The sequence below is a fragment of the Aquarana catesbeiana genome, linkage group LG01 (genome assembly GCF_042186555.1).
Source record: "Aquarana catesbeiana isolate 2022-GZ linkage group LG01, ASM4218655v1, whole genome shotgun sequence".
Classification (NCBI taxonomy): Eukaryota; Metazoa; Chordata; class Amphibia; order Anura; family Ranidae; genus Aquarana; species Aquarana catesbeiana.
The window spans coordinates 136,675,083-136,819,261 of NC_133324.1; the positions used below are offsets into that span (position 1 = coordinate 136,675,083).

At 42.4% G+C, this 144,179-nt stretch overlaps 3 protein-coding genes across 4 annotated transcripts in view; 1 reads left to right on the forward strand and 2 right to left on the reverse strand.

The window, feature by feature from the left end:
- Positions 1-2,848: 2,848 nt before the first annotated feature.
- On the reverse strand, positions 2,849-19,238 carry NSA2 (NSA2 ribosome biogenesis factor). Its single transcript, XM_073624142.1, has 6 exons — positions 19,085-19,238; positions 14,789-14,976; positions 10,793-10,943; positions 10,038-10,217; positions 3,163-3,355; positions 2,849-3,056 (listed from the first exon to the last, which is right to left on the reverse strand). Exons 1-6 carry the CDS (start codon positions 19,085-19,087, stop codon positions 2,989-2,991), a joined length of 783 nt encoding a protein of 260 aa, XP_073480243.1. The 5' UTR covers positions 19,088-19,238; the 3' UTR covers positions 2,849-2,988.
- A 255-nt stretch (positions 19,239-19,493) lies between these two features.
- On the forward strand, positions 19,494-87,294 carry GFM2 (GTP dependent ribosome recycling factor mitochondrial 2). Of its 2 annotated transcripts, none has more exons than XM_073624155.1 (21): positions 19,494-19,781; positions 29,203-29,312; positions 32,124-32,205; positions 34,585-34,630; positions 38,009-38,106; positions 39,742-39,867; positions 40,919-41,007; positions 46,846-46,934; positions 50,917-50,977; positions 53,127-53,312; positions 62,142-62,222; positions 63,715-63,863; positions 65,005-65,145; positions 66,002-66,101; positions 67,599-67,782; positions 67,895-67,971; positions 72,654-72,792; positions 73,185-73,358; positions 74,553-74,668; positions 84,143-84,325; positions 87,043-87,294. In XM_073624155.1, exons 2-21 carry the CDS (start codon positions 29,250-29,252, stop codon positions 87,166-87,168), a joined length of 2,310 nt encoding a protein of 769 aa, XP_073480256.1. In that variant the 5' UTR covers positions 19,494-19,781; positions 29,203-29,249; the 3' UTR covers positions 87,169-87,294. The 2 variants fall into 2 exon arrangements, with proteins under 2 accessions (XP_073480256.1, XP_073480248.1); XM_073624147.1 differs by having other exon boundaries at positions 19,494-19,772.
- Positions 87,295-109,972: 22,678 nt separating this feature from the next.
- Positions 109,973-144,179, reverse strand: part of LOC141134725 (beta-hexosaminidase subunit beta-like) — a 95,368-nt gene continuing 61,161 nt past the window's right edge. The window contains exons 11-14 of the mRNA XM_073624166.1: positions 123,451-123,625; positions 115,865-115,955; positions 114,352-114,456; positions 109,973-110,216 (exon numbers count right to left, since the gene is read on the reverse strand). Of these exons, the coding sequence (XP_073480267.1) occupies positions 110,156-110,216; positions 114,352-114,456; positions 115,865-115,955; positions 123,451-123,625 (432 nt within the window). The 3' untranslated portion in view covers positions 109,973-110,155. The remainder of the gene's footprint in view (positions 110,217-114,351; positions 114,457-115,864; positions 115,956-123,450; positions 123,626-144,179) is intronic.

Below are 144,179 nucleotides of genomic sequence, written 5' to 3' on the forward strand. Positions count from 1 at the left end.
TGCTGTTCACAGACACTCTCCATCCAATCTGACAAGAGCTTGAGCTATTTTGCAAAGAAGAATGGGCAAAAATGTCACTCTCTAGATGTGCAAAGCTGGTAGAGACATCCCCCAAAAGACTTGCAGCTGTAATTATAGCAAAAAGCGGTTCTACAAAAGTATTGACTCGGGGCGACTGATTACAAATGCACACCACACTTTTCACATATATCTTTGTAAAAAAAAAAAAAAAAAAAAAATTGGAAAACCTTTTCCTTCCACTTCACAATTATGTGCCACTTTGTGTTGGTCTATGACATAAATTTATGTTTTTAGTTGTAACATGACCAAATATGGAACATTTTAAGGAGTATGAATTCTCAAGGCACTGTATATATTTTTTTCACTAATCTTTATCATTTGCATATAAGTGGATGTTACACTACATTTTGGACTTGCACAGATATTCAGATAATATTTTTTTTTTTTTTGTCACACGGATCTTATTTAGGCATAACAGTTCATAGTTTGGGTTTACATACACTTTAATACAAACTTGAGTACAGGACATTGTATCTGGAGTTGTTGTATATTATCCAGTATTCATGAACATGTTCAGTGTTTTTGTCTGACATATTTTTTCAATAAATTATTTTTTTATTTATGTAACCGATTTCTTTGGCAGTGCTCTCAAAGTCCCACTCCTAGGGTTTTTTTTCTTTTGAATACAAACTTGGTGCATTTATTTTCAATTAGCTTATGAATATAAAAATTTCTGCGAAATTACTAGTAAGTGCTCCCCATGGCAACAAATTTGTACATGCAGGTAATGATACCATCTAGGTCTTCTCTGAAAGCTTTTCAGAGTGACAGATTTATTTTTCCCCCCCATCAGTTGCTTATCTGTTCTCTAGGGCACTATAAATTATTATAATATACCATTACCAGTATTGTAAAACAGAGCTCCAGTCAGTACTGCTACGCTAAAACGTTGATCCCAATCATAATGGTGTCCATTATAAGTTGAATATGCAGTACAATGTAAGGATTGTACTGGTAGCCATTAAACCTAGTTTTAAACCCATGTGCAGTATAGTGTTTCATACAAATGGGATTACACTAATCGCCTCGAGTCTGAGCAGGGAGCAAAATGTAAGGCTACCATTGTAAAAAATGGTTCTGGCACACGCCTGATTACTTTTTCACATTAGTTCAACTATGAATTTTGTAAAGTTTTGTTCAATCATAGCTGAAAAGTGTGTGTGTGTGTGTGTGTGTGTGTGTGTGTCCGGCGCAAACCTGTATAAGATCAATAAACCAAACTTAAATTTAATTTAAAAACTGGTTGCTGCAGTCAAAAGACAAAATTCCTCCAACCAGTGAAAAAAAAAATTGTTTATGTATATATCAAGTGTTGACTGCGCTACCTCAAGTGATATAGTAACAAAAACACCCGCTTTATCTAAACCAGTCATAAAAGGGGACATGATTAAATTTACATATACACCAATTAAATAATAACTAATTATTAACACCACTTGTGTTTTTTTATATAATTATTGGAAGATACATATTAAATAAACCAATTATAGTCCAATTGTGCTTGTGTGCTGATAGAGCGTGGATCCCTGGGTGGGCTATCCACTACAGTTGTGCTGCTTCTGTGCTCTTAGTTTCTCATTTGTGATTTTTGTGACTTAATTCCAGTGACAACACCACCACCACATGAATTGGCCACTCACCAGATGTTAGTATATATATATATAGGCATTAGGATCATTATGGGATAACCATTCCACTTTGCTGTTTGTCTCAAGCTGGCCCCAATGCAATAAAGCAAATATATCTGTCCTCATGGAAAAACAATCAAAACAGCAATCATAGCGCAATAAGCTTATTACTGTTTATTTTATAACCATACAAAAATAGACTAGAACTCGCATGTTTCTGGTGCCCATGGGCCTGCACCAAGCTTTTCCAGCAGTTAAAAATGGATTGGGAAGGTATCGCCGTCTAATTCCTCTGCCGGCGTGCGGTGCAAGCCTCGTTCCCGCTTGGCCTGTAGCTCAGGCGAGGCTTGAGCCGCAAGCCGAGCGGGAACGAGGCTTGCACCGCACACCGGCGGAAGAATTAGACGGTGATACCTTCTCAATCCATTTTTAACTGCTGGAAAAGCTTGGTGCAGGCCCATGGGCACCAGAAACATGCGAGTTCTATAGCCTATTTTTGTATGGTTTTAAAATAAACAGTAATAAGCTTATTGCGCTATGATTGCTGTTTGATTGTTTTTCCATGAGGACAGATATATTTGCTTTATTGCATTGGGGCCAGCTTGAGACAAACAGCAAAGTGAAATGGTTATCCCATAATGAACCAAATGCCTATATATACACTAATATCTGGTGAGTGGCCAATTCATGTGGTGGTGGGGTTGTCACTAGAATTAAGTCACAAAAATCACCAATGAGAAACTAAGAGCACAGAAACAGCACAACTGTAGTGGATAGCCCACCCAGGGATCCACGCTCTATCAGCACACAAGCAAAATTGGACTATAATTGGTTTATTTAATAATGTGTTTTTTATATAATTATTGGAAGATACATAAGTGGCGTTATTAATTATTAGTGATTATTTAATTGGTGTATATGTAGATTTAATCATGTCACCTTTATGACTGGTTTAGATAAAGCGGGTGTTTTTGTTACTATATCACTTGAGGTAGCGCAGTCAACACTTGATATATACATAGCTGAAAATTATTTAAGTTAACAATTTTTAGGAATGTGACAAAACGCAGACTAATCATAACATGTGGTACACCTTTTACCTGGATTTGCATAATTAAGTCCTAGAAAACAGTCAAACAGAAGTAGAAGTTCATTTTATTGTTCATACCAGATGTTTCTGTAGTCAACATAAAAATATAACAAAAGCCATTCTCCCAATATGGGTAATTTTTATTTGTTGCAAATTCAAGTCTCTTATACTGGTCATCAAAATCTTACATTATACAAGCAAAACAGCGTTGATACATCCATCATTTTCTGGATTGTTTGTGACCTGTGCATATTTTCCTGTGAGAAGAAAAGAGTGGAAGAACTTAGTATACAGTGTCTCTCTTATTGGTGGTGCACTATAAATTTCACACAAACTTTTTTTTTTTTTACCATAAAAACTTACCCCAGATAACTTTGCCGCCTTGCGTGACAAGACCCAGCTCACTGACATTCACCTCAATCACTGTGCCTTTTGTGATGACACCTAAGCTTGTATAAAGTGGAGAGGAAGGATTCTTCTTTACTCCAAGGATAGGGAGACAAAATGTGGCTTTTAATTCTGGATGGGTCACGTGTGCCTTTTTAAAACGCAAGCCCTGTAAAACAACACAAACTTGAAGGTATACTCATAAAAATTATGAATGGCCTAACTGGACAATCAGCTAATGGTTGGGTAGAATTCAGACTACCCAACCACCTTCGATCCCCCTATATGGTACAGTTGAAATGTGAAAACGTACATCACTGTGATTTCATGTCTAATTATTAATACTTGCAGGTTGGATTCACACCTATGCATTTTATCCCACATACACTTCCCCTGAAAAAAAAAGATAATGTAACGCAAAGTGCATTGCAGCACTCGTCTTCATCCATTTTTTTTCGTCTTTATATTAATGAAAATTGCATATGCCTTAAAAGAGAAGTACAACCAAAGCTCGTTTAGCTCTACTTCTCCTGTGGAACACAGATGTGCAGTTCGTTCTGCTCTCCTGTGGCCCATTTTCAGCTGACAGCGGGCTTCACCTATGTCAGCTGACGTCACAGAGCCGATCAAGGCTGGGAAAAGATCACGACCATATGGTCGGGATCCAGCCACATGCCTGGATCATTACCCAGCTCAGCCTCTTAGCGAGCTGCTAAAAGCCTGAGCCAGCCACTCTCACCCCTCTCACAGCAGTGTTTGATTGTTTGGTTCTCAGTCTTAGAGCCGGCAGGGACCGATGTTGCCTCCACCTAGGCAAGTACAATTCTTAAAAAAAAAAAAAATCACAAACTTCTCTTTTAAAATGAAGAGGTGTAAAACCAGACTTATCGCCACCCTATCACTAGGATAAAGAAATAAAATTAAAAAGGCACCTTGTAAAAGAACATGTTGAACATGCCTATATATCAAGAATAATGTACAAGTGAATGTGAGAGGTGACATCACTAAGGGAGCTAGGGAGGAGGTGGAATCCTTATAGGTAGAGCTCCAAAAGGGATGAAACTAAGGGGAAAATAATACTGGGAGTATGCTATAGGCCCCCTAACCTGAGGGAGGAAGGGGAGACAGATCTCCTATCACAATTTGGATTAGCAGCAAGGATGGGAAGTGATTTCATAATGGGGGATTTTAACTATCCAGACAGACTGGGCAGAGGGAACCACGCATTCATCTAAGGCTCGCCAGTTCCTAAATGTCTTGCAGGACAATTTTTTGGGTCAGATGGTAGATGCACCAACTAGAAATAAAGAGTTACTGGATCCACTGATTACCAATAATACAGACCTGATCACGGATGTGGAAATACGGGGCAATTTAGGCAACAGCGATTACAGGTCAATTGGCTTCAGTATAAATCACACAAATAGGAAACATAAGGGGAATACAAAGACACTGAATTTCACAAGAGCCAACTTCCCTAAACTATGAACCTTGCTAGAAGGCATAAATTGGGATAAAATCTTAGGAACAAAGAACACGGGGGAGAGATGGGTTTGCTTTTAGAGCATATTAAAGAAGGGCATTAGCCAATGCATCCCATTGGTAATAAATTTAAGAGAGCAAACAAAAGTCCTGGATGGCTTAACGCCAATGTAAAAATGCATATAAAAGCAGAAGACCTTCAAAAAATACAAGGTTGAAGGATCATCATCAGCATTCAAACTTTATAAAGAATGCAACAAGAAATGTAAGGGTGCAATAAGGGCGGCTAAGATAGAACATGAAAGACACATAGCGAAGGAGAGCAAAAAAAATCCCAAGAAATTCTTTAAGTATGTACAGTAAACAGTAAAAAAGGGAGGACAGACCATATTGGCCCCATAAACAATGATGAAAGACATCTGGTTACAAAGGATGGGGACATGGCGAAGGTATTGAATTTATTCTTCTCCTCAGTCTTCACGAGGGAATCGGGGGGCTTCAGTAACCAAAACTGCAGTGTTAATCCTCATGACACATCGCAAGAAGCACCTCCATGGTTAACAGAGGACAGAATTAAAATTAGACTTGGGAAACTTAACATTAATAAGTCACCGGGATCAGATGGCTTGCACCCCGAGTGTACTTAGGGAACTCAGTCAAGTAATTGCCAGACCATTGTTCCTAATTTTTACTGACAGTCTACTGACTGGAATGGTACCAGCTGATTGGAGAAATACCAATGTAGCACCAATATTTAAAAAGGGCCCAAAATATATCCCTGTGAATAACAGACCAGTTAGCCTAACATCAATAGTATGTAAACTCTTGGAGGGGATGATAAGGGACTATATACAAGATTTTAGTAACGAGAACGGTATCATTAGCAGTAATCAGCATGGATTCATGATGAATTGTTCTTGCCAAACCAATTAACCTTCTATGAGGAGGAAAGTTGCCATCTAGATAAAGGAAGGCCCGTAGACGTGGTGTATCTGGATTTTGCAAAAGCATTTGACACAGTTCCCATTAATGTTCACTGTACAAAGTAAGGTACGTTGGCATGGACCATAAGGTGAGTACATGGATTGAAAACTGGCTACAAGGGCGAGTTCAGAGGGTGGTGGGGTCCCCCCAGGGTTCTGTGCTGGGACCAATCCTATTTAATTTGTTCATAAACGACCTGGAGGATGTGGTAAACAGTTCAATCTCCGTATTTGCAGACGATACTAAGCTAAGCAGGGCAATAACTTCTCCGCAGGATGTGGAAACCTTGCAAAAAGATCTGAACAAATTAATGGGGTGGGCAACTACATGGCATATGAGGTTCAATGTAGAAAAATGTAAAATAATGCATTCGGGTGGCAAAAATATGAATGCAATCTATACACTGGGGGGAGAACCTCTGGGGGAATCTAGGATGGAAAAAGACCTGGGGGTCCTAGTAGATGATAGTCTCTGCAATGCCAAGCTGCTGCTAACAAAGCAAACAGAATATTGGCATGCATTATAAAGAGGATCAACTCCAGAGATAAAACGATAATTCTCCCACTCTAAAAGACTGGTCCGGCCGCACCTAGAGTATGATCTACAGTTCTGGGCACCAGTCCTCAGGAAGGATGTATTGGAAATGGAGCGAGTACATAGAAGGGCAACAAAGCTAATAAAGGGTCTGGAGGATCTTAGTTATGAGGAAAGGTTGCGAGCACTGAACTTATTCACTCTAGAGAAGAGACGCTTGAGAGGGGATATGATTTCAATATACAAATACCGTACTGGTGACCCCACAATAGGGATAAAACTTTTTTGCAGAAGGGAGTTTAACAAGACTCGTGGCCACTCATTAAAATTAGAAGAAAGGAGGTTTAACCTTAAACTATGTAGAGGGTTTTTTACGGTAAGAGTGTCAAGGATGTGGAATTCCCTTCCACAGGCGGTGGTCTCAGCAGGTCAGCAGTCTCAGCGGGGGGCATTGATAGTTTCAAGAAACTATTAGATAAGCACCTGAACGACCGCAACATAAAGGAATATACAATGTAATACTGACATATAATCACACACATAGGTTGAACTTGATGGACTTGTGTCTTTTTTCAACCTCACCTACTATGTAAATAGGTTATGGGTGCTGCTGGTAGACACTTCTCCAGGTGTACTTGCTAACCTGTCCTCCACGGTGCTCTGCGATTCCCCCACCACCTGCTATGTCACTAGAAGACATAGTAGGGATGTTTCAGCCAGGAACCAGAGAGCACAGCAGGACACAGGGTATCCAACATAATTGGAAATGCCCGATACCAGTGGCATCTGTAACTTGCCAAGAGAGCAAACATTTATTAAAAATGTGTTCTTTACCAGGGTGCCTGCAAGTTAAATTCTTTACTCTATTGATAAAAGTTACTCCAAAAAAAAAAAAAAAAAGGAACAAAAAGGCAAGCTTTTTCATTTTGGATAGAATAAGGAAGGGTCAAAACTGCTGCAATCTTTGTCTCATTGGGAAGATTTTTCTTCACTTCCTGCCAAAACAAGAAGCGAGAGGAAATCCTGCCAAATTGAGGGAATTTCTGGTTGTCACCAAACTAGTGTTCCCATTGCAAGATTTCCCATCTATTACTGTTACGGGAACAAACAATAATTTGGGATTTTCTTTTTACTTTTGCTAACACACATGTTGGTGGGTTAATTGGCTCCTGTCTAAATTGGTCCTAGTATGTTTATGTATGAACGTAAACATGACAACTAGAGAGGGTGAATCTCCCCAATAGGGGGACTGACAGCAATAGGGGTTTGTCTTTAATTATACTTTGACATGTATTTTTTGTTACATTTTATATTTACTCTCATACCCTCTTGTAAAGTACAACCCCTGGCAAAAATGATGGAATCACCAGTCCCTGAGGATGTTCCTTCAGTTGTTTATTGTTGTAGAAAAAAAAAAAAAAAAAAAAAAAAAAAAAAAAAAAAAAAGCAGATCATAGACATGGCCAAAAACTAAAGGCATTTCAAATGGCAACTTTCTGGCTTTAAGAAACACTAAAAGAAATCAAGAAAAATAATTGTGGTGGTCAGTAACACTTAGATTTATAGAACAAGCACAGGGAATAAATTATGGAATCACTCAATTCTTAGGAAAAAATTATGAAATCATGAAAAATAAACAAACAAAATATCACTCCAACACATCACTAGTACTTTGTTGCACCACCTCTGGCTTTTATAACTGCTTGCAGTCTCTGAGGCATTGACTTAATGAGTGATAAACAAGTACTCTTCATCAATCTGGCTCCAGCCTTTTCTGATTGCTGTTGCCAAATCATCTTTGCAGGTTGGAGCCTTGTCATGGACCATTTTCTTTAACTTCCACCACAGATTTTCAATTGGATTGAGATCCGGACTGTTTGCAGGCCATGACATTGACCTTATGTGTCTTTCTTCAAGGAATTTTTTTCACAGTTTTTGCTCTATGGCAAGATGCATTATCATCTTGATAAATGATTTCATCATCCCCAAACATCCTTTCAATAGATGGGATAAGAAAAGTGTCCAAAATTTCAATGTAAACCTATGCATTTATTGAAGATTTAATGACAGCCATCTCCCCAGTGCCTTTACCTGACATGCAGCCCCATATCATAATTGACTGTGGAAATTTGCATGTTTTCTTCAGACAGTCGTCTGCATGAATCTCATTGGAACGGCACCAAACAAAAGTTCCAGCATCATCACCTTGCCCAATGCAGATTCGAGATTCATCACTGAATATGACTTTCATCCAATCATCCACAGTCCATGATTGCCTTTCCTTAGCCCATTGTAACCTTGTTTTTTTGTGTTTAGGTGTTAGAGATGGCTTTCTTTTAGCTTTTCTGTATGTAAATCCCATTTCCTTTAGGCGGTTTCCTACAGTTCGGTCACAGATGTTGACTCCAGTTTCCTCCCATTTGTTCCTCATTTGTTTTGTTGTACATTTTCTGTTTTCAAGGCATATTGCTTTAAGTTTTCTGTCTTGACGCTTTGATGTCTTCCTTGGTCTACCAGTATGCGTGCCTTTAACCACCTTCCCATGTTGTTTGTATTTGGTCCATGTTTTAGACACAGCCGACTGTGAACAACCAACATCTTGTGCAACACTGCGTGATGATTTACCCTCTTTACCTACATACTAACAAGCAGATTTAATCTGATGCAGGTGTTAGTGTTTGTAATGAAAATTTACAGGGTGATTCCATAATTTTTTCCTCAGAATTGAGTGATTCCATAATTTATTCCCTGTGCTTGTTCTATAAATCTAACTGTTACTGGCCACCACAATTATTTTTCTTGATTTCTTTTAGTGTTTCTTAAAGCCAGAAAGTTGCCATTTGAAATGCCTTTAGTTTTTGGCCATGTCTGTGATCTGCTTTTTTTTCCTACAATAAACAACTGAAGGAACAGCCTCAGGGACTGGTGATTCCATATTTTTTGCCAGGGGTTGTACTTACTGTGGGGAAATACCAGAAACCCCAAAAGTCTTTGCTTTTATTTTTTCTAGTAGCTTAAATCATAATCTACAGCACCCAAAACCCCTGGCGAAAACAATATTAAAGTGGATCTAAAGCCTATTTCTTGCATTAAGGTAAAAAAAAAAAAAAAAAAAAAAAAAATGTTTAGGCATAGGTGTCCCCCCCAATTTTACTTACCTGAACCCTCATTTCATCCAGCACAGTGCATGTTTGCAATGCTCCTCTACCATCATTTCCTGGTCTCACTGGCTTTACTGGGGCAGTGGGAGCCATTGGCCCCCGCTGTGGTCAAAGCTAGTGATGAGGGAGCAGGAGGTGGGGACTGAGTCCCGCTGTCTGTGTCAATAGACGCAGACAGACTCGGGAGTGAGCCCACATGAGTGTCACCGTCGGCCTCCAGGTGAGCCGGTGGGTGACCCAAAAAGAGGCGGTGTGGGGCTGCTCTGTGCAATTCCATTGCACAGAGCAGCTAAGTACAACCCAGTTATTAAAAAGGTTTTCGTTTACAATCCCCTTAATACTTGAGTGAGAAAATATGCCTTGATGGATTTCTTAAAATTCATACAGCTCACAAAAGATATTTGAGAAAAGAACATGGAAATATTGTTCCTTCAAGGAACTTCTTTCTCTGAACACCTTTCTGGGAAGGAAACTAGGACGATTTGAGGTAACCAGCAGTCATCCAGACCTAGAATAGTTATAATTAGAGATAGCTTTCATAGCTTGTGATCTTTATGAAATAAAAAAAGAAATCCAGGAGTTCAGCTTTACCATGACTGGTTTTGTTTTAAACCCACCATTAGAAAGAAAGGGCATCCACACATGTCAACCTAGTAACTACTTTCTGCACTAGACCTGTAACACACTCACCATCGGTCTAATAAATCTTTCATACTTCGGTGGTTTTCGGGTGAACCCATCTCCAACAAAACAGACTTTGGTGACCAGTCTCTTCCAGGCCTTCTTCTTCCTCTTTCCAGTGCGGATAACTTTAAGCACTTCAGTTTCTCCCTGAGCACGCACTTTGGGCAAAGGAACTTCCCACTTGCCCTAAGGAGGAAAGCACACATTCTGAATACACTGGACTGTTTACATAAATGTATAAAGCATCTTAAAGCTGAATTCAGCCACTTTGAAAAAAGTGAAGGCAGACCATGAGTTAAGTCCAAGGAAGCCACCTATCGCTATTAGTTATATATGACAGGTTTATGGCTTTGCCAGAGCCTATACTGAGGATACTCATGGCTGTGAGAGGAGAGAAGCACACAGAGCAGCAATGTCCACCCTTGCCCTCAGCTGCCTATTCACAGAAGCCTTTGCATTTTGTGAACAAGTTCACATAACACAAAGGCTTCTGTAATTGGGCAGGAGGAAGGGCGGGGTGGGCATAGCAGCTGCAGCGACTATATTGAAGATGTCAGAGACCAGAAAGTCCAGCATCAGGCTCCCACAACTACAACGTTAGCCGTTTTCCGGAAGTACAATAAAACTTTCATATGTAAATAACAGAGAGAAGTCCAAGAGATGTCATGTATCTCATTGAACTTAACTCATAGTGTGTCTTAATTTTTTACAGGAGGTGGTGAATTTCTTGAGTTCAGCTTTAACAGAAAAAGTTTACTTACTGCTTTTTCTTTTCGCTTTTGTTTGATCATATTGGAGAGAACTTTGGCTCGGCTTTGCCCCTCTCGGTCCAGTAGGTAAGCTGGAACAGCTCCTTCTGGTGTCTTCTCATCATTCTTCTGTTTGCTGTTCCTCTTCTCATGCATCCGAATACTGAACACAAATAAGAGGAAGCAAAGTCACAAATGAATCTCTGTATTCAATAATATATTTCTAAATGTATATTTTTTAAATGAAAGCAGTGCAACTACTAAATTTGATCTGGTATCAACATTTTGCAGTCTCTGTACCAGACTGGATGAGCAAGAAGCAACACAAGGAGCCAATCCATATAACAAGCCAATAAGAGGAAGAATGACAAAAAGGATAAACGTTTTCATCTTTTGCTTCTCTATTCACAGGCTGGGGAAGAGACAAGACCTGGAAGTGCAACTGAATCGCAGTACGGAAAAATCAGATCTTCTGCCCTTCCAGGCAGGGCTGTATGGTGTGGCAGAGCTGTGTAAATTTCAGGCCTGAATTGACAGAAGTATGAATCCTTTGGCAAGTAAAACAGCTCCTATATACAGTATTTCACAAAAGTGAGTACACCCCTTACATTTTTGTAAATATTCTATTATATCTTTTCATGTGATAACACTGAAGAAATTACACTTTTCTACAATGTAAAGTAATGAGTGTACAGCTTGTATAACAGTGTAAATTTGCTGTCCCCTCAAAATAACTCAACACACAGCCATTAATGTCTAAACTGCTGGCAACAAAAGTGAGTACACCTCTAAGTGAAAATGTCCAAATTGGGCCCAAAGTGTCAATATTTTGTGTGGCCACCATTATTTTCCAGCACTGCCTTAACCCTCTTGGGCATGGAGTTCACCAGAGCTTCACAGGTTGCCATTGGAGTCCTCTTCCACTCCTCCATGACGACATCACCGAGCTGGTGGATGTTAGAGACCTTGTGCTCCTCCACCTTCCGTTTGAGGATGCCCCACAGATGCTCAATAGGGTTTAGGTCTTGAGGCATGCTTGGTCAGTCCATTACCTTTACCCTCAGCTTCTTTGACAAGGCAGTGGTAGTCTTGGAGGTGTGTTTGGGGTCGTTATGTTGGAATACTGCCCTACGGCCTAGTCTCCGAAGGGAGGGGGATCATGCTCTGCTTCAGTATGTCACAGTACATGTTGGCATTCATGGTTCCCTCAATGAACAGTAGCTCCCCAGTGCCGGCAGTACTCATGCGGCCCTAGACCATGACGCTCCCACCACCATGCTTGACTGTAGGCAAGACACACTAGTACTGGTCACTGTACTCCTCACCTGCTTGCCGCCACACACACACTGGACACCATCTGAACCAAATAAGTTTATCTTGGTCTCATCAGACCACAGGACATGGTTCCAGTAATCCATGTCCTAGTCTGCTTGTCTTTAGCAAACTGTTTGTGGGATTTCTTGTGCATCATCTTTAGAAGAGGATTCCTTCTGGGACGACAGCCATGCAGACCAATTTGATGCAGTGTGCGGCGTATGGTCTGAGCACTGACAGGCTGACCCCCCCACCCCTACAACCTCTGCAGCAATGCTGGCAGCACTCATACTTCTATTTCCCAAAGACAACCTCTGGACATGACACTGAGCACGTGCACTCAACTTCTTTGGTCGACCGTGGCGAGGCCCGTTCTGAGTGGAACCTGTTCTGGTAAACCGCTGTATGGTCTTGGCCACCATGCTGCAGCTCAGTTTCAGGGTCTTGGCAATCTTCTTATAGCATAGGCCATCTTTATGTAGAGCAAAAATTCTTTTTTTCAGATCCTCAGAGAGTTATTTGCCATGAGGTGCCATGTTGAACTTCCAGTGACCAGTATGAGAGAGTGAGAGTTATAACACCAAATTTAACACACCTGCTCCCCATTTACACCTTAGACCTTGTAACACTAACGAGTCACATGACACAGGGAAGGGAAAATGGCTAATTGGGCCCAATTTAGACATTTTCACATAGGGGTGTACTCACTTTTATTGCCAACGATTTAGACAGTAATGGCTGTGTGTTGAGTTATTTTGAGGGGACAGCAAATTTACACCGTTATACAAGCTGTACACTCACTACTTTACATTGTAGCAAAGTGTCATTTGTTGTCACATGCAAAGATATAATAAAATATTTATAAAAATGTGAGGGGTGTACTCACATTTGTGAGATACTGTATATACCGGTATTTCATTTGTGCATTTAGCCGTTTGCCTGGAGTTCAGATTTAAACACTGCTTGTATCCTTCTATACAGAAAAGAGTTACTACAATGCCTGTTACAAAGACAGCACTACTTTAAAGTTTTAACCACTGTCAAGAGGAGAAATCAACAGATATTCCTAGCATGGAAGCCTTTCCGAAGGAAAACATTGGCAACTAGCTATGAAAAATCCACCCAGCCAATGAGCTCTGCCCCCCTTAGAAGGCTCAGACATGGACTGTATGTTAAGGACAAGTAGTACAAAAGGGATAAAGAGCAGCGCAATCTTGTAATGTCTCAGCCAAATCTAGTGACCCACTAATATACCTAATCGCAAAAATGTATGTGTAAACTGTGCAGTGCACACACCATTACTAATTCAACATAATGAAAGTGTCAAGGTGAAACACCTCAGTATAAACCATACTTAATTACCAATAAAACAATCAATAAATGTGCAAATAATCTGTGCTATAAAAAGTGCTTAGTGTAGGTAATCAAACTATATGTCCATAAAGTGCTGAAAAGTGAATCCATATATGATCAAAAAAACACAAAAAAATAAATATATAGTCAAACGGTGATCAACGATGAATATTCTATTGAATATATACAGACTATTCTTCGTTGATCACCGTTTGGATACATACGATATATTTTTTTTTATATGGACTTTTTTTGATCATATATGGATTCACTTTTCAGCACTTTATGGACATATTGTTGATGTTGCACTAAGCACTTTTTATAGCACAGGTTATTTGCACATTTATTGATCATTTGATTGCCAATTAATTATGGTTTATACGGAGGCGTTTCATCTTGAGACACTTTCATTATGTTGATTTAGTAATGATGTATGCACTGCACAGTTTACACATACATTTTTGCGATTGGGTATACTAGTGGGTCACTAGATTTGGTTGAGACATTAAAAGATTCTCTCTTCCTTTGTAGTATAATTTTCATTTTTTCACGGATTAGCTAGCAGCTGCATTCTTATTCAATCCCACAAAATCTCTGGCGCTGCACTTCCTTGTATTTTTTTTCCTCAGGACAAGTAGTGCCTACAAATGTGAACCTTACCCAATAGTGTCAGCAGTCAGAAAGGGTGAATATTTCCTGATTCCCATAGGTAGCACATGCCTTGCAGCATTAGATACAAGCAATTAGACAGGCACAGGCTAAGTTGTAAACCCCTCTGAGTACGATCCCACTTGTACCAAAAACTTCCTGTCCTCCAAATAACAGTAAGCAATATCTTAAAGTGGCTGTAAAGGCTTTTTTTTTTTCTTAAAACAAACATGTTGTTATACTTACCTACTGCAATGGTATTGTATAGAGTGGCCCCCAAACCTCCTCTTCAGGGGTCCCCCACTGGTGCTGTCCACTTCTCTTCTGTGTCTGCCCCCTTAGCAAACCATTTGCTAAGGGGGAAGATGTGCGGGCTCACTCTAGAGCTGGGCTGTGTGCGTCCATAGGCTCATACATTGCAGCATGGCTCTGCCCCCCTCTCTCAGGATTTGATTGACAGCAGCAGGAGCCATTGACTCCTGCTGCTGCCTCTCAACTGTGAGGAGAGGAACAGAGACCAGCGCCACTGCAGATGGGCAGAGTTGGATTGAGAGAAGACTCATGTAAGTCTATAGGTGGGCAAGGAGGCGATACAAATGCTGGGACATTTTATACCTTAATGCAGGGAATGCATTAAGGTAAAAATTGTTCTGCCTTTTTAACCACTTACAGCTGTCAAACTCAGGCACTTACGTTTTCTTCATCTGTATTTTCTCGGCATGGCGCTGCTTGTGGTACAATTTGGCCTTCAGTCCGATGAGTTTCTTTGCTTTCTGTGACCTCTCATGAGCTTCACGGCTTTCCTTCTTCCTCTTCTTTTCATGGTAGTCCAAGCGATAACCATACCGTTTGCGGTGCAATTCAATGTATTCGTTCTGAGGCTATTAAAAAAAAAAAAAAAAAAGAAAAAAGAAAAAAAAATTCAAAATTTTTTGTCACATAAGCAACTATAGTCCAGAGCAGTGGTTCTTAAACTTTGAGTCACAGACCCCTTTAAGAATCTGATGAAAGCATGCATAAACCTATTGCAGGCATTTCACGTGGGGAATGCACCCCAATTACTCATATTTTTATGGCAGCGAGGAAAACAACAGCGTGGTCATGGAAAACGCCACTTCTAAGTTTTGAAGAGGTTAAAAAGCGAGTCCACAGAACGTTCATAAATGAAAGATTGACAGTGATCCTGGGAGTTATGTACAACAAATTTCAGCAGATCTGGCAACCCTGGTTAGACCACTTCCCTCCTTCTCAAATTTCCTCCCGCTTCCTTGAACTATGATGGCCCTATGCAACACAGCCTAGAACCCCTATAGTACCCATTTCCCTCCCCATTTTCTTTCTCCCTTTCTTCTATTTTTTTTTCTTGCACAAATCCCCCCTCCCCCTTTTAAGGGCCTCTATAGGTTCCAGATGAGCAATAGAGGCCTTGGCCGTTTATTGCCCCAACCTTCCCTAAAAGGGAATTTTATTTGGGTTACAGAATCACTAGGATGCTAGCAAATTGGTAAGCATGATACTGACCCAATTGCCCTGAAGTAGTCTCCTTAGCATTTTCTGCGAATGTTCGCCTTTAACATTTCAAATTGTTATGTTTTTTCTCTGTCATAGCACTAAATTTAGGGAAGATTATCTGTTCAATGTGTATTGATAGTGATACCTCATCACCATTTTGACAAAGTAATGTTTCTACCTTTTCTACTATTGAAAAATTCAATAAACTTTAGTAAAAGAAGAATCTGATGAAAGCTATGGACCCCCTCCCCAGAAATATTCACATAAACACAACTTTGCATGCAATAAATACATGTACTTTGTGTTTTTAAAATTTGACGGCCTCATACATATCTGACTTACATAAAGTTTTAAAAAAGTAAATAATCTTTACACTCCCTCCTTTTCATGCAAATTCATGGCCACTCATTACAAAAATTGAATACAATCATGTTGTGCAAATTAAACCAATCAATTTTGCTGAAATCTTCTACGAATACTATTAAAAAAAAAAAAAAAATGAGAATCAGCACTCGCCTTTCGGTCTCTTCTTTCACAAGTGCTTCTCCCTACCTGGCAGTGTTAACCGCTTAAGGACCGGGCCTATTTTTCAGACTTGGTATTCACAAGTTAAAATATTTTTTTTTTGCTAGAAAATGACTTAGAATACCCTAACATTAATTTTTTTTTCAGACACCGTAAAGAATAAAATGACAGTCGTTGCAATACTTTGTCACACCATATTTGCGCAGCGATCTTACAAGCGCAATTTGTTAGGAAAGAAATACACCTTTTTAAATTAAAAATTAAGACAACAGTAAAGTTAACCCATTTTTTTTATATTGTGAAAGATAATGTTATGCTGAGTAAATGGACACCCAACATGTCACGCTTCAAAAATGCGCCCGCTGATGGAATGGTGACCAAATTTGACCCTTAAAAATCTCCAAAGGCGACGTTTAAAAATTTCTACAGGTTACCGATTTTGAGTTAAAGGAGGTGGTATTTTGCTAGAACTATTGCTCCTGCTCCAGCGATCGCGGCAATACCTCACATGTGTGGTCTGAACAACATTTTCATATGCGGGCACGACTTACGTATGCGCTCACTTCCACGCAAGCGCGGCGCCTTAAATTTTTTTGATTTTTCTTATTTTACTTTTTTTTATTTTGACACTGTCCTTCACTTTTTTCCTATTACAAGGAATGAAAACATCCCTTGTAATAGAAAAAAACATGACAGGACCTCTTAAATGTGAGATTTGGGGTCAAAAATACCTCAGATATAACATTTACACTAAAAAGCAAAAAAAAAAAAAAAAATTCCTCTTTAAGACCTCTGGATGGAAGTGATGTTTGATGTCTGCGGTGGGCAATGATCCTTAAGTAGTTAAAGTACAAATTTAGCTATGCATGTGCAGCTCAGTGTACATTTCTGGCACTAATCTGTGCTAGGATGTAATGTTATCATGGTCTGGCCAAACAGTCTGAGCCTGAAAGGAAGACACTGAGAAGAAGGTCTATGACCAGGGTGAGTGCTGACAACGCAGTGCCGGAGGGGATAGTTTGACAGGTCTGATATAATGTGAAGGAAAGATCTGAGACTCCATACCCATGCAGGAACCCCACACATGCACAGGTGTGCCACAGGGCCTTGCGTCATGTCTGCACACAGACATTCCTGGTGGCAGGAACATCATTCTTTTAGGCAATGGTGTACAGGTGGATTAATGCATACAGCCTGTGTTCTTTGTACATGTCAGGGCTTGACAAATCCCAGGCGCCAGGTTGGCACGGCGACTAGAAATTGCATCCTGGCACCTGGGCTTTTGTGAGCCCATTGACTGTTGCAGGGATGCACAATTTGTATTGCCCGATGCATGTAGTTCCAGGCACCAGGCAAGTAGTTTGTTTTCTACATTCATCCCTGCTGCGGGCAAGCAGCAATGCTCACTTGTCAGGTAGAAGCAAACAGCGCTGCCGCCCGATTGCTTCCACACACGCAGGTAAAGTGCCCCCATGCTATGTATCCTGGGCTCCGCTTGCCCATATGTGGACCCGGGACCAGAATAGTGATCACCGCAGGGTAGAGGGAGGAGAGGGGCCACATGTCCGCTCTCCTCCCCATCTTGTTCCTGACCCAGAAACGACGTGTATGATGTCACTTCCGGGTCCCTGGTGATCTGCACTGCATTACCTTCAGTGCAACAAAGGGGAGACCCTGCAGGTCTCTTTTTTTTTTTTTTTAATAAAAAATTTAACACCCCCAAACACATAAAATCTCTCCTATACGCATGCACAAAAGTAAACACACATGATCTGGCGTCCTTGGAACCATTTCGTGTACACTCTATGCCTATCCTCAAGAGATGGCACAACCGCAATGACCTCATGGATTCCACTTCACTCAATGGGCGAGGGGCCCTCTCTGCATTCCCCCTTTATCTACCCCCCCCCTTTCCTACCTGCTTTGGGGATACACAATCCCATAATCTCTTCCCCTTCTGGCTGCCTTCCATCCTCCCGTCTCAGTAATGGGTTCTGTTCTATCATAATGTATATCCCTGTCCACATTTCACCTTTTACGTTATCCCATTACTGGGCAAGACAGGCCCTGGGGAAGCATTATTTCCTATTATGTTAAAAAGATTCTAACCCAAGTTACCCCCACTCTATTGTATCTGTAGCATTCAAATATACAGGTTTTGGGTCTGTAATACAATTGTTTGTTGAGCTCCCCAGTGCGATGCACTAACCACTATCCGTACATCTGTAACAGCTTTACATGACCATCCATAACGTTCTACACCGGGCATGATGTTCCATTTTTCAGCTGATGTGACCCTGTGTGTGTTTTGGTTTTATTTGACTGTGATATTTGTTGGGATTGCATACTTTGACTATAAATTTCATTGGTAATAAAGAAATTATAAAAAAAAAAAAAAAAAAAATGTATACAGACGTGTTGGGGCGCCTACGCATGAAAACGTTGATTGCGATACCCATTACATATCGCTGCATACACTCACAAAATGTCTTCTTTTATCTGACTCCTCGATTCAAATCGAATTTGTCAGCCCTGGTGTATGGAGCGAGCTCACTTGGTGCCCCACACAGCGCAGTGTCCGCACTGTCCTCGTCCCCATTACATTCCAGAGCCAGTGAGGCTCCCAGTCACCGTCACCCCATGACTGGGAAGGCCAGGTAACGCCTCCAGTGTTATGGAATGGGGGGGTAATATAGATCAGCACTGCCTCTTGTAGTATCCACCGGAAGTATATGTAATAGGGTGACTACACTAAAGAACAATTTAGGAATGTTGTCACCCTATAACAGGAAGGTCCCTGGTGGCAGGGATTATAAACATGGATGAGGCAGGTAAGATGTGAAATGAGGCCTTGTCCAGCACACATCAGATGAAGCGTGTGTTCAGTCCTGGTTGTATCCATCACACACAGCCCTATGGAGGAGCTGCCATGTGTCCAGGCCCCGCACTCACCATGATGTCTGTATGTTGGGCTCCTCGCTCTCACTTCCTGTCTGTAGTCTCTGACTTGGCCTCCTCTCTCAGTAGATGGTAAATATAAGCCCAGAGACCCACCGGGCCGCCGCCACCGACAGACGATGGGATCAGAAAAAGGAAAGCTCCGCCCACCCCGCAGCCATGACATCACTTCCCGTTCACCTCCAGGCCCCTCATTCCTTCTTAATACACCAAAACCACCCTCTTTTCTTATGGAAGGAAGAAATACCCCCTCCCTTTCTTCCTCAAACCCTCCCGGTGAAAGTATTGGCCTTCTCCGCGATAACACGGGCGACTTAGGAACATTTCTATTTTTGTACATGTTTCCGGTAGGAGTGTTTTTCCAGTTGCACCCCAGGCGATCTGCATTCTGGGAAGAAGGGCGGAAGTGTGTTACAGGGAATTGTCACGGGTGGTAATGGGTGGAGCCTCCTGTCATGGTGGTGGAGGAGGATGGTGCTGGAGGTCACATGTGGAGCCTGACATCCAGAGACATGGAGAGTCCAGTTATGGCATTGTATTATTCTCTCTTCTCATAGTCTGCACTGGAAGACTGGCTACACTTCTCTGCTGCAGGTTGCTGATCTGTGAATAGTGTCTGCTGTGTGAGGAGGATGCTGGGTACATGAGGAGTAGTGAATACATGAGGAGTAGTGAATACAGTGTAAGTGAGGTAATGGAAGCTGTGCTCATTAGACTCTTCGATTGTAAGCTCTCAGGAGCAGGGCTCCTCTACCCCTCTTGTTTTGAATTGTATTGTTGGTGTATTGTCTCCCTTTACATTGTAAAGCGCTACACAAACTGTTGGCACTATATAAATCCTGTATAGTAATAATAATTAGACTTGGGTTGTTTTGGTTGGATGCATGCCTTGGTATCACAAACTAAAGTATATGTCAACCCTGAAACTGGGAACTTCTGTCATTTAAAGCGGAACTAAAGTGCCAACATGACCGATTGTGAGCAGGCAGGCTTTTTATTGCAGAAAAAAAGGGTCTGTTCTGCAATAAAATTCACCTACCTGTCTGCTCATAATGTTCTCTGGCATGGCAATGGAGCTGCACATGCACTGGCATATTTCCTGCGTGCTGGGATGGCACAGGAGTTACATAATCTTGTGCCAACCAAGGAAAAGACACCGAAGACCGGCACTCAAAAGAAGATGCTGGCAAGGGATGGGGGCCAGTGACAGGGAGGTAAGTTTAGCTCTGCTTTAAAGTGCCATTTAACACACATTTGTAAACAACGCTGGCAGGCGGGGTTACTATAAGAGATTAGACTCTAGTGGTCTCTTCTGTCATAAATGCCCCCCCCCCCCCCCCCCTGCCTGTCAGCGGTAATGTGGCCTGAGCTGCACATATGCAGCTCAGGCCACATTTACGGCACCTGCTCTGTGCCATGGTGATGTAATTCTTATGCGCATGCATGGGAGCGATGTGATTGTGGCTGAAGAGACACAACTTGGAAGGAAGAGTGGGCAAAGATGTAAGCACCAGGGATCAGTGACAGCACAGCGCTGGAGGGCTCTGACAGGTAAGTTCGCACAGCCCACGTGCAGAGCCCACCAGGAAGTCGGCACTGCGCTGCGCTGCGCTAATCACAGGCAGTGAGACATTTCCAATCTCTGTAGCCGCACATCAGGACAATGTCTCACTGCTTGTGATTAGCGCTCCGCAATGCCGACTTCCTGGCAGGCTCTGTATGTGGGCTGTGCGAAAACTCCAGAGCCCATCCTTATTATGGCATTACCTTTGGAAAAATGTATTCCTCCCACATCACTTGAGCACAGTGATTACAGAGGGTCACTGGCTGTGCAGCTCCTCCATTCAGTAAACATCTTGTATCCTTTTTATATATATATCAAAGAAAGTTTTATTGTATAGAATAAAAAAATCCAGCGCGCATACAGTGGAAAATTTAATTTTTAGACTTACCTCAAAAAGTAGTTATACTATAACATAAGATAATGCCCTAGCAGTCAAGCAAGAAAAATGAGGAAAAAAAAAATTGAATCTTAATGCCATTGGACATATTTATACACCCGGAAATTGTAATAGTCTCATCTGGATAAGTTCCCTAGGACTTAGTTCTGGCAGATTTAGCCATGCATCCCCTGTGTTGGTGTATATATACCTCTCAAGGAGAAGAGTGTCTCCCATATGGGTCACCCATGTTTTAAGGGAGGGTGGATTCATAGATTTTTCAGCGATTTTTTTTTTTTTTTTTTTTTTTTTTTTTTTACCAAAAATATGTAGAAGAATACGTATCGGCCGAAACTGAGGAAAAAATTTGTTTTTTTAAAAAAAAATTGGGATATTTATTATAGCAAAAAGTAAAAAATATACCACCAAAACAAAGCTCTATTTTGTGGGGAAAAAAAGGACGTCAATTTTGTTTGGGTACAACATTGCACGACCGCACAATTGTCGTTTAAAGTGCGACAGCGCTGAAAACTAAAAATTGGTCTGGGAAGGAAGGGGGTGAAAATGCCCGGTATTGAACCGGTTAAATATTTCTATGCCGTGGTAAATATAAATAACCAACTATATGGTTAGGGAGCAAAATCTCTAATCCACTCTGAGAATAACAGACAGAAGAGATATACTGTATATACTATTAAAGAGTGGATCTGGTAAAGATCAGACTCAGAGATCAAATTTTTGTATTAAAAAAAACAAACAAACAATGTCTTCCTTAAAAAAAAAAAAATAATTTTAACCACTTCAGCCCCGGAAGGATTTACCCCCTTCCTGACCAGAGCACTTTTTACAATTTGGCACCGAGTCGCTTTAACTGCTAATTGCGCGGTCATGCAATGCTGTAACCAAACGAAATTTGCGTCCTTTTCTTCCCACAAATAGAGCTTTCTTTTGATGGTATTTGATCACCTCTGCCGTTTTTATTTTTTGCGCTATACACGGAAAAAGACCGAAAATTTTGAAAAAAAATGATATTTTCTACTTTTTGTTCTAAAAAAATCCAATAAACTCAATTTTAGTCATACATTTAGGCCAAAATGTATTTGGCCACATGTCTTTGGTAAAAAAAATGTCAATAAGTGTATATTTATTGGTTTGCGCAAAAGTTATAGCGCCTACAAACTAGGGTACATTTTCTGGAATTTACACAGCCTTTAATTTATGACTGCCTATGTCGTTTCTTGAGGTGCTAAAATGGCAGGGCAGTACAAAACCCCCACAATTGACCCCATTTTGGAAAGTAGACACCCCAAGGAAATTGCTGAGAGGCATGTTGAGCCCATTGAATATTCATTTTTTTTTGTCCCAAGTGATTGAATAATGACAAAAAAATAAATAAAAAATTACAAAAAATTGTCACTAAATGATATATTGCTCACACAGGCCATGGGCATATGTGGAATTGCACCCCAAAATACATTTAGCTGCTTCTCCTGAGTATGGGGATACCACATGTGTGGGACTTTTTGGGAGCCTAGCCGTGTACGGGACCCCGAAAACCAATCACCGCCTTCAGGATTTCTAAGGGCGTACATTTTTGATTTTACTCCTCACTACCTATCACAGTTTTGAAGGCCATAAAATGCCCAGATGGCACAAACCCCCCCAAATGACCCCATTTTGGAAAGTAGACACCCCAAGCTATTTGCTGAGAGGCATGTTGAGTCCATGGAATATTTTATATTTTGACACAAGTTGCGGGAAAGTGACAATTTATTTATTTTTTTTTTTTTTGCACAAAGTTGTCACTAAATGATATATTGCTCACACAGGTCATGGGCATATGTGGAATTGCACCCCAAAATACATTCTGCTGCTTCTCTTGAGTATGGGGATACCACATGTGTGGGACTTTTTAGGAGCCTAGCCGCGTACGGGACCCCGAAAACCAATCACCGCCTTCAGGATTTCTAAGGGTGTACATTTTTGATTTCACTCTTCACTGCCTATCACAGTTTCGGAGGTCATGGAATGCCCAGGTGGCACAAACCCCCCCCCAAATGACCCCATTTTGGAAAGTAGACACCCCAAGCTATTTGCTGAGAGGCATGGTGAGTATTTTGCAGCTCTCATTTGTTTTTGAAAATGAAGAAAGACAAAAAAAAAAAATTTTTTTTTTTTCTTTTTTTAATTTTCAAAACTTTGTGACAAAAAGTGAGGTCTGCAAAATACTCACTATACCGCTCAGCAAATAGCTTTGGGTATCTACTTTCCAAAATGGGGTCATTTGGGGGGGTTTTGTGCCACCTGGGCATTCCATGGCCTCCGAGACTGTGATAGGCAGTGAAGAGTGAAATCAAAAATTTACGCCCTTAGAAAGCCTGAAGGCGGTGCTTGGTTTTCCGGGTCCCATACGTGGCTAGGCTCCCAAAAAGTCTCACACATGTGGTATCCCCGTACTCAGGAGAAGCAACAGAATGTATTTTGGGGTGTAATTCACATATTCCCATGGCATGTTTGAGCAATATATCATTTAGTGACAACTTTGTGCAAAAAAAAAAAAAAAAAATTTGTCTCTTTCCCGCAACTTGTGTCACAATATAAAATATTCCATGGACTCGACATGCCTCTCAGCAAATAGCTTGGGGTGTCTACTTTCCAAAATGGGGTCATTTGGGGGGGGTTTGAACTGTCCTGGCATATTATGCACAACATTTAGAAGCTTATGTCACACATCACCCACTCTTCTAACCACTTGAAGACAAAGCCCTTTCTGACACTTTTTGATTACATGAAAAAATTATTTTTTTTTGCAAGAAAATTACTTTGAACCCCCAAACATTATATATTTTTTGAAAGCAAATGCCGTACAGATTAAAATGGTGGGTGTTTAATTTTTTTTTTTCACACAGTATTTGCGCAGCGATTTTTCAAACGCATTTTTTGGGGAAAAAACACACTTTTTTACATTTTAATGCACTAAAACACACTATATTGCCCAAATGTTTGATGAAATAAAAAAGATGATCTTAGGCCGAGTACATGGATACCAAACATGACATGCTTTACAATTGCGCACAAACGTGCAGTGGCAACAAAATAAATACATTTTTAAAAGCCTTTACAGGTTACCACTTTAGATTTACAGAGGAGGTCTACTGCTAAAATTACTGCCCTCGATCTGACCGTCGCGGTGATACCTCACATGCATGGTGCAATTGCTGTTTACATTTGACGCCAGACCGACGCTTGCGTTCGCCTTAGCGCGAGAGCAGGGGGGACAGGGGTGCTTTTTTTTTTTTTTTTTTTTTTTTTTTTTTTTTTTCTTTATTATTTTTTTGCTTTTTTATCTTATTTTAAAACTGTTCCTTTCATTTTTTTTTTTTTTTTTAATCATTTTTATTGTTATCTCAGGGAATGTAAATATCCCCTATGATAGCAATAGGTAGTGACAGGTACTCTTTTTTGAAAAAATTGGGGTCTATTAGACCCTAGATTTCTTCTCTGCCCTCAAAGCATCTGACCACACCAAGATCGGTGTGATAAAATGCTTCCCCAATTTCCCAATGGCGCTATTTACATCCGGCGAAATCTAAGTCATAAAATGCTCGTAGCTTCCGGTTTCTTAGGCCATAGAGATGTTTGGAGCCACTCTGGTCTCTGATCAGCTCTATGGTCAGCTGGCTGAATCACCGGCTGCATTCTCAGGTTCCCTGTTGAGACAGGAGAGCCAGAGAAAAACACGGAAGACGGTGGGGGGGGGGGGCATTCTCTCCCACTGCTTGTAAAAGCAGTCTAGAGGCTAATTAGCCGCTAGGATTGCTTTTACATGAAAGCCGACCGCTGGCTGAAAAGAATGATACCAAGATGATACCTAAACCTGCAAGCATCATTCTGGTATAAAACCACTCAAAGTCGTGAATGCTGTACCTGAAGACAAAAAAATGGTTAACAATAAAGCACAGTAAACGGTAAAGTATAAAAAATTGCATACCTGAAAAGCAAACATGATAAAACATAATAACAATAAAACATTGCAGAATAGAATACAGTAAAAAAGAGCAGAACAATAGAGAGAATAGAGAGAGAACAATAAAACGACAACTATTATTTTTTATTTTATATTTTTGTTTGTGTTTTTTTTTTTTTTTTTTACACTTTTTTTGTAACTGTAACCGGTTCGGGTCTCTCAAAATGCGATGGCATCTTGGGAGACCCTGTGAAAGTGTGTCCTAGTCTGTGCAATGCTGTACCCTACGCTAATACTCAACTAGTGAATGGTAGCGTTCAAAACATTCACCAACGCAAAGACCAGGATTGTCAGGACAGGAGGGACATTAATAGCGGGTGTCACGCCTATATCCGCGTTTGCTGCAGACACAACATCTTTTTTGGGGGGGGTTCGTTGGGTAGGGGTACTCGGGAGGACATAAAAATGCCTCTCATGCAGCCGACTGCGTTTGGTTTGGGATGTGAATGGGGGAAGTACGGGCGCTGCAGAAGTGGTGGGTTCCCAATTAGGATTGGCGAATGCAGCAGGAAGGGCATTATGGGCACGACGGGCCTGTGTTTGTCTTTTTGGTGGCAGCGGGACACTATTTGTGCTTGCCACCTCACCAGCTTGAACTGCACTTATGGGACTCGCCACGTCACCAAGTGTTACTTCAGTGCTGGTTTGACTACGACCGGGGTGTACTAGGCCGCTGGCGCTTGCCAGTTCACCAAAACGCTACCAAAAAAACTGTTAACGATCGCAGGGATCAGGCCTGACTCTGCGAACGCTGCAGTTATGCGTTTAGTGTTTTGTAAGTGTCAGTGATCGATCAATACTGCACTTGGGTGGGCTGGGCTGGGCCGGGCGGAGGGGCAAAACGCAGGTGCTAGCAGGTATCTGGGCTGATCCCACTAACACTGCGTTTTTGGGAACCCTAAACTGCTGGGGACGCCAGTATAGATCTGATCGGATCAGATCAGATATTGATCAGTTCAGATACTATACCACTAAGGGAGGTGTACGGTGCGTGCGTGGGTGTTAGCGCTACTGGCACTAACCTGACGCTGCCTGGGGCTGGTGCTTGCCAGTTCACCAAAACGCTACCAAAAAAACTGTTAGCGATCGCAGGGATCAGGCCTGACTCTGCGAACGCTGCAGTTATGCGTTTAGTGTTTTGTAAGTGACAGTGATCGATCAATACTGCACTTGGCTGGGCTGGGCTGGGCCGGGCGGAGGGGCAAAACGCAGGTGCTAGCAGGTATCTGGGCTGATCCCACTAACACTGCGTTTTTGGGAACCCTAAACTGCTGGGGACGCCAGTATAGATCTGATCGGATCAGATCAGATATTGATCAGTTCAGATACTATACCACTAAGGGAGGTGTACGGTGCGTGCGTGGGTGTTAGCGCTACTGGCACTAACCTGACGCTGCCTGGGGCTGGTGCTTGCCAGTTCACCAAAACGCTACCAAAAAAACTGTTAGCGATCGCAGGGATCAGGCCTGACTCTGCGAACGCTGCAGTTATGCGTTTAGTGTTTTGTAAGTGACAGTGATCGATCAATACTGCACTTGGCTGGGCTGGGCTGGGCCGGGCGGAGGGGCAAAACGCAGGTGCTAGCAGGTATCTGGGCTGATCCCGCAAACACTGTGTTTTTGGGAACCCTAAACTGCTGGGGACGCTAGTATAGATCTGATCGGATCAGATATTGATCTGTACAGATACTATACCACTAAGGGAGGCGTATGCTGCGTGCGTGGGTGTTAGCGGTACTGGCGCTAATCTGACGCTGCCTGGGGCGACGCATATCACCGTCGGGCGATCAGGGGGCTAAATCTTTATTCGGTAATAAACGGCGGGTGCCCTGACACTATAAAAAATAAACAAACTAACCAGCGTCACCCGTAACGGTTATACAGTGATCAGTGGTGAAAGGGTTAACTAGGGGGCAATCAAGGGGTTAAAACAATTATTCGGTAGTATATGGGGGTCCCTGTCGCTATAAAACGCTGACGGCGAACCTAAATATTTACGTCCCTAACTAGCGTCACCAGCGACACTAATACAACGATCAGAAAAATGATCGCTTAGCAACACTGGTGACAGGGGGTGATCAAGGGGTTAAAACTTTATTAGGGGGGGTTAGGGGGGTATCCTAGACCTAAAGGGGGCCTAACACTCACTGCCCTAACACTGTAACTGTCACAAACTGACACCAATACAGTAATCAGAAAAAAAAAAAAACTTGCTTGGTGTCAGTTTGTGACAGGGGGGGGGTGATTGGGGGGGGATCGGGGGGCGATCGGGGGGGGGGGGGTCGGGGTGTTTAGTGTGCCTGGCATGTTCTACTGTGTGTAGTGTGTTGGTGCACTCACATTGCAGTCTTCTCTCCACGGCCCGGAACGGAAAATACCGAGCCGAGGAGAGATGACATCATTTTCTCTGCCTCTGTGTACAATACAGAGGCAGGGAAATGATCCCATTGGCTGGGAGCGATCGCGAGGGGGGGGCCACGAATGGATGGCCTCCGCCGATCGCCGGGGGAGATTTGCCGACCGCCGCAGGCACCGGGGGGGGGGTCCGATCGGACCCCCCACCCGCGGGCAGGCAAGGACGTACCTGTAAGTCCTTTTGCCTGCCCGTGCCATTCTGCCGACGTATATAGTCGTGCGGCGGTCGGCAAGTGGTTAAGAACATTCGTTTTCGATTTTCTAATTGTTAGTGAGGTCAAATTGACGTTCATTTTCAACCACAGTGACGGGAAAATTTGGAAATAATAGAAAACTTCTTGGTCAAAGGAATTTTCAGATAGTGTATGTGGTTTTCGTTCAGAGATTACATTCATTTTAAACAGAAATGTTAAAAGCAAGTGAAAATTTCAAACAACATTCTTTCATTCAGCGAATCTATAAAGATTTTTGGTATGAATGATTTTTTTGCTTAGAATAAAAAGATCAGGATTCTCGCGACATAAAATCTTTCACATTTTACAAAAAAAATGGGCTAACTTTTGCCTAAAAGTCATTTTTTCCCAAAAAATTGCATTTGAAAGCCCGCTGCGCAAATACAGTGTGACATAAAATATTGCAACAACCACCATTTTATTCTCTAGGGTGTCTACTAAAATATATATATAATGTGTGGGGGTTCTCAGTAATTTTCTAGCAAAAAAAAAAAATATTTTAACTTGAAACCAACAAATGTCAGAAAAAGGTTTAGTGTTTAAGTGGTTAAACTTTTTCACTTACACACAAAGTCTATTCCATTGACAAATTGTTACAATGCTTATACTTAAGTTCAACTGATAAAGAATGTTTTGATTCTTGGCAGACTGCCCAGTTTTTCTCTTCCTTTCTTTTGATGGCTGTGGCTTCAGAAAAGCAGAGAGAATTCTTTGCATAGAAAGAATTGCGAAACACTTTAGTCAAGATCGCGATAAAGGCCACTCCAGTCTGATGACGTGATCTTCCCGTGTCAGCCAGCAGCAGCTGTATGTGTGAGGAGAAAGTGATCCGACAACGGCTAGGAAAGCTTAGTAGTGACGTCACCCATAGGCTTCAATGGTGTTGTTAACACTCCCTCCCCTCCCCTGCAGTGACGCTGGCTGACACAGGGGAGCCAGATCACATGACCGAACCGAAAGTACCTGAAAATAGTTAAGTATATATACATCTTTCTTTGGGTAAGAATCTCTGTACCCTGCAAGGTTTTTGTTATTTAATTTTTATTTATTTTTTTTATCCGGAAAAAAGGCCTTGTACCCATCAGAGTATACAAATTTGTGCCAGTAGAACCACTTTTTTTAGGAATTTATACCAGAGGCCCCTCTCAGTGGCCAACAGGTTCTCCATCTCAATAATTTCAGTAACACTTTTAACCGCTTGAGTGCCCGGAGCCGCAATGAGTGACGTCATCGCGGCTCTGGCCAATCACAGCGTTGGAGCACGCGAACCCGGAAGAAACTCTGGGGAAGATGTCAGCCGCCTCAGTGGTGTGCGGGTGCCGCTGAAACAGCTTAGTTCTAAGGTAAGTATTTTGTAATGAGTTAGTATGCGATGCATTCTAGCTCATTATGTCTTTGTCGGTTTTTTTTTTTTTTTTTTCAGAGTTTACAACCTCTTTAATTGTATTTACGTTAAAGAAACATTTTTGTAATACATATCATTTTTTTTACAATGTAGGATATTTTGAACCGTTTATAAAATCCAGAGAACATAGCAGAATAAAGATGTGGGCAGTGCTGAAGCTTTTGCATGGGAAGTTCTCTGGTTCCCATTCTGTGTACAGAGAGGTGAGTGTTGATCTGCACAGTCTGCATGGCATAAAGACCTACTATTCAGTATGTGAAAATACGTCTTACTCATTGGTACATTTAAACAAATGTTAAGCCGGCCATACACAGTATAATTTTGTTTGTAGTTTATTGTATTAAAGCGGGGGTTCTCGGCAGCTGCCGCCGCCATCCTGGGTGAGGGAATCAGGAAGTGAAGCATTGCGGCTTCGCTTCCCGGTTCCCTACTGCGCATGCGCGAGTCGCGCTGCGCATCCCAAGTGGTCCCCGCTCTCTCCTGGGAGCTGTGTGTTCCCAGCAGACAGCGCGGTGGGGACGGGAAGAGAAGCGTAGACTCCCATGGGAGTCTATGCCGGAAGTGGGTGCAAATACCTGTCTTAGACAGGTATCTGCACCCCCCTCCCCCCTGAAAGGTGCCAAATGTGACACCGGAGGGGGGGAGGGTTCCGAAAAGCGGAAGTTCCATTTTTGTGTGGAACTCCGCTTTAAGAATGTTCCTTTTTGAGGGTACCAATGAGAAAATTTAAAAGAGCAGGATGGAATGAATTTCTAATGTTGTATGTGGCTTAATTTTATTTATATTAAGATGTTAAAGGCAAATTAAATTTTTAAGCACTTTCAAACAGTGGCCCCAGCAGTGGGGTCGGCTGTTTGAACCCCAACCATGAGACTGTCTGCATGGAGTCTGCATGTTCTCCTTTTGCTTGCATTGGTTTTCCTCCGGGTACTCTGGTTTCTTCCCACTCTGCAAAGACTTACTGGTAGGTTAATTGGCTTATTTCTAAATTGGACCTAGTATGTGTATGTATGATTGTGAGTTAGGGACCTTGGATTGTAAGCTCCTTGAGGACCGGGACTGATGTGAACATGCAGTATGTAAAGCATTGCGAAAATTGATGGTACTATATAAATACCTGTAGTAATATTTATTTATCGTTCCTCAAGTTATTGAATTTGGTCAAAATTTCCATATGAAAATATAATAGTGTGTGATAAAACCCAACTCCCTCTGATTTTTCTTCTTTAATCAATATACTTCTCTACATTTCTGCTAGAGCTTGTCTCCTAGATGTCAGCCATCCAGCATGCCAGTGATAAGCCTGGCTTTTGGAGTGCTGCGTCTGGACCCTGCTGGATTGGATGTTGCAAGGATAGCCTGGAGGAGACTTTTGGGTATTGGATTCCATGTACCAGTTAGTTAGCCGCAGAGTGTTTTCCAGGTCTATAACATTTGCCTCTGTGTTTGCCCTGTTTCTGAAATCAGTATTTGTGAGTAGTCCAATTGGGTGGGTGCAGGAGGTGGTATCCATGGGCTACCATCTAGAATTTCAACTCCTGCCACTTCCTCGGTTTCTCACCTCCAACTTTCCTGTTGACACAAAGTATACCAGAATTCCACTCCTTTTGGGTAGTCTGGACCAAGGTGTCACTGTCCCAGTTTCTGTGGCAGATTGATTTAAAGTATTTTACGCCAACCTGTTCAACATTCCCACACCCAAAGAACCATCCACGCTCAAAACTGTGCATATCTCCATTCAAGCCTTGAAATTTTGCATGGAATCGACAAGGCCTGTCATTGCCTCCTTTTACCAGGGAGACTTTCTTGCTTCTGTCTCCCCATCTTTGCAGTGGATCAGCATTTCCTACGTTTTGCTGTGGAGCCTCTATACTACCAGTTCATGGCCTTTCAGGAAGACTGATTCCTTTTTGGTAATCTTGTAAGGGTGCACCAGTTCGAAACAGACCATCATCCAAGCTTATCGTCCCAAGGATTACGTTTCACCCTTTCCTGCCCAGGCACATTTACTATATTTTGAGCACTTCACAGTTTTTTTTTTTCAGCATCAAGCAACTTTGTTCAAGATTTGCTCATCTGCTGCCTGCCTTGGCAAAAAGGTCCTTTTAGGTGGCTCTTTGAGCTGCAGGCATTCATACTTCTCTTTTGATTTTATGAGCCTGTTGGCATTTGTTGCCGACCCCTCAGTTGGATGGCCCAAAGATTAAAGTCTTCCTGTGTTCCAAAAATGGATGAGAAAGAAAACAGGATTTTTGTACTCGCCATAAGGTCCTTTCCTTGGAGTCCATTGAGGACTGCTGCCCACAGAAGCATTGGACACTGACCAACAAAGAAAAAAAAAAAACTGTAAGCCAGCTCAGAATAACCCTTCGCATTACCAGCATACCTATGTTTTGTAGCAAAGCAGTACTGATAACATGATCAAAAGCAAAGAGGGGTGGGGCCTGTGTCCCTTAATGTAAACAATGTTTATAGTGAATGCAAAAATCTTGATTTTTCTGATATATTCACCTTTAATCCATAGATTTCCCTTGAAGTACATTTTTCTGCTGCCAGATGTCCTAGATGCCCACATCATTCATACTCCTTTCCTCTGAGTCCGGGTTGTCGTGCACACCCCCCCCCCCATCCAGCCTGAGACTAGATAGTGGAAGGAGAAGTAGTACAATGCTGATCTCATCACTCTGTCACTCTGCTTTCTCCTCCTGTCAGCAGACAGTTTTGTCAGCACATAAACCTGGCTTCTTGTACACTCCAGCCCTGCTGTACAGGGACTGTATGAGGTAGGTGCCAGGTCAAATTCAGGTACTTGCAATGCGTGCATTTAAAAATCTATATAATGATGCATTATGTATATCTGCCTAGAGTTCAGCTGTAAAATATCTAATCTAGTTCCTTGTGTCTGCATCTGAATTGAAAATTGTCCCTCAATGGCTTAATAATCTAAGGTGCTTTTGTGCAATATGTATGAAATTATATAAAATGGTTTGTGACTCCTCTTGTCTCCTGCACAGTGTATATGGTGCTGCAAAAGACAACTCATCCTTCATGGACGAGGAAGAACTCTCAGTGTCGGAAACTACAGCATGCCAACAGGTATCATTTTACTATTATGACTTGTGTTTATATTTACCCGATTGATTACACTGGCAGCAATTTATTCATATGACACTTACTTCTTTATTTATTTATTTATTTTACCATATGATCCATTTTGAATTGCTCAGGTTCTAAAAGGTTCACTGGCTGACTTCAAAATAAAAGTTGTCTGACCACTGTGCTGACCCCCTTATTTCAATACTTGGAGTCACTCATCTAGTACAAGTATACAGATCTGGAATGTTGTAGAAAAGGCAGAAGTCCTGATGTGAATATTTGTTCTAGGTCAGTGACTGTTAAAGCAAAGCAGTCAGCATGGCAGCTGCTACAGGTTTCCTTTTAATAAAGAAGTCCCATAAATCACTGCTCCCCCAACCTTTTAGGGACCGTGGACCAGCTGCGTATTAGAAAATTGTGCTACGGACTGGGGGTCACGAGGGGGGTAAAAGATTTTTTGTGGGCAATGGCTGGTGTTAGCGCTTCAATCATCACAGGCACCATGCTTGATATGGTGTCAGGGTGATTGAAGCGCATTATTTATATTATTACATTGTAGTAAAAAAATGAAATAGTTCAACTCACCATAATTTAGAATCAGTGCGAGCCCAGAGCGTGTCATTTGCCTCTGTCGCCTGCCACCAGGTGTGGATTGTCACTTGCCACGCTGCCTGCCATCAGATGTGGATTGTCACTTGCCAAGACACCTGCCACCAGATGTGGAATGTCACTTGGCACGCCACTTGCCACGTTGACTGTCGCCAGATGTGGAATGTCACTTGCCACGCTGCCTGTCACCAGATGTGGAATGTCACTTGCCACGCTGCCTGTCACCAGATGTGGAATGTCACTTGCCACGCTGCCTGCCACAAGATGTGGAATGTCACTTGCCACTACAAATATAAAAATAAGTGCTGTAGTGAAAATAGATGAATCACTAAATAACAAGTGCAAAAAATCTTTGGAAGAAGACCAAATAATAAAAGCAGCAAACTAAATAAGTGTTCAGACACCTAAAATACCAAATTAAAAATAATTGTTATAGTTGTGCTAATATTAACCTTCCAAAAAGAAGAGTAAGATTTTAGTGTGTGCTTAGATAAACCATAACCACAAAAATGTGAGTAAAATGTTACAGAATCAAAAAAAGTCACAGTGTAATTGCTAAAAAATTAAAAAAATTATTATAACTCACGAACTGTCCCAATACAGTGAAAATTACAAAAGAGTCCCAATAAAGCATATAACTAAGTGAACCTTCTTAATTAAATTATAACATCATCATTCAGAAAAATCCCTTTGATGGTGAAACCTTCAGAATATAAAAAATATCGCTGTGTGATGAGATGTTTCCACCAGAATTTAAGATCTAATCATCAAATAAATCCAAATACCGCTGTGTGATATGATATTTCCACCAGAGAATTCTTAGATGTCCCCAGTATATGTAATACAAGAAAGAGAAAAAAAAACATCATTGCGCAATGAACTTCTATTGGAGCAATCGGCAGCACTACACAGAGTGCACTCACGAGAGCCCCAATGGATATCAGCCTGGAAGACAATCAGCCGCTTGGGGCACGGTGGATGAAGATGAAGCACTGTGACTTTTTTGATTCGGTAACATTTTACTCACATTTTTGTGGTTATGGTTTATATAAGTACACACATCTTATTTTTCTTTTTGGAAGGTTAATATTAGCGCAACTATAACAATTATTTTTATGTCACTTGCCACGTTGCCTGTCACCAGATGCGAAATGTCACTTGCCTCGCCACCTGCCACGTTGCCTGTCACCAGATGCGGAATGTCACTTGCCTCGCCACCTGCCACGTTGCCTGTCACCAGATGCGGAATGTCACTTGCCACGTTGCCTGCCACCACTGCATTGGTGGCAGTAACGGTCCATTTAGCACAGAGGCAGGCCTCTGTGCAATGATGGGTTCTGAATGAAGGCAGGAGAGCAGTGATGCGGGGCGGGCAGTGAGAGATGATGTCATCTCTCTGCTCCCTGCCGCTCCTCCGACACTGAGGCTGACAGAACACCGACTGTGAGGGCGGAAGAGCGGTGATGTGGTGGGCGGAGAGAGATGTCTTCTGTGCTTGCCCACCCATTTGCCCGGCTCTCGTATGCCGGCCGCTCGGCTGTCTCATGCCACCCGCCCGGCTCTCTTATGCCGGCCGTCCGGCTCTTTCATGTCACCGCTTAGGTGTCTCATGCCAGCTGCCCGCAACCGTTGCCTGGCTCCAGAAAGGCCATGGCCCGGGGGTTGACAACCCCTGCTATAAATGATTAATAAAGGTGATTTTCCTTGTTTATCCTTATTGGGAATGTAATAGTTTGGAATATTTATTTATAAGATAATATTTTTTTTCAGGTGACATCAAGTCTTTACGGAGCATCATCAGTCCTCCAACATCCAAGTGAGTCTTATTTGGGTATTATATGAGAATAGTATGCATTTTTTTGTCTTTACAAAACTATCCTAAAATGTTTACATATTATCAGTTATAGCAATAGTGCATACAGGTATAAAATAGATGCTAAAATATGTAGTTGTGTTCCCATTGCTGTAAAAAAAAAAATAAAGATATATTAAAGTAAAAGAATATAACTATTTAAAGCGTGTCTAAACTAAAAAACAGTCTTATACAGTCATGGCCTATTATTTTGTCACCCCTGCATTTCTGTCAGATAATGCATCCGGTCGCCCAGAAAATTATTGCAATTATAAATGTTTAGGCATTCTCGGATTTATTTCTTTTGTTTGTATGACAACAAAAAAGTGGAGAAACAAAAAGCCAAATCTGACTCATTCCATGCAAAACTCTAAAAATGGACTGGACAAAATTATTGGCACCTTCTCAAAGTTGTAAGAAATAATAGCATGGAGAAGAGAGAGCAGCAAAGAATTGTAGGAGGATTTGAGCACAAACATTGTGGAAAACCATAGACAAGCTCAAGCTTTCAAATCCATCTCCAGAGATCTTAATGTTCCTGTGTCCACTGTGCGCAACATTGTCAAGAAGTTTACAACTCATGGTACTGTAGCTAATCTCTCTGGATGTGGACACAAGAGAAAAAATTATCAAAGATTGCAACAAAGGATTGTTGTAATGGTGAATAAAGAACCTCAATCAACTTCCAAATTCAAGCTGACGTCCAGGCACAGTGTACAACTGCGTCAGTTCGCACTATACGTCGCCATCAGAATGAAAAGGGGCGCTATGGTGGGAGACCCAGGAGGATTCCACTGCTGAAACAGAAACATAAAATAAGCCAGATTGGAGTTTTCCTAAACTTACCCGAGGAAGCCAAAATCTTTTTGGAAGAATGTGCCGTGAACAATATGACAGCTTTTTGGTAAATCCAAATCATTCTACTGTTTTCAGAAAAAGAAATGAGGCCTTTAAAGAAAAGAATACAGTCCATACAGTTAAACATGGTGGAGATTCACTGATGTTTTGGGGTTGCTTTGCTGCTGCAGGCACTCGATGTCTTGACGTGTGCATGACAATATGAAATCTGAAGACTGCCAAATAATTCTGGGGTGCAATGTAGTGCCCAGTGTGTTTTTTCCAAAGGGGCGTGCTACCAAAGATTAAATTGAGGGTGCCAATAATTTTGTCCAGTCCATTTTCGGAGTTTTGCGTGGAATGTGTCAGATTTGGCTTTTTGTTTCTCCACTTTTTTGTGTCATACCACTACAAACAAAAGAAATAAACATGAGAATGCCTTAACTATAGGTGTGCGCAGCCTATTGCATTAGGGTGTGTACCCCATACAGGAGCTCAAACATGTATGTATAATTTTAACACAAACACACAGAACTCTGTGTACATAGTAGTGTAGTGATCTACATTTCCTTTTTCTGAGGTCAACCCAAAATGTAGGATTTTCTTTTACTTTCACTTTCAATGATAATGGTAAACAGGACAAATAGAGAGGGTGAATCTCCATAACGGGGGCATAGACAGCTATAAAAACTGGCAAGCGCTCAAATCTCTCTGTACTCTATCCAAAACAAAAAAGAAGTTTTGCCTTTAGTTTATACATTAAGCTCTTAGAAAAAGTGACAAGGACACTACATTTATGGCAAAATCAATAGGTATATTCTGTACTTGTTGAAAATGTGCCTGTTACCAGGACTGGGGGGAGGGGGGGGGGGGGCACTCTTGATTTCTGCATTTTTCAGCCTATTCTATTTACTCTGAACGAGCCATGTGCCTCATTACCATCAATCTGTTGGTCGCCAATGCTAAAATCTGCTCAAAAGTGCCTGAGCCAGTGCAAGGTAAATTCTGGTGCATTTTCCTCATCCAGAAAGCCCAGGTATTGAGCACATCCATAATGGCTGTGTGTGGCTGTACTCTTGTATTCTTCGTGATTTGCTTCCCCCCCCCCCTTGAGCTATACAAATGTTTACATGAGCCCCCATTCATGTCTATGGGCAGCTGTACACAACGCCTGGGCTTTCTGGGGGGGGGGGGGGGGGTGGGGGGGGGCTTGGGGGGATTCCCGATATATACTTTGCACAGGGTTTGGCACCCACGTGCAAGAAACCATAGATATCTGCTACACATGTTGTGGTGGTATACAAAACTTGTCCGATATTGGAACAAACAAATATCTGAAAAACCTGTTACTAGATAAATGAAGCACTATTTAATGAGAGCCTTATTTTAGACATGCATTTTTATTCTCTGACACTGGAATTCCCTTGACTCGATTTCAAAACAGGAATGTGTATATATGTTCATCGTTTAAAAATGTGAGAACAATGATTGGATAGACTAGAAACACTGGACCTTGTTAGTTAGAATATGTTGGTGTTAAATAAATAAATAATAAAAGTATTGGCTATGATTTCCGATCAAAGCCAACACATGTGTAGGAAGTCAAGAGTGACACTTGTCTGATAATGTAATGCATCAGGTTCTTCTATATTGCATTTTCAGTGTATGGGGAAATTGTTTGCTTGCTCTATTGTATCCATATGGTCATCGTTCTTCAAAACTGTCCCAGACTAGCCTAATACAATTTGAATGTATGTCTAATGAAAATCTCGTCAAAGGTTGATTTTAACTACTAAGACCCCTTTCATGCTGGGGCACTTTGCAGGCGCTACAGCACTAAAAATAGGGCCTGCAAAGCGCCCTGAAAGAGCTGCTGCTGTGTCTCCATTGTGAAAGCCCAGAGGGCTTTCACACTGGAGCGGTGCACTGGCAGGACGGTAAAAAAAAGTCCTGCTAGCAGCATCTTTGGATCGGTGAAGGATCGGTGTATACACTGCTCCTGCCCATTGAAATCAATGGGGCAGCGCGGCTATACCGCTGGCATAGCGCTGCTGCAGCTTTGCGGTGGTTTTAACCCTTTCTCGGCCGATAGTAGGGGGGATAAAACTGCACCGCTAGCGGGCGAATACCACAGCTAAAACGACAGTAAAGCGGCGCTAAAAGGTCTAGGGCTAGAATTGCTCTCGCTCTACCGATGGCGGCGATACCTCACATGTGTGGTTTGAACACCGTTTTCATATGCGGGGAATCTGCTGCAGAGACCACTTTTATCTTGAAGCGGACTGCCGGCTGAGCAAGAGGATACCGGCGTTATGGCAGCTAGCTGCTGCCATAACAACGATATCCCCCTTCAAAGTCAGAGCGTATATCGGCATGCGGCGGTCCGGAAGTGGTTAAATTATACCTTTTTTTTAAAAAAAATTTTAAAAATGGTTTATTTTCATAAGATATTTATTGTTCAGGGATGACAGGTGCACTTTATATTTTTAATCATTCCATTTATAGAATCAGAAACATTGGAATTATGGCTCATATTGATGCCGGAAAAACCACAACCACTGAGAGAATGTTGTATTATTCTGGATACATCCGGGCACTGGGAGGTGAGAGAAATTTATTGTCAGATGCTATAAATTGTTGATACTTCAAATATAATAAATATAGATTTAATTTATAAAAATGGACGAAAACTGCATAGGACTAATTACATAGGGAAAATTAGGTTCAGGTCCACATCCCTTATACAACATGTAAAAGAAAAGTTCCTAAATGGGCAGGACTTTAAAGCACTATGAACACTTAGAGCAAAATATTTAGTAAAAAGTACCATTTTTATTCATTAACATCATATCATTAAACACTTGTGATATTGAAATACACATGAAGTTTCAACATAAAAAAAGGGAAGAAGCCCAAACCAACTGCCAAGTAGACAGAAGCCAACGCATTTCGACATGTGAAGTGAGGGTCTTCTTCAGGGAAAAAGGAGAGAGCTGAAAGGCTTCCATAAAAATACAAGCAATCTACAAAGTTGATTCAAAATATAATAATTATATATACATGTAATGTCATACAAGTACATACAACAGTTCAATCGTTTAAAGATCCATATAAATTATGTTATCAAAAACTGACCTAATTTGTTTAATGCTACAGTATATGCACTGGAGATCAATTATTCCAGGTAAGAAGAAGAAGATGGAGATGTCCACATAAAGAAACGGCAAGATGTTGGGTCATTGGGTGTGAATCTCCTCCCGTGCACTGCCAAAGTACCGCCCAGAAAGGAGGATGCAGAGCCGTCAAGAGGGGGACGGGTGGGTCAACCATGCAATGGAGATCACATTGACTCGAGAACAGAGAGGATGGCCAGAAACTACTCCTTAGTGACTTGGCTTCTGTGGCCACACTATACACCTGTTCACAAAAATTAAATATAAAAAAGGATTTAATGACTGATCAGAGTGATAAGCCAAAAAGAAATTGCTAATATTATTGATATATATTTTCCCAAAAGGGAGATAGAGACCATAAAGTACAGTAAGTGACCTACCTATTAGTGTTGTTTTTAGGATTACTTCTGATCACAAAAGAGCCCCAAAAAAATATACGGTGCAGTCAACCCCAGAGGGAAACTTTGTCCACAGGTTTCACAGGTGGAAAAAGGTCATAGGCCGTAGATAGTAAGACAAAAAAACAAGACAAAAAGGCAACAATATGCCTGTATTTGATAATATAGGGGAATGAGGATAAACCTAGGTTGAAAAAAATAGAAGAAATAAAAGGCTTAGATTGGAGTGCGTGAATAAAATATGAAACACACATCAAGAAGTTAAGCAAAAAACTTACCCCATAACAAACAGCACTGTTTGCCACCTATGCGAACATGTTGACTCCAGAGTGCATCAAAGCAAACTGAGGATAGCTGCTGTTAAATAGAGCCGGTCACATGACAGCGACAGTGCCTCCGAAAGGAGCCGGAGGACAACAAAGGCGCTGCCACGGAAACCCAGCCGAGGGCGGACACATGACACAGAGGCTGAGAGTTCATGTTCCTTTAAAGTCCCGCCCTTTGAGAAACTTTTCTTTTACATAATTTATATAAATATAATTTTGGCTTCAAATTCTTTCTTTCTTTTTTTTTTTTTACATCAATATAAATTTTTTTACAAACTCTTATTTAGTAGTTTTGTTGAACGTTGACTAGTAGGTTTATTCATTGGGCTGTGTTGTTGTAGATGTTGATGATGGCGATACCGTGACAGACTATATGGCACAGGAGAGAGAGCGAGGGATCACAATTCAATCAGCAGCTGTCACGTTTGACTGGAATGAACACAGGATCAATTTGATTGACACTCCAGGTAATCTCCAGGGAGTCTTACTGCTGGATTCTTGCCATGTGCATTGTGTTTAGCATGTTGATGCTTGAGTTGGCGAGTGCTGACAGGGGTTTTTTTTCACTACGTTGTGTTGCATTGTATTTGTTTTTTTTTTTTTTTTTTTGCACAGCCAGAGCCAAAATACTCTGGACAAATGATACAAAAGGATTATATAAAAATGTTTATTTTTATTTGTACAAAAAGAGTCTCCCAATACAGGACAATACATACTAAACAGACTTCATACTAGTGTTTTAGAATACAATTTAACAATACATGTGTGTCACTAATACTTGGTGTACTCCAATAGGGAGAACAGAGGTATAGTGGGTCCTCACAACCAATGTATTCCTCAACATGTTTCGCACTCCACCGCTTCATCAGGAGGTTAATATATGAAAGGGATTAATAGAATGTACATAGTAATCAAGGAAAACAAGCACAGAATGATATATACAATGTCACAATCTTTACACAAGGGATCAAAGCACCGCCAGTGTTTCCCTATGGTGGATGTGGGAGAAATATACACAAGTGGATGAGTAGTATTGCTATAGTGAAAGATATAATAATGCATGTAAGTGTGGGCCTATATGAAGAGGGGAGCAGGGTAAAAGTAGGGGGAAACGCATCCTTAATTCCCTGTTTCCTATGAATGCATGAACTACAACTACCGTCAGTCATTGTGGCTGATGGCTTGCAGTTCTGAATGCACTGTGGGGTCGCTGATTAGCAGCCTCGTAGTTCATTCACAAGCCCTGCAGCTTGTACACAGTCTGGACGTATGGGCTGAAAGCTGAAGGCTTGTCTGCCGGAGTCTGGCATTTCACTCCTGATCACAAATCACGGGTGCAATGCTCTGCAGTGCAGGCTCCTTAGGGAAAAAATAATACATGCTAATTTTGTTCCTGCAAATATATGTGCGTTTTATTTATTTATTTATTTATTTATTTATTGTTTTACCAAAATGTGAACTTTTATTTTAAGCACTTTTTATCTCCCTTGTCTAAATATTTGCTTTGACTTCTTGCAGGCCATGTGGATTTCACTGTAGAGGTGGAACGTTCACTGAGAGTGCTGGACGGAGCTGTTGCTGTGTTTGATGCTTCAGCTGGTGTAGAGGTAACAGAAGTGATGGAATTTACTGACTTTGCTTTTTTTTTTTTTTTTTTTTTTTTTTTAACTTAACATACATGTTGGAGAAATGGCGCTGTTCGTGTCTGTTTTGAGCAGAAAGGGCCTGCAACTCGCAATCTTGAAACTGCAATTTTTCGTATCCACTACCTTCATGACTACCTAGATTATTAAATGAATCCCCATAGCTATTAGGCAAGTAGGGCATAAAAGAGAAAGGCCTTCTCCTTACCCTATCTCTTTAATGTTGCTAGTCAGAGCAGAGGAAAGCTTGCCAGTGTAGACTTTTTTTGTTTCTTGTTCACTTAGGCCTGGTTTACACATATGCATTTCTTTTTCTTTTGTGAGGTTTCAGGTTTTGCAGAAACACACTACAGTCCATTTAACATGGTTTCCTATGGGTCACGTTCACATCTATCTGCATTTTATGCAAAGGGCCAGGGACTTTTTTTTTTTGGTTCCATAGATTTCACTGGATCAAAACATGTATTGAAAAACGAAAAACGCAAAATGCACCTGGAATATGCAACTGCCACCTGCATAGGTGTGAACCAGGCCTTAGGTTTGATTTCCTTAAGTTTGTAAGCCTTATTGTTTGGTTTCATTAATTCACCTTTAGACTAAGGTCTCCAATTTGAAGACAGAGACAATGTCTAAGATCAGATCTTGGAGTGCTGGAGATTAAAGTTTTTAAGGAGAAGAGAATTGTCTGGGACTGTAATTGTTTTAGGCCCCTTTCAGACGGCAAGCGGGGATCTCTCTGCTGATCAGGCGGATGACAGGTCCGTGTCCGCTATGCAGAGACGGGCACAGCCCGCTCTTCTCTGAGGCGTTTGGATTGAAATGGACTGCCTGTCCGTTTCCATCTGATTGTCATCAGTTTTTATCAGACTGGAATGGATGCTCAGCAGGTGTCTGCGGACACAGGTCTGCTGACATCCACTGCCCCATAGTGAACAATAGGTGGTCCGATCAGGTCCGCCTGAAAAACGGACAAGCGTGATAATCAAACCGCTGGCGTGAAAGGTGACTTAGGTGAAGGGCTTTCCTGAGGCTGCAGAGGCCTCCATATTCTCTAGGTGTGGTGGTAAATCGGCATATGCAAATAGTGGCCATCCCTGTCCTAGTATCCATGCTTCTATTTCTTTTACAAGTATGGGGTGAGCAAAATTGTGTTCCTTAATTGCATTAGTGCAAACTGAGGCCATCGACCTGGCTGTGTCGCCTAAATTTGTAAGGCTAACTGGACAGAATTATAAATCCTTTGGCAAGAAATATAGAGTACACACACACACATTATATAAATTTTACAGCTCATTTAGCTGGTAAAATAGTTACAGGTAGGTACTCGGGTCAGGTCAGTGACTGAGTTTGAGTGAAATTTTGAGTGTTAACATGTGCTCACACCCCTTTAGCTATTGATGGGTTATATACAGTAATATGTGTTTTAGCCATTTGGATTTGACCAAGGCTTTATCTTATTTTTTTTGCTTAGTGCAGGTCAGTGACCAGACCTGAATCTGCAGCTCTTTCAGCTGTGTTTATTTGCACCATATAAGCACTATATCCATTGAAGTAAGCTACAGGCAAGTAAATATTTTGTAAAGTAGGGACTGGCCAGAGATGGATTACTTTGATGCAGTTGGCCAGCTTGAACATGTATTGCAATGTATGTGAAAAATTCCCTGTTTTGATGCAAACTTTGCAAAAAAGGCTGTATAGCACTTGTACGGAGGGCTCGTTCAGAATTTATAGTGTTAACATGTGGTCACACCCCTTTAGCACCTGATGGGTTATGTATGTGTTCGCTCTTTGGATTGGAGCACAAGCTTATCTTCTTTCTATCCCATTGATATCTATAACTCACCACAGTGGCGGATAGAACTTGTAGTCTTCCATTTATAGATTGTGTTAAGATCTGTGCATGAATGATGCAGGTGTGTGGGCGGAGCTATGCAGAGCCACACTGAATTAAAAAAAAAAAAATTACATGTACACTTAAAGTGTTTGTTAACCTAAAAAAAATAAATAAAAAAAAAAAAAAACATCCTGTTCCATTAAAGCATGTTATACAACACAGTGCTTGTGCTGTGTAATTTGGCCCCTTCTATTACCTACAAAACCTGGCTGAATCCTGCCTGGCTATATCCTCCACCCTGTAAACTGACCACAGCTTATCATGGTTGCTGAGCCCTGACACAGTGGTCAGTTTATGTGCCTCCGTCATCCGCAGCTCTGCTCTTTTCTATCCCCCCCCCCCTCCTGTCTGCTCTGTGTCAGTGCCCCTCCTTCCCTCCTCACCGCCTCCCCCTATTATGACTAAACTAAAAGATCCCATGCCCTCTGTAACATAACAATAAGTGTCCCTGTGCCTGTGTTATATAAAAAATATGCCGATCTCCGCCTATATCAGAGAGGCTCCTGGCGCTCACATAACTCATCGTCTCTCTCTCTTCCCCTCCTCCCCGGCTGATGTCAGTGGGCGTGCTTGGCCCCGCCCACTGGAGCTGTCAGCCGGGCAGAGGAGAGAGTCGAGGAGTCACGTGAACGCCGGGAGCCTCTCTGATATAGATACATGTTGGCATATTTTTTTTATATAACACAGGCACAGGGACATCTATTGTTATGTTACAGAGGGGATGGGAGGTTTTTATAGTAGTGGCTTAACAATCACTTTATTATTTTCTTGAAGAGGTCTCTTTGTACTACAAGCCATTTGTAACCGAAGGGTATTCTGGTCTATTTGTGCAGGTTTTTTTTTTTCTTATAGGTAGCTAACTACTGTTTATGATTTATACAGTGTATCCTCTTCATTTTACTGATAGTTTTAAAAATAAAAGATATATATTTCTGATATTGCTGTGTCTTCTACCCTGCTACCAAAAGAGCTAATGTCTGCTGATTACGGGTGTCCTTATGCTTATGGAAGCTGCTAACGGCTTTGTTTGGATTACTTGAACTGTCAATGTATGTCTGATTATAAATTTTTTAGTTTGTTATGTGTAACATGCCACTGTTGGGGCTGTGTGTGTTTAAAACTAAAACTTTAATTAAAAAAAAATGACAGGATGCTGCGGGGAGAAGAACCCTGCGATTTAGGCAAGGGAGGAAGAGTTGTGGAATATAACCAGGTTTAATGTTGTGCCCTAAATTTGTATGCCACATGAAATGGTTAAAAAGGTGTAAATTGCCTTTAAAACACTATAGCATCGTATGCATTTAAAACATACAGGTTTGCTAGGATATCCTTTGCCCTTTTACTCCACTGCGCTTTGAGGCTCAAGAATAGCTATCCTATTTTCCTGATAAAACATGTCTGCTGTCTATAAAATTTATATGAAGGAAGGCACCTTTAGCTAGTTCATGATTGGATAGTAGGAATTGGCATCAAAGCTGCATAAACTGCAGTTTCTTTAGACACTTTGGGGTTGATATACTAAAACCGGAGTGTGCAAAATCTGGTGTAGCTCTGCAAAGAAACCAATCAGCTTCCAGGTTTTTTTAAATTTATTTTTTATTTTTTTTGTCAAACCTTAAAGTGGATGTAAACCCGAAATATTTTTTTTTTTTTTTTTTTTTTTTTTTCATGTCATAATGTAGAGTATAAGATTTCCTATCATTTGAGCCCAGTCTTGCCACAAAGAGTTAATCCAGCTCTGAGCAATCCTCTTTTATTGTTCAGTGAGATAAAACTTGGCAAACAGAGAAGATCTTTGTCAAATCCTCCCCCTTGCTGTGAGTGACAGGCGATTTACATAGCCTAAGACATGCATTATTTTTTAATTTGAAAATGTAGGAAGCCTTCGCGCTACTAAGATGTGTTCCAAGTGAACTTTTATACAACTATACAGCTTAATATAAAGTTAATAAATGAAAAATTAAATAACAAAGTGTGTGTCGTGCATTAAAGTGCAACCAGATAAATTGAAGAAAACTGTCTGCAGCAGAATCTTCCAGTGTATCACAATCCACTCTCAATAAATAACAATCATATAGTGATCCCGCGCTACAGCAGAAATGTGCAAAAAAACTCAATAAATACATATAATTCGATAATTAAAAAATAATAATCAAAGTGCGAAGGTGATAAGTCCATAAATTAGTAAATCAATCCCGGGGCATAAGATTCAGTATGTTAATCTCTTAATTACATATTCTTATAATAAATGTCCAAAAGAAGGGAATCGTGTAAAAAACAGTTCCAATAAATCGCTCAATGGACAGGGGAGAAGTTTAGATCCAAAAACTGAGCTCACAGAACCCTCACCTTCATATCTTGATATTCCAGCATATAGTAATGAATGGGAGTCGATTCTGTTATTCCAACTTTTACCACCAGGGGGTCCTCCGTTTCACTATATGTAAGACCTCGATAGCCTGAAGTATCAGCATAAAAACAAATACAGGAATTTGTTCCGCTGTATTGATATCCACCACCAGGGGGTCCTATGTTCCACCGAGTAGGTAACCTAAATATGTACTCCACATCCAAGTCCTCATAAAATCTCGTATCCTCCGCAAGAGGGGGGGGGGGGAGAGATGGGTAAGGATGGGAGAGAGAAAAAGCTCCAATGGTGTAGTATATTAAAAGTATATAGGTTTTATTCAGAAGATAAAGCTGGACTCTTACAATGAAAATTCAAAAAACAAGCATAAAACAGCTGATAAGGCGTCTGGACGCCGCTCTCACATCACTTCCGGTATACTTCAACCTCCGGCCATTTCCTACGTGTTACGTCATCATGTGACTTCATCAGGGGATCCCCTGAAGGTTGAAGTATACCGGAAGTGATGTGAGAGCGGCATCCAGATGCCTTATCAGCTGTTTTATGCTTGTTTTTTGAATTTTCATTTTTTTCAATTTTCATCCCCCCCCCCCCCTGCGGAGGATACGAGATTTTATGAGGACGTGGATGTGGAGTACATATTTAGGTTACCTACTCGGTGGAACATAGGACCCCCTGGTGGTGGATATCAATACAGCGGAACAAATTCCTGTATTTGCTTTTATGCTGATACTTCAGGCTATCGAGGTCTTACATATAGTGAAACGGAGGACCCCCTGGTGGTAAAAGTTGGAATAACAAAATCGACTCCCATTCATTACTATATGCTGATATATCAAGATATGAAGGTGAGGGTTCTGTGAGCTCTAAACTTCTCCCCTGTCCATTGAGCGATTTATTGGAACTGTTTTTTACACGATTCCCTTCTTTTGGACATTTATTATAAGAATATGTAATTAAGAGATTATTAACATACTGAATTTTATGCCCCAGGATTGATTTACTAATTCATGCACTTATCACCTTCGCACTTTGATTATTATTTTTTAATTATCGAATTATATGTATTTATTGAGTTTTTTTGCACATATCTGCTGTAGCGCGGGATCACCATGTGGTTACTTTCCTGTCTTTTCACTGGATGTTCGAGATCATAGCAAAAGTTCAGTGTAAGAAATACACAGGAGAAAATGCATATTGACAAGGGGAGTGTAGAGGTGGACGGGGAGTCTACTGACATCACGACTCCACCCACCGAGCTCCAGACAACAGACCACCCACAGAATCTGCAGTTTTTTTGGGTCGCATAACAGACAGAGGGGAGACATTTGACAGGTAAAGATACATGCAGGAGGCATGTATATCCTTATAGATAACCCCTATGGCGGTAGTTTAGAAAGGATGACATTGGGTTTACATCCACTTTAATTGAACAAGCTGAAGTTAGAAGCTGATTGGCTACCATGCACAACTGCACCAGATTTTGCACTCTCCAGTTTTAGTAAATCAACCATTTTATATCAAACTTTTTTACTTACAGGCTCAAACCCTGACCGTGTGGCGACAAGCAGACAAACATTCTGTACCAAGAATATGTTTCTTGAACAAGATGGACAAATCTGATGCCAGGTATTGTGTAGATCTATCTATAGGAGTTTGTGCATGCTGGCAACTGGATTGTATTTGTATCTTTTTAGGTGTTCGTTGCATAGGTCACGTAAGACACCATCTTCATTTTGAAAGCAGGTCAAAACAGTATTCAACCCAAAACCAAACGTAAAATCTATTGCAGCTTACCAATCATTATATGGGATGGCTGCATTAGTCTTCTCTTTTAGGCTTTTTTTTTCATCTGGTGATCTGGCCAGTAACACACTTCCTGTTTTAGTGAGACACAATTCTGGATGAATGATCTCCGGAGGCACAGCAGACAACAGCATGGTCAGTCTGGGGGCGGGAGGGGGATTGTAGTGTTAAATATACTAACAAATTGAAAGCAAATTCCAGTTCACACTTTATAAACCATTACAGCAACTGTTCTTTTCCTTTTGGGATAAAGGTTTTACATGAATAAATAAATGCTGATCTTTGTAAGCACCCATGCCAGTGTTAAATTGTTCATCTCATCCTTGTAAACTGATATATCTGGAAGAGAGCAGCTGCTTATACATAGTTTACTTTTTTCTTGTGCCCAAATTACTCTGTTCAGCTGCAAAAGGAAGGTAAGTATTAGTGGCCATTAAGCTGGCATTACAGTGAACCTGTTGCTTTGCTCTGTGTGGACAAAACTCAGTTTCACTTTCGGGTCCCTGCCACAATTAATTCCAAGTAATTGGCACTGATCTCAACCTATGGCTCCTTTCACATGAGGCGGAATCCATCCAAGTGAATCTGCCTGCTCAGCAGGGGATCTCTCCGCTTATCCCCGCTAAGCAGAGCGGACACAGCCTGCTGTTCTCTGTGGGGCGGTCGGATGGAAACAAACTGCATGTCCATTTCCCTCCAACTGTCATCCGATCTGTCGGACTGATGCCAAAGGTATCCCCATCTGTCTGTTTTAGTGGACTGGATCTGATCGGATGCTGGAGGGTGACATCCGCCGCCCCATAGAGAACAATGAGTGGTCTCATCGGGTCCGTCTGCAAAACAAGCAGGTGGACCTGATCAGTCAGCTGGTGTGAAAGGGGCATATCTCTGCCTAGTCTCTCATGTTTCAAGGTTAGTTTTTTTTTTTTTTTTTTTTTTTTTTTATAAAGTCTTATAACTTTACCTGTAAATGTATCCAGCCTTCTCATGTACCTGTCTGGAAAAAAAAAGTCACACCTTAGAATGCAGCTTTTCACATTTCCGCTCACTGAAATCTTTCTGGCCCTGCAATGTTTACGCTTTTTTTTTTTTTTTTACAATATTGTGGGTTACCATAGACATGTCAAAGCCTCTTCTTCCTTAAAGTGAAATATAGGTAAAAGTTTTTTTTTTTTTTTTTTTTTTCCATTTTGGATAGAGTAAGGGAGGTTTATAATCCCTGTCAGATTTTTTTTTTTTTTCATCATCTGTTTCCTATTGCGGAGATTTCACTTCACTTCCTGTCCCATAGGCAGACAGGAAGTGAGAGGAAATCTCTGGAAATTAAGCAAATTCTTTGGGGACCCCCAGGTCACCATAACTATCACCATTGGAAGATTTCAGTAAAACTGACAAATAGAGGGGGTGAATCTCCCTAATAGAGGTACAGACAGCAATAAAAACCTGACATGGGCTCTTATTAGAGTTGCCACCTCATCCCTTTAAACCTGAACACATATGAATTACACAGGATCTGAGGCTAATTTAATGCAGATAAGGCACCAAGTGAGTTTAATTACCACCTTAATCAGCCACAGAACCTGTGTAATTCATATTTCTTTGGTTTTAAAGGGATGAGGTGGCAACCCTAGTTCTTATCCGTCTCCACTCTATCCAAAACTAAAAATACATTTTGCCTTTTAGTTATATTTTAATTCTTAAAATTTTAACTTGGTTGACAATTATGATGTGTTGTAACTGACTACCGGTAAATCAATATTTATTGCCCATGACTGATGTGCTTTTTCAGTGTTTTTTACCTTGCAAAACGTAATAAAAATATTTCCCTTTACATCCTGTTGGACTCTTCACACTACTGCTCTGCAGGTGCAGTGTTTTGAAAAGCCCCCCCATGCTGCATCTTTCAATGCTGCGCCAAAAAGGCAGCTTGCCATTGAAATAAATGGAAAACATGCCAAAAATGTATCAAAAACACACCACGGTTGAAGTTTTGGTGCATTTTTTGAGTCTTGCGTCCATGTTTGACAGTCGCATGCTGGGAGTCAGGTGCTTGAGATATTTTCACACTGCTTCATTGAAAGAAAACAAAAAAACAAAAAAAAGTCTGCATTTTTGATATGTTTCTGGGTGCCTGACTTCATTGCAAATAAAATATGCTAGAAACAAGAAAAGCCACTCCAGGTGAGCGAGTCCCTGGTTAATCCCCACAAACACTAGTCAGGTACTAGCCCAGCTCACATGCTGTGTAACATAAGGAAATAATTCCGGACGGCTGCACCTACAAAAGTCCTTTTATTGAAGCTTCATATGACAAGTGGTTGACAGATGGAGCAGGGGACAAAGAGGTAAGGTGCGTTTTGTGCAAATGTTAGCGCTTAGTCATTGCCTATTGGAACTAGTCACCACAATCACCTATATACTGCTCTAATGTGTCATCATTAGGTTACAGGTGAACTAACCAATTAAAATTAGTACTCAGCTGGTGTTACAAAGAAAACCAGGCTAGAATACACGGTACTTACACTCAAATCTGATGTAAAGAGTTCAGTCTAAATCCACTGCCAGAAAAAATCTGATATACCAATTGAACTCTGAGCAAACTCGACTCAGTCAAAATCATTATATAGTTACAACAACATACACAAAATAATATAAAACTTGTATATATGTATACACACAATGACGTTGATGTTGAGAACAAATGATTTTAAAAGCAAAGTGTAATGCCATGTACACACGACCGAACTTTGACAGCAAAGGTCCGACTGAATGAATCCGTCGGACAATTCGATCGTGTGTGGGCTTCATCTGACCTTTCTGTCCAAAAATCTGACGGACTGTAGAAATAGAACATGTTTCAAATCTTTCCGACGGACGCGAGTCCTGTCGAATAATCCGTTTGTCTGTATGCTAGTCCGACGGACCAAAAATGACGCAAGGGCAGCTATTGGCTATGAACTTCCTTATTCTAGTCCGGTCGTACGTCTTCACGTTCAAATCAGTCGGACTTTGGTGTGATCATGTGTAGGCAAGTCCGTTTTGTTGGAACTCCGTCTGAACTCCGTCTGAACTCCGTCGAAAAGTCCTTCGGTTTTCAGTCCGTCAAAGTCCGCTCGTGTGTATGCGGCATTAGAACATCATGAGGACCGATACTGGCATATTGCCAAAGTATGTGCATAGTCTCGAATAAACGTCAATGGCAATAAAAAAAAAAAGTAGGAGAGAAATAAGTGCTAATAGACTGCAGGAAACTAGCAAAGAGAGAGAAAAAATAAATAATAAAAATTATAAATATATAGGAGAGAAATAGATGCTAATAGACTGCAGGAAACTAGCTAAGAGAGGAAAAAAATAAAACAAAAATGTAGAAGAGAAGTAGGTACCAACAGACTGCAGGAAACTAGCTAAGGAAAAAAGCAAGGGGAGGTCAATCAGCAAAAGATAAAAAAAGACCATACTCAAAATTGAACCCACTGGGTATACGTGTTCTCAAAAAACCTCCCGCTTGCACAGCAAGGTAAAAAACACATCAGTGTGACAGCAGCCTAAATCTAACTCATTCCCTGTGAGCTATGTATGTTTCCTTACAGTTTAATTTGCTTATTAAAATACCACCAACGTGTTGGCACAGGCTTTATTGAAAACAGCTTAGTATAAGCTGGCATGACTCTTCATTAGCTTATATGAGAGAACTTTTGTTTTTAATTAGAAGTATATGGATTTCTCCTTTTTGGTTCTTTCTTGTGGCCACAATAAAAGTTGACATAAGTGATTGTTCTGTAGAAAATATATATTTCTTTTCTAGTTTTTCATATTCTGTTGAAAGCATCAAAGAAAAGTTGAAAGCCAACCCTTTACTCTTACAGGTAAGTTGGTGACACATCATTTCTCCGATATGTTATGATATTGCTTTGCTAGATTATTCTTACATCATTTCTTTATAAATGCTATTCGTTCAAATTTGCTTTTAAATCCTTCCAGTTTAATCCCTCACAGTTTTCACCTTCTGACTTTAAAAGGAAACTTTATTTTAGCCATAAAAAAAAAAAACAAAAAACATTTTACCCCATAAAAGCAGCTAGCTCAGTTCCACGCATCATCATCATCAAATCATCCAGTGTTTAATAAAACTGGTTATTGATTTTGACAGTATTACACTGGTGGTAGAATAGTAAGAAAGCCCTTGCCATATGCTTTGTTACCTTCTTGCTACTACTTTTTTGTTCAAGTAGGCGAGGGTGACTGTGCACTGAGTTTGCCTCATCCCCTCCTGCAGCCTCCTAAGATACATATCATCACACCTCCCAGGAGGGGTTGGGACAGTCTCCTCTAGTCCGTACATCTTGCTCATGCACAGTAGGGGGCAGGCTGTAGCTGATCAGGATCCAAAATCCCAGATGGCAGCATGAGACCGAGGACCTATATTTTTAGGAAAAAATACACTAAAATGAATTTTAGTGCACATACAGACAATAAAATACCTAATTGTTATTAAGGTATAAAAGAAGGGGTTGTGTCAAGTAAATAAATACTACCAAACATGTCAACCCTTTCATTTTTTTTTCTAACTTTACTGTGAAAGTGAGGCTTGCTGTTAGTTTATTCAGATGCCTGTTTAACCATTTTCAGATCCTATGTTTTCTCACAGTACTGTGCCCAAAATGATATTCCATATTTGTGGAACCTGTGCCCAGGACTTTGACACTAAAGTGAAAGTACTTAAAAACAAAAAAAAAAACCTTGTTCATCTCTCTAGAGTCTAGCTATAGGAATTGCAAGTTCAACAACATAGACATTACAATCACAGCTATTTTTCTATTACTATCTATTGCACCAGAATCTTGGTAGCATTGCCAGCCTTCTAATGTAGACGCATCAATCAACTGAAACCCAACTTTACAGTCTTTGTTGTGATTTTTGAGAATGAACAATTTCACAGTACAATCAGACGTCAGGAATGGCTTGTTTTGAAAGCTCATTACCATGTAAAAAATGGAAATGCCCAAATACCCTCAATGTCAATATGGGCAAAAGTATACTTTAAGATCTGTTTGTCCATAGTTTGCAGTGTTTTAACACTTCTGCACATTTTTTGTTCTCAAAAAGAAAAAAAACTATAAACATTTAAACATTACTTTCTATCCCTCATTAATAAAAATATATAAAAAATAGGATACATGCCAATTACACTGACGCACCTTATCCCTTGCAGTGAGTGATCGGCTGCAGGATGGGAATGGCTGCTAGACAATAATACTTGCACCTATATGGATATGTGGGGAATTTTCAGTATTCCTTGCATGAATCCCTGATCCCTCAAACTTGGTTAATAAATATATATATAATATATGCCCCTGCAAACAGAGGTTTTGTAAAGACAAACTACATTGGATTTGAATTTATTATATAATCAAGTGGGATATATACATACATATATACTGTTGAGCTGTGATTTGAATGTTATTTACTATCTAAGGCCATTTATGGGTATGCCTGTGCTCCTTTTCCCTCACATTTAGTCTGTGTGACTTTCCATGGGATAGTGTGGGCCTGTTCCATACTCCTTGGACAGATTACCACCTGGAAACTACCCCACCTATATGCTTTTAATCGACTCTGGTCATGCATGATATTTCAATTTGAAGATGCCTGAGGAAGATCAGAACAATATACGATCGAAACGCATTTGGAATCTTCTCTGAGCAATAGCATTTAGTGTTAAACTCTCTTTTACTATTTGAATTTATAACATTGACATCTCATGTTTTGGATACCATGCATACTAGAGCTCATGTAGTTTTTAATTTGTTTGTTTTTTTTAATATATCTTTACGCAATAAAGAACTTTTTTTGATATATTCTATTCAGTCCAATTTTTTTTCTAGCTGCCTATAGGCCCTTGGGAGCAATTTTTTAAAATTAAACATGCCAATTTTTTAGGTATGCCACTATTTACTTAGTCAAGTGTCAGCTTATCTTTTCAGTATGTAATGATCATCTTTTTCTTGTGCTAAGCTTCCTATAGGAGAGGGCAAATCATTTCAAGGTCTGGTGGATTTATTGAGTATGCAGTCGATCTGCTGGAGCACGCGATCCAGTGAGGATGGTGGAAGAATATTTGAGAGGAAACCTCTGAAAGACATAAAGGACCAGGATCTGAAAAACTCTGCCATCGAAGCAAGAAATGCCTTACTTGAACAAGTAAAGTTTTAAAGTAAATATTCGACTGGAGATAGCAATTCTAGGTGTGAGCGTTTAGTACACCTTAGAATATTTGAGATACAAGATATTGCTACAAGAGCCTGTGTGGCTTTTGATATGGAAAAAACACATACATTTAAATTCACTATAGTCACTGAAAAATGTTTTTCTTTTTCCAGATAGTAATACATTGGCTTCTTGCTTATCATTATTTGTAGTTTTATATGCTAAAAAGACACATCGTTTCAGCATTAGCAGTGCTCTCCCAGTGCTATACACACTGTGTGCTTAAAACAGTTCAATGTGTGTTGCTCCTTATAAAAGTTTGTGTCCCACAGATGGATCATACAACATGCATCCACTAATAGAGTGTTTTAGGAAAGATGGGATCTTTAAATTCCGTCACCACCACATCTTGTGAGCTCCACTCCCCTAAGGTAATGAACTCACCACAACTGCAAATGCAATACACCTTGTATCGCCAATCTCTTTTGTTTGCATGTAGTCACCCCTTGTCCTGGATCCTCCTCCAATCGCAGTTATCCATAAACCATGAAAAGAGTGGAGACATAATAAAAAAAAAAAAGTTTCTTTGCACTCTTTTGAAATTAGATTTTTAGATTTTGAGTGAAAAGAATCCTCTTTTTTTTTTTTCTTTATATCTTTTCATGGTTTATGGTTAACTGCGATTGGAGGAGGATCCAGCACAAGGGGTGACTAAATGCAAACCAAAGAGATTGGCGATACAAGGCATATTGCATTTGCAGTTGTGGTGAGTTCATTACCTTAGGGGAGTGGAGCTCACCAGGTGTGGTGGTGACGGAATTTAAAGATCCCATCTTTCCTAAAACACTCTATAGTGGATAAATAAAACAAGTGGAGGTGCAACAACTAAAACCATAAAAAACCGAATAAAAAACTGCAATAAAACTGTAGAATGATCAATCACAGATCTGTGAACAATCCGTTTTGTTTTGTATACACAGTCTATATAAGTCTATGTACAGATGGTGAGAATGGGTTAAAAAACCAGAGCAAGCAGGGCTGCCATCGTAAAAAAAAAACAAGGAGAGAGGCGCCTCTGGGTGCAGACGTTTTTAACAAACTTTAATATACATAAATTAGTCAAACTCATATTTCAGCAGAAAGTGATAGGCATAGAAGTATAGACATGGTTAGTGGTTTCACTGAGTAAGGGAATATTATTAGATTATTATTAAAATAAGTAGTGATAAAATATTAAGACTGAATGAAGGAATGGAATATAAAATGATGAAAAAATATATGCCTGTGATGTGGAACAATATAAGCATAAAAAAAAAAAAAAACCTGAAATGGAGTGGTAGATTAGGACATGGGCTAGTGACTCTAGGCAGGATAAGACCAATAAAAACAATACTAATATGAAATATGTTAAAAGAGATATATATGTATTATAAAGTAGTAGAAATTTTGATTCCATAATTAAAACCACCGGGCGAGAGGACATCGAGATTGTAAATCCAGAACGTTTCTCTGGCACAGAGTTTTTTGAAACGTTCTGCCGCTGGAAGAGAACTGGATATTTGTTCAATCACCCAGACTTGTAAACCCTTAGTGGTCATTGGTTGGCTTCATTAAAATGTTTAGGGTTTACTGTGTGGGTCAGCCCCCCCTTCTATCAATCTCCTGCCAAATCTAGTCCTTAGGGCTCGTATGGTGCGGCCCACATACAGTAGGCCTCAAAGACAAACGAGTGCATATACAACGAAGTCAGACGAAAAATTATAAAATTCTTTCAATAGATAAGTTTTTACCTTTTGGTGTTGAAAGATTACATCTTTCCATAACCATGTCTATACTTCTATGCCTATCACTTTCTGCTGAAATGTGAGTTTGACTAATTTATGTATATTAAAGTTTGTTAAAAACGTCTGCACCCGTAGGCTCCTCTCTCCTTGTTTTTTTTGGAACTCTATAGTGGATGCATGCTGTATGATCCATCTCTGGGACACAAACTTTTTTACAAGGAGTGCGACACAAATTGAACGGTTTTAAGCACACAGTGTGTATAGCACTGGGAGAGCACTGCTAATGCTGAAACGATCATTATGCCCCTACACACGATCGGACTTTCCAACAACAAAACCGTGGATTTTTGTTCGAAGGTTGTTGGCTTGCATACACACGGTCACACAAATGTTGGCCAACAATTACGAACGTGGTGATGTACAAGACGTATGACGAGCCAATAAAAAGGAAGTTCAATAGTCATGTGATATCTCCATTACGAACGCTAGTTTTACAAGACTAAGCGCTTCCAGCTCGTACTTGATTCTGAGCATGCGTGAACTTTTGTGCGACGGACTTGTGTACACACGATCGGAAAGTCCGACAACAAAGTCTTGTTGGCGGAAAATTTGAGAACCTGCTAGCCAACATTTGTTGGCGGAAAGTCCGACAACAAATGTTCGATGGAGCATACACACGGTCGGCCTTTCAGCCAACAGGCTCACATCCAATATTTCCCGTCGGAAAGTCCGATTGTGTGTACGCGGTATTAGTGTCTTTTTTAGCATAAGATGTATATGGACTTATTTGATTTATAGCAGCAGCTCATGGCGCAGAGTGATTTATATTTGTTTATCTTATCTACATGAGCGCTGGGATCAGTGATATCCTGTTACTAATATTTTTGTTTTATATTATTTGTAGTTTGAAAATGTATTTGCTGTCTTTGCATTTTATAAACTTTACCCCCACTGGAAAATGTTTGTTTTCAAAGTATGATCAAATGAACAAACCGGGCAAAGGGGTCACCAATAATACAAAAGAATTACATAAAGCATAGTCTAAAAAGGTCCACAAACTTTTGTGAATTGCAAATCGGTGTCTTTAAAGCATATATACCAGTCCTTAACTTTTGCCTCCCACCTAAAGCATATGTGCATCAGCAAAGAGGGGGGGGGGGGTCTTTAACGCCCACATGCCTCACATACTGTATGAGTCCTTGGACAACAGAGGTTTTTGTGAAGCACAGACGCCAAGCTGTCAAAGATCACGCCTGGTCTCTAAGGGCCCATACACACTATTAGATTTTCTGCAGATTTTTGTCTTCAGATTTACCAAAACCAAAAAGTGAAAGGGCCTGCCTGATCGCATAAAAATTGAAACTCTTAAGATTGACCTCATATTATATGGTTTTGGTAAATCTGAAGACAAAAATCTGCAGAAAATCTAATAGTGTGTATGGGGTCTAAGGGTGATCAGGAGCCAGTGCTCCTGATCATGTGACCATTGTTAGTCAATCACAGCAGTCACATGATCAGACAGACCTTCCTGCTCACCGAGCACAAAAACCCAGTTAAAGGTATGCCTGGCAGGAAGGGGTTCAATACATTGGGTGCATTTTCTCCCTTCGTCTTTCAGGACAGCACCTGGAGAGAGAGCGCAGCTCCACCCACTTTCCCAGGAAACACTGCAGTCAGTTTCTTTAAAGACCGGACACTTCCACCATGGCCTCAGTTGTAGTGTTTCCTCCGCCATGGTGGAAGCGCTGCAGGGAGCCAGGGGTGTGCTGCGCTTTCTCCAGGTGGTGAAAGTATTGGGCATACCGGTAGAGGTTGTTTCTCTTTTCAGAGACAGCCCAGCATCCTCCCTTACGTGTGGGGGTTTCTCCGGCGCCCCCTCCTCTTCATGCTCGGCGAGAGCCAGGCTGCTGTGGGTTCCGCTCCTACAGACCGGCGGCATGGCTGTGGAGAAGCGAACGGCGTCTACTTTGCAGTACCTCACGCCTTCCGGGTTCGGATGACGAGCACGTCATTCCGACCGGGGGCGGGGCCTCAAAAAGCGCGACGTGGCTTCTGGTTCCGGCCGCTGGAATGCAGGACGAGGGGGCGGTCTCTTTGGCTGACGTAATTTTTGGCCCTCACAGCGGTGAGCGGCCTGGGAAAATCAAATAAAGGACAACAGACGCTGCTGTAGTCCTGTCAGCAATGGAGGACGATCAGATGGCAGTGGCAGGAGCAGGAGCCACACCAGTCAGCCAGGCCCAGGTAAGCAGGGACATTGGTCACTGTTTTTTTCTTACTCTATGGGCAATTGTTGTGTATATATATTCCCTTCCTAAAAAGAAAAAAGGGGGCCTGCAGATCACTCTTCCTGAGTACTAGAAGAAGGATAAGTGATTGATTACTTGGTTGGAATTGGATCTGTGGGGTGATTCACTGGCTGTGGAACAAGACATAGGGGTTAAAGGGTTAACTTCCCTTGTGGTTTTTTGTTTCCTTTGTACAGCATGTAATCTGTCTTGTGAAATGTTGGTTCAGATATCTTTTTTCCCTTGGGATATTTCAGAAGGCTAAAGAAAAGACCAAGCATGTCTCCCCTATTATTAAGAGGAAATGTCCGTCATGTAAAGGTTTACTGAGTGATTCCTGGACCAAAATATTATGCAAGTCCTGTATTGCAGACATAGTTAAGGAGGAGACTGCTCCTGCTAGTCCTGCGACTCAGCAAGGAGAATTGTTGAGCTCTTTCAGGAAGGAACTGGCGGACACCTTTGAATCCTTCAGGTCCTATCTGGATAGGCGCCCAACGGTGCATAGCAGTACGGTTCCCCGTTCTCAATCCTCTGTTTCTGCATCCAGAGGGGGCAGCAACTCAGAGGAGGAAGAATGTAGCGCTTTACCAAACTCTGACGAAGAAGCGGAAGAAGAGAATGAGACTTCTTCTTCTTCTAGGTACAAACTATCCCTTGAGGAGGTGGATGATCTGCTAAAGACAATACACACTACCCTTAACATCACAGAGGATAAAACTCAGCTATCCTTACATGATAGGATGTTTCAGGGCCTCGGGGAGGAAAAGCACAGAGTTTTTCCAGTACACAAGTTCCTATTGGAAACTATTAAAAGGGAATGGAAAGATCCAGAAAGAGCCCCTTTCTTTTCAAAATCCCTCAAGCGGAGATTTCCGTTTTGACGAGGATAGCTCACATATCTGGAGCAAAAAAACAAGACTTGACGCAGCGTTTTCCCAGGTATCAAGGAATACTGACCTGGCATTTGAGGACATGGGTATCCTTAAGGATACCATGGATAAAAAGGCAGACTCCCTATTAAGGAAAGCGTGGGATTCATCCTTAGCAAATTTGAAACCAGCCATGGCTTCAACGGTGGTATCCAGGAATCTGGAACACTGGCTGGAACAGCTGAAAGCTCATATTGAGGCAGGGACGCCTCGTAAAGATCTGCTAGATACACTCCCGGTGTTATTAAAAGCGGTAGGGTATATAGCAGATGCTTCAGCTGAATCAATCAGAATGTCAGCCAGATCCTCAGCTTTAATAAACTCAGCTCGCAGGGCTTTATGGGTCAAGACATGGACAGGGGATACTGCCTCAAAAACAAAGTTGTGCGGTCTGCCCTTTGAGGGAGATCTGGTGTTTGGCCCTGGGCTTGAAGCCATACTTGACAGAACAGCTGACAAGAAGAAGGCTTTTCCTATAAAGAAAAAGGTGATTCCGCAAGGCAATAAGAATTTTCGTGCTTTTCGGAAAACCCCAGATACCAAAGAGACAGGCTATAAAAGGCCATGGAAATCTCAAAGAGGGAGGGGCAAGTCAGGAGTACTATTTCGCCCCCCTGCCACAAATACAAAAACCCAGTGACTGTCATCCAACTGTGGGAGCAAGGTTACAAACCTTCTTTTTACAGTGGAAGACTATAACGAACAGCCAGTTTATCCGCAAGACAATTTTAGAGAGTTACAGGCTGGAATTTTCTCAACCCCCACCTGTGCGTTTTTACGTAACCCAGGCTCCCCGAGACCCAGAAAAATCTGTAGCAATGACAGCTATCTTGCAAGAATTGATGCTACAAAAGGTGATCATGAATGTGCCTCCCAAGGAAGTAGAACAGGGGTGCTATTCGCACATATTTCTGGTGAAGATGCCTTCAGGCAAATTCAGACTCATTCTGAACCTGAAGATTCTCAACAAAACTATCAGGTACAAAAAATTTTAAATGGACACAATTTTTTCAGTGAAGAGTCTCCTGACCCCAAACTGTTTTCTGGCGTCCATAGACCTGAGAGATGCATATCTACATGTGCCAATAGCACCAGCATCCCAGAAGCACTTAAGATTTGCAATAAAAATGGGGGAATCAACCCTACACCTCCAGTTCAGAGCTCTCCCTTTCGGGCTGTCATCCTCTCCGAGGATTTTCACAAAAATCCTGGCAGAGGCCTTAGCTCCACTCAGAGTGGAGGGAGTATCAATTCTACCTTATTTAGACGATCTACTAATTTTTGCCAAAACAAGGGACCTATTAGTGAAGGATCTGGAAAAGACAATGAGACACTTAGTAAGTCTAGGATGGATAATAATCAAGAAAAAGTCAAACTTGATTCCATCACAGATAATACTATTCCTGGGCTATACTATAAATTCCATCCAGGAGAGAATCTTTCTCCCCGAGGAGAAAATAGAGAAGCTTCAGGGTGCGGTAAAGAAGACACAGACAAACATGCCAATCTCCATCAGGGCAGCTATGTCGGTCTTAGGGCTACTCACTGCGACTATACCAGCAGTGCAATGGGCACGTCTACATACAAGGGAGCTCCAGCAGGCAATTTTAACGAATTGGTCTTATGAAGAGTCCCTGGAAAAATTGATAAAAATGCCTCCGCAGGTTCAGAGGAAGCTTTGGTGGTGGAGAAGCCACTCAAACCTGGACAAGGGCCTACTCTGGGTCTTTCCCTTGGAGAAAAGGCTGACAACAGACGCAAGTTCCTGGGGTTGGGGCGCCCACCTGGACGAACAGATGGCTCAGGGGAGTTGGACAGACGGGGAAGCCAAAAGATCCTCCAATTGGAGAGAACTAAGGGCTGGGACTATGGGCCTTCGAGAAATTAGTCCGGGGCCATCATGTCCAAGTCTTATCGGACAACGCCACAGCAGTGGCATACATATCAAGGCAAGGAGGAACGAGGAGCAGGACCCTGCTATCCTCGGCACTTCAAATTCTAGCCTGGGCAGAAAACAACCTAAGGTCCATAACAGCAATACATCTGAAGGGAGATTTGAACCTTCTAGCAGACTTTCTGAGCAGAGAAAGAATACTAGAAGCAGAATGGAGTCTGAACACAGAAACATTCCAAAAATTAATAGAAATAGTTCTCCCTACTTTTTGTCCTAACCCGTCCAGTTCTAAGGAGAGGTCTTTCCATTCCCTGGACGTGAGAAGGTGTTTATTACACTATATAGAAATAACAAAAGATTTTAGAAGATCAAATTCTCTCTTTGTTCTATTCTCTGGACCACGTAGGGGGTATAGTGCGTCCAAAAACACCATAGGTAGATGGCTAAGAATGGCCATCAGTGAAGCTTATAGAGCTTCAGGGGCAGAGCCCCCTAACGGGGTAGTGGCCCATTCAACAAGGGCAGTAGCAACGTCCTGGGCAGAGAGGGCAGGGGCTTCTCCGGGTCGGATCTGTAAAGCGGCCACGTGGACAAGTTTCTCCACCTTCACCCGCCACTAAAGGTTGGACTTGCTATCAGCAGAGGAACAATCATTCGGCAGGAAAGTCCTGCAGGCGGTGGTCCCACCCTAGAGTAAGTACTCTTTTATCATCTCCAGGTGCTGTCCTGAAAGACGAAGGGAGAAAACCCTAGTTAGACTTACCGGTAACGGTATTTCTACGAGTCTTTCAGGACAGCGCCGATGACCCGCCCTAAGTTTAAAGTTATAAAATGTGTTATTGCTATGTTCTGCTTATCTAATTTCAGCATGGCTGGAGGTACTCTATGAACAACTGAGGCCATGGTGGAAGTGTCCGGTCTTTAAAGAAACTGACTGCAGTGTTTCCTGGGAAAGTGGGTGGAGCTGCGCTCTCTCTCCAGGTGCTGTCCTGAAAGACTCGTAGAAATACCGTTAGTAAGTCTAACTAGGATTTTTTTTCACAAAGTTTTTTACTGCAAATACCACACTAATTTCTTCACTGCATCTATAGGAGCAGTCATAGTTGTCATACAGGCTGGACTTCAAAAATGTCTACCTATGTTTATTTCAATTACAAGGTGGATTGATGGGATTAGAAGCCTACACAAGAAAGAGAAGGTTGTTTTTACTTTCCTTTCAGCTGACAGGAAGTCACAAGGACACCACATTTCTAGCAAGATCAATGGGCAAAAAAAAATAAAAAACGAAAGCAGCCACCACATCTAAGGATGCAACATATTACATGTTTAGTGCGTTACTTGTTACATTTTTTTTTTCTATTTGTTGACAGCTCACTGGTCGATGAACAGCATTTCTTTACACTGAATACCATTAGCGTTGATTAAGGATACTCTGTAAAGAAGTCGCTCTACTGATCGACTTTTGTACAAAGTCCCTGCCCATACATGGATCAAAATTTGGCTGGTCCCTGCTGAACCGGCTGAATGTTGATCCATGTATGGCTGCCTTGAGATGGGAAAGCAAGGGTCAGTTTATCAGAAACACATAGATGTGTCCATGTATTATTTCAGATGTTATCAACTTTTAGATTCATGTAATCTTGCTGTGTCTATATATCAAGGTACAGGGCTCAACAGGTGTAAAGAGAGAATATTTGTGTTTCTTCTGTAAAGATGCTATTTATTGAGTTTTCTAGTTATACAAGGTACAAATACAGTAGCAAAAACAAGAACCGTAAACTTCTTTTAATCCTTCAGAGTTCATGTCCTCTGTAGCTCAAAGTGCACATCCATAACATAATGAAGCCAGAATGTTTGTATTGTACATTGTTCTGGGTATTTACAATCCATTACTCAGATTGGACATATTTTTTTTTAATATGCAGATTGCTGATCTGGATGATGAGTTTGCGTCACTAATGCTGGAAGAGTACAGTGGGGATTTTAATCTTATTCCTCTGGAAAAGGTACTTAGTATTCATTTTATTACGCTGCCACCTGTGGGCATCTATGCTTCTCTAACTATTGATGGAATCCCTTCAAAGACTGGCCAGATCCTTTAAAAGACAAGTATGGCTTTTAAAAAATATAAATGAACAATCATACTTGGCTAGATGGTTGCAACACCGATTCCAGCTGTATCTGTCCCCCGCTGCCTTCAAGACTGAGAACTGAACAATGAATTCCCACTCTCGCCATTGGCTGAGAACACTGATCGGGAGCCAGTCGGCTGTTGATTTTCCAGCATACTTGTCCGACAGAAGCTGCCCAAACAGCTGGCTTCTGTCTGACCAGCTGCCATACACTTGGGCCGAATGTCGGCCAGTTTTTATTGAACCGGGCGATGACGCCTGACATTCGGTCTGTGTGTACTAGGCATTAGACTCTCAGGGACTCACTGAGAGGCAGAGCCAGCTGCTAGTCCAGGCAACCGGGTGGATCCCAACTGTAAAGTCAGGATCTTTCCTGAGTCTGGACTGGCTGAGTGACGTCAGCCAACTTTAACCCACTGTCAGCTGCAAATGAGTCTCAGGAGTGCAGAACGAACTGCGTTCCTATGATCCATAGAAAAAGTATAACCAGAAGAGCTTTTCCATACTTCTCTTTTAAGACAGTTCACAATAGATGGGAAATGATTTTTAAATGTGTACACAGACACTCTTTAAATATAATATACCCTACCTACCCAAAGAGAACTATGGTATAAGCTGGCTTAACTGGAACCTACAAGCTATGGGGCACAATAAGTAATCTATTGATTAACTGATATTACATGGTTTAAAGTAGAATTCCCTGTTTACGTTACTTTATCTTTTAAATGTTTTGCGCTAAGCTTTATCAATAAATAGACAAGGTGGGAATTGTGACATCATCCAACCCCCTCTCCACCTTGACCAATTAGAGGAAGCCTTGTGTTCATTCATAATAATAACAACATATGGCTTCTCCTAAATAGCAAAGAAGCATTCAGGCTGACTCCGTTTAGTCTACCCATACTGATGGGTAACACAGCACTGTTAACTGTATGTAGCTATTGCCACTACAGTTTAGAACAGTCCACACAGAGGCCACATCAGTTTGTAATGGAAATAGGTTGTTTGGGTCAGCAGCTTTATAGTAAACATGGAATTCTACTTACCCTTTCTCTGGCAAACTGCGTAAATGTCTTATGAAAACAAATGGCAATACAAAATGAAGTCCCCTCTAGCAACCAATTATTTTTTTTTTTTACTAATTTGATTCCTGTAGAATGATATGAATACCATTGCTTGTAAAATCAAGTTAGGATTATTCTATTGTTGCGTTATTTTTAATAATTTTTTTTATTAGAAAGATTGCCCAGCCAACTGATTAAATGTTTGTGGGTCTTTTTGTGTTTTACCCAGTCTTCACGGTGATATTTAGAAGTAGTATGACTTGTAGAGTACTACCTTCGCTAACCCCCAGTGTATTGTACAGTTACAGTCTGCAGTGCGGAGGATCACACTAGCTCGCTCTGCGGTTCCTGTGCTTTGTGGCAGCTCCTTAAAGAATAAAGGAGTTCAACCTCTTCTGGATGCAATCACTTTATATTTACCATCACCAGATGACTGCCCTCACGACTTCATGTATGTATGTATGAATTAACCTAGATTCTTGTTTTGCAGTAAATTGCATATGCAACAGCAGACTTGGCAGCTTGAAATGGCCTTGTGATGGTTTAAACTTTAACAGACTGACCACATCTTAAAAAGAAACCATTGGTTAGCGTTGCAGAATCAAGTGAAAATTAAGACATGTCTTTTAGGTTTGGTCTGAATATGGTTGAGTGTGAAGTCAGTAGATGCAGTGGTAGTTATTCATATTCATCTACCAAGAGATGTCATTGAACAACTAGATTTCTATGCTCTGGGGATGTATGTGGTCAGGCCCAGAGTGCAGTCCATCCAAGTAACACAGCGATTTCAAGATAAAGGTGACATACTTCTTCTTCATAATGTTGAATAAACACAAATTTGGGCTCTCCGACTGAGAGGTGTTACTATCTTTGTTACAAAGTTAAGGTAGAGAGTGAAAACATGAGCTACAATTTAAATCTTCCCACTTAGATCTGAGAGGCAGAGAAAGCCAGCAAATGATATAACTCATTGGTACAGAGGGCTGTCTTCAAAAGTTAACACAATAAAAGCCTTACTCAACCTTTTTCACGCAGTGGAGCTATTGAAATAATTTATAGGCCTTGGGGACTCCTTGCCAATAATTATTAGAACTCATGGTATATTAACCCCTTCACACCTAAGGGTAAAACAAATCTAAATACCTAAGCACAGTTTTGCAAATTTGACATGTGATAGTAAAACTGTACATATCATCACAATTATTTAGTGTATCCAGGTGAATTATACCTTGTTTTTCTCAGGACAATTTTTTTTAAAATGTAGCTGTATATTTCTTGCTATTATCATTTACCACCAAAGAGTAACCCAGAATAAAATTTCCTGCTCCTGATAACTGCAGTGATACAACATATGTGTATGTATGTTAGTTGTTCTCATAGTACAGCCCAGAAAGAAAAGTGCGCTTTTTTTTTTTTTTATTCTCCCTAAAACACACCGATATGTGAAAACTTTTTTTTTTTTTTTATTATTCTAGTATGTCTGGGTACATTTATTTCTAGGTTATAAGAAGATGAGCCGTATAAACAGACAGTGTAAAGGCTTACTTTGAGATAGTACTATGATTATATATAATGTGTACAATTTCTTCAAGATCGTGGTACAAGGATGACCTGTGTGCTCTGGCATTCAAGGTTGTACATGACAAGCAGCGTGGACCCTTGGTCTTTGTCCGGATATACTCAGGAATGATGAAGTCTCAATCTGCAATATATAATGTCAACAAAAACTGCACGTATGTTTTACTAACTATATAAGTCCATTTTGAATGGCTAAAAGTGTATTAGCTGCCACATTGGGTAGAAGAGTGTAGTGTAAACTCCCAGCAGTCAGAGTAGAGATGTCTTTCTTATTGCTCATGTCAAAGCTGGCCAAACAGTTGTAGACCGAAAGAAAAAAAATTGAACAAGTTCCTCCATCTCTAATATACAGCGTGGATGGACAAATCCTCCACTGCTGCTATTGTATTATGACAGCCAATGCTCCCAGCTGTCAAAATATCCAAACAGTGGCTGCATTTAATTTGATGCAGCAGCTGTTTGGCTGATAGTTTTCTGCCCTGCTACTTCGATCGAGGGATGATTGGGTAGGAGATGGTAGACAGGGCTACCCACGGAGCGAATTTGAGCTGAAAATGTTTGCTACGTTGATTGACAAACTTTGCATCAAACACACCCCTGAACTTATCCAAAATCTAATTCTGAGAATTGAAAATAACCAAAGCAAGTCAGTGCTAACAGTGCAAAAAATGACAGCTGCAAGCAATAGGCATAGATACACATTACACCCATAAAACAATATAACAGTAATAATAATAATTTATAATATTGTTCATGCTGAAAATTCTAGTTTTTTAAAACTCCAGAAAAAGGGAGCAGCAATGTAAAATGAAGTATGCTAAATTCTCATACTGTTTCTAGTGGTTAGCAGTGTCAAAATGTACGTGTGCTACAAATTGCACTATATGAATGTTTATTTGGGCGGAGGGTTTTTTCTTTTAAACCGAGCTAGGGGTTTGCCTTATATACAGTAAGCAGACTGATGGCTGTTTCTTTATACATTTTGATTTACATGTTGTATGTATTATTTAGGGAAAGGATGAGCCGTTTGCTGCTGCCATTTGCTGATCAGCAAGTTGAAATCTCTTCCTTGTCTGCTGGCAATATTGCTTTAACTGTTGGACTAAAACAGGTATACAAGAATACATATTTACTTTCACAGCACTGTCCTACAAAAAGCCACAATCCTTTTTGGCAATAGACTAATAGTACAGTCACCACTAATACAATGCTTTAAAAAACATAGACAAAGGCATACAAAGCAATATAAAAAGTACCTTTCTCTGTAAGATGGAATTACCTTATGCATTCCTCCACCCTGTTGGTGTAGCTATTTCTAACCTAAGAATTGCACATTGTCAGTTGGCAGGCTGAAGGTGTACATTTGTTCATATCAGGAAAATATGAATACTTGCCACCATGTACAGCTAGCAGTTAGCTGAACCTTTTGCTTTACCGTGCACTTTAAGCTGCTAATTTCCCCCTCCTCAAGAGCACATGCTTATCTTCCCATCACAACGCAGCCATTGGGTTCAGCTGCGGGGAGTGAAGAAAGGAAGCCCTCTGTAAGTGCCCATGTTTTTCCCCATTGCCACTACTATACCAATTACCAAGCACTGGTATTGGGTATTTTTCCATGCTCTATGCCAGGGGCATTTAACTCAATCTCATCACAGGCTGCATCAACAGTATGGTTGCCCTCAAAGGGCTGGTTGTATCTGGGGTGCACTATGTACAGAGTGCAGGGTTCAGAAGCGTGCTATGTACACAGTGCAGTTCCAGGAGTGCACTACAGAGTGCAGGCTTTTGGAGTGTGCTACATAGAGTGCAAGATTCATGAGTGCATTACGTACACTGCAGGGTGCACTGTGTACAAAGTGAAGGGTTTAGGGGTGCACATTGTGCTTTCTTGCATCTCTACTCTCTCCTACCTGGCCTGGCTCCAGTACCTCCCTTTTGTAGATGGCTCTGCCTCACCTTGCAGGGAGATTTTTCACTCTCTGAAGATCTGACCCCTCCATGCTCCTCTGTGAGTGCGCCCGGGGATATGTGACAGTGGAAAGCTGAGGGTGAGAGCTGGAGGAGGCAGAATGGAGTTCTGCCCTGTCTCAGCTGTAAAACTGGTTGCAAGGGCCACATAACAAGGCCTGGCAGACCGGATTTGGCCTGTGTGCCTTGTGTTTGTCATATGTGCTTTAAGCAGACTACCATATGGGCAGATATGCACAGGATGCACTTTAGGCTTCTTACAATGGGTAATGTAAAGCTGACCATAGATGGATTGCCAGTTCAGCAGGAACCAGGCAAATTGTGATCCATGTGTAACCATCCCTGTTTTGCCAGAAGTGGATCGTTAGATACATTTCTGTGGAATGGGAATGCAGACAATTTATGTTGATCAGCGGCTGCAGCCAGATGGCAATCCACTGCACCCGATGAAGAGCTGTGAGGCTTGAAATTGTTGTCTGTTTTATGAAGATGCTTGTATTGGCAATAAATAAGTTTGTGAAATAGCATATATATTTGTGTGTATATATAGATATATATTATAAATATGTTCAATATATTTTAAGAAATACTAGACTGATTGACTTGTTTCTGTGCTGTTACATATTTGATGCTGTATTAGACTGCAACTGGAGACACCATTGTGTCATCTAAATCAGCAGCAGCAGCAGCCTCCCGCAGGGCCATTAGAGCAGAAGAGAAGAAGGAAAAGAAGTCAGAGGAGGACCTGGTATTGGCTGGTGTGGAGATTCCTGAACCAGTCTTCTTTTGTACTATTGAACCCCCATCTGTGGCCAAACAGACAGGTACTTCTAAACTGGCTCCACAATGTATCTGATTTTAAAATTCAGCTTATGAACAGGACGAAATGTACTGTCTTGGGTTTGTGTATTTCATTATCCTTTTGTTTGCATCCAGATTTGGAAAATGCTCTGAAGTGTCTCCAGCTGGAGGATCCGAGCTTGAAGGTCAGGATAGATCCCGACTCTGGACAAGTAAGAATGTGTTTTAGGTTCAAGCTTTTTTCCCAATGTGAAAAAAGCTTTTAAAAATGTTGTTTAAAAAAAAACAAAAAAAAAAATCACACCATCACGTCAAGAAATAAGCGTGTGTAATGTCTGTATTTGAATAAAATAAAAGAAATCTGCTGCGCCAACCAAACAAAACCAAGCAGCCAACACCAACAATTAGACTAATTGTAATGAATAATAAAAGGAAAAAGAAGTGTAGCGCTATATTGTGCAAAGAAGTGTATCATATATACACCTGTGTACTTATCACAAACCTAGGTCCTGCTAGACCTCACAAGTGGGCAGGTTAATCGTGACCTGTCTAAAAATCAGGTGATCTAGAAAAATCATTAATATCAACATCCAAAATAGTAAAAAAAACAATATAAATTGTGTATACACGATGAAAAATACCAGACCTTCAGGTCAAAACATAAACATATATAATGAGAGTTGGAGTGGGGGTGTATGGCAAGTCCCTGGGATATAGGACCGTTCATTAAGTTTAACAAAGAGATCCTGGAGCATAGATGTAGATGTCACAGTAGCATCTATTCCTGTCTCCAATAGACTTTTTCAAATACTTGACCCCGCAGGAAATATTATAAAATGCCCTTACCGGACGTGGTGGACTCACAGGCCATTGGCGGTGAGTCGTATGCGCTTGCACCGTCAAATACGGTAAGGTTATAGTTGTCCTTGGTCCATGGCGCAAGGGTCCTGGAAGGGCTCCCAATCTTAAACGGTACCACGGATTCGTCCTCCAGCGAACATTTGGGTCTCATGCAATTGAGATAAAGGGATAGGGAGAAAAAAGGCTCCGCATAGTGTGAATTCCGGATTACCAAAAAAAATTTTTTTTATTGTGTTTTAAAAAATTCCAACACAAATTCAAGTAAAAACAAAGTTCATAAAAGTACTTATAGCGCAGTAAATAGATGATTGAGGTGGCGTCCAACACCCGACGCGTTTCGTCTTCAAAAGACTTCAACAGGGGTAAAGCTTACCTCTCATCTACTGCGCTATTTATTTAAGAATGCTAGAATTTACATCGGGGAGACCTGTGCGGCGTGACTTCCGGGATTGGCATCATGTGAGAGTTTTCCTGGTCAGCTGACTAACTTTTCGGCCTATCACGGCGTTAGACATAGTCACAGGACCAAGCCTCAGTCAGATCTTCCTACTCAGCCAATTGAAATGAAGCAAAGAGGCCATGTGATCACTACGTCGAGGCGTCTCAGCGCAATGACGAGGATCACACAACACTCATCCATGTTAGTTGGTTACTTCCTGATTGACGCGTCATCACGTATTAGCGCGATGATGTCATGGATCAGACATACCTTCTCATTTTCAGGAGAGTACGTCCCATAGAAGACACGTCCTATCACGCAGGCGCATCAGCGCAGACCTGGGGGTTCCTCTCTTCAGTGTGTCAATACTGACAATGCAAATAGGCGTGTATTAAGATCGCATCTTCTACCACTACGGCCACTCACCTTCCTCATTGCGTTCAACAAGGCTACTTAATCGCAACCTGGTTGGCCAATAACACAAAGAGAGAACACAATCATTGTGACACAAAGGTGGTATAGGTATACAAACTGTCAAATCATCGAAGGTGACATCTCCCCTGATTCAAGAGCTATCCTAGTCATATCGCACAAGTTCCCCTGTGTTTACAAATATTACTTCCAAACACTTTTAAAATGATTAAAAGAAAAATCGGCACACAGAAAAAATAAAATACAATTAAATTTAAAAAGTAGACATTCATTCTATGTTCTAATTGAATGACCATCTCCCCCAGACATATGTCCAGGGGGGGAAACATATGTAGCTTATGTTGTGCAACTCAAAAATTAATCTCAGATTTACTCAAAATAAATATAAAAAAAAATATAAAAATACTTATAAGAAATAATTTGTGAGAATAGTAGGGATAGTATTGTCTATTATAAATATAACTGATGAGAAATGCCCCTGGATGCAATCTTCACGGGGGCTTAGCATACAGAGGTAAACCGAGGAACATGACTGGGACATTATGACTGATTGATAAACGCATTAATGTCCCACTCAATGTTCAAACCATGGGGTACATAACATTTGATTTGATGTATCCACCATGTTTCGAGTCTAGAAACTCCCCTTATACTAGATTCACCTCTCCAATGCGGTGTAAATTTGTCTATGACTTGAAAAGTGGTCCCTGTTGGATTACGGTCATGGTATAATGCATAGTGTTTGGAAACACTGTGATTGGTTTTACCTTTTTTTATTGCTGTAATGTGTTCTTTTACTCTTGTAGTGAAATTGCGTATTGTCCGACCAATATATTGACTTTTGCACGGGCAAGTGATAAGGTATACGATATATTTGGTTTTGCATGTAGCAAATTGCTTCATTTTATATTCTTTCCCAGTAACAGTAGAATTAAAAGTAGGAGAAATGATGACCATTCCTCCTATTATGAACAAGGCCCACGTGACCCTTCAGTACATAGAAGGCATAAGGGTTATGATGACTATTTCCATTACGAACCATATCCCCAAAGGACACCTCTCCGTACTTATAATAGGTTCTCACAACAAAATAGGAGCTACAACTCTCAATACTCCTATAGAAACAGAGATAATGACTATCCAGAGAGGTCTCCATTTAACTACAACCAACGGTTACCTAGGCCTACAAGAGTAGAGGGTTTTCACAAGGAAACCGAAAACCCCCTATACAATGGAGAACAAAACGGGGCACCAGAGGGGGGAGGCGTGCCCGTAAAAAGAAAGCGGTCATAGAAAATAAAGGGATTTTCAATTTAAGCAAAGTGACCTTCACAGAAGCTGAAAAGAAGCTGAAAAGATAGTTCTAGACAAAGGTTTGTACGCAATTTCACTACAAGAGTAAAAGAACACGTTACAGCAATAAAAAAAGGTAAAACCAATCACAGTGTTTCCAAACACTATGCATTATACCATGACCGTAATCCAACAGGGACCACTTTTCAAGTCATAGACAAATTTACACTGCATTGGAGAGGTGAATCTAGTATAAGGGGAGTTTCTAGACTCGAAACATGGTGGATACATCAAATCAAATGTTATGTACCCCATGGTTTGAACATTGAGTGGGACATTAATGCGTTTATCAATCAGTCATAATGTCCCAGTCATGTTCCTCGGTTTACCTCTGTATGCTAAGCCCCCGTGAAGATTGCATCCAGGGGCATTTCTCATCAGTTATATTTATAATAGACAATACTATCCCTACTATTCTCACAAATTATTTCTTATAAGTATTTTTATATTTTTTTTGATATTTATTTTGAGTAAATCTGAGATTAATTTTTGAGTTGCACAACATAAGCTACATATGTTTCCCCCCCTGGACATATGTCTGGGGGAGATGGTCATTCAATTAGAACATAGAATGAATGTCTACTTTTTAAATTTAATTGTATTTTATTTTTTCTGTGTGCCGATTTTTCTTTTAATCATTTTAAAAGTGTTTGGAAGTAATATTTGTAAACACAGGGGAACTTGTGCGATATGACTAGGATAGCTCTTGAATCAGGGGAGATGTCACCTTCGATGATTTGACAGTTTGTATACCTATACCACCTTTGTGTCACAATGATTGTGTTCTCTCTTTGTGTTATTGGCCAACCAGGTTGCGATTAAGTAGCCTTGTTGAACGCAATGAGGAAGGTGAGTGGCCGTAGTGGTAGAAGATGCGATCTTAATACACGCCTATTTGCATTGTCAGTATTGACACACTGAAGAGAGGAACCCCCAGGTCTGCGCTGATGCGCCTGCGTGATAGGACGTGTCTTCTATGGGACGTACTCTCCTGAAAATGAGAAGGTATGTCTGATCCATGACATCATTGCGCTAATACGTGATGACGCGTCAATCAGGAAGTAACCAACTAACATGGATGAGTGTTGTGTGATCCTCGTCATTGCGCTGAGACGCCTCGACGTAGTGATCACATGGCCTCTTTGCTTCATTTCAATTGGCTGAGTAGGAAGATCTGACTGAGGCTTGGTCCTGTGACTATGTCTAACGCCGTGATAGGCCGAAAAGTTAGTCAGCTGACCAGGAAAACTCTCACATGATGCCAATCCCGGAAGTCATGCCGCACAGGTGTCCCCGATGTAAATTCTAGCATTCTTAAATAAATAGCGCAGTAGATGAGAGGTAAGCTTTACCCCTGTTGAAGTCTTTTGAAGACGAAACGCGTCGGGTGTTGGACGCCACCTCAATCATCTATTTACTGTGCTATAAGTACTTTTATGAACTTTGTTTTTACTTGAATTTGTGTTGGAATTTTTTAAAACACAATAAAAAAAATTTTTTTTGGTAATCCGGAATTCACACTATGCGGAGCCTTTTTTCTCCCTATCCCTTTATCTCAATTGCATGAGACCCAAATGTTCACTGGAGGACGAATCCGTGGTACCGTTTAAGATTGGGAGCCCTTCCAGGACCCTTGCGCCATGGACCAAGGACAACTATAACCTTACAATGTCTGTATTTGCTTTATATTTTTTTTCCAAAGAGGTCTGTCTGCAAAAGCCAGGTTATTGATAGAATACTACATTTTCATGTCTTCTATACAGTACTTATATAATACAGTGCCTGACCTTTTTCTTACACTGTTTTCAGATGATTCTCTGTGGGATGGGAGAACTGCACATTGAGATCATTCATGATCGTATCCGGAGGGAGTATGGCCTTGAGACCTATTTAGGACCTCTTCAGATTGCATACAGAGAAACTATATTGAGTGCTTCCCAAGCATCAGGTACTTTTCCGTAGGCTCCGATATTCTCTCATGATGGCTTTACAACCATATTTCACTTTCATCATTGAGCATCAAATCTAACCCTTCGCACCATACTGGGGGCTAAAAGTAGTGGCAAAATAAAGACCTCATTTACCACTCTGGTCATTTCGTGTAGTAGTATCTATTTGCTATTAAAGAACGTTTTCAGCATATCTGCAAGATGATTATTGGCAGAATAGGCCAAATGATCCGCTGATGTGCATTGATTTTTACATGAAGCTAAAGAATAGACAGAAATTTATATTTATATATATATATTTTTTAAGGACATGCAAAGACCTGAAATGTGCAGGCTTATCTTACCGTGTATGGTAACTCTGTTTGTAATAGACAATTATTTTCATTTTTAGAAACCCTGGATAGAACCATAAATGATAATCGGCACCAGGTGACAGCTGAGGTTGAAGTCACTCCCTTGACCGATGGTGGCCTAGTTATTAAATACGCTGATAGCCTTCGTCAGAGTTTATTAAACGACTATAAGGAGGCAATAGCAAATGGTATTCATAGTGCTTATTTAACAGGTGAGAGAAGGTGCTGTTTTGTATATATATTTTTTTTTTTATGTAAGAAGCAGAGCCTTCCTGCCTCCTGATGTCACACAGCTAGCTGGGATATGCTGATGGAATGTATGCATGTGATTACTGTCCTCTGGTTTTCTGGAAACTTGCTTTGAGTACAGCTACTTTTACTCACCTTCCCTTTGCTCTCCTGTTTGCTGGGTCAAAGAGAAGCAGTACTGTTGCGGCTTGGAGCTTACAAGGGGGAGATTTTTCTCCTTGTCCCTGTGTTGGAATGAGTGGTGGAATTTGAGTCACATGCTACCCCACACCCAACATTATGTCACTTTGTGCCACAAGCAAAGGGGAGGTAATAATACGCAGCTGTGGTGATTTTCCCGTTTCCGTGGAAAAGATACTTTCCCTCTAGTAGTTGTACAGATGAACTGGTGAGCCAGCAGGTTCCAAGGAGGAGTATATTGATTGCTCCTAGCAGTTTCCATTTTTTCACTGAATTTAGAAAATGCCTGTAACTTTGCTGTGTAAAGGGTAAAATGAACATTTTGGGAAGTTTGAAGTGAAAGTGGTTCAATAGGCTAAAGGTTTTTTTTATTTAATGCATTTTCTGTATTAAGGTAAAAAAAACCTTCAGTATGCAGCTTCTCCCCCAGCCCCCCTTATACATACTTGAGCCTGATCTTGATCCAGAGATGTGCACAAGAGCAGTGGCTCTCTCCCTCCTCATTGGGGCAGACACTGCAGCAGGAGCCATTGGCTCATAGTCAGTGAGGAGGGAGTGGTGGGCTGGGCTAAGCCATGCTCTCTGTGCCTTATGGACACACAGAGCCGTCTTGGGAGCGAGCAAGCACAAGTGCCCTCATAGCAAATGGCTTGCTATGGGGGAAGGAGGCAGGAGCGTCAGTGGGGACCCGACGAGAGGAGGATAAGGGCTGCTCTGTGCAAAACCATTGCACAGATCAGGTAAGTATGACATGTTTATTTATTTTAAGTCTGAACACTTACAAACGCTTGAAGTGTTAAAATGGCCCTAACATATAATTCTTATCAATGAAGACTTGTCTGCAAAGCAGATCAATATATTAGTGTTTATATTAATTGAAATAAGGTATACTTTTTATATGGGATAGAAGATGGCTCATACCATGCACCACATCCCAGAAATTCAAATATAACATTTTTTTTTTTTTTTTTGTCTAGGTCCTCTACTTGGTTCACCCTTGCTGGATGTTGGGGTCACAGTGCACTCAATAAATATACTAGCTGGCACCTCTGCAACAATGGTGTCTGCCTGTGTTTCACGCTGCATACAGAAGGTAGATGTCTTTAAATAAATGAGAATTATTGTCGAAAAATTACTTTTACTAGACTAAAGCTTCGAGACTGTCTGTCATCATCCAAGTTAATATGATAATTTAAAGTGTGCGTGTATATTCATCCTTTTTTAGGATATAATAGGTATAATAACCTGTGTTGTCACCAGAACAGGAGGTGAGAAAACATTATCCATTGGAGATGTCTGTTTTGGAAACAACTGAGGGAAAGTCCCCATACTTTGTAGAGACTTCCTGTTGCATCTCCAAGAAGTGGAATCTCCTCAATGGGACTCAGGCAGCAGGGGGGTGGAGAGCGGACAAGCAGAGCTTACTCTTTTGGGTGGAAATCTGCTTTAAGTTTTTAAGGGTATTGTTTGTAAACCAAGTAAATGCTCTGTAACTATTCTAATCGCATCCTACTGTAGTCATTTCTTAGTTTAAAAAAAACTTGGTCAAGGAAGATACTACTCTTGCTGATCAATGATAGGTCAAGGTCAGGGGTGTCTAACCTGTGGGCCAACACAAAATTGTAAACTTAAAAATGTAATTTTTTTTTTTTTTTTTTGTAAAAATGCATTTGCGCTTAACAAACGTTTTCTCTTCTCCCACTCTTCACAATCACACCTTATTCATGTCATCAGTTTTCCACAGCACCTGTATTTGTGAGCAACTATTTTCAAGGATGAGGATTTCAGGACAAAATTAGAACAAAAATATCTGATGAGAACCTTTTGAGAATTCATTGAGAATTTCTACTATATCCATCAAACCAGATATTAATGTTTTATCAAAAAACTGTATCAAAAGTTTTATTACTCAGATAGCTACATTATTTATTTCAGCGATTGTTAAGGTATAACTAAAGGCAAAACTTTTTTTAGTTTTGGATAGAGTGGAGAGGGATTAGAACCCCTGTCAGCAATAAAAACCTGTCCGTGCCCCCATTACAGAGATCCCTCCTCTCTATTTGTCCTGTTTACCATTATCATTGAAAGTTAAAGTAAAAAAAAATCAAAATTTTGGGTTGTCCACAGAAAAGTAATAGAGGGGAAATCTTCTAATGGGGGCACTAGTTTTGGTGAACTGGGGGTCCCTAAAGATTTCTCTTAATTTTGCAAGGATTACCTCTCACTTCCTGTTTGGTTGTGGGACAGGAAGTGAAGGGAAATCTCAGCAATGGGATGGCGAAAAATAATCTGACGGGTTATAGCCTTCCCTTACTCGATCCAAAATGGGGGGAAAAAAAGTTTTGCCTATGGTTCTACTTTAACTTGTGATCTGCCTGACTTTTTTTGCTTATCAGCTATCCATATTGTTAGTGTATTTTATGAGTGGCCCAAGACAATTCCTCTTCTTCCAATGTAGCCCAGAAAGGTCAAAAGGTTTGACACCCCTGGTCTAGGTAGAAAGAGTGGTCCGTAAACGACAAGCTGGAGAACTGTCATCCTATTTTTCATATAAGGATGAGCAGTGGATAGCCAGACAGAATATTGTCTTTATCCTTGATATTTCCATCTTGTGGTCCATTCAGGTAATGTACTGTATCCACTATCAGTCTAGTGCGTGGAGATCAGTGATGTAGGTCAAAATATGTCCAATTGTATAGCCATGTCCATATGAGCTGCACATCTCTGTAAACCCCAGGTAAGAAAGTGTAGCAGCCTCAGTCTGGGCTCCAGCCAGGTCACACCCCAATGCATTTAACTTCGCCCCCAGAGCTTAATCATAGGGATAGCGATTCCATGCTGATGGGCAGAATAAATGCATAATCGGCTGTCCTATAATCAATTATGATTTCATTATGATGCAACTTCACAAGTGTCTATGTACCTATGTGCAACACGTCTGCAGCAGTCTATTATTGCAGACTTCAGCTTTAACTGATTAATTATATATCACATGAGCTACTGTCGGTTCACAGGAAAAAACAAAACTAAATGAGCCTGCTGCATAGAAATGCAAGGGTGCAACTTCACGAGAGTGTATGTGCCTATGTGCAGCTGAAGACTGCAATAATAGACTGCTGCAGACTGTTGCACATAGGTACATACACTCTTGTGAAGTTGCATCATAATTCAATCATTGATTAATTATATGACAACCACTGATGCATTTATTCTCCCCATGATTAAGCTCTGGGGGCAGAGTGAAAAGCTTGGGGGCGTGGCCTGGTGGGAGCCAAGGTTGAGGCTGTTACACTTTCTTACCTGGGGTTTGCAGAGGTGTGCAACTCATATGGACATTTTCTTCCCTGTACATTGCTGTCTGGAGCCGGGACCCACAGTGGTCAGCTTTATTGATTTGGATTCCCACAGCTTGAGTGGCATCCACAATTTTGGTTTGTGGTTACAGTGATTGTATAGCCACTTTCTTTCTCGAACATCACGGGACACAGAGCCACAGTAATTACTGATGGGTTATATAGGTATCACTGGTGATTGGACACTGGCACACCCTATTAGGAAGTTCAACCCCCTATATAATCCCTCCCCCTTGCAGGGATACCTCAGTTTTTACGCCAGTGTCTTAGGTGATGGACGTGTAAAGATGTCCTGTGCTGAGCTCCAAAGGGAATATCCTAAGATCCTATACTGGGGCAAGCCAGGCGAACCGGATCCATTCAAAGTGTCTTTTCATGGCCGAATTGAATGGTACCCGGGCCTCGTGTCCGAAGAAACGAGGTTTTACCCGTAATGCTTCTCTTTTTAGAGAGCTGGACCCCGCAGATCAGAAAATGGCTTTAAACTTCCTAATTTCTGGCGAGGTGCTTTACGGAACCCAGAACTGTTGGATCCCCCTACTGATGGGGGCCCCAGTCTCTGACGGTTTTTTCAAACGGAGCCCACCGTGAGAGGTGAAGATTGGGTCTGTGTAAACAGCACCCTGCGGCTGGGTAAGGTAAGAGGAGATTCCACAGAATTTTTGAGTTCTAGTGGCTTTTCTCCTTTAAGGTAAATGCATGCTATGCCTATTGTGACCACCGGGGGCTGCCAAGAACACAAACCTACACATGCTGACTGACTGTCTCAGGTGTTCAGTACTGATTATGTCCCAGCATCTCAAAGCAGGCTGCAAGCAGGTAAGGTGGAAAGGGGGATTTCTCATGTTTGAATGTTCCCCCCAGGCTAGAGAGGGGCCACAGGGGTCTAATACCACCCGGGCTCTGCGGCCTAATGGCCCCCATCTCTGAAGATAGCCGTTCAGGCAGATCTTGTTACCAGTCTCCCTCCTTCCCCCCCCCCCCATCCCCAGCCTTTTCTCCAGAAGCATGACAGGAGAGTCGGCAGTGCGGGAAGCGCTCGTTTTTTTCAAAACTCGAGGGGGGGGGCGGTAGAGGAGGGGGCGGGATGTCAGCACAGAGTGTTTAGACTCCCACTCAGGCCAGCTGCAGGCTATTAAAGGCACTCTGTACAGGTGCACTCAGCCTTCTGAGAGACACAGAGCTGACGGTTGCATGTAAGGTGGGACACAGGCATTCTCCTAGGCAGCATTTACTGAAGTAACACCAGACTGAGCATTGGGTAGCAAGGCTTTTAGCCAGACTACATCGCTCAGCGGGCAGTGTTCATTTGTATACCTCACACCTTGTTGCTTTGCACTATGGGTAGAAGAGGTTCAAGCACCCCAGGAACCAGAGACACTAGGGGATCTCGTTCAGGTTCTGAGGGCCCCCTGTCGGCAGCATCCTCCCCCCCTAAAGATGGGCCAGGGACGGCTAGCCAGGGAGAGCCATCGGGGTCAGGGGCTACACCTGCTTCTGGCACTTCAGCCCCTATATATATTACACAAGAGGTTTTTTCCTCAACCATTAATGGTCTAGAGGAAAGATTAATGGCCGTGATTACGTCTTCACTCAGTGGAAGAAAACGCACTAGGCTTTCCTCTGTTCCCCAAGACCCTCAGACAGAGGAGCTCTGGGATAAAGGAGATGAATCCCTTTCAGAGGATCGGGATGGGATGGATGATTCCTCTTCGGAGGATTCAGGTGGAGAGGGACCCTCTGCGACTTCCCAAGAGGAGAAAGTCTTAGTGCAGATCCTCACTGGATTGGTCCGCTCCACATTTAAGTTGCCCATACCTGAAACTGCTAAAGAATCCTCTTCTGCTTTGGGGTCACTGAAACCTTTCCAAGCAGCACATGCTTTTCCTGTTCATACTTTACTTGAAAAGCTTATTTATTCTGAGTGGGATCACCCAGACAAACGTTTTTTTCCGCCGAGAAAGTTTTCAACACTTTATCCGATGGAAGAAAAGTTTATTAAAATGTGGGGAATACCGGCTATTGATGCCGCCATTTCCTCCGTAAATAATAGCCTGACTTGTCCTGTAGACAATGCTCAGATGCTCAGGGATCCTGTAGATAAAAGGATGGAATCCCTATTGAAGGATGTTTTCTCCTTAGCAGGATCAGTGGCCCAACCTGCAGTAGCAGCGATTGGAGTCTGTCAATACTTAAGAGACCATGTTAAGCAGGTCATCAAAGTATTACCTGAACAGCAGGCCCAGGGGTTTGCTAACCTTCCAGCGGCCTTATGCTTTGTGGTTGACGCCATTAGAGATTCTATCGTGCAAACCTCCCGTCTTTCACTGGGGTTGGTGCATATACGTAGAATCCTATGGTTGAAAAATTGGTCAGCCGAAGCACCATGTAAGAAGCTACTGGCTGGGTTTCCATTTCGTGGTGCAAGGTTGTTTGGAGAGGATTTGGATAACTATATCAAGAGAATCTCTTGTGGGAAAAGCACTCTCTTACCTGTCAAGAAGAAGAGTAAGCGTCCCTCTTTCAAACGGACTCTTTCCCCAGCGCCTGGGGCTTCAGCCTCCAGGCAGTCTCGACGGCCGCCTCCATCGGGGTCCAGAGACAAGAGTCAACCCCAGGGACAAAAGAAGTCCTGGGGAAAGAAGCCTACTAGGCAAAACACTAAGACCTCTGCATGAGGGGGCGCCCCCGCTCACTCGAGTGGGGGGAAGACTGCGACAGTTCTCAGAGCTCTGGCACGAGGACTTCCAGGACAGATGGGTAGTCTCCACGGTAACCTTAGGGTACAAGCTGGAGTTTCAGGAATTCCCTTCTCCTCGGTTCCTCAGATCAAATGTTCCCAGAGACCCAGAGAAGAAGCAGTCACTCCTTCTAGCGTTAGAGCGACTTTTGTCGCAGGAGGTCATTATGATAGTTCCCGCAAAGGACCAGGGATTGGGCTTCTATTCCAACCTTTTTACGGTCCAAAAGCCAAATGGGGATGTCAGGCCCATTTTGGACTTAAGGGATCTGAACCGATTCCTAAGGATTCAATCCTTCCGCATGGAATCAATTCGAACAGTAGTTCCCACCCTGCAGGGAGGAGAATTTCTGGCATCAATAGACATCAGAGATGCATATCTGCATGTGCCCATTTTTCCTGCTCATCAGAAGTTTCTGCGCTTCGAGGTAGGAGGGCGCCATTTCCAGTTTGTGGCTCTGCCTTTTGGGATAGCCACTGCACCTCGAGTGTTCACAAAGATCTTGGCTCCTCCTCTGGCCAGATTAAGGGCTCAGGGTATAGCTGTCATAGCATACCTAGACGACCTGCTCTTGATAGACCGGTCGGTAGCCTCTTTGAATGGAAACTTGAGGACCACGGTCAGGTATCTAGAACACCTGGGTTGGATCCTCAACTTAGAAAAGTCTTTCCTAAAACCAGTAAGAAGACTGGAGTATTTAGGTCTGATTATAGATACAAGCCAGGAGAAAATATTTCTACCCCAGGCAAAGATCACTGCTTTGAGAGAGCTGATTCTGACAGTAAGGACCAAGAAGGGTCCCTCAGTCCGCCTTTGTATGAGGCTACTAGGGAAGATGGTGTCTTCATTCGAAGCAGTTCCCTATGCTCAGTTTCACTCAAGAATGCTGCAACACAGTATTCTGTCGACCTGGAACAAGAAGGTTCAGGCATTAGACTTTCCGATGCACCTGTCGCATGCGGTGCGTCAGAGCCTCAATTGGTGGCTCATACCCGAAAACCTGCAGAAGGGGAAATCCTTTCTACCGGTTACCTGGACGGTGGTAACAACAGATGCCAGTCTGTCAGGTTGGGGAGCAGTTCTGGAACAGGCTGCGGTCCAAGGGGTATGGTCCAAGACAGAGAGGACCTTACCCATCAACATTCTGGAGATCCGGGCGATACATCTAGCTCTAAAAGCCTGGACTATCAGGCTACAGGGTTGTCCGGTCAGGATCCAGTCCGACAATGCCACAGCAGTGGCTTATGTCAATCATCAGGGAGGCACCCGGAGCCGTGCTGCTCAAAAAGAGGTGAACCAGATCTTAGTCTGGGCAGAGATGCATGTGCCATGCATATCGGCAGTTTTCATCCCTGGAATAGAGAATTGGCAGGCGGACTATCTAAGTCGCCAGCAGTTACGTCCAGGGGAATGGTCTCTGCATCCCGACGTCTTTTGGGCCATATGCCAAAGATGGGGGGTTCCAGATGTAGATCTCTTTGCATCCCGATTCAACAAAAAGATAGACAGATTTGTGGCAAGGACAAAAGATCCTCTTGCATGCGGGACGGATGCGTTGGTGATTCCGTGGCATCGGTTCTCACTGATTTACGCATTCCCGCCTATTCTGCTACTACCACGACTCCTTCGCAGGATCAGGCAGGAAAGGAAGTCGGTACTTCTGGTGGCCCCCGCTTGGCCCAGAAGGACTTGGTATGCAGAAATAGTAAGGATGACGGTGGGTTCCCCGTGGACCCTACCGGTACGCCCAGACCTGTTTTCTCAGGGTCCAGTGTTCCATCCTGCCTTACAAACGCTAAATTTGACGGTTTGGCTATTGAGACCCATGTTCTGAAGAGTCGTGGGCTCTCAGGTCCTGTCATATCTACCTTGATTAATGCAAGGAAGCCAGCTTCCAGGATGATTTATCATAGAGTCTGGAAGGCTTATATAACCTGGTGTGAATCCAGAGGTTGGCATCCCAGGAAATATGTCATAGGTAGAATCCTTGATTTTCTACAGATGGGATTAGAGATGAAGCTGGCCTTGAGTACCATCAAGGGCCAGGTTTCTGCTTTATCAGTATTATTTCAGCGGCCACTTGCTTCGCATTCTTTGGTCCGAAACTTTATGCAGGGGGTGATGCCTCTTAATCCTCCGGTTAAAGCGCCCCTAAACCCCTGGGACTTGAATTTGGTCCTGGCTGTGTTACAGAAACAGCCTTTTGAACCAATAAGTCAGATTCCTTTGGTCTTGTTGACAAGGAAATTAATTTTTCTGGTGGCCATCTCTTCTGCTAGAAGAGTATCAGAATTAACAGCTCTTTCCTGTAAGGAGCCTTATTTGATTATACACAAGGATAGAGTGGTACTACACCCTCATCCTAGTTTTTTACCGAAGGTGGTTTCTGATTTTCATTTAAACCAAGACATTGTTCTACCTTCCTTTTTTCCAGATCCCTGTTCTCCGGAAGAGAGATCTCTACATTCGTTGGATGTAGTAAGAGCAGTTAAGGCCTATCTAGGGGCAACTACTCAGATCCGCAAGAAGGATGTTTTGTTTGTGCTGCCAGAGGGTCCCAATAGAGGACAGGCAGCGTCAAAAGCTACCATTTCTAAATGGATTCGACAGTTGACCATTCAAGCTTACAGTTTGAAACAGAAGATTCCTCCGTTTCAGATCAGGGCACATTCCACAAGGGCTATTGGTGCTTCTTGGGCAGTGCATCACCGGGCCTCTATGGCTCAAATCTGCAAGGCCGCAACCTGGTCTTCAGTTCATACATTCACCAGATTCTATCAGGTGGATGTGAGAAGGCATGAGGATATCGCCTTTGGGCGTAGTGTGCTGCAGGCAGCGGTACAGGGTCCTCAGGTCTGATTGCACCCTACTTGGTCGTGGTTCCCCCCCCTCAGGTAGCATTGCTCTGGGTAAAAAGACGAAACAAAAAATACTCTTGCGCACTGGTGTGTTGGCTAAAAAGTCCCAAAAGCTCGAGAAGGACTATGGATTTCGGCTTTGCTGCTCTCAAAGGATGGGATTGTCCTAATGTTAAAAGAAAAGAAGAAAAAAGAGAGCGCACCAGCCTAGTGCATTATCCTTGACAGGTTTATTTAATTAAAAACAAGATAAAAACTACTCACAAAGGTCGAAGAGAACAATCGCATAGTAATCACACAGAGGCAATTATTCCAGTGGTAGCAGTTTTCCAGGTCCCAGGAAGGAGGCATACGGACTACTGCTGGCTAACGCGTTTCGAAGGTTACCCTTCTTCATCAGAGCATTGCTCTGGGACATCCCATCAGTAATTACTGTGGCTCTGTGTCCCGTGATGTTCGAGAAAGAAAATAGGATTTTTTAAAACAGCTTACCTGTAAAATCCTTTTCTTTCGAAGGACATCACGGGACACAGAGGTCCCGCCCCTCTTCTAATACACTATATTGCTTGGCTACAAAACTGAGGTATCCCTGCAAGGGGGAGGGATTATATAGGGGGTTGAACTTCCTGATAGGGTGTGCCAGTGTCCAATCACCAGTGAAACCTATATAACCCATCAGTAATTACTGTGGCTCTGTGTCCCGTGATATCCTTAGAAAGAAAAGGATTTTACAGGTAAGCTGTTTTAAAAAATCCTATTTTTATACATGTTTACTAAACCAAATATATTTAAAACAAAAATGTAATATATTGCAGCTTTACTAGTGGTGGCTGCATTAGTTTTCATTTTTCAAGCTTCTCTTGCTTTATTCACCCAGAAAACCTGCAAATGCCAGAGTTTCTGTCGCTGGGTCGCTATGTATTTATGGAGGGAGTTATGAATTTCACCCTAGGCTGCTCTCCTGATATGGAGACATGTATCTCCATTACATGGAGGGCAGGGAAATTGGTAGTTTACAGAAAATAACTAGTAAGGAAGATATTATTTGGTGCAGCTCACATGAAGCAACAAAGACACTTCCTTTCTGGAGATTAGAAGCCATTTTTTATATTTGCAAAACATGCTCTTAGCTTGAAGGGGAAAAAAAAAACTAATGCAACCACCACATCTATGTACTGTAATCTGCAATATATTACATTTTTGTTCTTGGGCTTGGTTATCCTTTAACATAATGTATGGTTGGCATATTTAGGCACTTTTGTTTGGAGTTACGTTATTAAGCCCTCGTTCACACTGAGGGGAGGAACTCGTATGATTTCAAACTCGCATTTTAGTGCAAGTTCGGGGACGATTTGAAAGACATCTGTGCGGGTTCATGCACAGATTTCTATTGAAATCACCCCCCAAGTCGCCAAAAGTAGTGCAGGAATTACTTTTGGGAATCGGTGCGGCGTTGCACAGATTCAGACGGTGCCATTGTCAGCAATAGGCTTCCAATTTGGCATGTGATTTGACATGTCAGATCGGCCAGATGTGAACGGGGGCTAAATCTTGTCCTCAAATACATAAATAGTTTACATATGCTGTATTTTTCTTATATTAACAATTTGTGTAGGCCTTGAAGAAAGCAGATAAACAGATTCTGGAACCACTGATGAGAGTGGAGATCACCATGGGTGAGGAGTACCTGGGCAGTGTACTGGGGGATCTGGCAAAGAGGAGAGGCAATGTTCAGGAGATCCAGAGCCGCTTTGATAATAAGGTCATCCTAGCGTTTGTTCCACTTGCAGAACTCATGGTAAGGGCTTCACTATGGGTTGGATTATAGATTTACCCTTCCTATGACCTCAGATAAATACTATGATGAGAAGAACATGAGAATGGATGAGCGTGTGCGTTTACGAAGTCCACTGAAGTCTTGGATTGTTGGACACTGTGTTTTCTCACAAACATTCAACATATGTCTAGAAATATGACGCAGATAAAGCAGTTGCTGGTAGCAGTTGAAAGCAACACTCAGGTTTAAGAGAGAACTTCTATTTAAGTATGTATTGTTAATTCAGAAAAGTACCTTCTATTGCTCTAAGCCACCCCCAAATATCCAAAGTCCTTTCCTTTGTTTTTTTTGCTGCTGTGATCTGACTACCTGTTAGAGGGTGGCTAGATTCATCCTCCACAGTCTCACTTGGGTTGATTTACTAAAACCGGAGAGTGCAAAATCCGATGCAGCTGTGCCTGGTAGCCAACTAGCTTCTAATTTCAGCTTGTTCAATTAGCTGATTGGTTTCTATGCAGATTTTGCTCTCTTCAGCTTTAGTAAGTCAACCACACTGTGTGTAGGAATGTAGCTACCCACCTTGCTCACTCCTGAGATGAACTCCCAAGTGTGCATAGAGCAGTGCACTGCTCATTTCAAACAAACTGAACTGAGGGTAAAAAGAAAGAGGTTCAGGAGCTCATCAAGGATGTTACAAGGAGGCAGATAATAGTATCAGATTTTCACTTGAATTAAGACATTGATCTGCCTTTTTTGTGCTCCAGGCCTTCTTATCCCAAGGAGTTTGCGCTGCACGCCCTGGATGTAGTTCGGGCCATTCGGGTGTATATAGTGGGTACAGAGTCTTTTCGACAGTTGGACTCTTTTTGTGATCACGGACGGGCCGAGGAAGGAGATGGAGGCATCCTCTGCTACCATTCCATGGTGGATCAGTTAGATGGTGGTTCAGGCCTACACCCTTAAGGGCCAGGTTTCTCCCTTTCCCTTAGCGGCGCACTCTACTTAGGCGCTTAGTACCTCCTGGGCCTTCCAGCATAAGGCGTCTGGTGTCTCAAGTTTGCAAGGTGGCTACCTGGTTGTTGGTGCACACCTTCACTAAGTTTTACAAAGTGGATGTCTTAACATATTCACATTCTTGTTTTGCAATGTTTTGCAGGCAGCTGTTTGAGGGGTCTGTTTCCTCTGGGGGGGGGGGGGGGGGGGGTCTATTTCCCGTTGGGCTCCTATTAGCCGGGTTTGATGTTTGTTTGTTTGGCCTTGGGTTTTCCCACCCCTCACTTTTTTTGCACTGCTTTTGGGCGTCCCTATGGTCAAAAATATGAAGAGCTGTGTACGTCAATGAACGTAAGAGAAAGTGGGATTGTTTTTGTTACAGTAAAATCACTTTCTCTGAGTTCATTGACAGACACAGCAGCCATCCCTCTGAGTTTGATAGTTCTGACACTGCTTGTTACAGAACTGGATGCCCATAGCAGAGAGGGGGTTTTATACCAACTAGGACTGCCCATAGGTGTTGCCGAGAGTAGTGTCCTACTCCTGTAGGTGGTGCTATAACCCTATGGTTGAGAATATGAAGAGCTGTATCCGTCAGTGAGCGCAAAGGGATTTTATGGTGAGTAACAAAAAAATCTTTTTTTTTTTTTTTTTTTACATTAATGCAGAGAATGCATTGGAGTAAAAAACCTTCTGCCTTTACGACCACTTACATTAATTGCCAGGCTATGCACTGTAAAAAAAAAGCACATACATATGGTGAAGAGGTTCAGGAGTTATTTAAATAAGTTAGTTTAAAGTATCTAAGCAATATACAGAAATGTTGGCGCTAGATATGGTAAATGCAGCATCGCTGACAAGTACATTTTACGCACTACAATCCTTAACAATTACATAAGAATAGTTTAATGAACAAAAACTCTTGTGTGGGTGAAAATTGTTGGGGGAAAATAGACAGACTTGGCCAAGCTCACTGGAAGTCCATAGCTGCCCATAGCCGCCTTTTTTTAAACAGCATGCAGACTGGAACGGAGAGGGTGGTGTACAGCACCAGGCAACTATTGCGGTCAGCTAGTACAGCTACAATGGGTACAGGATCACAATAACTAGGCAAATGAGAAAACCTGTGCTGGTGTGACTTTTTTTTTTCCCCTGCTGTAACAAGTATATTGCAGGGCCACACTTTCCAGATCCATTTTGTCCTTTATGCTATAATGGTGTAGGGAATGTTTTCATTACACACATTCATTTTCTTAATACTATTTCAGCATTATTTGAATGCCACAGTGTACCTAATGTTTCTTGGTAACCTTGGAGCCCTTTTAGACCTCTTGCACACACGATGCCTAAAAAAAACAATGTTTTAGGCATTTTCTTTACTGATCCAAATGCAGCCAATTGTTTTTAATGGGCCTGTACACACAGGCGCATAAACTTGCTCTGCGTATTGATTAGTAAAAAATAAAATCTGCATTGACAGTCAGTATTTACATGCAAATATGCACCTTACTTTAGTTTTAAAAAGAGCTATAAGAGTTTTAACGTGTAAATGCTATAGAGCCCATTCTTGTGTTTTTTTTTTTTCTGCCAGGAATATCTAAATGTTCATATATCAGTGTGCAGTTACCCATATAGATACTAGATAAGTGACCACTGAGTGTAAATAGTAAGGCGTGTATAATATTTGATGGTGAATTCGCTATGCATACATTCTAGATTTTATTACTTCATTTGCATCTTTCAAGGGTTATTCTACTGACCTGCGTACATTAACATCAGGGAGTGCCACATTTACTCTTGAGCTGGCGAACTATGAAGGGATGGATCCTCAGGACCAGAATACCTTGCTAAAGAAGAAAGGACTTCTGTAAGCTTTGCTGGGAATCAAGAAAACCAACTTTCTTGTTCAACATGTCTGCAGAATGAATTCTCTTAATTAATGCTGTAAGAAAAAATAAATCAAGCCTAACTTAAAATAAAATATTTTTTTTACCATGCATTTCGTTTTTTTTTTTTTTTTTATAACAATCCAAATAGGTTTTTTTGGGACCGTTTTTTTATTTTGTGGTGTATTTTATTATTTGAATGAGACCATAGATTTTTGTTTATGATGGTGGTAAATATCAATTTCATCTCATTTAAAGTAGCTTATTTGAACTCCATTTTCCCTTATCGTCTTTCAGGACAGCACTTGAGTGAGTGACTCCTCCCCTTGCAAACAGGAAACACCTCTTCCACCAAACTTTAAAAGGAGGCTCCTTTCCACACATTGTCAGTTTTTGTGTTTCCTCCGGAGGGAACACTTCGTGGGGAAGTCAGGGCTCTCAGGTGCTGTCCTGGGAGCTCAGGTTTCCTGTATTTTTTCACCAAATGCTTTTTACCTCATGAGAGCTGTTCCTCCCATTCCACAGCTGAGGTTAGGTGCTGCTGGCTGGGCTCCCTCTCCCTCTTCATCTGGGCTCAGGGTGAGTCTGACTGTCGTGGGCATCGCTCCTGGGCAGCGGCAGGACAGGCGGTGGCCGTTTACTATGCTTTTTTTCTCAGGTCCACCGCCTGTTGCTTACAACACCACCACCATCTTGGGGATGGCAGCGGGGCTCCATCCGCCGGAAGTGAGGCATCCGGAAAGGGGGCGGCGCCCACGGAACAGGCGTGCGGCGTCATTTCCGCCGGAAATCGCAGAGGGAAAGGGGAGGAATGGGGCTGGTGCTTATTTAGCGGTTCCGGTCCGGCGCACTGGCGCTATTGGAGTCCGGAACCGGCTTTTTAGCCACAAACACAGCAAGCGCTCCTCGATGGAATCGATGGTGGCAGCAAGTGGGACAGGCACAGGCACCAGCAAGGCCCAGGTAAGGGGCAGTTGTATACTGTCCTCCTTGTACTGTGGGATCTCTCTCTCTCTCTCTCTCTCTCTATCCTCCCCCCCCCCCCCGGTAGCAGGGGCCTGTCTGGGCACATAAGGCAGTTTAGTTCTTACTGTGCACCTGTGGTGAGCATCCTTGGGAATAGGACAGGTTGTCTCACTGGGATGGTTTCTTCTTTTGTCTCATGGCAGGCCAAAAGCTCTGATCCAGTGGCAAAAAGAAAATGCCCTTCATGTAAATCCAAGCTACCTGAAGGATGGAAGAAGACGTTATGTCAAGCTTGTATTGATTTGCTAGTTAAAGAAGAAGCTTCTTCCGCTTGCAGCGACTTGATTGCATCTGTTAAAAAAAGAACTTGATGCGACTATCCAATCATTTCGCTTTTCGCTAGAAAACCCATCCCTGAGTCAGCCTACTACCTCACACTCCTCTCAAGGCTCACTTATAGTCCCGGCGGTGGAGACTGAGGCATCTCCTACCCCAGAGGGACTTTCCCCCTCTCAATCTGAGGATTCTGATGAGGGGGAGGAAGGAGAAAATTTACCTTCAAAATTTAAATTGTCTTTAGAACAGGTAAAGGCGTTTTCCTTTTGATGAAGATCCAGCGGCGGTTTGGAACAAAAATCCCAAACTAGATGCCGCGTTTTCTCAAGTCTCGAGGTCTACAGATTTGGCATTCGAGGACATGGGGGTGTTGAGAGATCCCATGGATAAAAGGATGGACCAGCTACTAAAAAGGGCTTGGCAATCCATCATGGGAAATCTTAAACCTACTATGGCAACTACATTGGTATCCAGAAATATGGAGTCCTGGTTAGAGCAACTTAAGGCCCATATCTCAGCAGACTCGCCAAAACAAGAAATTTTGGATTCATTTTCAACACTGTCTGCCGCTGTCGCATTTATATCTGATGCATCAGCGGAATCAATTAAAATGACAGCTAGATCTGCTGCCCTAGCCAGCTCAGCCAGAAGGGCTCTGTGGTTGAAAACTTGGCCGGGGGACGCGGCATCCAAAAACAAGCTGTGTGGGATACCGTTCCTGGGTGACTTGCTTTTTGGACCTGACTTAGATGCGGTTCTAGATAGAACAGCTGATAAAAAGAAGTCTTTTCCCATCAAAAAGAAAAAGCAGCCAGTTAACCGTTTTTTTCGTTCCCAAAGGGCTCAAGAACAAACCAAACCCCAGGAGAAAAGAAAAAATTGGGCATCGCAGAAGGGTAAAGGCAAAGGAAATGTCCTTTTCCATCCTCCTGCAGCCTCCGGTAAAGCACAATGACTTGTGCGTACCAGTGGGGGGAAGGCTTCAAAGTTTCCTTCCCCTTTGGGCCAGCATGACAAAAAGTCTATACATTTTGGACATGCTGTCCCAAGGTTACAGGATAGAGTTTTCGGATCGCCCGCCAGAAAGGTTCTTTGTAACATACCTACCAAGGGATCTAACAAAGGCTCTGGCCATGAAGAACCTTTTTAAAGGATCTGAAGCACCAGAGGGTAGTGATACCAGTATCCCTAGAAGATCAGGGTCAGGGTTTCTATTCACACATCTTTCTGATAAGAAAACCATCCGGAAACTTCCGTCTTATCCTCAACCTAAAACCCCTGAACAAGTCAGTCCTATACAAAAAGTTTTGTATGGACTCAATTTTCACTGTCAGAAACATTCTGACAAAAGATTGTTTTATGGCATCAATCGATCTGAGGGATGCTTATCTTCATATTCCTGTAGCACCTCAGTCCCAGAAGTTCCTGAGGTTTGCGGTGAATATGGGCAAGGAGATTATACATCTTCAGTTCAGGGCCCTTCCCTTCGGCCTGTCGTCAGCTCCTCGTATTTTTACGAAGATAATGGCGGAAGCTCTCGCCCCTCTTCGACTCCAGGGGATTGTGGTAATTCCATATCTGGACGACCTCCTCTTTTTTGCCCCATCCAGGGAAAAGTTGCAGGAGGATTTGAACAAATCCCGCAGTCATTTGGAGTCACTAGGGTGGATAGTGAATGTTCAAAAATCAAATTTCATCCCAGCTCAGCAAGTACTGTTTCTGGGTTACTTGATAGATTCAGTGGAGCAAAAGATTTTTCTCCCAGAAGAGAAAAAAAAAAAAAAATCAAGGTCCAAAGGGTAATAACGGCACTACAAACAAATCAACTGATTTCAGTCCGGAAGGTTATGTCGGCTCTGGGGACATTAACCTCTTCGATGCCAGCCATCCAATGGGCAAGGCTGCATTTCAGGACTCTCCAGAGGTTCCTTCTAAGGACATGGAACCACAGGACAGAGAGTTTGGATACAAAAGTAAAGATTCCCACCAGAGTCAAACGTTCACTTTGGTGGTGGAAAAGTCAGGTGGTACTGCAAAGAGGTCTTCTTTGGTCTTTTCCGACCGGGAAAGTGGTCACAACAGACGCCAGTTTGCAGGGATGGGGGGCCCACATGGGTCAGGCCTTAGCGCAGGGAACATGGTCCCAGTTCGAGGCCCAAAAATCCTCAAATTGGAGAGAGCTGAAGGCAGTTGCCCTAGCATTAGCTTTCTTCTCTCAAAACCTCATAGGTTGCCATGTCCAGATTTTGTCGGACAGTGCCACGGCCATAGCCTACCTGAACAAACAGGGAGGCACAAGAAGCAGGGCTCTTCACTTAACTGTCAGTAGAGATTCTGGAGTGGGCGGAGAACCACTTACTATCTCTATCCGCAGTCCATCTAAAAGGCACATTGAACGAAGTAGCGGATTATCTGAGCCGACAGAAAGTTCAGGAATCAGAGTGGAGTCTGAACAGGAAGGTGTTTGCATTAATCACCAGTGTTTGGGGTCTTCCGCAGGTAGACCTGTTTGCTTCAAAGCAAAACACGCAGCTCCCGAATTTTTTCTCCCTTCAGAGAGACATTTGCTCTCAGGGGATAGATGCTCTGGCACATCCGTGGGATTTTCACCTAGGGTATGTGCTTTTCCTCCATTCCGGTTAATCCCTCTAGTGTTGAGGAAAATACTGAAAGAGAGAGTATCAATAATTTTGATTACTCCATATTGGCCAAAGAGAGCTTGGTTTTCCACGATTCTTCAGTTGGCAATCAAACCATGTTGGCATCTCTCGCTCAGTCAGGATCTGTTGATTCAGGGGCCAGTGCTTCATCCAGAGGTAGGCAGGTTAAAGCTCACTGCCTGGTATCTGAGGAGCAGTTAATGAGAAGCAAAGGCTTTTCAGAACGTTTAACTACTACGTTGCTTTCCAGTAGGAAAAAGGTAACCAGGGATATTTACGCCAAAGTGTGGAAAGTCTATGTTTCTTTCGGTCATTCAGAACATAGGGAGGTTAAAGACCTAGTTTCAGTGCTGGAATTTTTGAAAAAAGGTGCAGACAAGAATCTGGCAGGCAGCACTCTTAAGGTGCAGGTGGCCGCCTTGGGAGTTTATCTGGAGAGATCCTTATCTTCAGAAACTCTGATCATGAGATTTTTCAAAGCACTTTCCAGGTCTAGACCGGTCCCGGTGAGGCATTTCCCAAATTGGGATCTCTCGGTGGTTCTGAAAGCTCTGGCAAAAGAACCATTTGAGCCTTTACAGGCCATATCCCTGAAGAAGTTAACTTTGAAGACTATTTTTCTGGTTGCAATTACTTCAGCAAGAAGGATTAGTGAACTGCACGCCCTATCAGTAAAAGAGCCTTTTTTGTCAGTTTTTCCTGATAGAGTTGTCCTTAAAGTAGATCCGGGGTTCTTGCCAAAAGTGGCAAGCTTTAGCAATAGGTCTCAGGAGATTACTCTACCAACCTTTTGTGCTAACCCTTCGGGTGCAAAGGAAGAGCAGTTTCACAATTTAGACGTAAGACGTATCCTGTTACATTATTTGGAAGTAACAGGAGGGTTTAGAGTTTCAGATTCATTATTTGTTCTTTTTTCTGGAAACAAAAAAGGCCAACAAGCATCAAAAGCATCATTGGCTAGATGGCTTAAGACAGCTATTTCTGTAGCCTATTCTCAAATGGGTTTATCTTCCCCGCTGGGAATTAGGGCTCATTCAACGAGAGCCCAGGCCACTACATGGGCAGAAAGAGCTGGTGCCACCCCAGATCAGATTTGTAAGGTGGCTACGTGGTCAAGCTACTTAACGTTTGTCCGTCATTACAGACTGGATCTCCTGTCAGCAGGGGACCAGGCTTTTGGCAGAAAGGTTCTGCAGGCTGTGGTCCCTCCCTAGGGGGGTAAGTCTCTATTATCCTCTCAAGTGCTGTCCTGAAAGACGATAAGGGAAAATTCAAGTTAGACTTACCGGTAACTTGTTTTCCTTGAGTCTTTCAGGACAGCAGCATCCCGCCCTATTGTTATATATATATATATATATATATATATATATGTATATATATATATATGTATATATATATATATGTATATATATATATATATATATATATATGTATATATGTATATATATATGTATATATATATATGTATATATGTATATATATATATATGTATATGTATATATGTATATATATATATATATGTATATATGTATATATATATATGTATATATGTATATATATATGTATATATATATATATGTATATATATATATAATATATATATACTGTGACTTATCATATCTCGATTATGTGTTCCAGTTTGGGGCCGGAGGTTCTCTACTACTACTGACAATGTGTGGAAAGGAGCCTTCTTTTAAAGTTTGGTGGAAGAAGTGTTTCCTGTTTGCAAGGGGAGGAGTCACTCTCTCAAGTGCTGTCCTGTAAGACTCAAGGAAAACAAGTTACCGGTAAGTCTAACTTGAATTTTTCTTGCCTGAAAAAGCCTTAAACAAAATCCACCAAAAACGAAGCAATAAATAAATAACTGTTTTCTTTTTTGTACAGAATAGGAGGGAGTCCCCCTATCAACTAGAGAATTTTTTTTTTTTTTTTTTTTTTTTTTTTTTTTTTTACAGTAAGTGGAAAAATCCTTCTTTCCTTCATCATTGAGTGAGGGACACAGGAATTCAGAAGCAGGTAGCATGTCCAAAAATAGTCAATGTATTGGGAACCCTCTAGAACACAGAGGTTCCAGAAGGACCATAATCCATACCTGTTCTGGATGGGATGGGGCATACCAGACTGGTACACATAAACCTCCGCCAAACTGCATGGATGACACCTGCAAGGTGTCATAGGATCTGACCTACCCAACATTGATCTAGAGGAAAAAAAAGCTCCTAAGAAGCATCAGGCCTGCTCCGACCCAATGAAGCACCCTCAACCAAACAGGGAAGGGCAGGAATCTAAAGCCTCATACACACGATAGGACTTTGTACAAACTTTCCTGTGGCTTTTTGTACAAAGGGCGTTGGCCGTAAACTAATTAAGCATACACACGGCAGGACTTTTTCAGCCAACTTTCACCAAATCAAGTGGTTTTTCAGCTCTTAACCGCCACCCTTTGGTCAACTTCTGTATTGTTATCTGATCTTTTGCATTGGTTCTGAGCATGCGTGTTTGTACTTTGGACTAAAGTCCTATGGACTTGTGTACACACAATAGGATTTTGCACTATAGGACTTTTGTTGCCAGAAAGTTTGTCTGTTTGCACAGCCAACATTTGTCCGATGAAAACAGAAAAAGTTTGTCCGATGGAGCGTACACACGGTAGGATGTTGCCTTAAAACAACTAATTTGCATGTTTGTTGTCAAAAAGTCCTATCGTGTGTATGGGCCTTTAGCCACACTTTTTGTTTTCCTGGTTAACCCTGGTGGCACCTTCCTGCAGAACATGGTACAGGAGGTGATCATAGGCTGTGCAGACATGGTACAGGAGGTGATCATAGGCTGTGCGGACATGGTACAGGAGGCGGTCAGATATGTAAATAATGAATGTGAATAATTTGTAAGTACAGAAAAAAGTGCGTAGTGCAAAAACATCAAATATCAAATCCATAAATAGTCCAAAATGTCATTAAAATATACAAAAGTACATATGCAAAAGTGAATAAGGATCCACAATCTTCAATATCATCTAGAAAGTAAAAGGTGCAGGAAAGTTCATCCCATCCTAAATATGTAATCACACCCTCTTCCACCATCTGATCCATTCAATTTTTCACTTTTATTCTCCAGATCCATGTTCGCTGGGTTCTGGTCGACCCGTCCGGTGGTGAGGACTCTTTTGGCTGGCCGCTCTATCCGCAGCTATCAGCTCTAACACACTTCTGCTTCTCTCAATTTAAACACCCAAAGGTCCGAGGTGGTCATAGGCTGTGCAGACATGGTAAAGGAGTAATAACAGAAGGTGGTCAGAGGCTGCGGAGGGGTCCGGTCTTACCTAGCCAAGATGAGAGGCGCGCGCCACCGCTGAGACCAGTACCACTGTTGCCTTACACTTAAAAATGGCACCACCCGGTGCCATTGCGTTACTGCACATACCTGCCCGAAAATGGGCGAGTGTGTACGGGCTTTCCCGAACCCAGCTAGCTTCGGAACGGCGCATGTGAAGTTGACATGTCGGCCCGGGCCCGCAGCCATATTTTTTACAGCACCGCTGTCCTCAAAGCGAACCCATTTCCTGCTATACTGGTAGGCCAGTCCGACAATGTCCCAAATTGAGGCCTGGACCAGCTGCCATCCTCTCACTGGGTCGCAAGCATTGTTCTAATAGTGTTTCCTGTAGAGGTAGGAACCAATCATCTCTCGGGTTGCTGTCCTGAAAGACATTTGTCAAGCCATCTAATGTACAGAGAACTTTCATACAAAAAAACATTAGCATGTTGAGGGGGGCGGATGGGTAGAGGAACAAGGGAAGTATAAGTGGATCAAACTTCAGCTTTAAAGGATAAGTTCATCTTTGGGAACATGTTACATGTTCCCACTGCTGCAGCCTACTGACCTACCACCTCTAGTGACAGCGAGCCAGGAATCTTCTCTCAGAACTCGCTGTCACAATTAAAAGAAAAAAAACTCCACCCACCCGGCTACACCATTCATCCACAAAAATGGCACACAACCTTTGTTGGCTTGTAGTTCTCAATGAACTACTAGGGGGCTGTTGCGTGTTCTAGGTAGTTAATGGTTTCTTCCTGTCAGTGTGTCTGCTCCAATGAGGTACGAGCAGACAGCCTACACAGTCTGCAGGAGTCATGCATTGCACCCGCGATCTGCTGATCCAGGCGCCTATTAAAAAAAAAATGCATATATAAAATAATAAATGCACTTGTTTTACTTGCAAAAAGATTTGATGCTAGGACATTTGTGGGGTGCAAGTTGCCTGAGGTCACCAATGCAAAGCACTAAAATAACTGACTGGACCGCTTTTATTTGTTCAAAGGAGTTAACTGAAGCCAAGGGACTTTTTAGATCTGTGTTGCAGTAACATGCACTTTTACCATGGGTTACCACAATGCACATACAGTGGTGACTAATGCATCTGCATTGCAGCACACGCCATGCATTTGCACAATGTTGAAAAAAAAACTGACGCACGTCCTTGTTTGGCTGCATTGTGGTATACTGGCAGCCCAAAATTATTTGGCTGCCTTAAAGTAAAATTATAGGCAAAACTTTTTTTTCCATTTTAGTGTACGGGAGGGTTATAACCCCTGTCAGATTATTGTTTGATATCTGTGTCCCATTGAGGATATTTCCCTTCACCTCCTGTCCCATAGCCAAAAAAGGAAGTGAGAGGAAATCCCTGCAAATTAAGGGAATTCTGTGGGACCCCCACAGGTACTTGGGTATTCTGATGGGCTGCAGATAGGTACTTGGGTACTCTGATGGGCTGCAGATAGGTACTCTGGAACTCTGATGGGCTGCAGATAGGTACTCAGGTATTCTGATGGGCTGCAGATAGGTACTCGGGTATTCTGAGGGGCTGCAGATAGGTACTTGGGTACTCTGATGGGCTGCAGATAGGTACTCGGGTATTCTGATGGGCTGCAAATAGGTTCTCGGGTATTCTGGTGGGCTGCAGAGAGGTATTTGGGTGCTCTGATGGGCTGGTGACAGGTACTTGGGTACTCTGATGGCCTTGTGACAGGTACTCTGATGGGCAGCAGATAGGTACTCGGGTATTCTAATGGGCTGCAGATAGGTACTCGGGTATTCTGATGGGCTGGTGACAGGTACTTGGGTACTCTGATGGGCAGCAGATAGGTACTCGGGTATTCAGATGGGCTGCAGATAGCTACTAGGATACTCTGATGGGCTGGAGACAGGTACTTTGGGCTGTATTGGACACAGCCGGTCACGTGGTAAAGAGCTATTTTCACTGGCTCTTTACCCTGATCGGGGATGGGCTGTGTCCCGAGGGACACGCCTTATCCCCGATTGCCGCGCTGAGAATGGGAGGACATCATATGAGCGTCATTTCACTATACGCCAGTAGGGGAGTGGTTGAGGAAGGTGAATCTCCTTAATGGGGGCACAGACAGCATTAAAAACCGACAAGCGTTCTAATCCCTCTTCACTTTATCCAAAAATAAGTTTTGCCTTTAGTTATATTTTAACACAATGCACAATAACCTGTCCAAAATAGGTATTACACCGCTCCAGGTCTGTCTGCTCTAAACTCGCCCTCAAATCGTCACAAATGGAAGATTTTGGCAGCCGAGACAAGTAGAACAAAGAAGTGGATGACCGCACACTAGCAGACAGAAGAACCCAGAATTTTATTGCAACAATCCACAGATAAAAACATCAACACAGCTCCACAAGCAAAGAGGCAAACACTGATTTCATGCTACAGAGTGCTTAGTCGTAACAGAGCACACCTAATGGTTCCACTCTATATGTAGTCCACTCACACCATTATGTGCAGTTGAACCCAATTAGCAGCAAATGTTCTGTTCAGCTTAAACTGCACACAAATAGTGTAACTCTTAATAGCCATACAATAAAAATCACACAATAAAATATGAATTAAACAAACCAAAAAAACATACAATAACAGAAATAGAAAAATAAATTAAAGAATGCTAGATCATCAGGACTTCAAAATCAATTATAATATAATACATGGATACGTGGATTGATAACAATATAATTGTTACCAATCCACGTTCCTTCTTCCATGGCTACCTCCTTACAACATTCCTTTCAATTTGAATGGTGATTATTTTCGTATTTAGGAACCCATTTACCACCCGATCCAAAACTTTTATATGACCTCAACTTTGGTAAGCTGTTGGACACAGTGACAGAGGACTTGGAAGTTTGGCAGGCCTACCCTCTGACTTGGTTCTGATGAGTGAATGTGCTTAAAAAGACAATCTTACCGAGAATAGTGTACCTACTACATACAGTGCCCATTGCTCTACCACAGACCTTTTTTTAAACATCTGCTACACACTTTTTTTTTTTTACTTTCGTTTGGCATGGTAAATGGCCAAGATTTGCATACGATATCTGGTACGCATCCTAAATTGGTGTCAAGTCGCTCCGAATAAAATCTGGGTACCACTGGAAAAATCAATGGCAGGTAGAAACTTAGAAGGGGCTCCCTGGGTTCTGTCTGGCTGTAGAGGATTTTCAGACTGGACGTCGCCTTTGACTCTGAACACAGTCTGGGACAGATTGAATGTATCGGGCCAGTATGCCACCAAGACTTCCTCATTAACACCCCTAGGGGGGTTCCCATGGTTCTCACTGGGTAAGGATATTGGGTTTTTCCACTCTTGGGGGACCAACGGCAACACAGCCTGTGCAAAATTTGCCGCTGGGGTAAACTTTTACCCCTTGTTACGCTGCAATCCTCCTATGGGAACTTCCCCCTAGCAACATGGAGATACCGGCAACTTCAGGACTTAGGCAAACGGACTCCCAAGTTTATACCACTAGATATCCTCTCCACATTTGAGTCTGTGTGTGTTAAATTTCCAGACTCTAGGCACCTACTCTCCCATATGTATAAACTTGTTCTGAGTACTTACTGTAGGGTTTCTTTACTAAAGCTAGTGAGGGGAAATTAAGTCACATTTCCTGACAGACTCTATGGCAGCAACGTGTGGGTTTAGTCCCGCCTCTACTACCCTATAGGACACTACACCCATAAATCTTTGCTCCCTGCCAGCGGCAGTGTTCTTTTTTTGTCCTCCTCCGTAGGACCCAGTTGTTGGTCTTCCTACCCGAAGATACCTCTCTCACGATCGGGATTGGCCGAGCTGTGACCCTGGAATGAAGAGTGGCAATACTCCTTTAAGCTCTACCTAATAGCAGGGTATGGAATGGGCACTGGAAGAGGCGCTGGAAGAAGCTACAGACCTAGCCACTGGCAGGCAGGCAGGCTGCGCAGTGGTCAATCATCCTAGCTGCTAGCAGGTGACCCTTTTGCCCCATGAGTCCAGCTTAGTCATCTTACCTTCGGCCTTGGATTCGTTCATGGTGGGAGTGGTGAGATCTTTCCTTTTTATTGCAGCAGTTTTTGTTCATTGTTGTTTTCCTGTGCTGTATGTTTTTTTCCCCTCAGGTTCTTTGTTAGTAGTTTTTTTTTGTTACAGGCATGGCGGCTGGTACCTCCTGCGTTCCAGCCGCCGTTTACTTCCTGCCTCGTCTTCTTGGCCATTCTGTGCATGCGCGACTACGGTTGGAGAGAGAGGCTTGGTTTGAATATGCGCAATAGTATCAAAATGACGCTAATCGCGCATGGGCAAAGGCACTGTGTCCGGCGCAGCAGTGACGTCATGGGGGCGGCCTTTTAAAACAGGGGAATAGCCTGCAAGCTTTGGTAATGCTTGCGTGCTTATTGGAGCGACTTCCCCTGGCCCCTGTCTCTCTGTTTATTGTGAGTGGCTCTCATGGTCAGGTAAGCAGGTCATGCTCTGTTCCTGGCACTGACAGAAAGTTGCTCTGATGGAAGCTCCCAGGGACATAGATTCTCCACCGCCTGCCTGTGGCCAGCCCTCTCGCAGCAAGTACTTAGAGATGATTTACCCTCTCTGGGTCCAGCTGGGGGTGTGTGGGTGGGTTTGCTATTGATCTTCATGGCCACTGTTTTTCCCTAACTTTTGTTCCCTGTATTTCTTTCTCTTTTGTCAGCCCTTCTAGGTCCAAACAACGGCGCAGCTTTCACAGAGGAAGTGACTCTTCAAAATCTCATCACCAGCACTCCTCTCCTGTGTATAAACACTATGGTTCACCCTCGAGATCAGGACACCGTAGCAAGGACGTGTCTCGCCCTTCCACGGCTCACTCCAGTTACTCAGCTGATTGTGTCTGCTGGGGGTGCAGGTCCCAAGTACCTGTGGGAAAATCCCTGTGCGACCTCTGTTATGCCAAAGCAGCTGGCGAAAGAGGTGGTACAGACCAGCAGCTGAAATCCCTAGTCGAAAGGGTTGTCAAAGAGCCCCTGAGAAGTATTGAGACCAGCCAGACCCACAACCTCTCTGCAGAGCCGCTACGCTCACCAGTAAGGGAGACACAGGCTCAGGACACTTGGGAGTCCTCTCTGCCTAGCCACCCTTCAGCTGTTCCCTCGGATAGTGACTCTGAAGGGGAAGATCCCTGTGTGGGGTTTGATTTTGCTTTAATCTCTCCCTTGGTTAAAGCAATTAGAGAGGCTTTAAATTGGGAAGATCCTGTGGCCGCCCTTTCCAAGCAAAGGAAATACTTCAAACAATTGAAGAAGGAACGTGTCAACTTTCCATTCCTTGCTGAACTTGGTGAAGTCATCACAGACGATAGGGGAAAGGTGGAAAAAAGAATTCCATGCTTTCTAAAGCTCTTAAGCTTTATCCCTTCAAAGAGGAAGAGGTCAAGCATTTGGAGCCAGCTCCACTGGTGGATGCAGCTACGATGAGGCTGGTAAAACATGTGACTCTTCCCTTGGAAGATACAGTCTCATTTAAGGACGCCTTGGATAGACGGATCGACTCCGATCTGAAGAGAGTTTACCTTACAGCAGGTATGGCCTGCAAGCCAGCTTTAGCTCTGGCTGCATTGTCCAAGGCCATGGAAGTCTGGACTGATAATGTGGTTGAGACACTCAGGAACATCTCAGAAGATGTAGTGAGGAGTTCACCCATCCAGGAGCTGAGGCTAGCATCTGCCTTTCTGGGTGAGGCCTCGATCGATATCATCCGTCTGGTGGCTCAGGTCATGCTTTTAGCTGTCACCGCCAAGCGTGGCTTGTGGCTGTCCTTGGCTGGCTGACCCAGCATCTAAACAGGTGCCGAATTCCTTTTGAAGGGTCTTCCCTTTTTGGCAACAAATTGGATAACGCCATAACCCGGGCCACTGGTGGTAAGTCGGGGTTCCTTCCTCAGGATTGGCTTTTGCAAGGCCAGAAAAGATCTTTCCCAAGTACCAGGAATGAGCCAGGGAAGCTCATAGCTACATGCCGGGCCGTGAATTATCCAGGTCATGGAAGGCAAGGCAGTCATCCCTCAAGAAACCCGCCAAGAGCGGTTCATCGGGGGAGAGGGACCAAGTTCTTTTGAGATTGGGCCTGCTCAGACAGGCCATGTGGGGGCTCTCCTTCTCCACTTTTGGCATGTCTGGGCGGCCTCAATTCAGGACTTCTGGACCATCAAGATGCTCTCTTCAGGCCATGCCTGGGCCCTCAGCAGCGCTCCCAGTCTCAGGTGTGTTCCCACCTCTCTTTCGGCCTCAGAAGAAAAAAGGCAGATTCTGTTAGCCTACGTAGAATCTTTATTGGATCTTTATAAGGCGCTGCTATCCCTGTCCCAGACAACCAGCTAGGCAAGGGAATTTACTCCCCCCTCTTTATGGTTCAAAAGAACAACGGTGCATGGAGGCCCATCATAGATCTGGCCCATCTGAACCGGTTTATCAAAAAAGAAAAGTTCATGATGGAGATGCTGTCCACAATACTGCAACCTGTCCAATCAGGAGACTGGATGGTCTCTATAGACCTCAAAGTTGCTTATTTTCATGTTCCTGTGGCAGATGATTTTCAACAATTTCTCCGCTTCTCCGTGGGCAAGCTTCATTTACAGTTCATGTGCCTTCCCTTCGGGCTATCGACATCTCCACGTGTCTTTTCAAAAGTCTTGTTGGCCGTTGTGGCTCTCTTGAGAACCAAAGGGATCCGTCTCCATCATTACTTGGACAATCTTCTACTGCTGGCTCAAGACAGAGACTGACTCCTAGAACACAGGGGTCAGGTCATCTCCACCCTCCAGGAATTTGGATGGATCCTGAATCTGGAGAAGAGTCAGTTGGATCGTCTCAGTCTCCTGTGTTCCTAGGAGCCAACTTCAATACAGTGTGAGGCACCATCTCTTTTTTTTTTGAGGCACCATCTCTTTACCCGAAGAAAAGATTCCGATAGTCCGAGACATAATTCGGCCAGCTCTCTCTGCTTCACATCTCCATGCCCTCTAGTGTCTGAGGATTGTCGGCACCATGGTGGCCACGATACCGATGGTGAAGTGGGCGCAGTGGAAGATGCAGCCCTTCCAAAAAGGCTTTCTTTATCAGTGGTCAGGCAACAAAGCCCAGGTTATTCGCATTACTTCAGCCATGAGAAGTTCCCTTCTCTGATGGCTCCAGCGGGAAAACCTATGCAACTGCCACTCCATTCTTCCCATCACATGGGTCACGGTAACGACAGATGCCAGCAACAAGGGCTGGGGCACCCGCTGCTTGACAGAGGTGGATGGTGTTAAATAAATCATTGTTCAGCATTTTTGCCCACCTGGGTGTGTATGGTGAGTTATTTCCCCACACGCTGCCATGGAGTCTGTCAGGAAAATGGAAAATTCCTATCAAAATACTTACCGTAATTTTCCTTTCTCGATGGACTCCATGGCAGCAGGAGTCCCCTCCCAAATGGCTGGAGTAGGCTAGTTATCGAACACGGCCGCTGGCAGGGAGCAAAAATTTTTGGGAGTAGTGTCCTATAGGGTAGTAGAGGCGGGACTAAACCCACACGTTGCTGCCATGGAGTCCATCAGGAAAGGAAAATTACGGTAATTATTTTGATTGGTTTCTATGCAGAAAATGGAAAATTCCTATCAGCTTCTAACCTCAGCTTGTTTAATTAAGCTTTGGAAAAAAAAAAAATGGAAGCTGATTTCTATGCAGAATTGTGACAAATTTTGCCATTTCTAGCTTTAGTAAATAAACCCCTCTGTGTCAGTTCATTATTATATCAAAGAATGGGAGAGGGAACTTGGATTGGATTTTACATCCCCTCAGATTCAGAGAATCATTAAACTGACCCACGCTTCTTCCATTTGTACCCATATACAAGAGTCGTCTTACAAATTTCTTACCAGGTGGTAGAAAAAAAAAACCTCTTCCCACTTGGCCTGGATGTTTTCTACTGCTGATTCTCAATGTTGGAGGGGATTTGATTCCCAGATTGTGGAAACAGAGTACTTGCCCTTCATTTGCTGATTGGAAAAAAAAAAAAAAAAGAGGTGGATGCCATCATGGAGGCAGAATGCTGGGTGGTACACACAGTTAAAGACCCACAGGACAAATTTAGAAATGTGAGGATGGATTGGATGTACTATTCATACAAGATCTTGCATACCTGAGTACATACCCACAAGACGAGTGGCAGCACTGGTTAGTGTATTTGTCTGGACTAGTACATGTCTCCCCAGAACTAGATTTGCAGACTTGTTTTACTGCTTTTTTTTTTTTGTGTGTGTGTTTTTTTCCTCTCCTTCTCTCTACCCCATTCTCTTTAATTTGCATAATGGTTGTCCATTGGCTCTCTGCATTGTTTGGTTTATTTCACTAAACTGTTGTAACGCTCTACTTGATATAAGAAGTCCTGTGACTAAGACAGGCTTATCACAATATACACATTTGCACTCTTTTCAGTATACTCAAGCGTTTTAGTGGTATGTTATATAATACCTGTTTTGTTTTTTGTGAATAATGTCTTGTACTACCCTTTTCACTTTTGTACATACAAGACAGTAATAATTATAAAACATATCCTATCAGGGCACTGATCCAGCTGGGTGCCAATGAGGTAGAATATACCGCATTCAAACCCCTGATCACCAGAATGGTTCCAATCGGATAATAATTGAGATAAAGCCAGTTAAAGAAAATAAGATATTTATCATCCAAAAAACATAACCTATAAAAAAAAGGACCAATAATGATGGAAGTGAGACATATAGCATTAAAAGACCCAACTACAGAAAACTATCCTGCCAGCAAAAACTAGGAATAAAGCAGAGGAAAGAAAATATACACCACCCATAAACATACCCTATTGGGAGACTAATCTTTCTGGGTCATGTAAGAGTAAAATATACAGCTTTCAAGTACCCAACCACAAAAATGATCCTCACCAACAAGAAGTAAGGGTAAAGCAGAAGAGAGGAGAAATCCCACCAAACACAGAAAAATAGAATGAAAAAAAATGTATACATATTACTATAAGGGGGAATCATCCTCATCATAAAAATGAGTGACATCCCACTCAAAATTAAGTCCCAAATGTATACAAGTCTGGAGTGTAAATATCCAGTACACTTCTCTTTTGCATAGGCCAAACATATCCCCTCTTTGGTGCTTGCACCTTCTACACAATTTGTAACCGAACAGCTGAAATATCATTGGTTAAAGGGTCAAGCTACATTGGTGGCAAGATCTTTTTCGATGTTCCAAAGATGATCATGTAAATGATCCCTTAGCCTCCTTGTTGTCCTCCCCATGTGCTGGATGGAGCAACTTCTACAAGTAATGGCATACATTATATAATATATACAGTATTACAGATTACAAATGGTACAATTTTAAATGTTCTACCATTTGTGCTACCCAAGCACATGGGGACAAGGACACCCAGCAACACCACACTGGTAATTCCCCTTGTAGTATACAGGTAATAGATTGAGACGTACTTGGATTAAAAAAAAGCTTGGGGAAAGAGTGTTACCTATAGAAGGTGTTCTCCTAGAAACTTCGATTCTTTTAAAGATATAAGCATGTTTGATCATCAAATAGAATGGGTAGATATCTATTCACAATTCTACTCACCTGTTGAAATACAAGGATTGGTTCCCCAGTATATGTGTATATTTTCTTTCTTCTGCTTATTCCTATTTTTTGCTGGCGGGATTGTTTTCTGTGGTTCGGTGTTTTAATGCAATATGCTTCACTGCCAACAAGATCTGTCCCTTTTTATAGGTTGTTTTTTGTTTTTTTTTTTTGGACGATAAATATCTTATTTTCTTTACCTGGCTTTATTTCTATTTTAATCAGATCAGAACTGTTCCAGTGATCTGGGGGTCTGAATGCAGTATATTCTACCACACTGGCACCCTGCTGGTGCGGTCCTTTGATAGGATAGGTTTTATAATTATTACGGGCTTGTAGGACTCTTTATGGGCTGGCTTAAACATTTAATCTGAGTTATGCCTGGGTAAACAAATTCTGCTTTCAGTTTATGGATTTTTGTATAAATCCTTATGATCTAGCATTATTTATTTTCCTATTTCTGTTTTTGTTTGTTATTTTGTATAGTTGATATTTTTATTGTATGGATATTGCACTATTTGTGTTAAACTATGTGAGCATTTTCTGCTAATTGGATTCAACTGCACATAGCAGTGTGAGTGGACTACATATAGCGCTGAACCATTAGGTGAGCGCTGTTACAACTAAGCTTCGTCAGTGTGAAATGCATCAATGTTTGCCTCTGTCCTTGTGGGGCTGATGATGTTTTTATCTGTGGATTACTACAATAAAGTTCTGGTATCTTCTGTATGGTAGTGAGCGGTCATCCACTTCTTTCTGCACACCGTGTTTGTTATTTCGCCCTTAATACTAAAAAAGTGTTAATGGGTCCTTAAAGTGGTTCTAAAGCTATTAGTGTATATATCCATATACATACATTAAGATACACTATATTACCAAAAGTATTGGGACACCTGCCTTTTCACACACATGAAATTTAATGGCATCCCAGTCTTAGTCCGTAGGGTTCAATATTGAGTTGGTCCACCCTTTGCAGCTATAACAGCTTCAACTCTTCTGGGAAGAGGTTTAGGAGTGTGTCTATGGGGGGAAATGTTTAACCATTCTTCCAGAAGGGCATTTGTGAGGTCAGGCACTGATGTTGGACAAGAAAGCCTGGCTCACAGTCTCTGCTCTAATTCATCCCAAAGGTGTTCTATCGGGTTGAGGTCAGGACTCTGTGCAGGCCAGTCAAGTTCCCCCACCCCAAACTCGCTCATCCATGTCTTTATGGACCTTTATGGCCCACTCCAACAAATGATTTGGACCAGTGCAAAAAATAAGGATCATAAAGACATGGATGAGCGAGTTTGGGGTGGAGGAAGTCAAGGCGACCGCTTCCGTCCCCTCCCCTCCACAGCTAAGCACTTCAGTGAGCGAGTGGTGACTGGCAGTCACCAGCTCTCTGCTCAGGGTGCCCTGAGAACTGAGCCATTGGCAGTGTTTGATCGCTCAGTTCTCAGTGTTAGAGCCGACGGAGAACAGATGCAGCATTGGACCAATGCTGCATCCACCTAGGTAAGTATGACTGGGGAAAAAAAAAAAAAACACTCCATACTTCTTTTAATGCAGAGAATGTATTAAAGGTGAAAACCGGGGGGGGGGGGGGGGGATTGGGGGTTGGCGTACACATGGGGCGAATATTGTGGCACCAGCAGGTTCAATATTAATATTACGGCCCATGTGTATGGCAGCTGGTCCGACAGAAGCGGCCAGCTTCCTTCGAAGTGGCATGACCGAAAAAGGTCTGCTGATTGGCACCCTATCTGCGTGGACTGGTGTGTTCTGGTGGGGGGTGTTCTATCAGAACACAATAGCCCAGCGGGGAGATTGCTGTACTAACATCAGATTGTTACTACAGCGGCTCCTCCTGAGCTCTTCAGTTTTGAGTGAAAATAAAAATGTATATAATATATTAGTGTGGTACTAGGCTTTAAGGTTTTCTTTTCACATGCAACCTAAGTGTATGTCCTGTTATCCCTCTTGTCATACACTGCCAAGAAACCTTATATATAACATTGCATCGCAAGCAGGGACACAAAAACTGGCAAAAGCAAACAAAAAAAAATGGCTCACCTCCAACTTTTAGGTCTGATAATACAGTGCCTTGCAAAAGTATTCACCCCCTCCCCCCCCCCCCCCCCATGGCTATTTACCTATTTTGTTACATTACAGCTCAATGTTTTTTTTAATCTGAATTACAACCCCTGATAAAAATTATGGAATCACCAGTCCCTGAGGATGTTCCTTCAGTTGTTTATTGTTGTAGAAAAAAAGCAGATTACAGACATGGCCAAAAACTAAAGGCATTTCAAATGGCAACGTTCTGGCTTTAAGGAACACTAAAAGAAATCAAGAAAAATAATTGTGGTGGCCAGTAACAGTTAGATTTATAGAACAAGCACAGGGAATAAATTATGGAATCACTCAATTCTGAGGAAAAAATGATGGAATCACCCTGTAAATTTTCATTACAAACATTAACACCTGCATCAGATTAAATCTGCTTGTTAGTATGTAGGTAAAGAGGGTAAATCATCACGCAGTGTTGCACAAGATGTTGGTTGTTCACAGTCGGCTGTGTCTAAAACATGGACCAAATACAAACAACATGGGAAGGTGGTTAAAGGCAAGCATACTGGTAGACCAAGGAAGACATCAAAGCGTCAAGACAGAAAACTTAAAGCAATATGCCTTGGAAACAGAAAATGTACAACAAAACAAATGAGGAACAAATGGGAGGAAACTGGAGTCAACACCTGTGACCGAACTGTAGGAAACCGCCTAAAGGAAATGGGATTTACATACAGAAAAGCTAAAAGAAAGCCATCTCTAACACCTAAACACAAAAAAACAAGGTTACAATGGGCTAAGGAAAGGCAATCGTGGACTGTGGATGATTGAATGAAAGTCATATTCAGCGATGAATCTCGAATCTGCATTGGGCAAGGTGATGATGCTGGAACTTTTGTTTGGTGCCGTTCCAATGAGATTTATGCAGACGACTGTCTGAAGAAAACATGCAAATTTCCACAGTCAATTATGATATGGGGCTGCATGTCAGGTAAAGGCACTGGGGAGATGGCTGTCATTAAATCTTCAATAAATGCATAGGTTTACATTGAAATTTTGGACACTTTTCTTATCCCATCTATTGAAAGGATATTTGGGGATGATGAAATCATTTATCAAGATGATAATGCATCTTGCCATAGAGCAAAAACTGAAAAAAAATCCTTGAAGAAAGACACATAAGGCCAATGTCATGGCCTGCAAACAGTCCGGATCTCAATCCAATTGAAAATCTGTGGTGGAAGTTAAAGAAAATGGTCCATGACAAGGCTCCAACCTGCAAAGATGATTTGGCAACAGCAATCAGAAAAGGCTGGAGCCAGATTGATGAAGAGTACGGTTTATCACTCATTAAGTCAATGCCTGAGACTGCAGTTATAAAAGCCAGAGGTGGTGCAACAAAGTACTAGTGATGTGTTGGAGTGTCTTTTTTTTATTTGTTTTTCATGATTTCATAATTTTTTCCTCAGAGTTGAGTGATTCCATAATTTATTCCCTGTGCTTGTTCTATAAATCTAAGTGTTACTGACCACCACAATTATTTTTCTTGATTTCTTTTAGTGTTTCTTAAAGCCAGAAAGTTGCCATTTGAAATGCCTTTAGTTTTTGGCCATGTCTGTGATCTGCTTTTTTTCTACAACAATAAACAACTGAAGGAACATCCTCAGGGACTGGTGATTCCATAATTTTTGCCAGGGGTTGTATATGTGATGGATCAGAACACAATAGTCTAAGTTGGTGAAGTAAAATTAGAAAAATTATATACATAAAACTTTTTCAGAAATTAAAAACTGATAATTGACATGTGCGTATGTATTCACCCCCTTTGTTATGAAGTTCTGGTGCAACCAATTACCTTCAGAAGTCACATAATTAGTGAAATGATGTCCACCTAAGTGCAATCTAAGTGTCAGACGATCTGACATTACATATACACGCACCTTTTTGAAAGGCCCCAGAGGCTGCGACACCCAAGCAAGAGGCATCACTAACCAAACACTGCCATGAGGATCAAGGAACTCTCCAAACAAGTAAGGGACAATGTTCTTGAGCAAAACCTGTACCACACTGTGTGTGATTTGAGGCTAGGACAGAGGTTCACCTTCCAGCAGACAATGACCCCAAACACACTGCTAAAGCAACACTTGAGTGGTTTAAGGGGAAACATGTAAATGTGTTGGAATGGCCTAGTCAAAGCCCAGACCTCAATCCAATAGAAAATCTGTGGTCAGACTTAAAGATTGCTGTTCACAAGCGTAAACCATCCAACTTGAAGGAGCTGGAACAGTTTTGCAAGGAGGAATGGGCAAAAATCCCAATGGCAAGATGTGGCAAGCTCATAGAGACTTATCCAAAGTGACTTGGAGCTGTGATAGCCGCAAAAGGTGGCTCTACAAAGTATTGACTTTAGGGGGGTGAATAGTTATGCACGTTGACTTTTTCTGTTATTTTGTCCTATTTGTTGTTTGCCTCACAAGAAAAAAAAAAAAAAAAAAAATCTTCAAAGTTGTAGACTTGTTCTGTAAATTAAATGATGCAAATCCTCAAACAATCCATGTTAATTCCAGGTTGTGAGGCAACAAAACATGAAAAATCCCAAGGGGGTGAATACTTTTGCAAGGCACTGTATATGTGTATGTTTTGTTTAAAAAGTCTGTTTTTCAGCATGGCTGAAGGTTTCTCCTTTATGACTGAGGCCATGGTGAAAGTGGGCGTTATTCACAGCCTTTCCTGGGAAGTTGGGTGGAGCTACACTCTCTCCAGGTGCTGTCCTGAAAGACTTCTAGAAAATACTATCACCGGTAAATCTAACTAAGGTTTTTTGTTTTGAATAGAGTGGAGAGGTATTAGAACAGCCATTTTAGTTTTTACTGCTGTCTGTGTCCCCATTAAGGAGATTCACCCCCTTTATTTGTCCTGTGTACCATTATCATCGAAAGTGAAATTAAAAGAAAAGCCCCAGGAGTTGTCCCCAGAAAAGTAATAGAGGGGAAATTTTCCAACAGGGACACTAGTTCTGGTGACCTGGGAGATTCCCTCACTTCGAGTTTGGCTATGAGACAGGAAGTAAAAGTAAACCTCCTCAATGCAACATAGGATTACACTATCCAAAATTAAAAAGAAAAAATTTGCCTTTAGTTACACTTTCAAGCAGCCTCCTCAACCCCTTCAACACAGAGGACCCCTTAAAATATTCTCAGTGAATAGTCTCAGGGAACGCCTGCTAAAAAATGTCTATATCAACTACAACTCATACATTAGTGTGATGGTCACTGGGAAGAATTACCCCCTTACAGATAGCTAAAAAGATTAATGATGTCAGTGGGAAGATATCTCTAAAAATAACTGAGAAATTTGAAAGTTTCCCCGGCGCTACATATGACAAATGTTCTAGCAAGGGATTGGACCATTGTGATATGTATGGACCATTGTGATATGTATGTATGGGTGTTTTTTTGCAGCAAATTATGGATATGTTGTATGATCACAAAAATATATATATATATAATATATAATATATATATATATATATATATATTTATTTATATATATATATATTAATAATAATAATAATAAAAAAAAAATCTAGAAAAAAAATGACAGGAGAAAATATTTATATTTTACTATATGTAATGGGGTGGATTTATTAAAGGCACATAAAACTTAGAAGTTTGCAAGTGTCTGGACACCTAAATACCATATGCAATCTGCTTTAGTAAATGGAGCCCAATATCACAGCAAATAACAGTACATAACTATTTGTAGCTTAAAAAAAAAAAAAAAAAAGTTAAAATAAAAAAAAAAAAACCCACACAGGCTATTGTAAAGATTTTATTTCAATAAAATGTAATCATAACATTCATCTTAATAAAAACAATGTCTTAAAATTACAGTTCAATCGTTAAAGGATAAAAAAAAAAAACATCATCACTTTGACCCGTGTAGTGCATTCTGGCCCAGCTGTCCTGATCCTTCAGCCATGATCACGCTGGTAAAATTGTCTAGTAGTTAATTTCATTTTCACAGAACCCAATATAGAGCGGCTCTGCTGATATTCCACGCCTGGAAAAAGAAGAAAAATCACAATCTGTATAGAGGCTGGTAATGTTCATATTAATTTTTTATTACCTATAAATGAACAGTGTCTGCGCTAATACAGTATTTCAGATGCCAGAAAATCTATTTCTGCTTGGTTGCCATGTACAGGACATTATTACCATTGTTTTCCATATTGAATACAGCAAAACCTTGGTAAAAACCTTTTTAGAAGACAAATAAGATTTTTAAATAAATTTTGACTTGACATACAAGCGATGTCTTGATATACAAGTAGCGTCATGTCACAACTGAGTATAAAAGAGAAGAGAGGCGCCTCTAAGTGTAGCAATATGGTTACATTTAATGAAGGTACAACATTTAGCAACTCATATGGTTGATGATTAAAACAGGCACATCTAAGTATGCAGGCATCTGGGGTAAAGCTGTCCACATAGACCGTCCTCCACACCATCGTCATCCCTTCCACGCTGTGCGCCTCGCTTCCAAATCGCTCTACTGCAGGGTAGTCTTCACGGTCACGATTGCAGCCTGACAGCGGTGAGAGCTGCGTTGTGGAGGACGGTCTATGTGGACAGCTTTACCCCGGATCCCTGCATACTTAGATGTGCCTCTTTTAATCATCAACCATAAGAGTTGCTAAATGTTGTATCTTCATTAAACGCAACCATATTGCTACACTTAGAGGCACCTCTCTTCTCTTTTATATTTTGTAGCTCCAGCTGGATTTTGCTTCTAACCCCCTTGTGGAGGCTGCCATTTGTGGGTGGATATTTTATGGTTACACAACCTATCACATTGCTATAATCTTTTTATATAGACTATAAACTGAAGGATTTATGAATAAATGGTCGTGGAACGAATCATCTGAGTTTACATTATTTCTTATGGGGAAATTTGCTTTGATATACAAGTGCTTTGGATTACAAGCATGTTTCCGGAACAAATTATGCTCGCAATCCAAGGTTTTACTGTATGCCCAACAGTTTACAGGAGAGACATGCATGCCCCATGACCTGAGCACAAAATGTGCTAAATAGTCCCATCTGCAACCCAAATCTTAAAAGAAAACCAACAGGAATATGTAAGATTCTGAATCTGCACTCCTGGACAGTTGTACTTTGCTTCTCAGAAAGGACTTAATTTGCAGAGCAGATCAAACAGGCTGAAAGAGAAAGTTCAGCCCGTGCATGTTGTGTTATCAATAGCAAATCCTAGTACCTTTTCATATGCATCCCTGCAAGTCTGAATGCCATCCATATTTCTGTTCTGTGTAAGGCAGGTTTACACTTTTCTGTATGGGGAGAGGATCATATAAGGGAGCACCTGATCCAGCCCCCATGTGACAACAGAATATTTATAATAGTGTAGCAATAACTCACGGTGGAGCTGCTGGTTTAAAGCGGCTGTTACCGTCACCTTCGTTACCTCAATTTCACCAGAACCGGGTCTAGGGTCCCGTTGAGCTTAATACCAGACAATGTAGGCACTGGACACTTGAGTATCTTTTTTAAGGTTTTAATAAAGAATAACTGAAGTAGCAGGAAAGAGGTAGAAGAGTTGCAGGGAAGTTCAAATACCTTTTCTTGGTGTAGTATTAGGAATTGGAATCTTGTAGATGAATGTATTCTCCTTTTAGAGTTGAATCTTTGCCCGCCCGGATAGGTTTCTCTCACTAACCTAGCAGCCAGTACGCAGCACAAACAAAAGTCTCTGCCACAGACTTGAATGGAATAGAAACCCGTACGATCCTCTGCCACAGGATGTAATGGTTTACGATGGATAGTAAACACAGCACTAGAACCTTTAAGCCGACCCGGCAGTACTATGCGGTAGGTTAACTTTAGGATACGTCCTCCAACTGAGTCACCAGGCCCCTCTCCAGACCAGCACTCTGCATGATCCTTCCATGACGGGTCCTCCCCTGGGATCTCCTCAGTTGTCCAGCTTCTTCCTGTAGGACAGACAGCACAGGACCATTCCTTCGCCGCTGTGGTAGGCCCCAGACAGGCTTCTGGGCCCACCCACACACTGCAGCAACGTGGTCCTCCCGGTCAGAGGACCACGAGGTAGTACTCCTAGCACATACCTGTCGGCCAGGAGGGCCAGCAGGTAGAACGAAAGACCCTAAAACATGGCATCTGTCCCATAAATACCCTCTCCCAGAATGCAACTCGGACGACCACGTCCACCGAGTTATCTCTGGGACAGAGGAGCACTTATACACTTCAACGTGTTGCCTTTCCAACACCGACAACGACACCCACAGGCACAGTGTGAAACTACACGCAACACAGCCAAACTGGAACAGAGGCTAAATCTGACTATGTATAAACAGGTAACCCACTAAATTTAACTATAAGCGGTAGATTGAAAAATCTACCAGCGCTACAATAGAATTCTACAATTCCAGGTTATCGGCACTTAATAGATTATTGCAATGACCTTATTTCTGCTGAGATAGGCAAGACTAATAATGCATCAGCTCTGCCCTGCTCTGAGATGATTCCTGGAGTGAGGGGAAATCCCGATGTGAGAGGTCACAAAGCTTGGAATTTTAAAGTAAGCATAATTTGGAGGCAGGTAAGGCTGCCAATCATAGTGATGAGCCCAAAATTGAGGAAGATGTAGAGCCAGGCTCTAAACCACATGGGCTGGCTGACATCTGCATATCACAGTGCGTTAGCATCTTGGGCAAAAAAAAAGGTAACAAATTTCACAGGCAAACGCCTGAAATTACAAATCCGAGGGATTTTCCCAAGTTAGACGACTTCTAGTATGATATATGCTTTAAGAGTGCTTCGCTGCAGATCAAAATGTTTTCAAGCAGCTGTATCTTCAAAATGTGTGTTCTCCGAGGGCTCATTCACACTTGTGTGTTGTGCCAATGTGTGCTAAAATACATATATGTTAAAGTGTGTGGTGAGCAGAGTGAAATATGTGCATTTCATCTGCTCTGGTGTAGCATTGGCAGCCCATAGATAATACACAGACTGCCTTAACGCAATGCACGTTAATGCCTGTCATAACATGTGGTAATGTGTATACATTAATACACTGCAACAGATTGCTTTAGTGTGAATGGGCCTTACAAATGTGCATTCCTACATAGTACATGTAGCAGCAACTCTGAGATGCAAGAAACACAGAGCTTCCTAGTGAGCCCCATTTATTATGGTACTATAGTTTTTCAAGCACTTAAACCAGGGGTCTCAAACTGGCGGCCCTCCAGCTGTTGCAAAGCTACAAGTCCCATCATGCCTCTGCCTGTGGGAGTCATGCTTGTAACTTTCAGCCTTGCAATGGCTCATGGGACTTGTAGGTTCACAACAGCTGGAGGGCCGCCAGTTTGAGACCCCTGATTCAAAGTGATTGTAAAGTCAGAATTTTTTTTTTTTTTATCTTAATGCATTCTATGCATTAAGATAAAAATCCTTCTGTGTGCAGCAGCCCCCCCCCCCCCCCCAGTACTTACCTGCGACCCATTTCTATCCAGCGATGTAATGTGAATTGGCCATCCAGGGAGCTCCCTCCTAATTGGCTGAGACAGCATTGGCTCCCGCTGCTGTCAAACTCAGCCAATCATGAGAGAGAGGTGGTGGGGCTGAACTGCAGCTCCATGTCTGAATGGACAGACGGAGCTGCAGCTCAGCTCAGGTGCCCCCATAGCAAGCTGCTTTGCTGTGGGGGCACTCGACAGGTGGGACCCGAGAAGAAGAGGATCTGGGCTGCTCTGTGCAAAACCACTGCACAGAGCAGGTAAGTAGAACAGGTTTAATATTTTAATAGAAAAAAAAAAAAAAAGGAGACTTTACAATCACCAAGTATAAAAGTGTTCAAACCATAAATCAGTTATGTGGATAAATCAGATCAAGGTAAATATGACAAATAAAACAAGCAGTTTGTAATTCAGGCCAATATTATCTCCCTAAAATATAAAATATCATTAGGGGTGGTCTGACCTGTAACTCTCTCTAGATCCCACGACAAAAAAAAGTTGGATCAGTCAGTGCAATGGTCAGCCTTGTTCTATGGTGTGAATGTGTGGAGTCACAACATAGTAGATGGTTTAACAAATTATTTAGAGCATTAAAATCAGGAAAGCATAATTTCCCTTGATACGTTTTCTTGGAGGACTTACCCGACCATACGACACCTGTGTACAACCAGCCTGTTATAAGCATCCGGCAAGGAGGTCACTTTTGCACTGCTCCAAAGTCTTTCTGCAACCGCACTTGCTCTAGGCCTGTGTGAGAAGAGAGGAGATTTAATTCTGTTTATATACTGTAGCATGACAAACAGGGTAACATAGCAGAATGGTACATTCCTAACTACACTATTTAAACATAAAATCAAAAGAGAAAAAAATCCGGCACCACATCATCTCAAAATTCATGTTTTAGCCACCCAAATGCATTATTTTAAAACGTTTCTACATTAAACCTCATTTGCCATGTAGTCGCCCACCCCATTAATTTGTGCAGATCTTCTTGCAAGGTTTCCACATCCTGCGGAGAAGTTATTGCCCTGCTTAGCTTAGTATCGTGCGCAAATACTGAAATTGAGCTGTTTATCCCATCCTCCAGGTCGTTTGAGAATAAATTAAATAGGATTGGTCCCAGCACAGAACCCTGGGGGACCCCACTTTCCACCCAGACCATTTCGAGTACTCCCCATTTATTACCACCCTCTGAACTCTCCCTTGTAGCCAGTTTTCAATCCATGTACTCACCCTATCGTCCATGCCAATGGACCTTACTTTGTACAGTGAACGTTTATGGGGAACTGTATCAAATGCTTTTGCAAAATCCAGATACACCACGTCTACGGGCCTTCCTTTATCTAGCTGGCAACTCACCTCCTCATAGAAGGTTAATAGATTGATTTAGCAAGAATGATTCTTCATCAATCCATGCCAATTACTGCTAATGATACCGTTGTCATTACTAAAATCTTGTATATAGTCCCTTATCATCCCCTCCAAGAGCTTGCATACTATTGATGTTAGGCTAACTGGTCTGTAATTCCCAGGGATGTATCTTGGCGCTACATTGGCTTTTCTCCAATCAGCTGGTACCATTCCAGTCAGTAGACTATTAGTAAAAATTAGGAACAACGGTCTGGCAATTACTTGATTGAGCTCCTTAAAGGACCCTCGGGTGCAAGCCATCTGGTCCCGGTGACTTAATGTTAGGTTTTCAAGTCTAAGTCTTTCTTTCAGACTAAATGAAAGCTTGTACTTCCTGTCTGATAACAGCAAGCCAGGAGTATGGAGGATTTAGGTTTCTAAATCTTTCAGCTGAGTGCATACATTTAGCTTCTTAGACAAAAAAATTATTTTTTTTCCCCCACCAAAGCAGATTAGGATTTTCATTGCTCAGTGCGGTCATGTGGCCAGTGCTAGCCAATAAGCATTATGCTATCTTCGGTGCTGTTGAGTGATGTTTTAAAGTGCTGGGCTGTTCTAGCCATTGGAGAGGGTGGCAGAAGATGGGGATCACATAAGGAACATGCAGTGGGGATTGCAGGGGTGGGGGGTGTTGTGAGTCTGTTCACCTTTTCATACTCTGTGAAAAGGTGAATAAACCCTTTAAACATTGCAAAATATGTGTAGATTTATGAATTCTAAACAACAATGTAACCAGCAAACTTACCACAGTCGTGGTGTGAGGTTTGTAGCGTCCACAAATTCACCCCATAAACAAGCTTCACCACCAATCACAAGCTTCTTCTGCTGTTCAGTCCCTGCAAGAACAAAGCACAAGTATGTCTAATGTCAACTGCAATAGAACAGATTTTCACTGTTGCCAACAATCACATTTTGGAAGAAAAAACAAAAAAGGCAGAAAACGTTAAAAAAAAACACCTTTATTTTGCTTTCTCAACATGGGCCTGCTGGCACACCTACTGCATGCAGGAGACATTTGTGTAGACTATGTACGAAGGTGGATGCAGTGGCTGCATGTCAAAATTTGAAATATGCTGAAGCATGCGCCAGTCAGCACCTTTTTTTAAAATGCAAGACACTACCCAGCCAGCATAGACACTATCTTGAATGCTAAAATAGACAGTTTTACCATGTGGGAAGTTAAATTAAAGTAGAACCATAGGCAAGACCTTTTTTCATTTTGGATAGAGCAAGAGAGGGTTATAATCCCGGTCAGGTTTTTTTTTTTTTTTTTTTTTTTTGCCATCTGCGCTCCATTGCAGAGATTTCCCTTCACTTCCTGTCCCAAAGCCAAACAGGAAGCGGGATGAAATCCCTGCAAATTAAAGGAATTGTTTTGGGACCCCCAGGTCACAGGGCTATTGTCCCTATTGGAAGATTTCCCCTCTATTACTTTTCTGAGGACAACCCAAAATTTGGGATTTTCTTTCACTTTCAATGATAATGGTAAACAGGACAAATAGAGAGAGTGTATCTCCTTAATAAGGGCACAGACAGCAATATAAACTGACAAGCATTCTAATCCCTCTGTACTCTATCCAAAAACTAAAAAAGTTTTGCCTTTATACTTTAACTATGTGCAAGATGCTACCACTTAACGACCACCCACCACAGATATACTGCGGCAGGGCGACCACTCTGCATCAGATCACGTACCTAGTACACTTCCAGGTCTGGGGCGCATGTGTCTGCCACCGGCAACATGCTCCCACTGTGATTGTACACAACGGGAGCCCAGCAGGGAATACCCCTGACTTGATGTCCGCCGGCAGCCGCCAATTACAGGGGACACAGGCATAATAACAAGCTGCCTATGGAAACAAGGCAGATTGACGTTCTGTCAGAAGGGAAGGCATTGATTCTGTGTTTCTGCAAAGCAGGAACATGGATCAATGCCTTCTTCCCCTAGTTAAAGCACCTCCCCCACAGTGAGTAAGCACAACCTAGGCACACAGTTAACCCTTTGATCACCCCTGATGTTAACTCCTTCCCAGCCAGTGTCATTAGTACAGTGACAGTGCATCTTTTTAGCACCGATCACTGAATTAGTGTCACTGGTCCCCAAAAAGTGTCAGGCGTCAGATTTGTCTGACGCAATATCGCAGTCCCACTATAAAAGTCGCCAATTGCCGCCATTACTAGTAAAAAACAAAAAAAACCCAAAACAAATAAAAGAATATCCCATAGTTTGTAGACACTAACTTTTGTGGAAACCAATGAATATACACTTATTGGGATTTTTACCAAAAATATGTATCAGAATACATATTGGCCTAAATTGATGAAGTTTGGTTTTTTTTTTACATTTTATTGGGTATGTTTTATAGCAGAAAATAAAAAATATTATTTTTGCAAACTTGTCAGCCTTTTTTTGTTTATAGAGCAAAAAATAAAAACCGCAGAGGTGATCAAATACCACCAAAAGAAAGCTCTATTTGAGGGAAAAAAAAGGATAACAGCTTTATTTTGGTACAGTGTCGCACACCATGCAAATGGTAGCTAAACTAGACTAAAACACAGTGCCGTATTGCAAAAAAACTGGCCTGGTCATGAAGGGGGGTAGAAAAAGTGGTTAACCAGTTGCCGTCCGCCCTATAGCAGTTTTACTGCTACAGGGCAGCAGCTGTGCGCCGGATCACCTGTATATATACACGTGATGCGCACTCCCTTAGTGTTCCTGAACAGGGGGAATGCAAGCCCCCCCCCCCCCCCCCCGGTCCATGATTTTTGTCCTAGACCTGCTGATCAGTTCTGGCGAATCACAAACCAGCATGTGCCTGTGTTTATAAAACACAGGCACAGGAAATGACACCTCCTCTCGTGGAGCCCTTTTCAATTCTAAAGAGATAACATCTACTGTGAGTAAAAGCACTACACTGACACAAAAAAAAAAAAAAGACATGGTTAGGCACATTTAACCCCATTATTGCCCCCCCCCAGTTAACCCTTTAACTGCCCTGTCACAGGTACAGTGTACAGATTTTTTAAAAAATGATCACTGTATGTGTCACGGGTGACGCCACATAGCATCAATCCCAGATAGCGTCATCTTGTCCACCACATTTACTAATGTTAACCCTTTGATTGCCAGTAGCACCATCACAGACACACTATAAACCTCCATTACTAGTATAGTGTCTGAACGGATCAAGATCTTTGATCAGATTTACAATAGTGTCCCCAAAAATGCAGCGTTAGCAGGATCAGCCCCGACACCTGCCAGCACTTGCGTTTAGCCCCTCCGCTCCCAACCAGTGCAGTGTTCATAGATCACGGTAACATCCGATACACAGTACACAAAACTGCAGCCTTAGCAAGATCAGACCTGATTTCTGCTGGCACTAGCAGGTACATTTTTTTGTATCAGTTCAAGCAGTCAGCACCTGACAGTCAGGTTCTTTTACCTGCGAGTCCCACTAGATAAATTTATTGGCCAAAATGTCCAATGAAAGATACACTAGTGAAGAGGCCTACAGGATACGGAGCATGGCAGATGAGAGCACTGGGGAGTCCTCACTGTCAGGATCAGAATACAAACCCTGCAGAGAGCAGCGGGACCCTGACAGATAGCTCCGACAATGAGACAAGAGGTGCCTGCTAAGGTCAGACATACCCGACCCCATACCCACATTGTTGAGGTGCTACAATCGCATGATGATTCCAGTTTGCAGCAGAGTGCCAGTAATAGTGTCACACTACCTTTTGGTGAACTGGCAAGCACCAGTGGCCTAGTACATCCTGCTCTTATACTGTACATACCAGCACTGCAGTAACACTTGGTGATGTGGAGGGTCCTATAAGTGCAGTCCTAGCTGGTACAGTGGCTAGCAAAAGTAGCATCCCGCAGCCACCAAGGATTTAAAACGCAGGCCTGTAGAGCCCCCTAGTGTCTTTCCAGATGTGCTTTCATACCCTGATTGACAGCCCACAGGTTCTGCAGCACCCGTACTTCCCCCATTCACTGTCAGAATTCAGATGGAAACAGAAAATTTTAATTTTTTTTTATTTTGTTTGAGCCATTTTTCACGGAAAATCTGTATTAATCGATTGTAGACCAAAGCAATTTATATGCCAAGCAATTTATCGGCGGAAACCCATATTCGTTCCTTGCCAAATCATTTGACTTGAAACGTATCACGGTTTCCATTTTAAAATTTTTTTGGGCTTAACCTTCAACATGGGCATTACTAAAAACAATGAATCGCGGTCATATTGGTCCACTGAGCCAATTCATCATATGCCCGTGTTCTCTGCTGCCATGGCCTGGCGTTTTATGCCTTTCACAAACAATGAACTGTCGTCCTCGGGGTGACCCTGGATATGATCGGCTCCTCGCAAATCACTTTTTTCCGGCCGCCTTGCATGCAATTTCTCCCTAGCAAGTGTGAAAGATATGGGGTCAAAATGTATAAGCTCTGTGAGAGGGCAACAGGCTATACATGTGATAGCTGGACTTACGAGGGAAAAGAGAGTCACATGGATCCCCCCCGAATGCCCAGACTACATGGGGAGCAATGGCAAGATTGTTTGGGACTTGGTATCTCCCTTGGTCCATAATGGGTACCATTTATAAAGAAGCGTGCCACTTTAGGCACCTTTTGGAACTGGCACCATACGACCAAATTGCCGGGCTTCCCCCAACGGCTTGTAAAATACCCGACTTAGAAAGGGGGAGAAATTATGAATTTCTCGCAGTGAAGTGAAAGGACAAAATGGGATGTTTAAATCCTGTCTTCCATTCACGCAGACACGACAGTCCAAATCACAATGGCGTCTGGTGTGGAGAAGCCCCTCTGTGTCCACGACCTTAACATCGGAGGGGTAGACTTGAACGATCAGATGATGAAGCCGCACTTAATTTCCCGTAAAGCCAGATGCTGGTACAAGAAAGTGTCTGTATTTATTCAGTTGGACATGTTCAAAGCTTTTATACTATACAAAGCGCTAGGAAGACATGGATCCTTCCTAAAATTCCAGGAAGAGATCATCGCAGCCCTTTTGTACTCAGAAGGTGCTGTGGCCCAAACTCCCAATCCAGATGCAATTAGCCGGCTGCATGAGAGGCATTTTCTGGATGGCATTCCTGGTACCCTAACCCAAAAAAGTCATGAAAATGAAGAAAAAAAGAAGAAGAGACACCCTCTTTTTTTTGTCCCTCCTGTCCTTGCCAACCTGGTCTCTGCCTCAAGAACTGCTTTTGTCCAGTGGCGAAGCTAGACATTCTCTCACCCAGGGCAAAGCATCAGTTCGGCGCGCCCCCCCCCTCCCCCCCTCCCATAATGGGACAAGATTAGGCACGAAAGTGAGAAACTCCCCCCCCCCCCCCTGTACACCTCTGGTCCCCCACATGCTCCTCTACTCCCTTACATGCTTCCGTTTCACCCACACCTCTGGCCCCCTCCCCCCTTCTCTGGACCCCCCGCAGGACTCACATTCTCTCCCTGTCTAGCTCTGTGCAGTATGCAGCAGGGGACAGGCTAGATAAAAGACATGATCCCAGAAGTGGATCCTTGCCAACCTGGTCTCTGCCTTAAGGACAGGTTCTGTCCAATGGCGAAGCTAGACAGTCTTTCACCTGGGGCAAAGCATCAGTTCTGGTACCCCTCCTCCTCTATTCCCCGCCCCCCCCATGCTCCTCTGTACCCCCATGCACGCCTTTGGTCCCCCACATGCTCCTCTGGCCCCCCTTATTCTTTGGTGCCCTTCATGCTCCTCTGGTCCCCCCCTGTACGCCTCTGATCCCCCACATGCTCCTCTGTCCCCCCCCCGCTCCTCTGGTCCCCCACATGGTACCTCCTGTACGCCTCTGGTCCCCCACATGCTCCTCTGGTCCCCCCCCTTATGCCTCTGGTCCCCCACATGCTCCTCTCCTCCCCTACATGCTCCTGTTTTACCTGCTCCTCTGCCCACCCCCCCCCCCCTTCTCTGGTCTCCCCGCAGGGCTCACATTCTCTTCTCCCTGGCTAGCTGTGCAGTATACGGCAGCGGACGGGTTAGATAAAGACATGATCCTCCGCACTGAGAAGTGGATCCTTGCCAACCCGGTCTCTGCCTCAAGGATTGCTTCTGTCCAGTGGCAAAGCTAAACATTCTTTCACCCGGGGCAAAGCATCAGTTCAGCGCCCCCCCTCCCCCTCTCGTAACGGGACAAGTTTAGGCAGGAAAATGATTAACTCCCAAGGCTATAGCTGTTGAGTCAGCTGTTTTTCCCCTCCCCCATGCTTCTCTGGAGTAGTAGTGGAGTAGTAGTATAGGGTACAGCACGGCACAATCTAAGGCACATATTCACACATGGTCTCTGAAGATGTTAGTCAGAAAACTGGCTATCGCATTTAGAGAGACCTTAGCCTGGAAAGTTTACAAGTTACCAAAAAAAAAAAAAAAAAAAAACACACACACTTTTATTGAGTTAGGCTGGGTTCACACCATTGCGAATTGGATGCGGGGTTCTCTGCATCCAATTCGCAATAGGAGATTTTTACTGGCTCTCTATGGAGCGGGTTCACTTATCTCCACTGTGGATCTGGTGCGAATTTGCACAGGAGCCCTGTGCGACTTTTGGTCCGTTTCAGCCAAAAATTTGGGCTGCAATCGAACCTGAAACTGAACCAGGACGCACTGGACCCCTTCTGAGAGTTGCATGCGGCAATAGTGTGAACCCAGCCTGCATGTTCTGTTCTTACTGTTTTATTGTTAACCATGGTTTGCTTTGCAGGAACGCCATTCAGCTGCAGCACTGATCTCTTTATTCTGACAGCCGCAGTGTTTGCTTTCAGAATACATACGTCCGTGATTGCACCACTGTAAGAGGAAAAGAACGTATATGCTGAAGGATGGGGGCCTGGGGTGGTCAGTGGGCAAATCAACCTATGCTTTGGGATATTTTTTTTTTTTTGCCAGAGATTTCTGCATCCACATAAATCAATGTGAATGGAGGAATCTGTTAGGTTCTTTTTTTTTTTTTATTTTTTTATATTCAGCCCATGGGCCGAACGAAAAAAACAAAACAAAAAAAAAAAAAAAAAAACCAAAAACACAACCATTGCATGTATGCCAATCATTAGAAGTGGGTGGATGCAGAAGAACCTTACAATATATGCCCAACATGCTGGACCCCCCCCACAAAACATTAAACAGTGATTACATTTGTGAAATTTGTAGTAGGTGCGGTGCTGGCAGGGAGCAGAGGAGAACGACACCACCTCCATTGGTGGTAGAGACCGGGGATGCGAGACCCCTCCGCTCCCACTACAGCAAGCAGGGACAGAAGTAGAAGTCCCTGCTAGTTTGAGAGAACTACTAGTGGCAATCGACAAGACCGCTGGCTGAGGATACAGGGGGAATAGCAGCCAGCGGTCTTACAAACAGGATATCACAGGGCAGTAATGGTTTTTCAGCAAGGTCAGCAGGCTATTGCAGAGGAACTACAGAGCTCAGAAGAAGATGGGTGGCATAGTTGGTGAAGGTAGGAGATCAGCAACACGGACATGGAAAAACTTTTTTCATGGAGTTCTGCTTTAAGTCAATCTAGCCATACAGCAATATACTCAGGTACTTTTATATCATGGTATACACAAGTTGTATTTTAATGATTTATAGATGCTCTGAATCATGTTATCCTCCTTGCCCATTCTACCATTTATTGAATAACTGTATATCCTTGTGTGTTTTTGGATGGTTTTACACAACAAAAACTTTTTACCGTCCATCCTTCCTTTCCAGCAATACCTTCCCCTTTCCTTACCCTTGGTGCCCAGTCACCCCCTTCCTTGTCCTTATTTATCCAAAAATTGAAAGGACGAAAATAAAATAAAAAAAAACACCACCACAGCGCGAGTTAAAAAGCCCGTCCCCGGCCAGCAGTTGCAAAGTATGACCTTTCCTCTCTGTGGGAAAGCAGTGGTCTTATTGCAGAGGCCTCTTGCTGAGTCAGAGAAAAAGCTCTTATCGCAGAGGCCTCTTGCTGAGTCAGAGAAAAAGCTCCTCAATAAGTTTTGCTGATTCTGGAGCTGAAAGGTCTGACTCAGTAGGCGGTGTGAGACATCATTCCTCAGAAAGCAACCCAGAGTCTCACTCTGCAGCATGCTGGAAAGAGACAGGCTTTTTCTACTTAGGCTGAGTGCTTTAGAAAGAAATCAAACTAAAACATTAAACACCTTTTGCTTTGCTGCATCTGGAATTTATTTAGCCAATTTAAAACTGAAGAGTCATTGGGCTTTAAAGTAAAGAAAGAAACAGGTAAAGGCAAGCACACAGCTATTCTCACATGTGAATAGTAAAAACACAACTAACCATGAAAGTTTAGTGGTTCAACTTGGTAGTAGTTCCGCCAGTCCTCGCCAATACGAATGTAATCTAGGTACCAGGGAGATGAGAGGATGGCAGAAAACCCTGCAGCCGTCACTTTGTACAATTCTTCGAAATATTTATCATTCTTGTACACTTCCACGATCGTGTCTGGATCAATCTGTAAGGATGCAATAGATGAGTGTTTTTAAAGTGGAATTGTACCCTCTCAATGAACAGGAGGTTATAACAGGGGTCATAGTACCTGTGTAGTGTGAGTATCTGAGTGTTGTCTGAGTAGTGTGTGTGGATCGTTAGTACTTGTGTAGTGTGTACTGTGTACTTGTGTATTGCGAGTGCACGTAGGTCTGTGAGTACCTGTGTATTGTCTTGTTGTGTACCTGTGTATTGTCGTGTACCTGTGTATTGTCTTGAGTATTAGTGCCAGGAAGCTAGCTGTTAGGTAATTTGGACAGGGTAAAATCCCCAAATCCTCACTAAATTTAATAGGTACGATGCCCGGCGGGTGTGGAGAGGTGACTCTTTGTACATCTTGCCGCATATATGCGTTCCTTGATCATCCGATCGAGGGCTAATACTGCTGTGCAAAATGTAAGCACATTGTTTCCCTAGAAGCCCAGGTTCTGAATCTGGGGAAGCAACTGTCAGCACTGAGAAGTCCCTCCATACTAAAGGTGAGCCAGGAACGTACACAGCAGGTGCCGGCAGGGGCCAGCACAGAGGCCGGTGGAGACAAAGAGGTGCAGGCACTAGCAAAGAGTAGATGGGTGACAGTTAGGAGGGGTAGAGGGGGAAGTGCCAGAGAGGCCGATCCAGGACTGGAGCATCCCAATAAGTATGCTCCATTGAGTGACATTGGTGAAACCAGTCAGGGACCAGCACTGCTGGAGATGAGGGACTCTCCTAGCTGCCAGGGGAAGAACTCCTCCAGTGAGAGTGGGGGGCAGCAAAGGGAAAGGAAAGACAGATTCTGGTGGTAGGGGACTCAATTCTTAGAAGGACAGAGAGGGCAATCTGTAACCAAGACCTGAAGCGCCGAACAGTATGTTGTCTACCGGGCGCTCGGGTTCGGCACATCACGGATCTTGTGGACAGATTACTGGGAGGGGCTGGGGAAGACCCGGCTGTCATGGTGCACGTTGGCACCAATGACAAAGTCAGAGGCAGATGGAGTGTCCTAAAGAATGATTTTAGGGATTTAGGTGCTAAATTGGAGGAAAAGGACCTCCAAGGTAGTGTTCTCAGGAATACTACCGGTACATCGAGCCACACCAGAAAGGCAGAGGGAGATTAGGGAAGTAAACAAGTGGCTGAAGAGCTGGTGTAGTAAGGAGGGGTTTGGGTTCCTGGAGGACTGGGCCGACTTCTCAGTCGGTAACCGGTACTATAGAAGGGACGGACTGCACCTAAATGAGGAGGGTGCAGATCTGCTGGGAATGAAGATGGCCAAAAAGTTAGAGGGGTTTTTAAACTAGGCGATGGGGGGGAGGGTCCAGAGACAGTGATAGCCAGCGCGGAAGATATTCCAGAGGGTAGTATTGGGGGCATTAGTGGTAGGTTAACCAAAGCTCAAAAACACAAGGTGAGTATAGTAGCAAGTCCTAGTTGCAATCTTGAAACACCCAATACGAGGACAATATACGTCCGGTCTAAACTATGTGGCATGTTCACTAATGCCAAGAGCATGGCGTACAAGATGGGTGAACTAGAGATACTGTTGTACAAGGAGGATTTGGATTTTGTGGGAATTTCAGAGACCTGGTTCAACAGCTCTCATGATTGGCTGGCAAACATTCAAGGGTATACCCTATACCGCAAGGATAGAGAGGGTAAAAAAGGGGGAGGGGTATGCCTATATATCAAGAATAATGAACAAGTGAATGTGAGAGATTACATCACTGAGGGGGCTAGGGAGGAGGTGGAATCTTTATGGGTCTAGCTCCAAAGGGATGAAACAAAGGGGAAAATAATACTGGGAGTATGCTATAGGCCCCCTAACCTGAGGGAGGAAGTGGAGACGGATCTCCTATCACAAATTGGATTAGCAGCAAGGATGGGAAGTGTTATCATAATGGGGGATTTTAATTATCCAGACATAGACTGGGCGGAGGGAACCGCGCATTCATTTAAGGCTCGCCAGTTCCTTAATGTCTTGCAGGACAATTTTATGGGTCAGATGGTAGACGCACCAACTAGAAATAAAACATTACTAGATCTACTGATTACCAACAATACAGACCTGATCACAGATGTGGAAATACGGGGCAATTTAGGTAACAGCGATCACAGGTCAATTAGTTTCAGTATAAATCACACAAATAGGAAACATGAAGGGAACACAAAGACACTGAATTTCAAAAGAGCCAACTTCCCTAAACTACAAACCTTGCTAAAAGGCATAAATTGGGATAAAATATTAGGAACAAAGAATACAGAGGAGAGATGGGTTTGCTTTAAGAGCATATTAAATAAGGGCATTAGCCAATGTATCCCATTGGGTAATAAATTTAAAAAAGAGTGAACAAACATCCTGGATGGCTTAACTCCAATGTAAAAATGCATATAAAAGCAAAGGAGAAGGCCTTCAAAAAATACAAGGTTGAGGGATCATCCTCAGCATTCAGAATTTATAAAGAATGCAATAAGAAATGTAAGGGTGCAATTAGGACGGCTAAGATAGAACATGAAAGACATAGCGGAGGAGAGCAAAAAAAATCCCAAGAAATTCTTTAAGTATGTAAACAGTAAAAAAGGGAGGACAGACCATATTGGCCCCATAAAGAATGAGGAAGGACATCTGGTTACAAAGGATGGGGAGATGGCAAAGGTATTGAATTTATTCTTCTCCTCAGTCTTCACGAGTGAATTGGGGGGCTTCAGTAACCAAAACTGCACTGTTTTTCCTCATGACACAACACAGGAAGCACCTACATGGTTAACAGAGGACGGAATTAAAATTAGACTTGAGAAACTTAACATTAATAAATCACCGGGACCAGATGGCTTGCACCCGAGGGTACTTAAGGAACTCAGTCAGGTGATTGCCAGACCGTTGTTCCTAATTTTTAAAGACAGTCTATTGACTGGAATGGTACCAGCTGATTGGAGAAAAGCCAATGTAGCACCAATATTTAAAAAGGGCCCAAAAAACATCCCTGGGAATTACAGACCAGTTAGCCTAACATCAATAATATGTAAACTCTTGGAGGGGATGATAAGGGACTATATACAAGATTTTAGTAATAAGAATGATATCATTAGCAGTAATCAGCATGGATTCATGAAGAATCGTTCTTGCCAAACCAATCTATTAACCTTCTATGAGGAGGTGAGTTGCCATCTAGATAAAGGAGGGCCCGTAGACGTGGTGTATCTGGATTTTGCAAAAGCATTTGACACAGTTCCCCATAAACGTTTACTGTACAAAATAAGGTCTGCTGGCATGGACCATAGGGTGAGTACATGGATTGAAAACTGGCTACAAGGGCGTGTTCAGAGGGTGGTGATAAATGGGGAGTACTCAGAATGGTCAGGGGTGGGTAGTGGGGTTCCCCAGGGTTCTGTGCTGGGACCAATCCTATTTAATTTGTTCATAAACGACCTGGAGGATGGGATAAACAGTTCAATCTCTGTATTTGCAGATGATACTAAGCTAAGCAGGGCAATAACTTCTCCGCAGGATGTGGAAATCTTGCAAAAAGACCTGAACAAATTAATGGGGTGGGCGACTACATGGCAAATGAGGTTCAATGTAAAAAAATGTAAAATAATGCATTTGGGTGGCAAAAATATGAATGCAATCTATACACTGGGGGGGAGAACCTCTGGGGGAATCTAGGATGGAAAAAGGACCTGGGGGTCCTAGTAGATGATAGGCTCAGCAATGGCATGCAATGCCAAGCTGCTGCTAATAAAGCAAACAGAATATTGGCATGCATTAAAAGGGGGATCAACTCCAGAGATAAAACGATAATTCTCCCGCTCTACAAGACTCTGGTCCGGCCGCACCTGGAGTATGCTGTCCATTTCTGGGCACCAGTCCTCAGGAGGAACGTACTGGAAATGGAGCGAGTACAAAGAAGGGCAACAAAGCTAATAAAGGGTTTGGAGGATCTTAGTTACGAGGAAAGGTTGCGAGCACTGAACTTATTCTCTCTGGAGAAGAGACGCTTGAGAGGGGATATGATTTCAATTTACAAATACTGTACTGGTGACCCCACAATAGGGATAAAACTTTTTCGCAGAAGAGAGTTTAATAAGACTCGTGGCCACTCATTACAATTAGAAGAAAAGAGGTTTAACCTTAAACTACGTAGAGGGTTCTTTACTGTAAGAGCGGCAAGGATGTGGAATTCCCTTCCACAGGCGGTGGTCTCAGCGGGGAGCATTGATAGCTTCAAGAAACTATTAGATAATCACTGAATGACCGCAACATACAGGGATATGTAATGTAATACTGACACATAATCACACACATAGGTTGGACTTGATGGACTTGTGTCTTTTTTCAACCTCACCTACTATGTAACTATGTAACATTGACTATTTTCATTCCTTCTATTGCTAGCATTAGTAAATAGTGGGAAAGTATATCATATCATATCTGCTCGTTTTAGACTTTTTTTTTTATATTTCTTCAGTTACTTCCTGGTTTTCAGGCCTAGGCAAATTATGTCATACATCCCAGAAGTCTTCAGTATGGCCAAGCGCAGTCTCCCACAGCTAAGCACACCCTCGCCTGCATGCATGCCTGAGCTAAGGGAAGGTGGATTCCAGGAAGTAAATGCTACATGAATCATCTGCCCTTAATCAAGATAGCCACAGCCAGAAATTGCCCCAGCTAGGGGGCATTTTTTAAAGTGATTTTTCAACAAAATAAAGCATAGAGACATTGATGAATGGATGTATGAGTTTGCTTGAATATTAAAAATGAAATAGTTACATAGTTACATAGTTAGTCAGGTTGAAAAAAGACACAAGTCCATCCAGTCCAACCATAAAAAAAAACAAAAAAAAAAACAAAAAAAAAACAAAAAAAACAATATACCCAATACTATACCCACAGTTGATCCAGAGGAAGGCAAAAAACCCCAGCAGAGCATGCTCCAATTTGCTACAGCAGGGGAAAAAATTCCTTCCTGATCCCAGAGAGGCAATCGGATTATCCCTGGATCAACTTTACCTATAAATGTCAGTACCCAGTTATATTATGTACATTTAGGAAAGTATCCAGGCCTTTCTTAAAGCAATCTACTGAGCTGGCCAGAACCACCTCTGGAGGGAGTCTATTCCACATTTTCACAGCTCTTACTGTGAAGAAACCTTTCCGTATTTGGAGATGAAATCTCTTTTCCTCCAGTCGTAAAGAGTGCCCCCTTGTCCTCTGTGTTGACCGTAAAGTGAATAACTCAACACCAAGTTCACTATATGGACCCCTTATATATTTAAACATGTTGATCATATCCCCCCTTATTCTCCTCTTCTCAAGAGTGAACAAATTCAGTTCCTCTAATCTTTCCTCATAGCTGAGCTCCCCCATGCCTCTTATCAGTTTGGTTGCCCTTCTCTGCACTTTCTCCAGTTCCCCGATATCCTTTTTGAGAACTGGTGCCCAAAACTGAACGGCATATTCCAGATGAGGTCTTACTAATGATTTGAACAGGGGCAAAATGATATGATATCTCTCTCTCTGGAGTCCATACCTCTCTTAATACAAGAAAGAACTTTGCTCGCTTTGGAAACCGCAGCTTGGCATTGCATGCTATTATTGAGCTTATGATCTACCAAAACCCCCAGATCCTTCTCCACTACGGATTCCCCCAGTTGTACTCCCCCTAGAATGTATGATGCATGCATATTCTTAGCCCCCAAGTGCATAACTTTACATTTCTCAACATTAAACCTCATCTGCCACATAGTCGCCCAATTAGACAGTGCATTGAGGTCGGCTTGTAAATTGGAGACATCCTGTAAGGACGTTATTCCACTGCATAGCTTGGTGTCATCTGCAAAGACAGAAATGTTACTTTTGATCCCAGACCCAATATCATTTATAAAGATATTAAAGAGTAAGGGTCCCAGCACTGAACCTTGGGGTACACCACTGATAACCTTAGACCATTCAGAGTAAGAATCATTAACCACTACTCTCTGAATTCTGTCTTTTAGCCAGTTTTCTATCCATTTACAAACTGATATTTCCAACCCTGTAGACTTTAGCTTACACATGAGCCGTGTGTGCGGAACTGTATCGAACGCTTTTGCAAAATCCAAGTAAACCACGTCCACAGCCACCCCTCTGTCCAAGGTTTTACTTACCTCTTCATAAAAAGAAATCAGGTTTGTCTGACAACTTCTGTCTTTCATGAATCCATGCTGTCTGTTGCTTAAAATGTTTTTTTCCAGCAAGAACTCGTCTATGTGGTCTTTTATTAAACGCTCCAGTATCTTCCCGACTATAGAAGTTAAACTAACAGGTCTATAGTTACTTGGTAAAGACTAAATAAAATAGAATTTTTGGTTGGTGGTGCCCAGATGGAGTGTAGTTCCACCATTAAACCCCAGCTAATGACACATCACCTTTTGTGTGTTTTGCTCAGCTGGCGACCAGCTTCAAAGTGAAAGTGATGCGGCAGCTCCATATGATGAAGCCCTTTCCTGGCCAGTACAGCCAGGAGACACATCTAACCAAGCTGATCTGTGCTTGGTTGGATGGTGTGAAGGGCAGGGGAGAGATTGGGGCCTATTAGACCCCTAATGTCTCCATAAAAAGAGTACCTGTCACCTGCCCAATGCAATTACATAAAAGCAATCACGTAAAAAAAAAAATAAATAAATAAAAAAAAACAAACAAAAAAAACAAAAAACGTGTAAACCGCGGTCGCACACCACATGTGGCATATCGCTACAAGCGTCAGAGTGAGAACAATAATTCTAGCACACAAGAGCTCCTAGTTAACTCTAAATTGATGAGCTGTAACAGCTTTTAAAGGGTCACCTATGGTGATTTTTGGCCACCATAGTTTATGGCAATATAGGGGACGCACGCAATTTTAGGACACTGAATGTTAGGTATCTATTTACTTGATGCAACCTCATCTTTTATATTTTAGCCAAAAATGGGTATTCTATGATTTTTTATAACAGCTTACCTGTAAAATCCTTTTCTTTTGATGTACATCACGGACACAGAGCCTCAGTAATTACTGATGGGTTATATAGGTATCACTAGGTGATTGGACACTGGTCACACCCTAAACAGGAAGTTCAATCCCCTATATAATCTCTCCCCTTGCAGGGATACCTCAGTTTTGTAGCCAAGCAATATAAGTGTATTAGAAGAGGGGCGGGACCTCTGTGTCCCGTGATGTACATAAAAAAAAAAAAAAAAAAAAAGGATTTTACAGGTAAGCTGTTATAAAAAATCCTATTTTCTTTTTCATACATCACGGGACACAGAGCCCCAGTAATTACTGATGGGATGTCCCAGAGCAATGCTACCTGAGGGGAGGTGAACTGAAGACCAGGTTGTGGCCTTGCAGATTTGAGCCATAGAGGCCCGGTGATGCACCGCCCAAGAAGCACCAATAGCCCTTGTGGAATGTGCCTTGATCTGAAACGGAGGAATTTTCTGTTTCCAACCGTAAGCTTGAATAATCATCTGTCGAATCCATTTTAGAAATGGTAGATCTTGACGCTGCCTGTCCTCTATTGGGACCTTCTGGCAGCACAAACAAAACATCCGTTTTGCGCACTTCAGCAGTTGCTTCCAGATAAGCTTTGACTGCTCTTACTACATCCAAAGAATGTAGTGACCTTTCTTCCGAAGAACAGGGATCTGGAAAAAAGGAAGGCAGAACATTGTCTTGGTTTAGATGAAAATCTGAAACCACCTTCGGTAAAAAACTAGGATGAGGCAGGCTCTTTACAGGAAAGAGCTGCTAATTCTGATACTCTTCTAGCAGAAGAGATGGCTGCCAGAAAAATTAACTTTCTTGTCAACAAGACCAAAGGAATTTGACGTATTGGTTCAAAAGGCTGTTTCTGTAAAACAGACAGAACCAAGTTCAAGTCCCTGGGGTTTAGGGGCGCCTTAACCGGAGGATTAAGACGCGTCACCCCCTGCATAAAGTTTCGGACCAAAGAATGCGAAGCAAGTGGCCGTTGAAATAATACTGATAAGGCCGAGACCTGGCCCTTGATGGTACTCATGGCCAGCTTCATCTCTAATCCCAGCTGTAGAAAATCAAGAATTCTACCTATGACATATCTTCTGGGATGCCAACCCCTGGGTTCACACCAGGATACATAAGCTTTCCAAACTCTATGATAAATTACTTTGGAAGCTGGTTTCTTTGCATTGATTAAGGTAGATATCACAGGACCTGAAAGCCCACGATTCTTCAGAATGTGGGTTTCAATAGTAAAACCGTCAAATTTAGCGTTTGTAAGGCAGGATGGAACACTGGACCTTGAGATAACAGGTCTCTTACTATTTCTGCATACCAGGTCCTCCTGGGCCAAGCGTGGGCTACCTGGAGTACCGACTTCCTTTCCTGCCTGATCCTGCGAAGGAGTCGTGGTAGTAGCAGAATAGGCGGGAATGCATCAGTGAAATCAGTGAGAACCGATGCCACGGAATCACCAACGCATCTGTCCCGCATGCAAGAGGATCCTTTGTCCTTGCCACAAATCTGTGTATCTTTTTGTTGAATCCGGATGCAAAGAGGTCTACATCTGGAACCCCCCATCTTTGGCATATGGCCCAAAAGACGTCGGAATGCAGAGACCATTCCCCTGGGAGTAACTGCTGGCGACTTTAATAGTCCGCCTGCCAGTTCTCTATCCCTGGAATGAAGATTGCCAATATGCATGGCACCTGCTTCTCTGCCCAGACTAAGATCTGGTTCACCTCTCCTTGAGCAGCTCGGCTCCTGGTGCCTCCCTGATGATTGATATAAGCCACTGCTGTGGCATTGTCAGACTGGATCCTGACTGGGCAACCCTGTAGCCTGAGAGTCCAGGCCTTTTGCGCTAGATATGCCGCACGGATCTCCAGAATGTTGGGTAGAGTCCTCTCAGCTTTGGACCGCAGACTGTTCCAGAACTGCTCCCCAACTTGAAAGACTGGCATCCGTTGTTACCACTGTCCAGGTGACCGGTAGAAAGGATTTTCCCTTCTGCAAGCTTTCGGGTATTAGCCACCAATTGAGGCTCTGATGCACTGCCTGAGACAGGTGCATCGGAAAATCTAATGCCTGAACCCTCCTGTTCCAGGCCGACAGGATACTGTGTTGCAACAGTCCTGAATGAAACTGAGCATAGGGAACTGCTTCGAACGAAGCTACCCTCTTTCCCAGCAACCTCATACAAAGGCGGACAGAAGGACCCTTCTTGGTCCTGACTACCAGAATCAGCTCCCTTAAGGCAGTGATCTTTGCCTGAGGTAAAAATACCTTCTTCCTGGCTTGTATCTATGATCAGACCCAAATACTCCAGTCTTCTTACTGGTTTTTAGGAAAGATCTTTCTAGGTTGAGGATCCAACCTAGGTGTTCCAGATACTTGACTGTGGTCCTCAAGTTTCCGTTCAAACAGGCTATCGACCGGTCTATCAAGAGTAGGTCGTCTAGGTATGCTATGACAGTTATACCCTGAGCCCTTAAAGTGGAGTTCCACCCACTTTTACAACTCTTCAGCATCCCTCACTAAACTGTGCACTGTAAACGAATTGGATATTTTTACATTTTTTTTCTCAGCACTTACTGTATATCTGCTGTATTCATTTTTCACTTCCTCCTCCCTGGCTGCGGCCCATCGCATCATTTCCTATTTGCAATGCCTTCTGGGAAGGGGCGGTAACTTCCTCTGACACTGCCCTTGCTATGGAAACCTGACCTGAAACCTATTACACTGCTTGTGCTGCACTGAGCATGTGCGAGATCTGCAAGGATGAGATCCAGGAAGAAACACAGTCTGGCTTCAGATGCCCAGACTTAAGATGGCCACGGCCTGCTGTAAGTTTATAAAATAACAAACTACTGCTATAAACTAACAAAACAGACCTTAGTTTACAGACTAACTTTACTAGAATACATTAAGCTTGTGTATTATAGGGGTATTTTTATTTAAAAAGTATAATTTCGGCCGAAACACCACTTTAATCTGGCCAGAGGAGGAGCCAAGATTTTTGTAAACACTCGAGGTGCAGTGGTTAGTCCGAAAGGCAGAGCCACAAACTGGAAATGGCGCCCTCCTATCGCGAAGCGTAAGAACTTTTGATGAACAGGAAAAATGGGCACCTGCAGATATGCATCTCTGATGTCTATCGATGCCAGAAATTCTCCTCCCTGCAGGATGGAGACTACTGTCCGAATTGATTCCCTGCGAAAGGACCGAATCCTTAGGGATAGATTCAGATCCCTTAGATCCAGAATGGGTCTGACATCCCCATCTGGCTTTTGGACCATAAAAGGTTGGAATAGAAGCCCAATCCTTGATCCTTCGTGGGAACCACCATAATGACCTCTTGCGACAAAAGCCGCTCTAACGCTAGAAGGAGTGACTGCATTTTCTCTGGATCTCTGGGGACATTTGATCTGAGGAAACGAGGAGAGGGAAATTCTTGGAACTCCCGTTTATAACCTAAGGTTACCGTGGAGATTACCCATCTGTCCTGAGATCCTCCTGCCAGAGCTTTTGAGAACTGAAGCAGTCTTCTCCCCACTCGAGCGAGCGGGGGCACCCCTTCATAAAGAGGCCTTAGAGTCCTGTCTAGCAGGCTTCTTCCCCCAGAACTTCTTTGTCCCTGGGGTTGACTCTTGTTTCTTGACCCAGACGGAGAAGGCCGTCGCGACTGCCTAGAGGCTGATGCCCCTGGCACTGCGGAAAGAGTCAGTTTGAAAGAGGGACGCTTACTCCTCTTCTTAACAGGTAAGAGAGTGCTCTCCCACTAGAGAACCTTTGGATATAATCCTCCAAGTCTTCCCCAAACAACCTTGCACCATGAAATGGAAATGCAGCCAGAAGTTTCTTACATGGTGCTTCAGCTGACCAATCTTTGAACCATAAGATTCTACGCATATGCACCAATCCAAGTGAAAAACGAGGGGTTTGCATGATAAAATCTCTAATGGCATCAACAGCAAAACATAAGGCCGCTGGAAGGTTAGCCAACCCCTGAGCCTGCTGTTCAGGTAGAACCTTGATGACCTGCTTAACATGGTCTCTTAAGTATTGACAGACTCCGATCGCTGCCACTGCAGGTTGAACTACTGAACCTGCTAAGGAGAAAATATCCTTCAATAGGGATTCCATCTTTTTATCCACAGGATCCCTGAGCATCTGAGCATTGTCTACAGGACAAGTCAGACTTTTATTTACAGAGGAAATGGCGGCATCAACGGCCGGTATCCCCCACATATTTATAAACATTTCTTCCATAGGATAAAGTGTTGAAAACTTTTTTAGGCGGAAAAAACATTTATCTGGGTGATCCCACTCAGAATAAATGAGCTTTTTCAAGTAAAACAGGAAAAGCATGTGTTTGAGGAAGCTTCAGTGACCCCAAAGAAGTAGAGGGTTCTTTAACTGATTCAGATACGGGTACTTTAAATGTGGAGCGGACCAATCCAGCAAGGATCTGTACTAAGCCTTTCTCATCCTGAGAAGCGAAGAGGGCCCTTCTCCACTTGATTCCTCAGAGAAGGAATCATCCGTCCCATCCCGATCCTCTGAAAGGGATTCTTCTCCTCTATCCCAGCGCCCCTCGTGTGTTTTCTTCCACTGAGTGAAGAAGCAACTACGGCCATTAATCTTTCCTCAAAACCATTAATGGTTGAGGAAAAAAACTCCTTATTACAGTATACAGGGGCTGAAGTGCCAGAAGCAGGTGTAGCCCCTGACCCCAACGGCTCTCCTTGGCTAGCCGTCCCTGGCCCCTCAGGGGGGGGGGGGGATGCTGCAGAAAGGGGGTCCTTAGACATGAAGGATATCCCCTAGAGCCTCTGGTTCTTGGGGTATTTGAACCTCTTCTACCCATAGTGCAAAGAAACAAAGTGGAGGTATCACAAAATGAACACTGCCTGCTGAGCGATGTAGTCTGGCAAAAGCCCTGCTACCAAATGCCCAGTCTAGTGTTTCCTTAGTAAATGCTGCCTAGGATAACGTCTGCGTCCCACCTTACATGCGACCGTCAGCTCTGTGTCCCTCCAAAGGCTGTGTGCACCTGTAAAGTGTGCCTCTAATAGCCTTGCAGCCGGCAATGTGGGCGCCTGAGCATGCTGGACCGCGCTGGCGCTCCGCCCCACCCACTCTACCCCCCCCCCCCCCTTAAAAAAAAAGTGTGCTTCCCGCGCGAGCCGACCCTCCTGGATAAACGTGGAGGAAAGGCTGGGGGTGGGGGAGGAAGGAGAGAGGCCGGCAGTGATGGTGCCTGCACGTGGCAACGGCGGCGGTGACAGTGCGGTATACTACCGCCTCACAGACGACCTGAGGCCCCCCCTTCTTGGGGGGATCACCCGGAGGAGAGCCCCCCCCATCCCATCCTACCTGGAGCTCGGCTGGAAACACTGAGACAGACATCAGCATGAGAAGGTATGTGCTCTTGGCAGCCCCCGGTGGCGACAATAGGAATAGCATGCATTTACCTTAAAGGAGAAACCTACTAGAATTAAAAAAAATTCTGTGGAATCTCCCTTACCTTATCCAGCCGCAGGGTTCTGTTATACAGACCCAATCTTCACCTCTCACGGTGGGCTCCGTTTTGGAAAAACCTTCAGAGACTGGGGCCCCCTACGGATAGGGGGATCCACAGTTCTGGGCCTGTAAAGCACCCGGCCAGAAATAAGGCTAGAAAAAACATTTTCTGGAATGCGGGGTCCAGCTCTCAAAAGAGGAAGCGTTACAGGTAAAACCTCATTTCTTCGGACACGAGGCTCGGGTACCATCAAATTCGGCCTAGAAAGGACACTTTGAATGCATCCGGTTCGCCTGGCTTGCCCCAGTATAGGATATTCCCTTTGGAGCTCAGCACAGGACATCTTTACACGTCCAACACCTAAGACACTGGCTAAAAAAAACTGAGGTATCCCTGCAAGGGGAGGGATTATATAGGGGATTGAACTTCCTGTTTAGGGTGTGACCAGTGTCCAATCACCTAGTGATACCTATATAACCCATCAGTAATTACTGAGGCTCTGTGTCCCGTGATATATGAAAAAGAAATTAATTTTAATATATTTTTTTCCAGAAAAAACACAGTTGTGTTTAATAAACAGTTGCGCAAATATCAAGGTGGGTAAAAAAAATTACAACTATCACCTTTTTATTCTAAAGGGCCTCTGCTTTCAGAAAATATATAATGTTCTAGGGGTTTATGTAATTTTATTGCCAAAAATTTGGATATTTACATTTATGTGACAAAGAAAAAAAATTGCTCTGGAGCTGAACTGATTAATGTCCCAATTTTAATAAAATACACATTAAAGTGTAATATAATCAATCCCTCTTCAACTGACATACAGTGTGGACGGAAAGTATTCAGACCCCCTTAAATTTTTCACTCTGTTATATTGCAGCCTTTTGCTAAAATCATTTGAGTTAATTTTTTTCCTCATTAATGTACACACAGCACCCCATATTGACAGAAAAACACAGAATTGTTGACATTTTTGCAGATTAAAAAAGAAAAACTAAAATATCACATGGTACTAAGTATTCAGACCCTTTGCTGTGACACTCATTTAACTCAGGTGCTGTCCATTACTTCTGATCATCCTTGAGATGGTTCTACACCTTCATTTGAGTCCAGCTGTGTTTGATTATACTGATTGGACTTGATTAGGAAAGCCACACACCTGTCTATATAAGACCTTACAGCTCACAGTGCATGTCAAAGCAAATGAGAATCATGAGGTCAAAAGGAACTGCCTGAAGAGCTCAGAGACAGAATTGTGGCAAGGCACAGATCTGGCCAAGGTTACAAAAAAAATTCTGCTGCACTTAAGGTTCCTAAGAGCACAGTGGCCTCCATAATCCTTAAATGGAAGACGTTTTGGACAACCAGAACCCTTCCTAGAGCTGGCCGTCCGGCCACACTGAGCTATCGGGGGAGAAGAGCCTTTGTGAGAGAGGTAAAGAAGAACCCAAAAGATCACTGTGGCTGAGCTCCAGAGATGCAGTCGGGAGATGGGAGAAAGTCAACCATCACTGCAGCCCTCCACCAGTCGGGGCTTTATGGCAGAGTGGCCCGACGGAAGCCTCTCCTCAGTGCAAGACACATGAAAGCCCGCATGAAGTTTGCTAAAAAACACCTGAAGGACTCCAAGATGGTGAGAAATAAGATTCTCTGGTCTGATGAGACCAAGATAGAACTTTTTGGCCTTAATTCTAAGTGGTATGTGTGGAGAAAACCAGGCACTGCTCATCACCTGTCCAATACAGTCCCAACAGTGAAGCATGGTGGTGGCAGCATCATGCTGTGGGGGTGTTTTTCAGCTGCAGGGACAGGACAACTGGTTGCAATCAAGGGAAAGATGAATGCGGCCAAGTACAGGGATATCCTGGACGAAAACCTTCTCCAGAGTGCTCAGGACCTCATACTGGGCTGAAGATTTACCTTCCAACAAGACAATGACCCTAAGCACACAGCTAAAATAACGAAGGAGCGGCTTCACAACAACTCCGTGACAGTTCTTGAATGGCCCAGCCAGAGCCCTGACTTAAACCCAATTGAGCATCTCTGGAGAGACCTAAAAATGGCTGTCCACCAACGTTTACCATCCAACCTGACAGAACTGGAGAGGATCTGCAAGGAGGAATGGCAGAGGATCCCCAAAACCAGGTGTGAAAAACTTGTTGCATCTTTCCCAAAAAGACTCATGGCTGTATTAGATCAATAGGGTTCTTCTACTGAATACTGAGCAAAGGGTCTGAATACTTAGGGCCATGTGATATTTCAGTTTTTCTTTTTTAATAAATCTGCAAAAATGTCAACAATTCTGTGTTTTTCTGTCAATATGGGGTGCTGTGTGTACATCAATGAGGAAAAAAAAAAAAGAACTTAAAAGATTTTAGCAAATGGCTGCAATATAACAGAGTGAAAAATGTAAGGGGGTCTGAATACTTTCCGTCCCCACTGTATACACTGCAAGGATCTTACCTTCTGAAGAAATGCATGATTGCCTTGCCATATCTTTACAAAAACAAACTGCTTAATGAGAGGGCCTTCCTTCATTATCAGCATATAACAAATCTCAGTGTAATAGGAAGGGAGCATCATCTGGTTTCCAGCAGCGGATAACTCTTTGCAGGAGAGGACAGACAGCGGCTGGGAAGTTCCTGGGAATTGACGTCACCCATAGACTTACTATGAGGCTTCTGTAGTCTGCTGCCTCTCCTGCACACTCCTACATAGTGAAGCTGCCGCTGACAGTTGATGCAGGGACTGGACCAGATTGGCTGCAGAAGTGCAATGATTTTTGCTTTACAGGGTTAAATAGATTAGTTTTAGCATGTGGCAGAGAGCGCACTTAGCGTTAGTTTTGCCTGAACTTCCACTTTAAAATTAGAAAAGATGGCCTGTCAGCAGCCAGCAAGGACATGATGATCTGTCAGCTGGAATTTAAAGGGTCTGTTTTCGATAAATAAAACTTTTGAAGAAACCCATAGACATTAGATCATATGTATTCTTTTGAAGAACCAGCGATTTTGAGCTTTCACCGACAATAGAAAACAGCAAATATTGTATCAGTTGGCATACTGCCTACCTGGCTCCTGGGACAGTGGCAGACATATTGGTTGTACATTATGGTGCCCCATGGACAAATGGGTCCTTTAATAAAACCAATCTGACAAAAAACAAACAGCATCCAGTATTCCCCTTTGCACAGGTACTAGGCATTAGTAAATGTGCTTACAAGAATTTGAAGGATGTGACCCTTTGGATGTCATTTATTTATGTGGACTGGATTAGCAAGGATCTTGGTGCAAACATGTCTACTGTTAACTTTAAAATTTTAAACTACGTGAGCTGCGGAAGGCTTTACCATACAAAGAAGGTGGCTACTTCCGCAACAGAAAGTATGATGTATGCAGTTGTGTTTTTTTATTCAATATTGCACTTTAAATTAATGTAGCTTGTGCCCATATTGGCGTTAATAAATTTCGTAATTTTATTAGAACCAAATTCTGACCTAGACTTTCTGTTGCAGAAGTAGCCACCTTTTTGATCCTGGTAGTAATACTTGGATCCTTCTTTGTATGCTTAGTTCCTTTAGCTACAGCAACAGTACCATACTTAGGTATACAGTATCAAGGTGTTTACAATTCAATAACCACTGTTGGTTTTTGGCTCAGCAGGATTAGTTATTCTTTTTTGTTGTTTAGGAAGGCTTTACCACCCCTTCATGACCAGGGCATTTTTTGCTATGCAGCACTGTGCTATTTTAACTGGTAATTGCGCAGTCATGCAACACTCTACACAAAAGAAATCTTTTTTTCCCCCCCCACACAAATAGTACTTTTTGGTGGCATTTGATTCACCACTGGGGTTTTTTTTTTTTTTTTATATATAAAAATGAAAAAAAGGGCCGAAAACTTTGAAAAAACAAAAAAAAAAAAAACAAAACAAACACGTTATTATTGACTTTGTCATAAAACATATCCAATTAAATCAACTTTTTCTGTTACAGTTCTCTGATATAAACAAAAAAATACCAAGTGTATATTAATTGGTTTGTGTGAAAGTTATAGCGTCTACAAAACTATGGCATGTATGTATGTATGTATGTATGTATGTATGTATGTACGTACGTATGTACGCACCGGGGCAGATTGCCCGCTCCCCACCCCCTGTTGGTTTAAAAAAAACAAACACATTTATCGGTGTATAACACGCAGGCACGGTTTACCCTCCGTTTTCAGGGAGAAAAAGTGTGTGTTAGATGCCAATAAAAAAAAAAAAAAATGTATTTACCTGTAAATACCGTCACCAGTACAGCACATCATCATCATATGACTGATGTGGCAGTGATCAGGGACACTCACTGGTAACAGTATAAAAAAAAAAATAATATTCATTTTTCATTATTGTTTTCAATTACGATGTTTTTATTTTACATCCTGTTACCAGAGTAGTTCAGTGTCACCATAGTAACACTGTACCACTTTGGGGGGGGGTTCATGCATTATACCAGTGGCGGCTGGTGCTCAAAATTTTTTTGGGTGGCGCAAACAAACTGAAAAATTATAAAAAAAAAAAAATCCTCAATTGCAGCCTCACTGAGCCCATCATATGCAGCCTCTCTGTGTGCCCATCACATTGCTCACCATCTGACCAGCCCACACTCCGTCCTGGTGGTGGGAGGCAGCGGCGAACTGTGGGAAATGCAGCAGGTGACAGCGGCGAGCTCCTGTGTCCTCCATGGCTGTCTGTCCATCCAATCGGGGCGCATGTTGTTGGCCTTCAGCCAATCAGGTGACGGGTATTAGATCCGCGCCTCCTGATTGGCTGAGAGGCAGTTCAGTGTTAGCAAAGCAAATATTCATTTGCTTTGCTAACCCACCTGGGTGAACTGCAAGCCCAATGCTCTGCGCTCGCAGTTCACCTTTTTTGAAGCCTATTAGAGCCTATGGCTCTAATCAGGTGCTTAAAAAATAAATAAATAAAAAAATAAATAAAACACCCCCGCCGCTGGAATTCAGGCACCCGGCATCTGAAAAGGGGCCCGAAGCCTGAATAGGGGGTGGTTACAGCGGCCATGGATAGATTTGTGCAATGCATGAATCTATCCATTTTACACAGACGGGGCGGCTGGAGAGAGGGGGCGGCGCCCGTGCACCCTTAATGGATGCACCGCCACTGCATTATACCATTTTCTTGTTCCATTTCCCTTGGATTTACTTTCAACTATGTAGTACAAGGGCCCGTCTGATTGCATACAAACTGAAAGCGTTTAGGTCTGACCTCATATTATATGGTTATATCTGGGAGGATAAGATTGACAATGACTTATGTATCATCCTGACACAAGGGACAGCAGTATAGGTGCTGGAGGGGGGTCCTAAAACTTTTCTTTTGTTCGGTGGGCCTCTGCAATCTGTCTGCCACTCTCCTGGTATTTAACTCTGTGTTCCAACATCAGAAGCCACAAAACCACCATCAACTGGCTGTAGGTACCTTACATGTGACATGACATAATAAACAAACAAACAGTGTATGATTGCATGAGAACTGGAAACAAAGCCTAAATTTGAAGAATTTGACGAAAAGAACTGGCTGGTTTCACTGAAAGAAAGAGAACGACCAAAGTATTACAGATGTCACATCCGTATGGATAGATGTACAGAAGCATGCAAGTGATAACTCCCTCAGTTATTGTGAAGCAATACACTATATATTCCCATGGGTAATAAGTTTAAAAGGCTAAAAACAAAACCTATGTGGTTCACGGCTAAAAGTTAAAGAAGCTATAAACAATAAGAAAAGAGCTTTTAAAAAATATAAAAATGAAGGAACACTAGTGTCATTTAAATGCTACAAAGAATTTAACAGAATATGTAAAAAGGAAATCAAGGATGTAAAAATTCAAAACGAATGACAGATTACAAAAGATAGTAGGACAAACCCCAAAAAATTCTTCAAATACCGGTATATTAATAGTAAAAAGGTCAGGTCTGAGCATGTAGGCTCTTTACAAAATAATCTGGGACCGGGTGACTGGGGACAAAGAGAAGGCAAATTTATTAAATACTTTCTTCAGCTCTGTGTATACAAAGGAGCATGGGGGAGCTCATGTCCATAATGGGGGTGGTATTGACACAGCCCCGAATGATATACAATGGCTCAAAAGGGATATGGTCCAGAAATATTTAGACAGAATAAAAGGTGGATAAAGCACTTGGACCTGTTGACATCCACTCACGGATCCCAAAAAGAATTGAGCTCTGTAGTTTCAAAGCCATTGTATCCAATTTTTAGGGACTCATTAATGACGGGAATAGTACCACTGGATTGGCGCAGGGCGAACGTGGTGCCTATATTTAAAAAAGGAATCAAAGTCTTTACCAAGTAACTATAGACCTGTTAGTTTAACTTCTATAGTCGGGAAGATACTGGAGCATTTAATAAAAGACCACATAGATGAGTTCTTGCTGGAAAAAAACATTTTAAGCAACAGACAGCATGGGTTCATGAAAGACAGAAGTTGAGAGGCAAACCTGATTTCTTTTTATGAAGAGGTAAGTAAAACCTTGGACAAAGGGGTGGCTGTGGACGTGGTATACTTGGATTTTGCAAAAGCGGTCGACACAGTTCCCCACACATGGTGTCATGCAGATGACACCAAGCTATGCAGTGGAATAATGTCCTTACAGGATGTCTCCAATTTACAAGCCGACCTCAATGCTCTGTCTAATTGGGCGACTATGTGGCAGATGAGGTTTAATGTTGAGAAATGTAAAGTTATGCACTTGGGGGCTAAGAATATGCATGCATCATACATGCTAGGGGGAGTACAACTGGGGGAATCCGTGGAGAAGGATCTGGGGGTTTTGGTAGATCATAAGCTCAATAATAGCAGAAGAAAGTGCAGAGAAGGGCAACCAAACTGATAAGAGGCATGGAGGAGCTCAGCTATGAGGAAAGATTAGAGGAACTGAACTTATTCACTCTTGAGAAGAGGAGAATAAGGGGGCATATGATCAACATGTTCAAATATATAAGGGGTCCATATAGTGAACTTGGTGTTGAGTTATTCTCTTTACGGTCAACCCAGAGGACAAGGGGGCACTCTTTACGTCTAGAGGAAAAGAGATTTCATCTCCAAATACGCAAAGATGTCTTCACAGTAAGAGCTGTGAAAATGTGGAATAGACTCCCGCCAGAGGTGGTTTTGCCCAGCTCAGTAGATTGCTTTAAGAAAGGCCTGGATGCTTTCCTAAATGTACATAATATAACTGGGTACTAACATTTATAGGTAAAGTTGATCCAGGGAAACTCTGATTGCCTCTTGGGGGATCAGGAAGGAATTTTTTCCCCTGCTGTAGCAAATTGGAGCATGCTCTGCTGGGGTTTTTTGCCTTCCTCTGGATCAACATAGGGTATAAAATTGGGTATATTGGATTGTAAAATATTTTTTATTTTATTTATTTATTGTTTTTAAGGTTGAACTGGGTGGACTTGTGCCCTTTTTCATCCTGACTGACTATGTAACACTAATGCAGGGCCAAAAGTGGCTTTATTTTGATTACAGGCTTGTTAAGACTAAGAATTTTCCACTTTAAGCAGATTTTCATTGAAGAAGATGCAGTAGTATTATTTTTCTAGGATTTTTAAACTTGATCATGAACCTCCAGGCCACAACCATATAGTGGTGCAGCATTCCAGAATAACTGCATACTATTGATGGATGGGACACTAAAAATGTAGGTGGAAATCCAAAGTAGAGAGACAAATGCTGGTACAAGAGAAAGTAGTAAGGCTGTGTTCATATATAGTTCGGTGTGGTTTCCATTCAGTGGTTTAGGTGCGAATTTGACATTTAAATCCCACCTAAACCAGACTGAAAAACGCACAGGACACCCCTTTTTATTTATTTTTTTTTATTCGCACCACAACCAGCCCGCATATATGTGAACAAGCACCATTGAAAGCCGATCTGGTTCACGTTATGCTAATTGGATGTGGTTCAAAACACATCTGATTTGCATATATGT

Excerpts from the sequence above, each read along its gene's own strand:
- NSA2 (XM_073624142.1), bottom strand. Across the intron at positions 10,944-14,788 it reads AAAATACAGATGAAGAAAAC|TATTCGGATGCATGAGAAGA; the intron begins GTAAGTGCCTGA and ends ATTTGTGTTCAG. Across the intron at positions 3,057-3,162 it reads AGGCGGCAAAGTTATCTGGG|GAAAATATGCACAGGTCACA; the intron begins GTAAGTTTTTAT and ends TTCTTCTCACAG.
- GFM2 (XM_073624155.1), top strand. The coding sequence starts at position 29,250 with ATGTGGGCAGTGCTGAAGCTTTTGCATGGGAAGTTCTCTGGTTCCCAT. Across the intron at positions 39,868-40,918 it reads CAATTTGATTGACACTCCAG|GCCATGTGGATTTCACTGTA; the intron begins GTAATCTCCAGG and ends GACTTCTTGCAG. Across the intron at positions 65,146-66,001 it reads AATGTCAACAAAAACTGCAC|GGAAAGGATGAGCCGTTTGC; the intron begins GTATGTTTTACT and ends TGTATTATTTAG.